Below are 136,190 nucleotides of genomic sequence, written 5' to 3' on the forward strand. Positions count from 1 at the left end.
ATTATTTCAGAATAATGGCCGTTTTTTTAGTCCGAGATAACGCCAATAAAGTAGAAGGTTCTCCAAAATGATTTTTCGTTTTGGCGCAGCGCAGAACCTTTTGAGGGTGGAGCTAATTTTTTGCGCCGAGAAAGTAAGGCCCGTTCATGCGCATGCCCAAGCATTTAGGTTTCCAGGGTAACGCGAGGAACAATGGGAGGGAAGGAGCTGTCTCTCTCCGGTTCCCGGGTGTGGGAGGAAGGAAATGTGGGCTGAGGACTGTTCTTATCTAATTGTGTAGAGGGAGCTTTACTCTGTAGCTAACTTGTGCTGTACCTGCCCTGGAAATGTTTTGATGCTGAAACGTGAACTCCCCGTCCTAGCCGCCGGACTCTGCCAATGGCTCCCAAATGGTCCGCCGCGGTCACCCCTATCCCTGGCCAAATGACCCGCCAAATGTTTTATCACAGTAAATATTAAATCCTAAAAATAAAATAACTTTCTTTTATAATGAAGTAATTCAAAGATAATACTGCATCACTACTTTCAAGAGGGACATAATAAATATAGATTAACACAACAAATCAATCCTAAGCCCATGTTAACGCCGATTTTGATCGGACTCCAACTCGGTACGGTAAGGTTTTAAAAAGTGGTTCTTAGCGCTGTCTTTAATTAATAAATAAATAAATAAATGTTTTGAGACCTTATTGGCAAAACTCTCAAAAATGGCGTTATGGGTGGGTTTGACCCCGAGTGACGTCAGAAAAACGGTACTTTTATTTAAAAAAACAGCCATTATCTGTTAAGGACAGTGTGAAACCATTGGCGAAACTTGCAAAATTAAGTTAGCTCCAAAAAAAACACTTAGCTCAAAACAAAATGGAGCTAAATGATGATGAATTTTGGTCCCATCTGGATGCAGTTTACTTAATTTACCCAAATTCAGCATATCCAATACAAGTGGGATATGCTTTTAATAACTAGTTGATTTGCCAGTCTTTGGACATATTACATGCTTTCTCCACTCCTCGTTCTCATTGTTAAGCTTCTTGAACTAGCTTTTTTTTTGTTCTGAACTTCAATTTCTCCTTTACTGCTCATTCTGTATCTTGTAAACCCACCTCTTCTGATTTGCTGTTTAAATTCTCCCCTTTTATTTAATTTTCCAGCCTGAGTAGAGCTGAGGGAGCAAGTGATTCAGAACTTTGGTGTTCGGTTCAGGAGGGGAGGAAAGGTTTAGCTTAGGCAGTGGCAAGAGGCCGAGAGACCTTGATGTGGAGTCGTATTGGTTGAGAGATTTGTATCGGGAAGAGCAGACAGGCTGGGCCGGTCAGGAGCTGGCCATGTGGAGGAAAGAACAGACAAGGGTACCAAAACAAATTAAAAAGTAGGAAAATAGGGTCAAACTAGTGAAGTATGTACAGAGTTACAAAAAAACTCCACTGTGTTCGTATTGACTGAAATGTGATTGGTCTGTGATAACGACATGATTTTATTGGAATAGATGAATAATGTCAGAGGCACACTAATCATACAATGATAATTTGATATGCAAACCTGGATAGATTAGGTGCAAGTGGTTCCATGGCTTGTTTATTTTTTTCAAATAACCACATTAGGTCACTGAATCTATGCAGCTTTGTTCATGGTACTGATGTTCCTTAATGTTCCAAGTAATTTGAGGTCCTACGGTATGCAAACTGACTACTGTAACTGAGATTTATTTTCCTGTTTTTTTTCAGGTGCCGACATGGATGTGTGCCTTACAAATTATGGACATTGTAATTATGTTTCAGGCAAACATGCCTGCATATTCTATGATGAGGTAAGGTTCATGAGTCTCAATTCTATCCTCTCCCTGATAGAAAAAATAGAAAAATAAATTTGTAATTGTACAGTCCTCTAGCTTGGATAAGATCGCAAATTATTTTGAAAGTTTTGTGTGATTGTTGTGCTTGCTGGGTTGGCAACAAGCTTTATATAGAAACATAGAAACTAGGTGCAGGAGCAGGCCATTCAGCCCTTCTAGCCTGCACCGCCATTCAATGAGTTCATGGCTGAACATGAAACTTCAGTACTCCCTTCCTGCTTTCTCGCCATAACCCTTGATCCCCCGAGTAGTAAGGACTTCATCTAACTCCCTTTTGAATATATTTAGTGAATTGGCCTCAACTACTTTCTGTGGTAAAGAATTCCACAGGTTCACCACTCTCTGGGTGAAGAAGTTTCTCCTCATCTCGGTCCTAAATGGCTTACCCCTTATCCTCAGACTGTGACCCCTGGTTCTGGACTTCCCCAACATTGGGAACATTCTTCCTGCATCCAACCTGTCTAAACCCGTCAGAATTTTAAACATTTCCATGAGGTCCCCTCTCATTCTTCTGAACTCCAGTGAATACAAGCCCAGTTGATCCAGTCTTTCTTGATAGGTCAGTCCCGCCATCCCAGGAATCAGTCTGGTGAATCTTCGCTGCACTCCCTCAATAGCAAGAATGTCCTTCCTCAAGTTAGGAGACCAAAACTGTACACAATACTCCAGGTGTGGCCTCACCAAGGCCCTGTACAACTGTAGTTACACCTCCCTGCCCCTGTATTCAAATCCCCTCGCTATGAAGGCCAACATGCCATTTGCTTTCTTAACCGCCTGCTGTACCTGCATGCTAACCTTCAATGACTGATGTACCATGACACCCAGGTCTCGTTGCACCTTCCCTTTTCCTAATCTGTCACCATTCAGATAATAGTCTGTCTCTGTTTTTACCACCAAAGTGGATAACCTCACATTTATCCACATTATACTTCATCTGCCATGCATTTGCCCACTCACCTAACCTATCCAAGTCACTCTGCAGCCTAATAGCATCCTCCTCGCAGCTCACACTGCCACCCAACTTAGTGTCATCCGCAAATTTGGAGATACTGCATTTAATCCCCTCGTCTAAATCATAATGTACAATGTAAACAGCTGGGGCCCCAGCACAGAACCTTGCGGCACCCCACTAGTCACTGCCTGCCATTCTGAAAAGTACCCGTTTACTCCTACTCTTTGCTTCCTGTCTGACAACCAGTTCTCAATCCACGTCAGCACACTACCCCCAATCCCATGTGCTTTAACTTTGCACATTAATCTCTTGTGTGGGACCTTGTCGAAAGCCTTCTGAAAGTCCAAATATACCACATCAACTGGTTCTCCTTTGTCCACTTTACTGGAAACATCCTCAAAGAATTCCAGAAGATTTGTCAAGCATGATTTCCCTTTCACAAATCCATGCTGACTTGGACCTATCATGTCACCATTTTCCAGATGCACTGCTATGACATCCTTAATAATTGATTCCATCATTTTACCCACTACTGAGGTCAGGCTGCCCGGTCTATAATTCCCTGTTTTCTCTCTCCCTCCTTTTTTAAAAAGTGGGATTACATTGGCTACCCTCCACACGTTAGGAACTGATTTAGAGTCAATGGAATGTTGGAAAATGACTGTCAATGCATCCGCTATTTCCAAGGCCACCTCCTTAAGTACTCTGGGATGCAGTCCATCAGGCCCTGGGGATTTATCGGCCTTCAATCCCATCAATTTCCCCAACACAATTTCCCGACTAATAAAGATTTCCCTCAGTTCCCCCTCCTTACTAGATCCTCTGACCCCTTTTATATCCGGAAGGTTGTTTGTATCCTCCTTAGTGAATACCAAACCAAAGTACTTGTTCAATTGGTCTGCCATTTCTTTGTTCCCCGTTATGACTTCCCCTGATTCTGACTGCAGGGGACCTACGTTTGTCTTTACTAACCTTTTTCTCTTTACATACCTATCGAAACTTTTGCAATCCGCCTTAACGTTCCCTGCAAGCTTCTTCTCGTACTCCATTTTCCCTGCCCTAATCAAACCCTTTGTCCTCCTCTGCTGAGTTCTAAATTTCTCCCAGTCCCCAGGTTCGCTGCTATTTCTGGCCAATTTGTATGCCACTTCCTTGGCTTTAATACTATCCCTGATTTTCCTTGATAGCCACGGTTGAGCCACCTTCCCTTTTTTATTTTTACGCCAGACAGGAATGTACAATTGTTGTAATTCATCCATGCGGTCTCTAAATGTCTGCCATTGCCCATCCACAGTCAACCCCCTAAGTGTCATTCGCCAATCTATCCTAGCCAATTCACGCCTCATACCTTCAAAGTTACCCTTCTTTAAGTTCTGGACCATGGTCTCTGAATTTACTGTTTCATTCTCCATCCTAATGCAGAATTCCACCATATTATGGTCGCTCTTCCCCAAGGGGCCTCGCACAATGAGATTGCTAATTAATCCTCTCTCATTACACAACATCCAGTCTAAGATGGCCTCCCCCCTAGTTGGTTCCTCAACATATTGGTCTAGAAAACCATCCCTTATGCACTCCAGGAAATCCTCCTCCACCGTATTGCTTCCAGTTTGGCTAGCCCAATCTATGTGCATATTAAAGTCACCCATTATAACTGCTACACCTTTATTGCATGCCCTCCCCAACATCCCTATTACTGTTTGGAGGTCTGTACACAACTCCTACTAACGTTTTTTGCCCTTTGGTGTTCTGCAGCTCTACCCATATAGATTCCACATCATCCAAGCTAATGTCTTTCCTAACTATTGCATTAATCTCCTCTTTAACCAGCAATGCTACCCCACCTCCTTTTCCTTTTATTCTATCCTTCCTGAATGTTGAATACCTCTGGATGTTGAGTTCCCAGCCCTGATCATCCTGGAGCCACGTCTCCGTAATCCCAATCACATCATATTTGTTAACATCTATTTGCACAATTAATTCATCCACCTTATTGCGGATACTCCTTGCATTAAGACACAAAGCCTTCAGGCTTGTTTTTTTAACACCCTTTGTCCTTTTAGAATTTTGCTGTACAGTGGCCTTTTTTGTTCTTTGCCTTGGGTTTCTCTGCCCTCCACTTTTCCTCATCTCCTTTCTGTCTTTTGCTTTTGCCACCTTTTTGTTTCCCTCTGTCTCCCTGCATTGGTTCCCATCCCCCTGCCATATTAGTTTAAATCCTCCCCAACAACACTAGCAAACACTCCCCCTAGGACATTGGTTCCGGTCCTGCCCAGGTGCAGACCGTCCGGTTTGTACTGGTCCCACCTCCCCCAGAACCGGTCCCAATGCCCCAGGAATTTGAATCCCTCCCTCAAGCCACGTATTCATCTGCGCTATCCTGCGATTCCTACTCTGACTATCACGTGGCACTGGTAGCAATCCCGAGATTACTACTTTTGAGGTCCTACTTTTTAATTTAGCTCCTAGCTCCTTAAATTCGTTTCGTAGGACCTCATCCCTTTTTTTTACCTATGTCGTTGGTACCAATGTGCACCACGACAACTGGCTGTTCTCCCTCCCATTTCAGAATGTACCCGCTCCGAGACATCCTTGACCCTTGCACCAGGGAGGCAACATACCATCCTGGAGTCTCGGTCGCGGCCGCAGAAACGCCTATCTATTCCCCTCATCATTGAATCCCCTATCACTATTGCTCTCCCACTCTTTTTCTTGCCCTCCTGTGCAGCAGAGCCAGCCACGGTGCCATGAACTTGGCTGCTGCTGCCCTCCCCTGATGAGTCATTCCCCTCAACAGTACTCAAAACGGTGTATCTGTTTTGCAGGGGGATGACCACAGGGGACCCCTGCACTACCTTCCTCGCACTATCTTCCTGCTGGTCTTCCAGCTATATGCTAGCTGATTGCATGCTAATGTTATTTGATATAATTGGGTTTCCATAGTTTAATTATAAGAAATAGGAGCCAGGGGTAGGCCACATGGCTCTTTGAGCCTGCTCCGCCACTCAGTAAGATCATCTGCTAATCTTCTGCCTCAACTGCACTCTCCTGCCCTATCCCCATATCCCTTCATTCCCTTGTATATACTTAACGGCTGTCTTACTGCTACAGTTCTTTATAGTATCGAGGAGAAATCAGAGGTTGTAGTTGTAAAATAAAAGAACTGTATTTCGAAGAACCTTTGGTCTTTCCATTTGGTTGCCTATTTCTTGCTTGGTGTGACAGGTTGTGCAATTTCATTCTATTGATGAGTCGCTATCACTAATATTTTCTTTGGCAGTATTTTACCACTGAGCACTCAGCCAATTTTTTTGGCCTGGTAGTACTTACATTTTGCTGCCACTTAATCCTGTTTTCCCCAAGACATCTATTGTCAATTATATCCGTCCGTTTTCAGCTGCCTTGCAACTGCAATTGCAAATCCTAATCAGTTAGGGTTTAGCAAATCAGTATCATATTTAAGTTAATTATGCTCTCCAAAGTTTTCCTGTAAGTGCATCTTTGAAACTGCATTTTCTACACTAAGTTTTAAAACCCGTTATGCTTCAAATATTATCCTGTTGCATCAAGGTGAATTGTTATTCTGTAGCAAATAGCTGGTTTAGATATAGATTGCTAAAACAACAGCACCTAGTGTACAGGATGATCAATTAGCTATACTTTCATGAGTATACAGCACCAGTCATCAGGATAACTGGAGAGCATTCATGGTACTGATGTTTCTTAATGTTCTAAGTAAAAAGGGAAGACAGTAATTATCCTTTAAGATACTAAAGTGTAACTGTTGTGGGAAGAATCATAGACACTTGGGAGTGCAGCATATTATTCTGTGTTGCGTATTTCACCGCACAGAAGAAAATAAAAGTAGACTGCAACCATGTCCATTTTATAGAATTACTTTTATTCTACACTCACCAGAATGGACTCTGTACAATTAATGGAAGAAGGAAGGAGATATTTTGACCTTAAAAAAAAAAAAATATATATACATATATAAACCATTGAGTATTTAGAGAGAGGAAGAACTTGTTTGCATCTTTGATTTTTGTAAATTGTTCTTGCTAAGAGATGATGTTTCTCTCTTAGTGATGTGTAGTTAACTCCACTGTGGTTTTTGCACTGTGCAGCAGGTCAGGTGGTAACTGATAACTCCTCAACTATACCTGTAATAAGACCACATCGTTAAGATGGATTTGAAAAAGTAGGGCTGCTGTCACTGGAGCAAAGAAAGGCCAGGAGTGATCAAATAGCAGGGGTGTTCAAAGTTTTGAGGGGATAAATGGTGAAAGATGATATGCACTATTCTTGAATTCGTAACAAGGAGCATAAAGTTAGGATTTCTTCTCGAATCATAAAGGGAGAAATTATAATTTTTTGGGCAAGGGGTTATTAGGATATGGAATCTATTTCACCCAAGTGGCTATTGCAGCCAAGTTAATTAAAATATTATAAATAGTTGAAGAAAAATATTAAAAGGTGCAGGGAAAGGGGAGGGAACTGAGATTAGAGTAGATTACTCCAATGGGGAGCTCACACTGGCACAGGTATGATGGACAAAATGACCTCCTATGCAGAAATGTTGATCATATCCTCGTATATAGAGGAGTGTCAGTCTTGGGGACACATGTTGGCCATTTCTCGGGTTGAACCAAGCTCAAGTTGTTTTCTGGGTTTTTTTGCCGGTGGGGGTGTGTCCGATGAAGACTGGTCATGATGCAAAAATGCAGTATTGGTGACACATTAAATCTTCAGTGCCTCTCCTGGTTATCATTTTGTTTGCGTAGAGATGGTCATTACGCTCAGTAAATGTACAATTTACAATGTTCCATCAAAGTTCAAGTGAGGTAAATATGAGCTGATGTAGTTCGCTACTGTAAATGCACAGCTTACAAGATCCCATTCCTGTAGTAGCTTGACTTTTTTTTCTTTTAAATAGACAAAAGACACAAGGTTAGTGGAATCCAGGGATTTGAGTGATGTTCTAAAATCACTATAGTTGCCCTGTGTCTGCCAGTGATCTTTGTCTTGAATTTCTTCAGAATATTTTCTGCTAAAACTACTTTAACTTGTTTCTTAGTGACCAGCTGTTTGCCTGGCTGTCTTGTGTGTGTAAGTGCAATGAGAGTACTTTTTTAAAAAAAAATAAAAGTAAGCGGCAGAACTGGAGAACAAATTTGAATTAAGCTTTTAGTGGGGGAAAAAATGTAAATATTTACCGTGTCAATGTTGATGAGTCTTTTTCCTGGTGTTGCACTTTAGCTGTTAAATGAAGTTGCAAATGAAAGAATAATAACAATCTAGACTGATGTCTGACTTGAAGTGTTATTCACATTGTGGCCAGCAATGTAAAATGACCAGTTTTGTTCGAGCAGAGGAAATTAAAGCTCGTAATATACTATTTATAGTGCACTACATCTGGAACCTAGATAAGTAAAGCAGCTCTTGTTTGCACAAGTTTACCTGCTATCTTTCCATTTGCTTTTCCTGAGCTGAGCCAAATAAACAGCTTATGCTTGCCTCTTTATGGATTTGTCAACATTAAACCTGAGACTTTGGATACGTAACTCCTGAACTGTGAAATGCTTCCTTTGCCAATAAACTGAGCCATGTAGTGTTAAAAGCCGTTGCTGCGCATGTTGTCAGTCTTAAATTTTTGGTCAATTATCTTCTCTTTGTTTTCAGAACACAAAACACTATGAATTGCTAAACTACAGTGAACATGGGACAACTGTTGACAACGTTCTCTATTCGTGTGACTTCTCTGAGAAAACTTCTCCCACTCCACCAAGCAGTATTGTTGCCAAAGTTCAAAGTGTAATAAGTAAGCACTTCTTTTTACGCTTTCTAAAGTTAATGTAAACTGAATGGATGAATAGTAATCATTACCACTTAGTACTGTAATAGCATACAAAGATACCATCCAGCCATTAATCCTCTAAGCAGTTTTGCAATATAATTAAGCATTTTAAACCGTGAAAACTATTAAGAAAAGCAAGTATACAGTACAATACAACTGTTGTGATCTGGGCAACAGAAGCTTAATTATATTGGTAAACAGCCTCACCATCAGAAGCAAGATTCTTGGAGTTCAAACTGTTCGGATGGAGAGTAGCCCATTCTTGTTTATTGGGAACCCATGTCGAAGGAAACAACAACAAAGGCACAGGAACCCTCCTAAAGAGTGATTGGCATCTACCACTGTGTTGTTTTTCCCCAGTAAACTTTAGCAGCAGAGCATAAACAATGGGATTGTTCACTATGAAAGTTGCCAACGTCCAATTGGAAACGTGCAAACATTTTCAGTGGACAATTCAAGCTCATAAAATGGAACCCACTTGGGCATCTTGTGGTGTAATTATTTTCTAATGAATTAAAGTTGATTTTAAGTGGGATTTTCTTGTAGATGGCTAAATATTCCAACACGGTTTGGAAACACTGGGCAACATTTCATTTTATTTACTGTAGGTTAAATATTTTGGATTTTTTTTGCAGAATATTGTAAGAGCAGAAAGGAAGAGGAGGAACAGGAAGAGACAGTCATGAGTTCCCAAGGCCAGGGACTGCATGGGAAAACCTGTAACTGCAAGGCCAGCAGCTCTAGTCTAATAGGTGGCAGTGGAGCCGGCTGGGAAGGGACAGCGTTGCTGCATCATGGGAGTTACATTAAGCTTGGTTGCCTGCAGTTTGTGTTCAGCATCACAGAGTTTGCAATGAAGCAGCCGAAGGAGGAGGAAACCCTAGTACACGATGCTGACTTAGAACAGAAGCATTTGATGAAACTTCATCAAGTGCCAGTGTTACGATCCAACTCTGTTCCATGAGGTTTCTGAAATGTACATAGGACTAAGCGGGGAGCCATGAACCGAAGAAGCTGTCTTTATATTGCATGGAATGAAGTATCTTCAGCATTTTTTCTTTCTTTTTTGCTCAGATTTTGTGGGCAGTTGCACATAGAATTTGTATAATGACTTCTCTTTTAAATATGTAACTTGTCATAGTTGTAAATGTTGACTGAATGAGAAAAAAGAAGCAAGGTCCTATTTGAAGGTCATGGTAAAGCCCTTTGCAGAATGAACTGGAAAAGCCTAGGATACATTCAGACTGCATCCCTAAACATGTACAAATAATCAAAGACTTGTTATATTTTGTGCCAGTGACAATAGTTTTTATAAATATGTGCAAAGTTTTCATAAAAGGATATGTTTATCTACTCTGATCATTGTTTTATTTAATGTATCTGGAATCCTATGACCCCAGATGTTTTCTGCTACTTTTGCACTACAAGTAGCTGCTGTGTACTGATTAAAGAGGAAAAAAAAAACCTTTCAAATATCAATGGTATTTTATTTGACTGAGAAAGGAGAAGTGTTAAAGTAGAGTCTGTGTTATTGCACCTTTAATGGTGTCAGTGGTTTTTAAATGTGTAACATGCTAAAAACTTGTGGTATGGCACCAGCTGCCGTTGTGTTGTATTGTAGCGTAAAAGTTTGTCGTAAGCTTGTTAAGGTCCTTTTTCACACAGTAGTTCAAATGTAAATAGTTAATGTATTGTTTCAGATTTTACAACAGACACTTTCATGTATTCTGTATATAAACAATTGACTCCAAGTTCCTGTCTCTGCCTGTCTATTATGACTGTAAATACATCAGATTTTTTAAAGAAAAACTTCTTGTTGCAGTTGACTATTTTAACACCGAGTGCGATCATCATTCTTCACCCATTCTCTTCCACATTGGTAGGTACTGATATAAAATGAGATGGACAATTTTCTTCAAGATTCCGATTGCTTTAAAACCACACATTATAAAGCGATCACATGATATGAAATGTGTAATTCCATATACCCACATCCTTGTACTGTCCACTGTTTTTCTTCCTGGTCACTTGTTACAGTTGGATTTCCCTTGTTTGTTCCACATTAACTTGAGTAATTTCAAACAGTTTTTTTTTTAATAAACAGGAAGGTTTTGTCATCTAATGTGTAATGGCTGCTGACCTGTCTGCCACTCCATTGTGATTGTGCATTGCAGTAAGTCTGTCAGCTTTCATGGCAGTCAAAAAAGCCGTTATAAGGTTGGATGAGATCCTAGAATCAGAGCCACAGTAGTGATGTCTGATGTGCTTTTGGCTATAAAGTACTCACTTTCCAGATGAGAATTTAGGTTGTGTTGGGCAAAATGGGCAAAAATATCCCAGAGTAAGGAGAAATGTGGAATAAAGCATTTTAATGGGAGTCCCATTCTCGATGCAGATTGACAAATACCACACCAGCCAATTGGACTGGTTATAAGCCTAGGATCACAGAAATTGTTGTCTACACAAAGTCCTGCCCTCATGTCATTAACTGGAGCCTGTTACTGGATTGTCGATAGGTAGCAACAGCGGGCTTGAAGCAATAAGCTATGGCTTACCAACAAACACAGCTGAAGAGCTCACTAGTTTGAAATAATAGAATTGATAATTGACTCAGTATCTCCCGATAATGTTGCTCAACATCAACTTGTTCCTCAGAAGCAATAGGATTAAGAACAGTTGGGGAAAGACGGCCAAAAGTGATGCTGACATACGTCAGGTTACAAGATAAGTAAATATTTAGGCTAATTTGACTGGCTAGCCTTCTCTTCACTAGCAGGATCAGCGAGTGACTTGTCCACTTTCAGCATGAACAGTAGAAAGGGCCCAATTTCTTCACATCTGCTTCATTACAGAAATACCCACCCAATCTGAAAGAAAAGTGTGATGGAGAGGAAGGTGGGGTCTTTCCCAGTTCTTCAGAAAGAATAAAGAATCCCATGTTATTTTCAACAGAATTGTATGAAAAGGAATGTACATTAAATGGGTTTAACATTGAGATCTCCATCTTTGAATATTTTGGGTGGTGGGGGGTTGGGAGAGAAATGTGATAATCCAAACTTTTGGAGACGATGTTTAGAGATGGAGTCCAAATTCTTACATTTAAGCTGTAGGTTGGAGCAGTTGTTTTGAAACTTTTTTGTGGAAGATCCCCGAAAACATCTGGCACCCTCTGTCATAAATTCCAATCAATAGCTAGTTGAAGGACAACCGTGCCATCTGGCAGAATAATGTATGTGTCAACAAATATGAATAATTATAGTATTTTTCATATTTTGTGCCATGCTTACAACAATAACTTGTATTTATATAGCGCCTTTAACTTAGTCCAAAGGTGCTTCACAGGAATATTATGAGAGAAAAAATGTTGCAACATCAAGCGACGTTAGGAGAAATTAGGGCAGGTGTCCAGCCTGGTTAAAGAGGTAGGTTTTATGCAGCATCTTCAAGAAGGAAAGAGAGGCGGAGAGGTTTAAGCGAGGAACTCCAGAGCTTGGGGCCGAGGCAATAGAAGGCACGGCCACCAATGGTTGAGCGATTATAATCAGGGATGCTCAAGAGGGCAGAATTAGAGGAACACTTGCATCTTTGGGGCGGGGGGCTGGAGGAGATTACACAGATAGGGAGGGGCGAGGCCATGGATGGATTTGAAAACAAGGATGAGAATGTTGAAATCGAGGCATTGCTTAACCAGGAGCCAGGGGTGATGGGTGAGCGGGACTTGGTGCAAGTTAGGACACAGGCAGCCGAGTTTTGGATCACCTGTAGTTTACGTAGGGCAGAATGTGGGAGGCCAGCCGGGAGTGCATTGGAATAGTCCGGTCTAGAGGTAACAAAGGCATGGATGAGGGCTTCAGCAGGGGATGAGCTGAGACAAGGGCGGAGACGGGAAATGTTACGGAGGTGGAAATAGGCGGTTTTAGTTATGCTGCGAATATGTGGTCAAAAGCGCGTTTCGCGGTCAAATATGACCCCAAGGTGGCGAACAGTCTGATTCAGCCTCAGACAGAAGTTGGGGAGAGAGATGGAGTCAGTGGCTAGAGAACGGTGTTTGTGGCGGACCGAAAACAATGGCTTCTGTCTTCCCAATATTCAATTGAAGAAAATTTCTGCTAATCCAGAACTGGCCCCAAATAAACCACAATCTTATGAACTTGCAGACCCCCTAGACTTTGAGACACCAGGCTTTGTTTAAAAAAAATGCTTATTGCCTCAGTTGTCTGAAACAAATTGAACTAAGGTAGAAGGAGGTACATCCAGTCCAGGAATGGTGTTGCTTTTATCTGTAACTGTTACCATTCTTAGTCTATGACTGAGCAGAATCCTGAAGAGTAAGAAAATTAAGCCACCACTTCACAAAGTAAAAAATGATGTCAATGTGATAATTTAGGCACTGAGGTGGAGATTACTGTATGGTATAAACCTCGTATGCACATCATTGTACTTAGCTACTTATGAAAGCCACAAATCCCTAAAGGTTTTGATTGATGGTTACTTGTAATAAGGATGATGTAATTAAGTCATTACCTACTTTTTTTTTTAAATGCTGCTCTCTGGTGGCGAACCTTGTTCAGTTCCATGGGCATTAGTCACCCCCCCCCCAAGTGGCTGTTATTCCTGTGTGAGATTAGATTTCATCTTGTACTTGCTTCCCCATCTGCTGCTCCAAATGGATCAGGGAATCTGTTGGTCAGAATGGGAATGCTAAATATTGCCTCCCTGATGAATTCAAAATTAACCATCAGATGAGCTTTGATGCTGGAGGTTAAAAAAGACCCTATAGCCTGTGCTTCACCCCACTCTGAACAATGGGTACAACAGTTTTGGAGTGTAACAATAATGTTTTGTTATTTTTTGTTATTTTCTTATTTGATGATTACAATCATTGTGTTTGACGGTCATAATAGTGTTGGAAAAAGGTAAATGATAACATCAGTAATTATTAGCCTGAGCAACATTTGATATACTTCTGCTTTGATGTCTTCAGTAGTTTAAATGTTTTTGTTGAACTGATAACATTTTGACATTGAAATGAGGGTCTGATCTTCTCTGTCAACCTAACCCTGCCACATTGTTCCCCGATTATCAAGATCCATGATGAGACCTTGGACACTGTGGACCACTTCCCATAGCTTGGGAGCCTACTATCAGCAAGGACATACATCGATGATGAAGTCCAACACCACCTTCAGTGTGCCAGTGCAGCCTTCGGTCACCTGAGGAAAAGAGTATTCAAAGACCAGGATCTCAAACCCAGCAACAAGCTCATGGTTCACAGAGCAATAATGATACCCACCCTCCTATATGCTTCAGAGACATGGACTATGTTCAGTAGGCACCTCAAAGCACTGGAGAAGTACCACCAACGCTGCCTCTGCAAAATCCTGCAAATTCATTTGCAGGGTAAGCGCATCAATGTTAGCGTTCTTGCTCAGGCCAACATTGAGGCATTGACCACGTTCGATCTGCTCTGATGGACGGGCCACATTGTCCACATGCCCGATACTGGATTCCCAAAACAAGCACTCTACGTCACGGCAGGCGAGTCCTAGGAGGGCAGAGAAAATGTTTCAAGCCTCCTTGAAAAAATGTAACATCTCCACCGACTCTTGGGAATCCCTGGCCTAAGACCACTCAAAGTGGGGGAGAAGCATCCGAGAAGGCGACAAACACTTCAAATCTCTTCGTCGGGAGCACGCGGAAGCCAAGCACAAACAGCAGAAGGAGCGTACGACATATCAAGCACCACATCTACTCGTTCCTCCAACCACCACCTGCCCCACCTGTGACAGAGTCTGTAGATCCCACATTGGTCTCATCAGTCGCCTTTGAACTACTCGTGTGGAAGCAAGTCATCCTCGACCCGGGGGACTGCCTAAGAAGAAAATTTGGCTCTTGGCATCGTGGGAATTTTACTTCTCTCCCCACCCCCGCCCCCCCAATCTCTGAAAATGTGAACTGTTTCCAACTGTACAGCTGTGAGGCGTGCATTGGAATTTCACAAATTAACAGCTAAAGTTTGTCATTAAAAGTACAATGTTTGCATGTTTTCTAGGCCTAAAAGCTTGGCATTCGCAGCAGCTATCCAGCGGTTGTGTTATTCAGAGCCACAAGGAGATGCACCTCAGACTATCAGCATCTTCCCTCTCGATGAAGTATTACTTCTACAGTTAACCCTATTCAGAAAGTTGTAATAAAATGTACAAGGTGATCACTGTTTCAGAAGTTATTAGCCAAGTAACCTGGATTTTACTGTAACCCTAACTCAGAGGCTGTCAGTCCTAGTTAATTTCCAAAATTATTGCCAAAGTGATAGTTGATTGTAGACAATCGCACTTTATCCAAGAGAATCTTGGCAATCATTTTGTTGCAATTCACATACTGTACTGCACATTATATTGGTCATTGAGCTGCTGATTCTGAGATTATGACCCCACAACCTCCCGAGATGTCTGCACTCCTCTAATTCTGCCCTCTTGAGCATTCCTGATTATAATCGCTCAACCATTGGTGGCCGTGCCTTCTGTTGCTTAGACCCCAAGCTCTGGAATTCCTTTCCTAAACCTCTCCACTTCTCTACCTTTCTTTCCTCCTTCAAGACTCTCCTTAAAACCGACCTCTTTGACCAAGCTTTTTGACATCTGCCCTAATTTCTCCTTATGTGGCTCAGTGTCAATTTAAAAAAAAATTGTCTCATAGTACTCCTGTGAAGCGCCTTAAAACGTTAAAGGCGCTATATAAAAACAAGTTGTTGTTGTTGATAATTACAGGGAGACAAGTGGTGGGGGCGGCATTCTGGACTGGGTAACTCAGAAGTACGGGTTTCCTGGACACCCTGTAGATATTAACTACAGGACATCTTTTAATTTGTTTCTGCAGGTTTCCCGCCCGACAGTCAGCCTGATTGACACACTGGCTGCCTGCCGGGCAGGAAAGCCTGTAACACAAGGCCGCAGGCAAGGAGAGCTCGTGGTGGGGGAAGATCGTGATCGGGGGGGGAGATTGTGGTCAGGGTGGGGAGAGAGATCGGGGTCGGATGGAGAGATCGTGGTCCGGGGGGGGGAAGAGATTGTGGTCGGGGTGGGGAGAGATCGTGGTCGGGGGGTGGTGGGGAGAGATCGTGGTCGGGGGGTGGTGGAGAGATTGTGGTCGGGGGAGGGGAGGTCGGGGGTGGGAGGGTGGAGAGATTGTGGTCAGGAGTGGGGGAGATCGTGATCGGGTGTGGGAGGGTGGAGAGATTGTGGTCAGGAGTGGGGGAGATCGTGATCGGGTGTGGGAGGGTGGAGAGATTGTGGTCAGGAGTGGGGGAGATCGTGATCGGGTGTGGGAGGGTGGAGAGATTGTGGTCGGGGTGGGAGAGATCGTGGTCGGGGTGGGGTGGAGAGATCGTGGTCAGGAGGGGTGGAGAGATCGGGGGGGGGGTAGAGATCATGGTCAGGGTAGGTGGAGAGCTCGCGGGGAGAGATCGGGGGGGGGTAGAGATCGTGGTCAGGGGGTGGGAGAGATCGTGGTCAGGAGGGGTGGAGAGATCAGGGGGGTAGAGATCGTGGTCAGGGCGGGTGGAGAGCTCGGGGGGGGGGGGGTAGAGATCGTGGTCAGGGCGGGTGGAGAGCTCGGGGGGGCAGAGATCGTGGTCGGGGGGGCGGAGAGATCGTGGTCGGGGGGCCGGAGAGATCGGGCGGGGGGGGCGGAGAGATCGTGGTCGGGGTGTGGGAGAGATCGGGCGGGGGGGGGCGGAGAGATCGTGGTCGGGGTGTGGGAGAGATCGTGGGCAGGAGGGGTGGAGAGATCGGGGGGGTGGAGAGATCGTGGTCGGGGTGTGGGAGAGATCGTGGTCAGGAGGGGCGGAGAGATCGTGGTCGGGGGGGGTGGAGAGATCGTGGTCGGGGTGTGGGAGAGATCGTGGTCAGGAGGGGTGGAGAGATCGGGCGGGGGGGCGGGAGAGATCGTGGTGGGAGGGGAGAGCGAAGAGGTGGGGGGAGTCTGCGATTGTGGAAGCAGGTATGCTTGTTGGACCGGGTAGAGGGAGGGAAACTCTCTTGCTCCTCATGGCTCACAACTAGTGCTGTCAATGCACTTACCTTATCAATCCAACCCTTCTCTCCTCCTTTACCTGCCGGGTTTCCCAAAATAAAGCTCAAGATGGGTTAAAAGCAGGCAGCCTCCTTAAAAGCTGTCAAATTTTTATCGCATAATACTCCTGTGAAGCGCCTTGGGATGTTTCACTATGTTAAAGACGCTATATAAATACAAGTTGTTGTTGTTACCGACTGGCCCGCCTCCTGAGAGCGGATTGATCATCCGCCTCTGTTAACTTAGAAACATGGAAACATAGAAAATAGGTGCAGGAGCAGGCCATTTGGCCCTTCAAGCCTGCGCCACCATTCGATAAGATCATGGCTGATCATTCCCTCAGTACCCCTTTCCTGCTTTCTCTCCATACCTCTTGGTCCCCTTAGCCGTAAGGGCCATATCTAACTCCCTCTTGAATATATCTAATGAACTGGCATCAACAACTCACTGCGGCAGGGAATTCCACAGGTTAACAACTCTCTGAGTGAAGAAGTTTCTTCTCATCTCAGTCCTAAATGGCCTACCCCTTATCCTAAGACTGTGTCCCCTGGTTCTGGACTTCCCCAACCTCAGGAACATTCCACCTGTCCCATCCTACCTGTAGTGGGGAAAATGCTTGAAACTATCATTAAGGAAGAAATAGCGGGACACCTAGATAGGAACAGTGCAATCAAGCAGACGCAACATGGATTCATGAAGGGGAAATCATGTTTAACTAATTTACTAGAATTCTTTGAGGATATAACGAGCATGGTGGATGAAGGTGTACCGATGGATGTGGTGTATTTAGATTTTCAAAAGGCATTCGATAAGGTGCCACACAAAAGGTTACTGCAGAAGATAAAGGTACGCGGAGTCAGAGGAAATATATTAGCATGGATAGAGAATTGGCTGGCTAACAGAAAGCAGAGAGTTGGGATAAATGGGTCCTTTTCGGGTTGGAAATCCACAGGGATCGGTGCTGGGACCACAACTGTTTACAATATACATAGATGACCTGGAAGAGGGGACAGAGTGTAGTGTAACAAAATTTGCAGATGACACAAAGATTAGTGGGAAAGCGGGTTGTGTAGAGGACACAGAGATGCTGCAAAGAGATTTAGATAGGTTAAGCGAATGGGCTAAGGTTTGGCAGATGGAATACAATGTTGGAAAATGTGAGGTCATCCACTTTGGAAAAAAAAACAATAAAAGGGAATATTATTTGAATGGGGAGAAATTACAACATGCTGCGGTGCAGAGGAACCTGGGGGTCCTTGTGCATGAATCCCAAAAAGTTAGTTTGCAGGTGCAGCAGGTAATCAGGAAGGCGAATGGAATGTTGGCCTTCATTGCGAGAGGGATAGAGTACAAAAGCAGGGAGGTCCTGCTGCAACTGTATAGGGTATTGGTGAGGCCGCACCTGGAGTACTGCGTGCAGTTTTGGTCACCTTATTTAAGGAAGGATATACTAGCCTTGGAGGGGGTACAGAGACGATTCACTAGGCTGATTCCGGAGATGAGGGGGCTACCTTATAATGATAGATTGAATAGACTGGGTCTTTACTTGTTGGAGTTCAGAAGGATGAGGGGTGATCTTATAGAAACATTTAAAATAATGAAAGGGATAGACAAGATGGAGGCAGAGAGGTTGTTTCCACTGGTCGGGGAGACTAGAACTAGGGGGCACAGCCTCAAAATACGGGGGAGCCAATTTAAAACCGAGTTGAGAAGGAATTTCTTCTCCCAGAGGGTTGTGAATCTGTGGAATTCTCTGCCCAAGGAAGCAGTTGAGACTAGCTCATTGAATGTATTCAAATCACAGATAGATAGATTTTTAACCAATAAGGGAATTAAGGGTTATGGGGAGCTGGCGGGTAAGTGGAGCTGAGTCCACGGCCAGATCAGCCATGATCTTATTGAATGGCGGAGCAGGCTCGAGGGGCTAGATGGCCTACTCCTGTTCCAAATTCTTATGTTCTTATGTCCCGTCAGAATCTTATATGTTTCTATGAGATCCCCTCTCATCCTTCTCAACTCCAATGTATAAAGGCCCAGTTGATCCAGTCTCTCCTCATATGTCAGTCCAGCCATCCCGGGAATCAGTCTGCTGAACCTTTGCTGCACTCCCTAATAGCAAGAACGTCCTTCCTCCGATTAGGAGACCAAAACTGAACACAATATTCCAGGTGAGGCCTCACCAAAGCCCTGTACAACTGCAGTAAGACCTCCCTGCTCCTATACTCAAATCCCCTAGCTATGAAGGCCACGGGGATTTATTGGCCTTCAATCCCATCAATTTCCCGAACGCAATTTCCCGCCTAATAAGGATATCCTTCAGTTTCTCCTTCTCACTAGACCCACTGTCCCCTCGTACTTCCGGAAGGTTATTTGTGAAGACAGAACCAAAGTATTTGTTTAATTGGTCTGCCATTTCTTTGTTCCCCATTATAAATTCACCTGAATCCAACTGCAAGGGACCTACGTTTGTCTTCACTAATCTTTTTCTCTTCACATATCTATAGAAGCTTTTGCAGTCAGTTTTTGTGTTCCCGGCAAGCTTCTTCTCGTACTCTATTTTCCCCCCTCTTAATTAAACCCTTTGTCCTCCTCTGCTGAATTATAAAATTCTCCCAGTCCTCAGGTTTGCTGCTTTTTCTGGCCAACTTATATGCCTCTTCCTTGGATTTAACACTATCCTTAATTTCCCTTGTTAGCCACGGTTGAGCCACCTTCCCCATTTTATTTTTACTCCAGCCAGGGATGTACAATTGTTGAAGTTCATCCATGTGATCTTTAAATGTTTGCCATTGCCTATCCACCGTCAACCCTTTAAGTATCATTTGCCAGTCTATTCTAACCAATTCACGCCTCAAACCATCAAAGTTACCTTTCCTTAAGTTCAGGACCCTAGTTTCTGAATTAACTGTGTCACTCTCCATCTTAATAAAGAATTCTACCATGTTAACACTGGAAATGAGTGGGTAATTTCCCACCTGACCCAAGCCCACCCATTCTTGGGGGTTACAATTAGCCCATGACCTGCCAATGCAATAAAGATAGCAAGGGGATAAATTAAAGCAAAGAGAATAGGAGGGAAAGAATCAAAAAAAAAATTTAAATCATCATCATCATAGGCAGTCCTTAGGTGGCTGAACAGTCCAATACGAGAGCCACAATACCTGTCACAGATGGGACAGATAGTCGTTGAGGGAAAGGGTGGGTGGGACTGTTTTGCCGCATGCACCTTCTGCTACCTGCGCTTGATTTCTGCACGCTCTCGCCGACGAGACTTGAGGTGCTCAGCGCCCTCCCGGATGTACTTCCTCCACTTAGGGCGGTCTTTGGCCAGGGACTCCCAGGTGTCAGTGGGGATGTTGCATTTTTTCAGGGAGGCTTTGAGGGTGTCCTTGAAACGGTTCCGCTGCCCACCTTTGGCTCGTTTGCCGTGAAGGAGTTCCGAGTAGAGCGCTTGCTTTGGGAGTCTCGTGTCTGGCATGCGAACAGTGTGCAGAATATGTACAGAATGAAGAGCAAAGGATAGCAGAAAGCTGAAATATGAGAAACAGACCGTAAGAGAAGCAAAATGAAAGAAATATTACCATGCATCATTTGTTCTGGTCCCCATGTATTTACACCAAATGTAATGTGCAAACATAAATTATGGAAACATAATTATTATAATTATTGTATTGACTACAAAATAAATGTCAAGGAAGTTCACAGTCTCAACCTACAGGGGTCAGCCATTCATTGTTGTTTCATTCATGCAACCAGAGTGATTTATCTGCTGGGTGTCGGGTTGCCGGAAGTTGTTAACGGGCCAGTGTTGGGGCATGTACTCCGCTGTGTGTGTGAGACGGGATTGCAGTTGTGTTCTGCAGCGAGCCGAGCCGAGCGGAGCTTTGAGAGGGGTGTGAGAAGTAACCCAGCGGCTGTAACCCAGTCCGTGTCATTGCAGCAGCCATGGTGGCCTGGTTAGCCGCTGGTGCGATCATGGTCGCCGTGTATGTGTTAATTTACTACAATTTCATAAAAGGGGTGCAGTGCAAGAGTGACACTTCGCTGAGAGGAAAGACGGTGATAGTCACAGGTACATCTCGTTGTGGCTCCGAGTGATACACAACCGCGAATAGTGCATGAATGGCTGGCTTCCCGCCTGGGGACTGCAAACCTGACACTTACAACAACTGAAACTTTAGTTGCTTAAATTTATTACAAATTCCAATGTAAATTCAGCAGCCACGCGACTGTCAATGGCTTACATTTCCCGAATGGGGAGCGTTGTTTGTTGACTTTCCCTTTATTTTGCAGTTTAACCCTTCCGATCCGGTTATAATGTTGCATTTAATCCACATTGCAATTACATTTTGTGTGTGTGTGTATGTGTTAGGTGCAAACACGGGGCTTGGGAAGGAGACGGCGCTGGACATGGCCCGCCGGGGAGCCCGGGTGATCCTGGCTTGTCGATGCAAGCAGCGCGCTGAATCGGCGGTCTTCGACATCAGGAAGGTGATCTCTGCCCGCAACACCCTTTAAAGCAAAAACCGTCTCTACAACCTTTACTCCTTCATATTGCAGCGGGGCTTTTGAATTGAGACAGGTTTCAGTGCATTTATTTTGTATATTTTAGTGGGGCTTTCAGTGCATTTATTTGGTATATTTTAGTGAGGTTTTTGAAGTGAGACCGCTTTCAGTGAATCTTTTTTAAGCTAAACTCTGGATTCTGCCTAGATTCAAGGGTAGTTTTTAATATTTTGCCTTCCGGTTCTACTAAGTAAAGAAATGCATTCATATCGTATCTTTCACAACCTCAGGATGTCCCAAAGCACTTTACAGCCAATGAAGTACTTTGGTGGTGTAATATAGGAAACACAGCAGTCAGTTTGCGCACAGCAAGATTCCACAGGCAGCAATGCGACTGTTTTTAGGTGATGGACGAGGGATAAATGTTGTCCAGGACACTGGAGAGAACTCCACTTTCCTTCAAAATGGGATCTTTTGCGTCCACCTTAGAAAGCAGACTGGGGCTCGGTTTAACGTCTCTGAAAGCCAGCACCTCCGACAGTGCAGCGCTCCCTCAGCACTGCACTGGAGTGTCAGCCGAGGTTTTGTATTCAAGTTCCGTTCCACAACCTTCTGATTCAGAGGTGAGAGAGAGTGCTACTAACTCAGCCCCCAGACTGCCTTTATCATCTGATGCCTCCCTCTGTTGGCTGCTGGTTTACTGTGTTTGAATTAAATCAAATTCTGTTGCTATAATATGGGATTCTAGGATTTTTACTGGTGTTTTGAGATGACATTCTGAAATTCTATCTTTTTTTCTTTAAAGTAGAAAATCTTGATGTAATATTTCCAGCAGTTTCATACATTAGCCATGATTTACATGTCTCTATTGGTGTCCAAACTGTTGTCTTTGTGGGGAGTTTAGTTGTGTAGCATGGAGCTGTGAGTGCCATGTATTACAATACAGAACCGTGACTGCCAAACTGAAAGTTAATTTTGTTTGAATTTAAATTAACATTAAAAACCTCACTCAAGCTAACTTGTGGATGGATTTAGAGTTCTTCACCAATCAGTCACAGTCCTGAGAACTGACCCTTCCAAACACTCGCCGTCCAAATTCAAAACGGTGATCCCGGCAGATTAAAGAAAAAAGGGAGGAAAGATGTAGGAATACAAGCCCAAATCAAAACTGTTTCACTTGGGTTTTGTGGGCTAGATGGAAAGGGCATGTGTAGTTGGCTCCAGGGCCATAGATTGGACACTCCCGTTTCACTAGGCTCTCAACATTAGGGATGGGCAATAAATGCTAACCTTGCCAGCGATGCCCACATCCCGTGAATTAATTTTTAAACAATGAGAATGTTTGATTTCCAGCAACAAAATCTGTCTTTAGGCCACCAGTAACACTCCGAGTGTGTTTTGTGACATCCAGGTGAGCTAGGTTGGAATTTCAGGATATGGATCTCTGGCTTAGAAAGAAAATACAAAATTTGCATTTAAATAGAAACACTTTCAAAGCACTTAATGTAATGAATTACGTAGCCTTAAAGTTCGAGACCATTCACATAGTTGCCGTTTGACTGGAGTGGAGATGACTAACAACTGAGTCAAGCTGACACTTATTGTAGCAGAGAGCGCCAAGCAACTTGTCCAAGGTAATATTTTAGCACCACGTCGAAAGGTCTGACGTGCCCCTTCCTCCAGGTTACCTTTGATTGATGGTTGCGGTTTAATGATCTACTCGGAAGGAAGAGCTTTTGAGAGAGGGCTTGATTTGTACCAATAGTGTGACCTGGGAGAAGAAAAGTAGCAACACATACTGACCAGACCACGCATACCAGCGTATGCAATTAGCTGGTCTCCAGTAGGGTACAGTACAATTGGCCTGATACCCGATGCTAGAGAGGGGAAAATCAGTCAGTGTTTCTGTGTCTGTTTGCTTCAAGTGCCTGCTGTTGGAAAAAGCACTTTGTACACTTCTAGTGAGAGCAGGATTGGACATGGCTCTGACGGCTCACATGGTTGAATAATCTGCTGATTCTCATTGTCCATGTCCCTAAGTGACGAATGGATAGTTGAATGAGGTATTAGAGAGTTGCCTCCGCCCTTCCTCCCCTCCACCCCCTCCTCCTCTTACTCCCCTCCTCCCCTCCTCCGTACCACCCCCTTCACCGGTATCCAAACAATGAGTTAGCAAGTTCAGCAGAGGTAGGGAAAGAACTGTGAATATACAAAAAGGACATTACCTTGAGTTAGCTGTGGTCTCAGCCCTGGGCTAGAGAGAAGAAAATCAGACAGTGTTTCAGCTTCATTAATCAGTGTAGTGTTTCGCTAACTGCAAAGGACAGGATATGATGTCTATTGGCTATGATGTCTTCTTCAGTCACATAGCCTGCTGACACTCATTAACTCCTCTTGCATGTGAAGAATGGCATCCTGGGCGAGACACGGGGTGGAGAATGCTGCTGCGCCCATGGAACAGTAATCCAATACAAGTCAACATGATCAGGAGAGAGGAGCATGAAAAGGCATCAAAAATGATGGAGGAGGGGCAAGTTAGATGGAGAATAAATTTTGCCTAAAAGTATTTGGCTTGCTTCCCAACCACGTTTTTTAAGCCCATATCAGGAATGTGAAACAGCACCTTCTAAACAGGTGGGACTGACCTATCAAGAAAGACTGGATCAACTGGGCTTGTATTCACTGGAGTTCAGAAGAGTGAGAGGGGACCTCATAGAAACGTTTAAAATTCTGACGGGTTTGGACAGGTTGGATGCAGGAAGAATGTTCCCAATGTTGGGGAAGTCCAGAACCAGGGGTCACAGTCTAAGGATAAGGGGTAAGCCATTTAGGACCGAGATAAGGAGAAACTTCTTCACCCAGAGAGTGGTGAACCTGTGGAATTCTCTACCACAGGAAGTAGTTGAGGCCAATTCACTAAATATATTCAAAAGGGAGTTAGATGAAGTCCTTACTACTCGGGGGATCAAGGGGTATGGCGTGAAAGCAGGAAGTGGGTACTGAAGTTTCATGTTCAGCCATGAACTCGTTGAATGGCGGTGCAGGCTAGAAGGGCTGAATGGCCTGCTCCTGCACCTATTTTCTATGTTTCTATGTTTCTAAATACAAAGTGTAGAATATTGAAAACTGCAAGTAATGTCCAGAGGTTTGAAGAAGACTATTTTTCAGTAAGTACTGTATACTAGTGATTTTCAGAATGCTTTAATGCAGACGTTTATTTGTCATCCACAGAAGAGCGGCAACAACAAAGTGATCTTTATGCAACTTGATCTTGCGAGTCTTAAATCAGTGAGGGCTTTTGCAGAGAATTTCCTGAAATCAGAGCCCCAACTGCATATACTCATCAATAATGCAGGCAAGAATTTAAACATTCTGTCACAACCAGTGTTTAGTCTTGAGGTCTACCCATATTGTTGAAAGAGTTGTTTGTAAGTTGATGTATTATTCTGTAATAGTGGTTTTATCACCATTCAGACTTCCTCCCAATACTTTTAACTCATTCTGGGTGTAAAAGAAAGCTTCTGATGGAACAAAACTTAATTTTATGTGTGAAGTGTTGGAGACAGCCTGCTGCAGAGTGAACGGTCTACCCTTGTACCACTGGGTTAGACACCAAAACTACAGTGGGGTGCCAGCATACATGCCTGGCACCTCCGAAAGATCAAAAGCACCACAAGACATTGCAGGAGATTTTCTGGCAACGATTAGATAGATAAGAATGGAACTAGGCGAGTGCAGTCCCACCCAGCTGGACGTTGGTGGAGAGGTGTTGGAGGATGGAGTGGTCAGCTGTGTCAAAGGCTGCAGACCTGTCCAGAAGGACGAGGAGGAATAGTTTACCTTTGTCACACACACAAAAGATGGTGGGACTGCACTCGCCTAATTCCATTATTATCTATCTAATCGTTGCCAGAAAATCTCCTGCAATGTCTTGTCTTCCCACTCCCACATTGTTACTTTGTGACTTTGATGAGAGCCGTTTTGGTACTATGGCAGGGGCGAAAACCAGATTGAAGGGATTCAAACATTGAATTCATGGAAACATAAGAACATAAGAAATAGGAGCAGGAGTAGGCCACCTGGCCCCTCGAGCCTGCTCCGCCATTTAATAAGATCATGGCTGATCCGATCATGGACTCAGCTCCACTTCCCTGCCCGCACCCCATAACCTTTTATTCTCTTATTGCTCAAAAATCTGTCTCTCTCCGCCTTAAATATATTCAATGACCCAGCCTCCACAGCTCTCTGGGGCAGAAAATTCCATAGATTTACAACCCCCTGAGAGAAGAAATTCCTCCTCATCTCAGTTTTAAATGGGCGACCCCTTATTCTGAGACTATATCCCCTAGTTTTAGTTTCTCCTATGAGTGGAAATATCCTCTCTGCATCTACCTTGTCGAGCCCCTTCATTATATGTTTCGATAAGATCACCTCTCATTCTTCTGAACTCCAATGAGTATAGGCCCAACCTACTCCACCTATCTTCATAAGTTAACCCCCTCAGCTCCGGAATCAACCTAATGAACCTTCTCTGAACAGCCTCCAATGCAAGTATGTCCTTCCTTAAATACGGAGACCAAACTGTACGCAGTATTCTAGGTGTGGCCTCACCAATACCCTGTACATTTGTAGCAGGACTTCTCTGCTTTTATACTCCATCCCCCTTGCAATAAAGATAGTCATGGATTTGGGAGGCGACAACATGTTCAAGTACTTTGGACAGGAAAGGGAGGTTGGAGATGCGGTGATAGCTAGCAAGCAAAGTGGGATCAAGGGTTGTTTTTTTTTTGAGGAGAGGGTTGATGACAGCAGATTTGAAGGAGAGGGGAACATTACCCAAGGAGAGAGAACAGTTAACAATGTTAATAATTCCATGAGATCTTTAGCATTCAGCGAAACCAACAGCTTAACGTCTCAGTTTAACGTCTCATCCAGCGGACGACACCTCCAGCATTGACGCTGAAGCTGGTTGAGAAATAATATGATTTCTTTGTTCTGCAGGTATTGGAGGAAGCAACAACAAGACGGCTGATGGATTCAACATGGTTTGGGGAGTAAACCACTTGGGCCACTTTCTCCTCACCCAACTTCTCTTGGATAGGCTGAAGCAGTGTGCCCCAAGCCGCATTGTTGTTCTCGCTTCGAAAGCTTACCGTATTGGCAAAATAGATTTCAATGACCTGGACCCTCCTCATAATGGCATAATCCAGGGGTTTCAGAACTACAGCTTCAGCAAACTGTGCAACATACTTTTTGCCAGAGAACTTGCCAATTGTCTGGAGGGAACTAACATTACCTGCTATTCAGTTCACCCAGGTGAGCAGAGAATTAATTCACAGATTTTACATACAACCCCTGTTTTCTTTGGTGTGAATCTAGAAATAAAAAAGAAAGGCTTACATTTATATAGCGCCTTTCACGACCACCGGATGTCTCAAAGCGCTTTACAGCCAATTAAGTACTCTTGGAATGTGGGAAGAGCGGCAGCCAATTTGTGCACAGCAAACTCCCAAAAACAGCAATGTGATAATGACCAGATAATCTGTTTTAGTTATGTTGATTGAGGGATAAATATTGGCCAGGGCACTGGGGATAACTCCTTTGCTCTTCTTTGAAATACAGGTGCAGCATCAAAAATCCTCCCCCAATCAACATCTGGAAATACCCAAACCTGGGCTTGGGTGTTTCCGGATTCATGATGTCAGAAAGACAATCGAAAGCCAGAACGGCCTCAGTTCCGAGGGTTTTGGATTTTGAAACTGCACATGTAGTGCCATGGGATCTTTTACGTCCACCTGAGAGAGCAGACGGGTTTAACATCTCATCCGAAAGACGGCACCTCCAACAGCATGGTACTCACTCAGCTTTTTAATGTGTACAAGTCCCTGGAGTGGGACTTGAACCCACAACCTTCTGACCCAGAGGCGAGTGTGCTAACCACTGAGCCACAGCTGACAACTGTAAGAGGGATATGGTTTTCATTGGGTAGGGGAGAAATGCTTTTTTTTCAGTTTAAACAATTTTAAAACATGCAAAAGAGCAGCATGTTGGTCAACTTCAAAAGGCCTATGTATCAATAAGTACAGGTGGCTACAGTTCTTTACCATATATGGATAATTTCTTATAGTTAAGATTAGGCATGGGGGAACAATCTCGATCACCTTGCCCCATTCATGGACCTCTCCTAACAGCAGGCTGCCGAGTGGTGGAGCAGCCATTCGCTCAGACAGAGATAGCGTGTGGCAGGTTAATGAAAACTGAAGAAAAAATAAATTACCGGGGGGGGGGGGGGGGGGGGGTTCCTTTTCTATCAGTGTGATTCTGTTTGCACAGACCTGTATCTCACCATTATGTCTTGGAACGTTCTTGTGGAGGTGGGAGACGTAAGTGTGAGAGTAAGACATGTGTAATTAGAATTTTATTTTGCCTACATTCCTGGTTAACACTTGTATGTTGATTCCTGATTTTCCCCCCCTGATTTCTCCTCCCTTGATGAGATGCACACAAGTACCAGACCTCGGAGGCCTCCATGCAAGTGGTCATTCTTCACATCGCCTCAACAGTGACATTGGGCCATTTTACCATATAGGCTAGCACAACTGAGCCCACTCCTGTTGTCCCTTGATACACATGCTCTTTCCAACAAGGGTCATTCAAAAGCTACTGTTCCCTTTCTCTAGCACAGGGTAGAATTATAGAATATTACAGCACAGAAGGAGGCAATTCGGCCCGTCGTGCCAGTGCTGGCTCTTTGAAAGAGCTGTCCAATTTAGTCCCACACCCTGCTTTCTCCTCATAATCCTGCAAATTCTTTCTCTTCAAAGACAAGTCCAATTGCCTTTTGAAAGTTCCGGTGGAATCTTATTCCACCACCTTTTCAGGTAATAAAATCCAGATCATAACAACAACAACAACTTGCCTTTGACGTAGCAAAGTGTCCTAAAGTGCTTAACAAGAGTGTTAGCACTAAAAATGTTGACATCAAGCACAGAAGGACATATCAGGACAGATGACCAACAGCTTGGTCAAAGAGGTGGGTTTTAAGGAGCATCTTAAAGGAGGAGAGAGAGATCGAGAGGAGGACAGGTTTAGGGAGGGAATTCCAGAGCTTGGGACCCAGACAGCTGAAAACACAACCGCCAATGGTGGAGCGATTAAAATCGAGGATGTGCAAGAGGCCAGAATTAGAGGAGTGCTGAAATCTCGAGGGTCGTAGGGCTGGATGAGGTGATCAGAAGGGACGAGGCCATGGGGGAGATTTGAAAGCAAGGATGAGGATTTTAAAATGTAAGCATTGTCAGACTGGGAGCCAGTGTAGGTCAGCAAACAAAAGTTGATGGGTGAACGGGACTTGCTGTGAGTTAGGATACAGGCAGTAGAGTTTTAGATGAGCACAAGTGGAAGATGGGAGGCCGACCAGGAGAGCATTGCAATAATCAATTCTAGAAGTAATAAAGGCTTGGATAAGGGTTTCAGCAACAGATGAGCTGAGACAGGGGCGGAGTCGGGTGATGTTACGGAGGTGGAAGTAGGGAGTCTTGGTGATGGAGTGGATATTTGGTCGGAAGCTCATCTTGGGGTCAAACACAACACCAAGGTTGCAAACAGTCTGGCTCAGCTTCAGACAGTAGCTCGGGAGAGGGATAGAAAGGGTGGTCAGGGAACAGAGTTTGTGGCGGGGACCAAAGTCAATGGCTTCAGTCTACCCCAATAACAGCTCTCAGACCAATTGTGTAGCACCCAAAATTCTGCTTTGTTTGTGATCAGCTAATTCAGCATTGGCTGCTGATCTAACATGGCTTTCTGGTGTGTATGGTTCACTGCTATAGCAGTGGTACATTAACCCACGGCCTCATCAGAGGAGCACTCTTTATTTTGTCATTCATTATTATTTTGATAAAGCCACATGATTGAATTTTTGCTTGAGGGTGTGAAGACGTGTAGCAGCAGGCTATGGGTATTTTCCATTTAATTCAGTTTTGAAAGCTGAATGCTGACATTGATAGAAATCACGAGGAAAAAAATGATGTGAAAAATGCAGGTAGAATAAAGAAAAAATGCAGTCGTTCCAAGAACTAGCACCCACATTGTCCGGTCAAAGGTGATTTGGAATAACCCATCTCAAATATGGGGAATCATATAAAAACCTCTTTCACCTTTTTTTTGATTTGAGCTTTTAATTTTCAAATTAACAATAATTTATGATGATAAACTGAAAAAAATAAGGCAGAGATTTTTGCTAGATAAACATTGTAAGTACTAATAACATTCCTGTAGATTTGCTCATGGTCAGTGGATGAATATCGGTTTATTGATGTACAAGCTGGTAATGAAGTCGGGAGATTTCAGAAACTTGCTCCATATAGCCACCTAGTGGCTAGAGCCCGCAACTACTCCCTGGCAGTTGATTTAGCAAGCTTGAATGGGAAATGTTGAATAGCAATGTCCAATGGTAAATAACAACAGAAAATTGTGACCAAGGGAAGTAAGATTTGTAGCCAGGAAGTGACTGTCCAACACAAGACTTTTAATAATATATAGATAGTATAATTGGGTGAAATTTAAAACTTGTAAACTGGTTAACAAATAAAATTCATCGATTGGCAAGTTGAATATTTTTATCATGAAATCTGTGTTCAAAAACTTTTTTTTTCTTTCCCTTTTACAGGTTGTGTGAACACTGAAGTGTTTCGTGATTTGAAATTCTGGCAGAAAGTACTTTTTGTCCCTATCATTGCCCTTTTCTTTCAAACTCCAGCTGATGGAGCTCAGACATCCATCTACTGTGCCGTGCAAGAAGATATTGAGAAGTTCAGTGGCAGGTACTTTGCTGACTGCAAGGTGCAGGAGGTCCTGCCTCATGCTCGAGACGACGCAGTGGCCAGAAAACTCTGGGAAATCAGTGAAAGGATGGCTAACCTCGGCAGTCATTAACTGGTGAAGAAATTTGTTCGAAGAATGTCAGTTTATTTGTAAAGGTCTGTGAGCATTTTCACCAATTTCTGTGTGAAAATGTTTTGTCAATAATTACAGTAGATAAGTTTTTTTCACTTTTTACAGGGGCTTCCAAATTGCAATAACAGATGGCAACAGTTAAAGGGGAAAATAAATCTGAGAGGGTTGTATTTGTTCAAATTACTTGGAACATGATGTACTCTTCTGTTAGACGTCCCTTTTCCTTTTAAGGTTTAAAACTACAAACTCCATCAAAAGACATTCTGACAAACCAGATAGAAAAATAAATTTTAGATTAACTCTTTAATAAAGGCACTCCAAAAGACCCACAGAAATGAATCACACTCCTTTAACTCTTGATTCAGTACAGGAACATCGAGCTATTTCAGTTTCTATTCCACCTCTCTGGAGTTTGACAGATGGAGATTAATAAGACTATTGCAGCACTGATGCATAGATGAAATATATTTTCTGGATTCCTGTTCAAGGATCAGTGTACATTAAAAGTTGTCAGTTCTGACTTCTGAGAGATTACTCGATCTAGAAAATTTGTGGTTCTTTCTTGTGGCTACCTGAGTAGCAGATGCAGATAATTCTTTCCCTAACTATCTATTCTCCCTCTTCTGAAGATGTGATTCAACAGGAAACGGTTACAGCCGGTAGCTTATGCCTCCAGGAGTCTGTCCCAGGCAGAAAGGGGCTACGGGATGGTAGAAAAGGAGGCGCCCGCATGTGTATATGCGGTAAAGAAAATGTACCAGTACCTGTTTGGAAGGAAATTTGAGCTGGAGACAGATCACAAACCCCTAACGTCCCTTTTGGCCGACAACAAGGCCATAAATGCAAACGCATCGGCCCGCATACAGAGGTGGGCACTCACGTTAGCTGCCTATGACTACTCAATTCGGCACAGACCGGGCACCGAAAACTGCGCCGATGCACTCAGCAGGCTCCCACTAGCCACCACTGAGGGGGCTACCGAGCTGAGATGGTCATGGCTGTTGAAGCTTTCAGAAGCGAAGGCTCACCCGTGACAGCCCGTCAGATTAAAGTCTGGACAAATAGAGACCCGCTATTGTCTCTAGTCAAGAAATGTGTCCTGAATGGGGACTGAGCAGCCACGTACAGGGCATGCCCTGAGAAATTTAAACCATTTCACAGGCGCAAGAATGAACTCTTGATTCAGGCCGATTACCTACTGTGGGGAAACCGCGTAGTCATGCCCCAGATGGGCAGAGAGGTGTTCATCAGAGAACTCCACAATGGGCACCCGAGCATTGTCACGATGAAGGCAATTGCCAGGTCACACGTTTTGGTGGCCAGGGATAGACGCAGATCTGGAACTTTGTGTTCGCAGGTGCAACACGTGTGCCCAGCTGGGCCATGCGCCCAGGGAAGCCCCCCTTAGCCCCTGGCCATGGCCCGCCAAGCCTTGGTCACGCATCCACGTGGACTACGCAGGTCCTTTCATGGAGAAAATGTTTTTGGTTGTAGTATACGCCTACTTCAAATGGATCGAGTGTGACATTTTAAATTCAAGCACATCCTTTGCCACGGTAGAAAGTCTACGGGCAATGTTCGCCGCCCACGGTCTACCGGACATCTTGGTCAGCGACAATGGCCCGTGCTTCACAAGCACTGAATTCCAGGACCTCATGGCAGGCAATGGAATTAACCATGTTAGAACGGCACCGTTCAAGCCGGTCTCAAACGACCAGACAGAACGAGCAGTGCAGATAATCAAACAGGGGATGCTCAGATTCCAAGGGGGTTCCCTACAAACCCGCTTATCACGCCTCCTGTTGGCCTATAGATCCCGACCACACTCGCTCACAGGGGTTCCACCCGCAGAGCTACTAATGAAAAGGACGCTCAAAACCCGATTATCCCTTATACACCCCACCATGAAAGAAATTGTCGAGAGCAGGCGCCAGTCACAATATCACTACCATGACAGGAATGCGAGGGCGCGATGTATTGATGTAAATGATCCTGTTTTTGTCCTCAACTACGCTGCAGGGCCCAAATGGCTCGCAGGCACTGTGGTTGCCAAAGAGGGAAATAGGATTCTGGTAGTTAAACTTACCAATGGACAAATCTGCCGCAAACATGTGGATCAAACAAAAAGGAGGTTCAGCAACCCCATAGAAGAAGCAAAGGAAAAACACGATATAGAGTTCACTCCACCACAGGTGACCGAACACCGGAACCAAAGGGAGGAGAGCCCAGTCACTGTGGGCAGTCCGGACAGGCCTGAGGCACTGCAAACAGCAGACACTCAGGCCAGCGCCCAACAACCAGAGCCCCAACTCAGGCGCTCTACAAGGGAGCGTAAACCACCAGAGAGACTTAACCTGTGATCCCAATAAGACTTTGGGGGGGGAGGTGATGTCATGTATTCAACCAGCATTGTAACCCATGTATAAACTGACCTAAGTTGTACACCGTGAGATCACTGACCACTAGGTGGGAGACACTCCTAACCTGGACCTTCAGGTATAAAAGGGGAAGCTCCACCCACCTTCATCACTTGAGTGCTAAGGAATAAAGGACAGGTCACAGACTGACCTCTCAAGCATGGGCCTCGTGTGCATTTATACTGTGTAGTAAGGACGTATCAAGACTTTGGGGGGGGAGGTGATGTCATGTATTCAACCAGCATTGTAACCCATGTATAAACTGACCCTTGGCATTGACATGCTGCAACACACACCCGACACCATAGGACGACGCATCGCACGTTAACACAAGTTTCTTACATGGGTCATATAGCGTTAACAGATTGTTGGAACATAACAAATTGCGTGCTCTATTAAAAGCCCTTTCCTGGCTGTCCCCCCAGACCCATTCGCGACCTTTGCGTAGGAGCACGTGTAGCGGCTCTAGCAGCGTGCTCAATTTGGGAAGAAAGTTACCAAAATAGTTCAGGCGCCCCAGGAGCTGTCGAGGAAATTTTAGCTTAAATTAACTCAGCGGAGACTTTCAGAGCCGTGCTTCGAGAGAAAGTTTATTTCTAACGAGATATCTCGGAGAGCCCGCCTAGTCCATACTAAGGCAGAACTCTGACTTTTACAGGAAAACCCGCGCTATATTTATACAGTAAAAAGGAGTTTTATCTTCAAATTCCACACATTAACATTAATCATATTACTCCGAGAATACGAAGGTCATCCCGGAAGGCACATATTATCTGTTCTTGCATAGTTTCTCCCTGTCTGTGTCAATAATCAGTTTTAGGAGACTCATGCAGGGAACAGATAATCAGTTTTTGTTTTCTTAAGACAAAGAAGTTTGGGTGTTTTCTCTAGCTCCATTATTTCTACAATATCAGCAAGAGTGATTTTAACCCTTCCCTTTACCATACTACAGAAATCGTTTTCTTCCACAACTCCCTCCTTGTTGATCTTTACAACCAATCAACACAGTTTCTTTTTCTTTATTGAAAAGGGGGTAGAATCGCATCTTGAGGCATTCTTCTTCGTCATATTCATCTAATTTTTCTTCTATGCGGCTTAACCTTCCTTTCACAAACATACTTTTCCCTTCTACTTGGGATACTAGGCCCATTACCTGGTTAATTAGCCTTTTTACTTTTATCCACATCCCACACATGATTATTAGTAATATAAGCATAACCACACCTACAATTACTATGGGGTGTATAGCAAGCTTCAGTACTGCTGAAGCTTTGGGGGACCATCCGAAACACACATCCCACCAGTGGTGTACTGTCAGGGAGGTGACTGCATTCGCGATTCTTACTAGTTGTCCCTTCTTGTAACTCATTTCTATTTTGAACTGGTGGATGTCTCGGCCCCTTTTGGACAGAGCCTCCTCTATTTGTTTGTCATTTTTTATCAAATTGTGCAATCGGGTCAAATTAATTACAGGGGATAAAGGATCAATTTTGTGCACAGACAGATATTTTACTACATTCTGCCACTGCCCAAAAGTATAAGTTCTTCTTTCTTCTGGATCATACAGGGTGTAGACTTCTCTCACACATGTATTAATGGGGGGTTTATACAGAATTCCGTCCAGGTAGACAGGTCTATTTCCCGTCAGGCAGACCTCATTCTGTCCTACTTCAGAAATATCGGTGTCATTGGTTGGTTTTAGTTCCCATCTACATATTCCAGTGGGGTGCTGTAGAGAGCATGGTTCGTGTATGGCAGTCTGATAGGGACACACCATTCCGAACGGCCACCGAGCACATCCCCTGTCGTGATGTGTTCGATTCTTTTCATCAACCCAGTCTCCTTTAAATTCTGGGTACCAGAAGTTTCGTCCGAACAACTGGGGTATTACTTGGAACTGACACCATATTTCTCCTTTTGTCTTATTTACTATTTCCATAGTGATGTTACATCCTTTTAAATCGCAACCAGTATATTTTTCTTGAGGTTTAATGGTTAAATTTAGAAGTTTATCTTTCTGATTGATTTCCAGTAATCTCTCCCATGTGTTAGCATGGAAGGATAGTACTTTCCTTTCTAGCTCGGCTCTCAGTAACTGTCTGATCATCTCCCTGAACATGCAATGGGTGTACTTATTTACTTCCTTTTGTTCCTTCATTAGGTTTTCTATTTCCTTCTCTATCTTTTCATTCTGCCCCCAGGTCATTTCGTCTGTGATATAACCTGATACCTGCAATTGCTGTAATCCTTCATCTCAGGCATTTCTTATTTTTATGCCTTTCCCCACTAGTCTTCCGACGACCTGGATTTTGTTTTGTAGGGTCTCGATATCCATGGAGTTCAATGCTCCCATCCCAGTTCCTACTCCACCTAACAAAGTCCCCAACACATCCCGTCTCCTTCTCCGGGGCCTTTTCAGAGAGACTTCAACACTTATTATATTGCAGCCATCCTCTTTCTTCGGGGGATATTTAATTTGTATTGTTAAATTAACTACCTCCGGGGACCTTACCACTGGGATACAGGTGGTCAATATTCGTTTCAAATGTCCCGGATCTCGGGGGGAATGTTTAATTTTATTATGGGTCCATTGTTTAATATAAGTTACTCCATTTAGTATTTTCATGAGGTTCATACATTTTACCCATTCTCTGTTTCCTATTTCAAAGTAGCAATCTTCTTCTGGTCCACAGAATGTGCCATTGGTTTCTTGGTCCTCACCTTGGTCTTTGCTTGTTAGGCAGGTCATATGTACCTTCCAGTTTAGGGTTATGTTGAATCCCTCCTCACTGTTTATTTTCACTTCTCCTGTTCGTGGATCTATCCCCACTCCACAAGCTTTGCACATTACTGTGAAGTTCCCTATTTTACAATTTTTTCCTTCTGGGCACACAAAGTTATCTTGCCGTTCTGACCTATCACTTCTTTCCCACTCCATATCTCCCTTCCATTCTTTTCCTTCTTCCTGTCTGACTCTTCCTACTGCTAAAATGATCAGAATGCCCAATGTCCGCTTACAGCTTTTCCAAGAGTCCCGCCTCATCTTCCCTTTTTTCTCTGTTTCTATAACACTCCTGTATTAATTTGTTAAAATAACAGCACGCAAGCACGAGGGTAACAGTGATCTAAATAATAAAGCCCCAAATTGGCATACAAGCAAGTTCTGACATTCGGCCTGAACTCTGGGTGTCTTATTTTAGGTTCAATGTACCCTTGCGAAGGGTCACAAAAGAAAGGTCAGTACAGTTCTTTGGTGAGAAGATGGCCGTCTTCTCGGGTAGGGAACCGTAGTACGTCCTAGTTCTATGTCTCTTCTTTTGGCTGTGATTCGTTGGGGAAGTAATATTTACAACGGGTTGCATGCACCCAGTTTGGATGCTTTTCCAATTTCAATGCGGTTCTCGTCGTGAGAATTATCTGATACGGTCCTTTCCACCTAGGAAAAAAAGATTCTTTGTTTAATGTTTTCACTAACACTTGGTCTCCTGGCTTGAATGGGTGCATATTTCCTTCCGACAGGGGCACCTGTGTCTGCTTTATCTGGTCATGCAGACTTCTTGCTATTTCACACATGGCCTGAGCATACTTTAGTGATTTTTCATCATTCCAAATTAATGCTACCTTTTCCGCTACCAGTGGTGGTTTTACTCCGGCAGGCATTGGCCTTCCCAATAAGGCTTCATGCGGTGTCAAACCAGTGTTTCGGTTTTTCTGGTTTCTTAATGTATATAGTACCAACAGTAGGGCGTCTGGCCATTTTAATCCTGTCTCCTTACATACCTTGGTAAGGGTAGATTTTATTATCCCATTTACTCTCTCTACTATTCCTGAAGACTGAGGTTGATATGGTATATGTAACTTCCACTGGAAACCTAAAGCTTCTGCAAGATTTTGCACTATTTTTCCGGTGAAGTGTGTTCCCCTGTCACTGTTGATTCCCATAGGTATCCCATATCTTGGTACTATTTCTTTAAATAGAATCTTTACTACTGTTCGGGCATCGTCTCTCCTAGTGGCGTATGCTTCTACCCACCTTGTGAACATGTCTACTATGACTAATAGGTACTTAAAACCTGATACTGGAGGCATGTGGACAAAATCAATTTGCAAATTTTCAAAGGGCATACTTGGCTGGGGTAGATGATCATATTCAGCAGGTGTTTTACCTCTGTTATTTTGTTGACAAATTTGGCATGTTCTAGCAACTTTTTCAATTACCACTGTTATTCCTGGTGCATACCACTGTGCATTAATAGCATGCATCATCCCTCCTTTGCCCATGTGAGCCTGACCGTGTGCTAGGCGAGACAGGGGCAAGAATAGAGATCTAGGGCAAACAGTTCGCCCATCAGGGTGATACCAAATGTAATTTTTTAGAAAGCAACCCTGGTTTTCCCAAGTCCTTCTTTCTTGCATAGTAACTTGTTGTTGAGCTGTTTTAAGTAGTTGGACGTCAAGTGTCTGTGGAAGGGTGACTGAGACTGCTTGAAGGCAGTCTGTCTGTGCCGAAGCGGCCTGTTTGGCTGCTTCATCAGCCCTCCTATTTCCCACTGACACTTCATCCTCACCGATTGTGTGTGCTGCACATTTGATAACGGCTACCTTATTTGGCAACTGAATGGCGTCTAATAGATTAAGCACCAATTGAGAGTGCTTAATATGCTTTCCACCAGAGGTGATAAAGCCTCTGTTTTTCCATAGTTGTCCAAAATCATGGACCACACCGAATGCATATCTAGAATCAGTATAGATATTGGTAGTTTGATCTTTTGCTATTATACAAGCTCTGGTGAGGGCAAATAATTCAGCAGCCTGAGCCGAGGTTCCGGGAGGCAGGGCAAATGCTTCAACAGTTTCATGGGGGCTTACAATTGCATAGCCTGACAAAAGCAAATTATCTGATGGTCTGTACGATGACCCATCCGTATAGAGAATGAGATCAGGATTGTCCATGGGCTCTGTGAGCAAATCTGGTCTCGGCAAGGTGGCTAATTCCACTGTTAACAGACAGTCGTGCTGGTCTGGATCCTCTATTTCTCTGGTGGGAACAAAAGTGGCGGGGTTTGCTATCGGCGCGCGTTGAAAGGTGTAGTTAGAGTGTGATAGCAGCAGTACTTCATAACCTGTTCTTCTAGATGCTGTGAAATGCTGGGTGGCGGCGGAGTTCAATAGTAATAGCACTGCATGAGCTGTAACGACAGTACACGGATAGTCCAAAACAATAGGTACTGACTTCTCCACCATGACCGCAGTAGCGGCTACAGCGCGTAGACATGCTGGCATTCCCCTCACTACTGGAGGAAGTAAAACCAAATAATAGGCCACTGGTCTATTTCCCCCACCATGTTCTTGGGTTAATACTGCCGTTGCAAATCCTTCTTTCTCATTCACATACATCTGAAAGGGTTTAGAATAGTTCGGAAGTCCCAATGCCGGAGCGTTAGTGATAGCTTTCTTTAACTGCTCAAACGCCTCCTCCCTCTCTGGGGTCCCACTCTACCTTGGGTGGGCATCATTTAGGGCAGCTGATCTTAGGACCGCATCCCATTCTCGATAATCAGGGATCCACTGTCTGCAGTACCCCACCATCCCCAAAAAAGACAAAATATCCTTTTTTGTCTTTGGTATGGGGATACTCTGAATACTTTCGGGTCCTAGCTGCCTCTGCCCTTGAGATATGTGGAAACCCAGGTACTGGACTTGAGTCTGGCAAAATTGTAGCTTTTGTAATGATACTCTGTGCCCTCTTTCACATAGGTGTTGTAATAATTTCAGGGAATCTTGCATGCATCTGTATCCGTGGCTGGAAGCCACAAGCAAATCATCCGCATATTGTAACAGTACAGACTGGTCTGATAATAAACAGTCTTCTAGGTCTCTTTTTACTGCTGCCGCATATACTGCGGGGCTTTCGGTGTACCCTTGGGGCAACCGGGTCCATGTGTACTGCTGTTTCTTGTAGGTGAAAGCAAACAGATACTGACTCTCTTGATTTACTGGGATGGAGAAAAAGGCTGAGCACAAATCTATCACAGTAAAGACAGTTGTTGTTGGTGGGATGGCAGATAGCACAATGTTGGTGTCCGGTACCACAGGGGTGATAGGGACTACTATCTTATTAATAGCTCTTAGATCTTGCACAAATCTCCACTCATTCGGCCTATTAACCTTTGGTATGGGCAGTATCGGAGTGTTACACGGGCTCTGTGTCTTTTCTAGAACTCCTTGTTCCAACAATGCAGAAATGACTGGCTCTATCCCATCTTCTGTCTCTGGAGGCAGTCTGTACTGCTTAATGCTTGGTAACATGGCGTTCTTTATCAGTCGTACCCGGTGGGGTGCTGCAGAATGTACCTTCCCAACATGATTCTTATGTTTTGCCCAAAGTTCAGAAGACACTTGATTGAATGCCATTGGCAGCTTAGGGCTCGGTTGTCCAGGGGGTTGCTGTTTTTTAAAGGTGGAGGCATAACTTTTACCTTTCCACTGGAGAATTCTCCTGGAACGGGTGATAAATTCTATCTGGACATTCTGTAATTCTATTACTGCCCAAGGTCTATAGCCTTGATGCTGCTTCTCCTTTTCTATTTCTACAATCATCGGACCCATATCTTTGGGTTTCGCCGGTGGTTTTACAGCCAATGTCAGATGGGGTGTCGAGTTCTCTTCTTTAAACCGCTTCTGCTGTAAGGGTGTCAAATCCATGGCTACCCCTAATCCTTCTGGTCCGAAATAAATGCGGGGTGTAGCTTCTATTATCTCTTCTTTATCTAGAAAGGGCTGTATTAAGCACTGGTAAGTTTCAGCTTTTTGTCGAGTGTACCAGGCTGTGCAGTGAAGCTGAACTGCCTCAAAGCTTGTTAAGATGATATACATCAGTTCGTCCGCATTAGAGTCAAATTTAGCTTTTAAGTTTTTTACAATATCCTGTATCGGGGGGAATAGAAGTTGCCACTCAATTGCCAACAATAGAGGGCAGCCTTTTCTTTGTTATCTTCCCCCTCCTCCCTTTTAATCCCATCAAAGAACTGATGGATTTTATTTTGAGGGAGCTCCATGAACATCCCTTCCTTTGTGCAATATATTGTGGCTCCTAGTTTGCACAAAGTCTGTCTTCCTAATAAAGGGAGAGGGGCTGTTTGAGAGACTATCAAAGTCTCATTATCTACTTGTTGTCCTTCAATTGTCAATTTAGTAGGTTCGGACAAAAATTCTTTCAGGGGGATACCGGCCACCCCCATACTCAAGACGGTAGTGTTGCTTACAGGTAATCCCACAGAGGGTGGTACAGAAGACATAGTAGCACCGGTATCCACCAGAAACTTTACATAAGTGTTTCCCACTTTTATTACTGCCAAAGGATTCTCTTCTATGTCTGTAGATAAGCGAAGGGTTGCCGCCTGTACCACTACACCTCCGGGGCATCCCTATGCTGATTGGTGCGGGTTGGGGTTAGAAAAGGAAAATTGAGGGGCCAGTGGAGGTGTAGGTTCGGGGAAATTCCCCTGTAACCCTCCAAACTGTTTAGGTGGGCACCTACAATCTCGAGCCCAGTGCCCCTTCCTTCCGCAATTTCTACACTCATCTTGCGAGCGATCTCGCTGGGACCACTGTCCTCTTCCTCCTCCCCTCCTTCCCCCAAACCCTCCTCTATTCTGTGCTTGTCCTCTTCCTTTCTGCTGATAGTATTGTCCTGCTGTTTTGGCTTTGTTATCTTTGTAGGTAAATAGTCCCTCCGTGTCCATGTTTGCCAGTACTGTAATTGTTTCCTTCCAGTTTTTTCCTTGCCAGTCCAAGACCTTGATCTTGTACGTTCTGGCATGCTGTGGTAACGTACAATTCAACAAGGTCTGCACTGCTAAAAGTTCGTTTTGATCCAAGGGTATTCCTGCATGCTCGTCCCAGCTATTTTTCCACCTGCCTGCGAAATCTATCATTGATTCTTCCGCTTTCTGCAGACAGCGGGTGACTTCCCCAATGTCCCCATGTTTTTTAGCTCCCTGCAGAATTGCATTTTTTCCCCTATGTTGCAGCCAGTGAGTTAATGACTCATTGCCGTTGTCCAGTAAGGTATCATCAACTCTCCAATCCCCCCTTTCTCCTGGCGGGATAGAGAACATATCTTTTACTCCCTGCCAGGAGGATCTGTAGGCTGCTTGTAATAATAATTTAATATCCCCCAGTAGCGGATTGTAAATCGTACATGTCTGCTCAAGCCAGTTGTGAAATATCTCTGGCCTCTCCCGGGGACCAGGGTTTTAAAACCGCTGTGGTTCCTATCATTACCCTGGGATTTTGGAGGAGGAGGGTAGAGTCGGCTTCTGCCTGGGCTGGGGTTGTTTGCGACCTTAGTCGAGAACTCATCCCAGATCTCTGATTGACTTCCCCTCCCTCTGCTGCTTCAGCCCCTGCTCCTAATACCTCCGGATTTCCTCCATCGGCTCCTCCGTTAGGTGGTGGAGCCGGGAGAACAGCTAGTTCTCTCTGGGCTTGATCTCTATGGGCAATAACCATTTCTATAATTTCCTGCCAGCTATTTCGCTTTGAGGGTTCTATACGAGGATAAAGTCCCACGGTGGGTGCTGAGGGGATAGGGAGGTTTGGAGGGCTATAAGAGGGAGGTTTTTCATTTTCTCCCTTTTCTTTTCCTCCTGATTTATTCTCCGAATTTTTATTTTTCGGAGGCTGATGTCTCTTAGCAACCTCAATCCATTTATTAAAACAATTTTCCATGTAATCCTTGTCCCAAGTAGGGTCTCCCCCTCCTTCCTTGGTTGTTTTTCTCCATTCCTCAATTAAAGATAGTTTAAAACTTCCTCCATATGGCCAATCCCCATCAGACCAACCGTACAAATCGCTACTAAACGTTACCGCATATCGGTCATCTCCTGTTTCTTTAATTACAGTGTCCGCCGGCGAGCCGGGCGGCACAATTGGATCTCCTACCTTCTCTCGTTGCTTTACTACCTTACGGATTCTCTTTTCGGTTTTAGAATGTAATTTCATTCCTTTGGTCAAGGGCTCGTCTTTCTTTCCTTTTCTAGGAGCTGGGCGCGAGCGCCCTGCTCGACTAGAGCTGTTTCCCATTCTTCCGGGTGCGACGTCTCGCGATTTTTCTGAAATGAGAATTAAGGACACTCCTACAAAATATACAGTAATATTTTACAAAGCGCTCACCGGTGTTCTCTTTTCTGCTCAGCTCGGGGTCTCCTTATTGCTTTCTTGTTATTTTAGCTTCTTTGTGGTAGCTACCTTAAATGCCTCACCCTTCAAGGGATCTTGCTGGCTCGTCCCCCTTTTAGCTAGGACGGCCTTGGTACCTTCCCCCTTTCAGCTAGGAAGGTCCTTAAAATTCCTCTTTTCTCTTTTCAAAGTTAAATTTGGTTCTTTTGGATCTCGTTTTTAGAGATCCTGCCTGACTACGCCAGAATCTGTCGAAGAAATTTTAGCTTAAATTAACTCAGCGGAGACTTTCAGAGCCGTGCTTCAAGAGAAAGTTTATTTCTAACGAGATATCTCGGAGAGCCCGCCTAGTCCATACTAAGGCAGAACTCTGACTTTTACAGGAAAACCCGCGCTATATTTATACAGTAAAAAGGAGTTTTATCTTCAAATTCCACACATTAACATTAATCATATTACTCCGAGAATACGAAGGTCATCCCGGAAGGCACACATTATCTGTTCTTGCATAGTTTCTCCCTGTCTGTGTCAATAATCAGTTTCTCCCTGTCTGTGTCAATAATCAGTTTTAGGAGACTCATGCAGGGAACAGATAATCAGTTTTTGTTTTCTTAAGACAAAGAAGTTTGGGTGTTTTCTCTAGCTCCATTATTTCTACAATATCAGCAAGAAGTGATTTTAACCCTTCCCTTTACCATACTACAGAGATCGTTTTCTTCCACAAGCTCATTTGACACATGTCCCTTTTGTCCTTCTAATATTACATGGGTCAGGTTCGCATAACACTTTCATGCATGCAGACATATTTATTTGAATTATGCAAGACTGATTCTTGCTGAACTTGAGGATCTTCCCCTGACACCGTGTTTTTAAAAAAAATTAAAAGCTGTAAACTAGCATTAGCATTTGCTTGACTGTTGACCTGTCCCCTCATTTCTGCTGAATTGACATCAAGTCAAAGTGCTGAAACACTTCGCATTGTACAAAACGTGCAATTCAAATTAATGTGGGAACTTTGGGATCCTAACTGGGATTTGTTTTGCCCTCAACAGTCTGGGGGATACAGAGGACAGTTTTAGTGCACTTCCAGCTGCCCTAGCTGAGATCACAGTAGTAAAGGGGCAATGTGAGCAAAATAGTATGAGTAAAAATTGGAAGTGCACGCACTAACATTTGAGCTTCAAGAAAATACCATTGCAAAACTTTGCTTTCAGGCTCTTTTGTATATTACAGATAAGGAAATGTTAAACTTCTGGTGATGCTTTTAAATAATTTTTCATATCCTGCATTAAACTTGAGCACAGGATTTTTAAGTATTTGCTCAGTTTGTCTTTTATTTTGAATACCTTATTCCTCTTGCTAGTAATAAAGTGCTTTGCACTATTCATTTTCTATTTGAGTTGTTACCTTGAGAATGTAATATTCCTGAGATTTCAATCTGACTCCTGAAGTAGCTTCATTTGTGTATTTTAAATAGTGCAGGAAGCAATTTTTGTCAGAATCAGTATGCTTTTTAGTTCTTTTTCTGTATTCAGAAAACAGAGGTGGCTTTGCCAGTTTCACACACGTCATCCTCTCAAAGCTTTATTAAATTTGTACAGTTTTTAAAAATTCTCTTTTGGCTCTTCCCAGTGAATTGGCCATCTCATTTCCCCCCCCCCCCCCTGAATTTAACCACTAGAAAGTGCTTATGATGATACTTGTAAGGTGTTTTGTTTCCTACTTTTTCATTTGGCCCAGCATCTCATCCTCAGGAGAGAATGGCTTGCTAACCCAGGTCTCTAGATACATTGGGCTCAATTTTCCCCAAAACATTTTCTTGGCGTACTTGAAGAGTTACGCCCGATTTTTTGGGGGGCCCAAGTACGGCAAAAAAAAAAGTGATGTAAGTTTCCCCGTTGGATCTCTTCATTTTGGCATGGCCTAACCCAAGGGGAGGGTGGAGCCTTGATCTGTGCCAAAAAGATTGGGCTGCCATGGTAACCAAGGTCACGAGCTGAGGCTGCAAAGTGAAGCATACAGCCACCTCGCAACACATTTTACCTCCAACCCCGTCCGAAGGCTGTCCGATCCAGTCCCATTCTCGGCCGCCGGTTCGGCTCTGTCTCTCTCTCCCTCTCTCTCTCTCTCTCTCTTCCCTCTCCCCTCTCCCTCTCCTCTATTGTGTTATGCAATAAACTAATGCTCCATTTTCATTGAAGTTTTGTTCATTTAACAAATGTCAATGCTCTCTCAGTAAATGCGTTAAATTGCTGAGATAGAAAGCTCTGAAATTAAATAAATCAAGTTTGTGCTTCGACGCCTCACAAGTATCATTTCCCCATTTTTCCTTTCAATGGTAGCCACATGGGATGAGTAAGCTTAGCTGAGTTGGTGGCACTCTTGCTTCTGGATCAGAAGGTTGTAGGTTTGAGCCTCTGCTCTAGGACGTGGACACAATCTAGGTTTATACTTCAATACAGTACTTAGAGTAGTACTGTATGTCAAATAGTATCTCTCTGGCTTCTGTTCGCTTGAATATTTAGTTCCTTTTTTCTTATCTGGGCATCTCTTCCCAAAAAAAAATGAAAAACATTTAGTGGAGATCCTATCTGCCTGTTTAATTGGCTCAGATGGATGTTCAAGTTCTCATAGAATTATTTGATAAAGAATGCGGAGTTCTCATGCTGCCCTGGACAACATTCCTCCCTTAACCAGCACTACCCAAAAGCTGATTAATTTGTCATTCACCGTATTTCTGTTTGTGGGATCTTGTGTGCAAAATAGTTGTCATATTTGCCTACATGACAGTATTTCAAAGTCTTCCCTCTCAGGTGGACATAAAAGATCCCACGGCACTATGTTCTGGCTAATATTTATCACTGCCATCATCACTAAAACAGATTATTTGGTGATATCACATTGCTATTGGCCGCCACGTTTCCTTCATTACAACAGTGACTACACTTCAAAAGTACTTGATTGGCTGTACAGCTCTATAGGACATCCTAAGATCATGAAAGGCATTGTGGCTTTGGACAACGAGCAAAATCTGTTGATGCTGTTTTGATCGAGATAACAATCGTTCAATATCTCAAATAATCAAGATTCTGATAGTAACTGAAGTGCAAGAAACACAAATGGGACCACAAATCTTTCTACTTCGATTTTCCATCGCACAACTGAAAACATGCAGAAGTTCGCCAAAAATTGAAACGATTTATCTTTTAGATTTGAAGTATCTCTGCCGACTGGATCAGATAAATGCACAAGCAGTCAGCATCTTGAAGAATTGTGTCCAGTTCATCTAACGTGGTGTTTAGAATGAGGCTTAATGAGAAATGTGTGTTTTTTGGCACTGCAGCTTCACTGATCCATTTTCCTGATGCTGCAGCTCTGACTGTTCTGCTGACTGCTGTTTGATGTAATTATCAAGCATTGTCTTGAACAAGATCCTAACCCGCCTCAGAAGTATTTCCTTTGAACCAAACCTTTATGCTGTTCCCCCATTGAAGTGAGATGACCTGCACTGCTCTTAATTCAGCATTTGTTTAAAAGACCAAATTGTGGCTTGCTCACCAGTGGTTTTGGAGGAATTGATCTTGGGTGCTCAACCCTTGCCTGTTGGAACACTAGTAATGGCAGGACCACCATCTTCAAATCTCTAAACTTGGAGAAGGGAAAAAGGTAAGCATTGGCTTTTAAAGGGAACTCCCTTGGCTCAGCATCTGGTCCAGTCTGCTGAGAAATTTGAATTCATCACCATAAACACTACCTCAATTTTTATTTGGTTACTGTGGTCAACCTGTACCAGCATAGAAGGGACTTCCCATAATACAGAACCTTGAAAAGCTAAATGGTGTTTGCAGGAGTTATGTGGCATATACAATTTGGACTGCTTGATGTTTATTAAGCAGCAGCAAGTGCCTTGACGAGACAGATTAGTAGATACCCAAGATCAGTGGGATTCAATTATACAGATGTAGAAGCCTTGTGTAGGAACTGGAGTTCTGCATCCAAGGCTGCTCGACCTCAACAATAGACATCACCGGGTACCTCTAAGGTATACAAGATACATATAGTACAGACAAAGTAAACCCAGAATAGGTGCATCAAAGTAGCAGGCCAAGAGGGACAACTTCAGGGTTATGAAGGGTAAGTTTAGGACAGAGGGACAGGAAATATTTTTTCCACAGAGAAGCATGATCAACAGCTGAAATCTGATACTTGGGAAGGACGTTTGAGACTCGGGACAGTTCACGAAACAGCTGGCTACTATAACCAGAAAACAGAATCGATATCCTGGAAAAATGAAATCAAATGCACCAAAGAGTCGCCTTCATCCAAACCTACCTTGTGATCTATACTGTATCTAAAAGTGCTGCTATCAAATTTCAGAGGCATTTTGTCATCAGCTTTATGGGGCTTTCTCCATGTATCTAAATAATGCATGGAGGGATAAAACGGAAGTGCTCTTTGGGAAGTTTCCCCAGAGATCAGATACCGGAGCAGAAGAGTTGAATACTGTTAATTATTCAGTACTTGACAAGTACCGAGAATTTGGTGATGTGTATCTGAACATCCTCTGAGTAAACTTCGAAGAGGATCTGTATTGGAAAGTGGGATATATTCAGATCTACCTTTTAAATGTTCTATACCAAAACTCAACAAGTGCTGCACCACTTACTGCATAGAGAATTCCCTTTATCCATTTGCTTCTGGATAAAGTTTTGGTCATGACTGGACAGCAATCTACGATCTTTGTATTAATCAGTCTATCCGTGGTATCTAGATGATTGCTTCATTTTAATTGAGTACCATATGGACATGTGGAGGCAGATGTTCCCCCTAAAGAAAATCGGGCAGCAAAGATCTTATGCCACTAACAGAACCTGCTTGATTTTCTGCCCATTTAAATGAATGGGCAAAAAATTGAGCAGGTTGTGTTATGAGTACGCTGTCCTCTCCGTCCAATTTTGCTCTGAGTGCTGTGCCCAGGCGACCCTCTGTGCCTCACTGCAAGTGGAGGAAAATCTGCCCCAAGCATTTTCATTTTCTCCTAACTACTTTTTGTCTTCCACACATTCTTTCTCTGTAAATCAAACTGTAAGTTATCAACTAAATGTAAAGGACTGGCATTGGTGAGTAAAATCTAGATCTGTGTCTGCTGCCTGTTACTTGTTTCTGCTTGCAACTGATGACTATAGCAATGTGATATTTACTTTCTAGGAGTTGTAGAGTGGCGCCCCTTGTCCAGTGTGATTACTGCCCACTGGTTACAGGAAAACCCGCGCTATATTTATACAGTAAAAAGGAGTTTTATCTTCAAATTCCACACATTAACATTAATCATATTACTCCGAGAATACAAAGGTCATCCCGGAAGGCACATATTATCTGTTCTTGCATAGTTTCTCCCTGTCTGTGTCAATAATCAGTTTCTCCCTGTCTGTGTCAATAATCAGTTTTAGGAGACTCATGCAGGGAACAGATAATCAGTTTTTGTTTTCTTAAGACAAAGAAGTTTGTGTGTTTTCTCTAGCTCCATTATTTCTACAATATCAGCAAGAGTGATTTTAACCCTTCCCTTTACCATACTACATAGATCGTTTTCTTGTAGCGGCTCTAGCAGCGTGCTCAATTTGGGAAGAAAGTTACCAAAATAGTTCAGGCGCCCCAGGAACGAACGCAGCTCCGTCGTGTTACGGGGTCTGGGTGCTCTCTGGATCGCTTCCGTCTTGGATGCAGTAGGGCTGATCCTGTCTGCTGCTACCCTCATCCCCAGGAATTCTACCTCTGGAGCTAGGAAGACGCACTTCGCCTTTTTCAGTCGCAGACCTACCCAGTCCAGTCTGCATAGCACCTCCTCCAGGTCGTGGAGGTGTTCTTCAGTACCGTAACCCATAATGAGGATGTCGTCCTGAAAAACCACCGTCCCTGGAATCGACTTGAGGAGGCTTTCCATATTTCGTTGGAAGATCGCGGCGGCCGAGCGAATCCCAAACGGACATCTGTTGTACTCAAACAACCCCTTGTATGTCGTGATGGTGGTCAGCTTCTTCGACTCACTCGCCAGCTCCTGGGTCATGTAAGCTGAGGTCAGGTCCAATTTTGAAAAAATTTTGCCACCGGATAGCGTCGCAAAGAGGTCTTCCGCTCTCGGTAGCGGGTACTGGTCTTGGAGTGACACCCGATTGATGGTGGCCTTGTAATCGCCACATATCCTGACCGACCCATCCGCCTTGAGCACCGGCACAATCGGGCTCGCCCAGTCACTGAATTCGACTGGCGAGATGATGCCTTCCCTCAACAGGCGGTCCAATTCGCCTTCTATCTTTTCCCGCATCACGTACGGCCCAATTCGCCTTCTATCTTTTCCCGCATCACGTACGGCACCGCTCTGGCCTTGTGGTGTACTGGTCTGGCGTCTGGGTTTATGTGAATCACTACCTTGGCCCCCATGAAAGTGCCAATGCGGGTTGAAATAATGAGTCAAATTTGTCCAGGATCTGTGAGCATGATACTCGCTCCACAGAGGAAATTGCATTGACATCGCCCCATTTCCAGTTCATGACAGCAAGCCAACTCCTCCCCAGTAGTGCGGGACCGGCCCCTGGGACAATCCAGAGTGGCAACCTGTTCTCCGAATCTTTGTGGGTCACGACTACCGTGGCGCTGCCGAGCACCGGAATGATCTGCTTTGTGTAAGTCCGTAGCTGTGCGTCAATCGGCGATAATTTTGGCCTCCTGGCCTTGGATGCCCACAACTTTTCAAACTGTTTGATACCCATCAGAGACTGGCTGGCACCCGTGTCTAACTCCATTGATACTGGGATGCCATTGAGGAGCACTTTCATCATTATCAGTGGCGTCCTGGTGTATGAACTGTATACATGCTCCACATGAACTCGCTGAACTTCAGCTTCCAGCGATTTCCCCCAGTGTCCATTTCTGCAGGTATTTTGCTCATCTCTGCAAACTCCGGCTGAATGTATGCCTCCACGCCTCCAGCATGAGTTGCGGTTTGAAACAAAAGGTCCCTTGCCAGTCGATCGTCCCTGACTGCCCCTGTTATTGTCCTTGAGTGCACCATTAACAGGTGTTGATGGCCCCATTACTGGCCTCATTGTCCCTTGCAATGACGTGAATCGCTGTTCAGCTTGCCATTGTTTCTGTCGAACTCCCCCTCTGGATTCGACTACATGTTGGGGCATGCCTGACTGCCCTTGTCTGCCTGGAGAACTGTGTGCTGCTTTAACAATGTTGAATCTCTGTCCCAACCATTCCTTAACACAGTACCTCTCGTCTGTTCTGCTAGTGGCCATGCTCGCGTGATTTAAATTCCAGTTTCTTGTCGCCATTGATACGTCCTTACTACACAGTATAAATGCACACGAGGCCCATGCTTGAGAGAAGGTCAGTCTGTGACCTGTCCTTTATTCCTTAGCACTCAAGTGATGAAGGTGGGTGGAGCTTCCCCTTTTATACCTGAAGGTCCAGGTTAGGAGTGTCTCCCACCTAGTGGTCAGTGTTCTCACGGTGTACAACTTAGGTTAGTTTATACATGGGTTACAATACTGGTTGAATACATGACACTTCAGTACTTTGTCAGAGTGGCCATGCATTTCTTGTAAGGATATGAGTCAGAGCTAGCAGACTATTGAGTCCAATTCAGTCCTCACTCCATAACCCCACCTTCTTCTTTTCAGCAAGGTCACTACATAGCGACAACAGATGAAAATCCTGTTTTTTTGTTTAATCCCCCCTTGCCTCTCCAGCCCAGGGAGATTGATTTGATAGTCAAATATAATGCTCCACTAGCACTTTGGCTATAATCAGCTAGTTCAGCAAAGAACCATGATGAAGCCACATGTATATGTGTGTACATCACTTTTAAAATCTCCAATTGACATATTTTCATCTTTCGTGGTCTCTCCTTCAATCTCTATTTCTTTTCCACTTTTCTTCACTTTTTAAATCTCAGTTCTGTGTTTTATTTTTGAAATTCATTTTCGTTTAAGTTTATTTCTTTAATTTTGGTTGCTTTGTGTTTGCACAGTGTTACAACGTGGCTGGAATCTGATGCTTCTGCTCGGATTGCTGTGTAATTCAGGGTTGAAGTTTGTTACAGCACCATGAATGGTCAATCTCCAGTACTGCAGCCATAGAAGAGAATTATCTTGGATGCTTGTTTTCTGACAACTTTCTACTGGCCCAGACCATAAAAAGCAAAGTAAAGGTTGATAGACAAAAACAAAAGCAAATAGGAGTTTTATCTGATACTTCGGTACATTGAGAGTAATTTATTAGCATGGGTTGAGGATTGGTTCATAGATAGAAAGCAGAGAGTCATTTTCGGGTTGGCAGGCTATAACTAGCGGGGTACCGCAAGGATCAGTGCTGGGGCCTGTGGAAATGTATTTGCATCTAAGCTGATACCATACGGTATTTGTGTGCCCCTTGCAATATATTACAAGAGGGAGCCCTGGTCCTTCCAGAACTTTCTGCATAAAATCAGTCAGCTTGCGTAAACAGCTAAACCTGGTTGGAGATGGCTGATGGCCAGCAGACAGCTAGGAGACAAGTCATGCTGAGACAAGCCCCCCCCCCGCCCCCACATGATGCTCTTCTATTGTCTATACGACAAGAGTTCCATGTCACCCCACCCTTTTCTATGTACTCAAACCACCAGCCACTATCTCTTGTAGAGACCTCATCCTTTTGATGTAAACGATAAACTGACCAGGAAATTGAACAATCCTGATGCAATGCAAGACAGGTGATAGCCCATTACCTCATTCTCATGGAGTAATGGCCGGCTGGCCAACTGATAACCCTGACAAAAGGAAATATCTGTAAACCATGTCAAGACAAGGATGTAGTAATTAACTCTTTATCTGTATTCACTGACTGTGAGACAGAGCAATAGACAGGGAGAGGCCATAACTTGGGTTTTACTGTATAAATATCTTGTGAAACTGTACCATTTCGGAGGTGTTCACTTAGCCCTTGACTGAGTGTGACCTGCCCCTTGCTAGCAAGTAAATTAAAGAAACTTCTGCCGGAGCTGTAAGTGTCGGAGTCATTCTTTTCGGAGGTCGAGATTTCGACAGGCCTCAGCTATTTACAATTTATATTAATGACTTCGGTGAAGGGACTGAGTGTAATGTATCCAAGTTTGCTGATGATACAAAGTTAGGTGGGAAAGTAAGTTGTGAGGAGGACACAAAGAGGTTGAAAAGAGATAAAGACAGGATGACTGAGTGGGCAAGAACATGGCAAATGGAATACAATGTGGGGAAGTGTGAAGTTATCCACTTTGGTAGAGAAAACAAAAAAGAATATTTTTTGAATGATGCGAGACTGATGGGAAATGTTTGCATTCAGAGGGTCCTGGGGGTCCTTGTACATGAATCACAGAAAGTTAACATGCAGATACAGCAAGCAATTAGGAAAGCAAACTATAAAGAAGTCTTACTACAATTATACAGGGCACTGGTGAGGCCACACCTGGAGTACTGTGTACAGTTCTGGTCTCCTTACCTAAGGAAAGACATACTTGCCTTAGAGGGAGTGCTTCTATCTTTTCCCGCATCACGTATGGCCCAATTCGCCTTCTATCTTTTCCCGCATCACGTACGGCACCGCTCTGGCCTTGTGGTGTACTGGTCTGGCGTCTGGGTTTATGTGAATCACTACCTTGGCCCCCATGAAAGTGCCAATGCGGGTTGAAATAATGAGTCAAATTTGTCCAGGACCTGTGAGCATGATACTCGCTCCACAGAGGAAATTACATTGACATCGCCCCATTTCCAGTTCATGACAGCAAGCCAACTCCTCCCCAGTAGTGCGGGACCGTCCCCTGGGACAATCCAGAGTGGCAACCTGTTCTCCGAATCTTTGTGGGTCACGACTACCGTGGCGCTGCCGAGCACCGGAATGATCTGCTTTGTGTAAGTCCGTAGCTGTGCGTCAATCGGCGATAATTTTGGCCTCCTGGCCTTGGATGCCCACAACTTTTCAAACTGTTTGATACCCATCAGAGACTGGCTGGCACCCGTGTCTAACTCCATTGATACTGGGATGCCATTGAGGAGCACTTTCATCATTATCAGTGGCGTCCTGGTGTATGAACTGTATACATGCTCCACATGAACTCGCTGAACTTCAGCTTCCAGCGATTTCTCCCAGTGTCCATTTCTGCAGGTATTTTGCTCATCTCTGCAAACTCCGGCTGAATGTATGCCTCCACGCCTCCAGCATGAGTTGCGGTTTGAAACAAAAGGTCCCTTGCCAGTCGATCGTCCCTGACTGCCCCTGTTATTGTCCTTGAGTGCACCATTAACAGGTGTTGATGGCCCCATTACTGGCCTCATTGTCCCTTGCAATGACGTGAATCGCTGTTCAGCTTGCCATTGTTTCTGTCGAACTCCCCCTCTGGATTCGACTACATGTTGGGGCATGCCTGACTGCCCTTGTCTGCCTGGAGAACTGTGTGCTGCTTTAACAATGTTGAATCTCTGTCCCAACCATTCCTTAACACAGTACCTCTCGTCTGTTCTGCTAGTGGCCATGCTCGCGTGATTTAAATTCCAGTTTCTTGTCGCCATTGATACGTCCTTACTACACAGTATAAATGCACACGAGGCCCATGCTTGAGAGAAGGTCAGTCTGTGACCTGTCCTTTATTCCTTAGCACTCAAGTGATGAAGGTGGGTGGAGCTTCCCCTTTTATACCTGAAGGTCCAGGTTAGGAGTGTCTCCCACCTAGTGGTCAGTGTTCTCACGGTGTACAACTTAGGTTAGTTTATACATGGGTTACAATGCTGGTTGAATACATGACACTTCAATGGCAGACATTTAGAGACCGCATGGATGAACTACAACAATTGTACATTCCTGTCTGGCATAAAAATAAAAAAGGGAAGGTGGCTCAACCGTGGCTATCAAGGGAAATCAGGGATAGTATTAAAGCCAAGGAAGTGGCATACAAATTGGCCAGAAATAGCAGTGAACCTGGGGACTGGGAGAAATTTAGAACTCAGCAGAGGAGGACAAAGGGTTTGATTAGGGCAGGGAAAATGGAGTATGAGAAGAAGCTTGCAGGGAACATTAAGACGGATTGCAAAAGTTTCTATAGATATGTAAAGAGAAAAAGGTTAGTAAAGACAAACGTAGGTCCTCTGCAGTCAGAATCAGGGGAAGTCATAACGGGGAACAAAGAAATGGCGGACCAATTGAACAAGTACTTTGGTTCGGTATTCACGAAGGAGGACACGAACAACCTTCCGGTTATAAAAGGGGTCGGGGGGTCTAGTAAGGAGGAGGAACTGAGGGAAATCCTTATTAGTCGGGAAATTGTGTTGGGGAAATTGATGGGATTGAAGGCCGATAAATCCCCAGGGCCTGATGGACTGCATCCCAGAGTACTTAAGGAGGTGGCCTTGGAAATAGTGGATGCGTTGACAGTCATTTTCCAACATTCCATTGACTCTGGATCAGTTCCTATGGAGTGGAGGGTAGCCAATGTAACCCCACTTTTTAAAAAAGGAGGGAGAGAGAAAACAAGGAATTATAGACCGGTCAGCCTGACATCGGTAGTGGGTAAAATGATGGAATCAATTATTAAGGATGTCATAGCAGTGCATTTGGAAAGAGGTGACATGATAGGTCCAAGTCAGCATGGATTTGTGAAAGGGAAATCATGCTTGACAAATCTTCTGGAATTTTTTGAGGATGTTTCCAGTAGAGTGGATAAGGGAGAACCAGTTGATGTGGTATATTTGGACTTTCAGAAGGCTTTCGACAAGGTCCCACACAAGAGATTGATGTGCAAAGTTAGAGCACATGGGATTGGGGGTAGTGTACTGACATGGATTGAGAACTGGTTGTCAGACAGGAAGCAAAGAGTAGGAGTAAATGGGTACTTTTCAGAATGGCAGGCAGTGACTAGTGGGGTACCGCAAGGTTCTGTGCTGGGGCCCCAGCTGTTTACACTGTACATTAATGATTTAGATGAGGGGATTAAATGTAGTATCTCCAAATTTGCGGATGACACTAAATTGGGTGGCAGTGTGAGCTGCGAGGAGGATGCTGTGAGGCTGCAGAGCGACTTGGATAGGTTAGGTGAGTGGGCAAATGCATGGCAGATGAAGTATAATGTGGATAAATGTGAGGTTATCCACTTTGGTGGTAAAAACAGAGAGACAGACTATTATCTGAATGGTGACAGATTAGGAAAAGGGGAGGTGCAAAGAGACCTGGGTGTCATGGTACATCAGTCATTGAAGGTTGGCATGCAGGTGCAGCAGGCGGTTAAGAAAGCAAATGGCATGTTGGCCTTCATAGCAAGGGGATTTGAGTACAGGGGCAGGGAGGTGTTGCTACAGTTGTACAGGGCATTGGTGAGGCCACACCTGGAGTATTGTGTACAGTTTTGGTCTCCTAACCTGAGGAAGGACATTCTTGCTATTGAGGGAGTGCAGCGAAGGTTCACCAGACTGATTCCCGGAATGGCGGGACTGTCCTATCAAGAAAGACTGGATCAACTGGGCTTGTATTCACTGGAGTTCAGAAGAATGAGAGGGGACCTCATAGAAACATTTAAAATTCTGACGGGGTTAGACAGGTTAGATGCAGGAAGAATGTTCCCAATGTTGGGGAAGTCCAGAACCAGAGGTCACAGTCTAAGGATAAGGAGTAAGCCATTTAGGACCGAGATGTGGAGGAACTTCTTCACCCAGAGAGTGGTGAACCTGTGGAATTCTCTACCACAGAAAGTTGTTGAGGCCAATTCACTAAATATATTCAAAAAGGAGTTAGATGAGGTCCTTACTACTAGGGGGATCAAGGGGTATGGCGAGAAAGCAGGAATGGGGTACTGAAGTTGAATGTTCAGCCATGAACTCATTGAATGGCGGTGCAGGCTAGAAGGGCCGAATGGCCTACTCCTGCACCTATTTTCTATGTTTCTATGTTTCAGTACTTTGTCAGAGTGGCCATGCATTTCTTGTAAGGATATGAGTCAGAGCTAGCAGACTATTGAGTCCAATTCAGTCCTCACTCCATAACCCCACCTTCTTCTTTTCAGCAAGGTCACTACATAGCGACAACAGATGAAAATCCTGTTTTTTTGTTTAATCCCCCCTTGCCTCTCCAGCCCAGGGAGATTGATTTGGTAGTCAAATATAATGCTCCACTAGCACTTTGGCTATAATCAGCTAGTTCAGCAAAGAACCATGATGAAGCCACATGTATATGTGTGTACATCACTTTTAAAATCTCCAATTGACATATTTTCATCTTTCGTGGTCTCTCCTTCAATCTCTATTTCTTTTCCACTTTTCTTCACTTTTTAAATCTCAGTTCTGTGTTTTATTTTTGAAATTCATTTTCGTTTAAGTTTATTTCTTTAATTTTGGTTGCTTTGTGTTTGCACAGTGTTACAACGTGGCTGGAATCTGATGCTTCAGCTCGGATTGCTGTGTAATTCAGGGTTGAAGTTTGTTACAGCACCATGAATGGTCAATCTCCAGTACTGCAGCCATAGAAGAGAATTATCTTGGATGCTTGTTTTCTGACAACTTTCTACTGGCCCAGACCATAAAAAGCAAAGTAAAGGTTGATAGACAAAAACAAAAGCAAATAGGAGTTTTATCTGATACTTCGGTACATTGAGAGTAATTTATTAGCATGGGTTGAGGATTGGTTCATAGATAGAAAGCAGAGAGTCATTTTCGGGTTGGCAGGCTATAACTAGCGGGGTACCGCAAGGATCAGTGCTGGGGCCTGTGGAAATGTATTTGCATCTAAGCTGATACCATACGGTATTTGTGTGCCCCTTGCAATATATTACAAGAGGGAGCCCTGGTCCTTCCAGAACTTTCTGCATAAAATCAGTCAGCTTGCGTAAACAGCTAAACCTGGTTGGAGATGGCTGATGGCCAGCAGACAGCTAGGAGACAAGTCATGCTGAGACAAGCCCCCCCCCCGCCCCCACATGATGCTCTTCTATTGTCTATATGACAAGAGTTCCATGTCACCCCACCCTTTTCTATGTACTCAAACCACCAGCCACTATCTCTTGATGACAAGAGTTCCATGTCACCCCACCCTTTTCTATGTACTCAAACCACCAGCCACTATCTCTTGTAGAGACCTCATCCTTTTGATGTAAACGATAAACTGACCAGGAAATTGAACAATCCTGATGCAATGCAAGACAGGTGATAGCCCATTACCTCATTCTCATGGAGTAATGGCCGGCTGGCCAACTGATAACCCTGACAAAAGGAAATATCTGTAAACCATGTCAAGACAAGGATGTAGTAATTAACTCTTTATCTGTATTCACTGACTGTGAGACAGAGCAATAGACAGGGAGAGGCCATAACTTGGGTTTTACTGTATAAATATCTTGTGAAACTGTACCATTTCGGAGGTGTTCACTTAGCCCTTGACTGAGTGTGACCTGCCCCTTGCTAGCAAGTAAATTAAAGAAACTTCTGCCGGAGCTGTAAGTGTCGGAGTCATTCTTTTCGGAGGTCGAGATTTCGACAGGCCTCAGCTATTTACAATTTATATTAATGACTTCGGTGAAGGGACTGAGTGTAATGTATCCAAGTTTGCTGATGATACAAAGTTAGGTGGGAAAGTAAGTTGTGAGGAGGACACAAAGAGGTTGAAAAGAGATAAAGACAGGATGACTGAGTGGGCAAGAACATGGCAAATGGAATACAATGTGGGGAAATGTGAAGTTATCCACTTTGGTAGAGAAAACAAAAAAGAATATTTTTTGAATGATGCGAGACTGATGGGAAATGTTTGCATTCAGAGGGTCCTGGGGGTCCTTGTACATGAATCACAGAAAGTTAACATGCAGATACAGCAAGCAATTAGGAAAGCAAACTATAAAGAAGTCTTACTACAATTATACAGGGCACTGGTGAGGCCACACCTGGAGTACTGTGTACAATTCTGGTCTCCTTACCTAAGGAAAGACATACTTGCCTTAGAGGGAGTGCAACAAAGGTTCACTAGACTGGTTCCTGGGTTTAGGGGATTGCCCCATGATGAGAGATTGAGTAAGTCAGGGATAATGCTGAGAAAATGTTTCCCCTGGCTGGGGAATCTAGAACACAGGGTCACAGTCTCAGAATAAGGGGTCGGCCATTTAGGACTGAGATGAGGAATTTCTTCACTTAGAGGGTGGTGAATCTTTGGAATTCTCTACTGCAGAGGGCTGTGGATGCTCAGTCGTTGAGTATATTCAACACATAGATTGATAAATTTTTGGGAACTAAGAGAATTAAGGGATATGGGGATAGTGTAGGAACGTGGAGGTGAGGTAGATCAGCCATGATCTTATTGAATGGCGGAGCAGGCTTGAATGCCAAATGGCCTATTCCTGCTCCTATTTCTTATGTCCTTATGTGGTATATGTCAATTTTTACACAAGTTTTCAAATTTGAGTTTTAGTGCTTCAATAAAAACATGCTTCCTCTCCTGGTTGTTTCAGAGTAACTGGTTGATAATTTGTAAATCATGTCTTATGGTTAATCTAAATACTTAGCACAGTAACTGTTGCTATGTTGATAAAAATGGTTGAAGTTGTGATGTCTATTAATCTAAATAGTTCATATCTTTCTTATCTGTAGGTACATCTTTATCTGTGTTAAGTGTTAAGTTGTTATGTCTTCAAGTACACTGGACTCTTAAAAAATGTTGCTTTGTAAAATAAATGTCTCGTTTCTCTTTAATCTATCCTGTGATCTCTAGTTCAAAGCTTGTGAGACAGTCTTGCTGTGATTTTCAGCTTAACTTGGAATTCATTTTATGGGGTTAAATTCTGAATTGAGTTGAATTTAATTCTAAAATTAGATGGTTAATATTGTAACTTTAGTGAAAAATGTGAAATTTTAAAGCTATGGAAGCAAGTCCATTTACTAAGCACGGTGAGGGAGAAAAAAGACTTGCATTAATGTAGCGCCTTTCATAACCACCGGATGCCCCAATGCGCTTTAGAGCCAATGAAGTACTTTTGGAGTGCCAGCACTGTTGTAATGTGGGAAACGCGGCAGCCAATTTGCGCACAGCAAGCTCCCACAAAAAGCAATGTGATAATGACCAGATAAACTGTTTTAGTTGCTATTTGAGGGATAAATACCGTCCCATCTTCTGTCGTCAAATTGACCAGGATTCTGGGGATAACTCTCCTTCGAAATAGTGCCATGGGAATTTTTACTTCCACTTGAGAGACCAGACGGTTTAACGTCTCATTCGAAAGACGGCACCTCCGACAGTGCAGCACTCCCTCAGCACTGCACTAGAGTGTCAGCCTAGATTGTTGTGCTCAAGTCTCTGGAGTGGGACTTGAACCCACAAAACTCATTTGAGGAGGTGGCACTGCACGAAAAGTCAAATCACTGTTTAGTTCCCGAAACATGAGGGCAGTTGGTAACTGCTGATCATAGCGCAGGCGCAGAGAGATCTGGCAGGGAGGGTGGGGTCAAGGGTGTCACAGTCAAGGGGGGGGGGCAGAACCTTTTGTGTGGAACCCCGATCTCGGGGTTACGTTGTTGCTCGGGGCAACGGCCGCAGCCGCGCAGGCGCAGGAGAAGCAGCCATACGCGCCGACCACAGCAAGCGGGCGATCCGCAAGGTGGCGGTGGGATGCTGCGGGGTGACCACTACTCGCGGGACATCACCGGCTCCAATGTCAGCAGCGGCTACTGGTGGAGAGGGCAATACTGGGGGGGGAATACAGGAGAGAGGGCAATACAGGGGGGCTGGAGGAGAGAGGGCAATACAGGGAGGCTGGGGGAGAGAGGGGGCAATACAGGGAGGCTGGGGGACAGAGGAGTCAATACAGGGAGGCTGGGGGACAGAGGGGTCAATACAGGGAGGCTGGGGGGGAGAGGGCAATACAGGGAGGCTGGGGGACAGAGGGGTCAATACAGGAGGCTGGGGGAGAGAGGGCAATACAGGGAGGCTGGGGGTCAGAGGGGTCAATACAGGGAGGCTGGGGGAGAGAGGGCAATACAGGGAGGCTGGGGGACAGAGGGGTCAATACAGGGAGGCTGGGGGACAGAGGGGTCAATGCAGGGAGGCTGGGGGACAGAGGGGTCAATACAGAAGGCTGGGGGAGGGAGGGCAATACAGGGAGGCTGGGGGAGGGAGGGCAATACAGGGAGGCTGGGGGACAGAGGGGTCAATACAGGGAGGCTGGGGGACAGAGGGGTCAATACAGGGAGGCTGGGGGACAGAGGGGTCAATACAGGGAGGCTGGGGGACAGAGGGGTCAATACAGGGAGGCTGGGGGAGAGAGGGCAATACAGGGAGGCTGGGGGACAGAGGGGTCAATACAGGAGGCTGGGGGAGAGAGGGGTCAATACAGGGAGGCTGGGGGACAGAGGGGTCAATACAGGGAGGCTGGGGGAGAGAGGGGGCAATACAGGGGGCTGGGGGAGAGAGGGGTCAATACAGGGAGGCTGGGGGAGAGAGGGCAATACAGGGGGGCTGGGGGAGAGAGGGCAATACAGGGAGGCTGGGGGACAGAGGGGTCAATACAGGGAGGCTGGGGGAGAGAGGGGGCAATACAGGGGGCTGGGGGAGAGAGGGCAATATGGGAGGCTGGGGGACAGAGGGGGCAATACAGGAGGCTGGGGGAGAGAGGGCAATATGGGAGGCTGGGGGACAGAGGGGGCAATACAGGGAGGCTGGGGGACAGAGGGGTCAATACAGGGAGGCTGGGGGACAGAGGGGTCAATACAGGGAGGCTGGGGGAGAGAGGGGCAATACAGGGGGGCTGGGGGAGAGAGGGCAATACAGGGAGGCTGGGGGAGAGAGGGCAATACAGGGAGGCTGGGGGAGAGAGGGCAATACAGGAGGCTGGGGAGAGACGCCAATCTTCAGTCATCAGAGGGTACAATAAAACAATAATATGTCTATGAGTTGGAAGCGGGTGGGATTTATGGCCAAACAGTGCATTTTATAGCAAACAGCTTAGCAAACAAATTTACAAAGTCTGTTTGTTGCAGTTGTAGAGACTCTTTTTAAACAGAACCCAGTCACTTTCAGCAGTGTAGTCTCCAGGCGTGATTCACAGACTCCAGGGCCAATCTGCCAGTCTCTCCTGTACAGCATGATACTGAGAGTCAGAATCATTAGCACTGTTGCTATTCTGCTGATTTTGTCACGGAGCAGCATAAGAAGCCTCTCTCCACAGCACGAATCCCACATTGGTGGCCTAGGGATTGAAGCACTTTGGTGGTGCAATCAAGGATTTGTTCATCTGGCCTTAGCTGTAAATAATCACATCCGAACTCAATAGTTGAATTTTTGCTTTGACAGGTGTAATATATGTGGTAAAGAATTCCTTGAGCGTGTTTTATGGATGCAGCCTGTAAGGAGAGGCAAGCATGGGAAAAGGGGGCGATCTTCATTCAACACAGAAAATGTCTGTGAGCAGTGTGGAAAGAAATTCAGGGACCGAAGAGATTTGAACAGACCTATGATCAAACATACAGGTCATGGAATCTCACCAAGTTGTTCTCTTGCTCTCAGCACCTGCTTGTAAGTACACTGCATTTTGTTTGGTTTGAAATCAGAAGTTGAAAATTCCTCGGCTGTATTAATATATTGATTCCAAGGACAATTTGGGGAGGAGAATGGGAGGTCAGAGGGAACAAGAAGTACTAATAAGTACTAATATGTTTGATTATTTTACATGAGGAGAAATACCTTTTACTTGAGTGTTGTGGAGTCAAGATAGCTGACTCAACACACCCATCACATGAGTAGGAATGCTTTACTGATACTCACCAGCTCCGGAAACACATGATGAGAAGCCACAGAGCAGCACCAAAAATAAGAACATAAATAGGAGCAGGAGTAGGCCATTCGGCCCATCAAACCTGCTCCGCCATTCAATAAGATCATGGCTGATCTGATCATGCCAGGTGACTGGAATCCCAGAACCTCTTATTACAGGATCAGATTGTAGAGCCTTACAGAGAAGGGAATAGCACAGTTCTACTGATACAACCTCTGGCATTCAACAGTTCAGATAGTTGAAGGCCTGTCTAATAAGATGGAGTTCATGAATGAGATGCATGTACCTGTAGTACAGCAGGGTTCTGAGGACTTGAGGGAAATTAGCTCTTCTGTCCCACAAACAAAGAACATTCAAAATGGAATAGAAGGCACAACAGAAGATTTTGAAGGACTAACCATTGTACTACACGCTGGCAATGGTGATGTTCAGATACTTTCTGCAGGGCTTGACCGATAACTTAAACACTCTTGGAATAGCTTAAATATGGCTTGACTACATATGGTAGATGTTCATATACCTGAGCAAGCTTTAGGTCACCTGCACTAATTTCTACTTGTGCGGTTCGCTATCCATTTTTTAAATCTCATAATACTCCTGTCAAGTGCCTTGGGACGTTTCACTATGTTAAAGGCGCTGCATAAATGCAAGTTGTTGTTGAGCAGCACGTGGAGTTTACATTGGAAGAAGGGATGCCACATGTTCAGTCTCGGGGTCTTTGATTAGATCTTTGATTATTCAGAGCTTGGCTGTGGAACAGTAATAGAAATTTACGCAATTACTGAAGATGGACAGTCGTTCACAGATCCAACAGCTAGCACCAGTAGATTATGTCCTTTCTTCAGCAGGTATGGAAATTCATCAATGTAATGGTATTCCAGTGCCTGAAGTAGGACCAGAAGAGCAAGCTTTAGTTAATGAGAGTCACAATGTGTTTTAAGAAGAACCTCCATCATCTGAAAAACTGGCAATGAGTATGATGGTGATCAAAGAAGTTAACACTGATGGGCATGTTGCAACAGTCACCACAGAACTCTCCGATTCAAGGGTTATTGAACAAATTTTAGTTAGGGAAGATAGCCCATAGCAGTCCACTGAGCAGGAAAAACTAAGCCCAGTCTGGAACCGATTCCATGAAATTCTGAAATGTTTTGTGCGTAACAATGATGAGAAGAATTCTCTGTTTAAAAACACAAGTTGCTGGAAGGGTTTGAAACATGCCGTGTTATTGAATTGAAAGTTAGATGCTAACTTTGAAAAGAGGAAAAAAGAAAGTTGTGACTGGCATGTTACTGGTAAAAGATAGTCTCTGCCAAAGGGCAGACAGTAAATGAATGCAGTCATAGAGCTAAGACTGCATAGTGTATTGATGCTGCAGCTCGTTAACACTCTACAATGTCACTGAGTGAGTTTCCAACATTAACCATGGTGTAACGAGTAATGTCTAGCTCTTTCCCATTGGGAAGAGAAGGAGAAAAGCAGGCATGTGTAACCCCCACCTCCAACAGTCTGAAAAACTTTATACTAAGTTTAAAAACACCAACACTGCCATTCTGAATATACTAATTTCTGAAGTTCAGTTGAGGCAACAAATGTCACTATTAGAAAATTGAGACTGAAGCTCAAATAAATGTGATCCTTCTCTGTTTTCTTACTTTTTCTTTGCATTGAATTGAAGCATAGAATTCTAATGTGCCTAACAATTGTCCCTTTATTATTGTGTAGAATTCCTAATCCGGCACAAAGTATTTGAAATAACTGGTTTTTGTACCCAATAAAAAAAAATTGAATTGCTGACAGATTTTAAATGCTACCACACCTCTTAGAACCGAATACAGTACCTATTGTGGAAATGCCTTTAAGTGAGATCCATTTGATTTTGTTTAAATTGAATTTGGGGATGAAGGATGAAATGTTCTGGGATATGGCTTTGCAAACTGGTTATCTGTAATTTATAGAATCTGACACCTTTCTTGATGATCCAGGTATGTCTGTTGAGATATAAGCATGCTGGCTCCTTGCACATTCAACTGAGTCTCTGCTAGAATGTTGTGACAAATTCATATTGCCTATTATATGCTCAAATGTATCTGCCTTTTCGCTTCCTCCCCCTAGCCCACCAGGCCAAACTTCCTCTAAGGAAACACCCTGCCCAAGTCCTGACCTCGCATCTTTGTCCAGTTTCTCTCCGATCTCTCCTCATGACGTTTCCGAGCTCATCCTATGCATGAGACCTACTTCCTGCTCCCTTGACCCTATTCCCACCAAACTGTTGACCATCCAGCTAGCTCCTATGTTAGCTGACATTGTTAACGGTTCTCTCCTCAGGTACTGACCCCTCTCTCTCAAATCTGCCGTCATCACCCCACTCCTCAAAAAACCAACCCTCGACCCCTCCATCCTTGCAAACTACAGCTCCATCTCCAACCTCCCTTTCCTCTCCAAAGGCCTGGAATGTGTTGTCGCCTCCCAAATCCGTGCCCATCTTTCCCGCAATTCAATGTTTGAATCCCTCCCCACCCGGTTTCCGCGCCTGCCACAATACCAAAACAGCTCTCGTCAAAGTCACAAATGACATCCTTTGTGACTGTGACAAAGGCAAACTATCCCTCCTTGTCCTTCTTGACTTGTCTGTAGCCTTTGACACAGTTGACCACTCTATTGTTCTCCAACGTCTATCCACTGTCGTCCAGCTGGCTGGGACTGCACTCACCTATTTCCAGTCTTATCTATCTAAATCATAGCCAGAGAATCACCTGAAATGGCCTTTCTTCCCATCCCCGCTTTGTTACCTCTGGTGTCCCCCAAGGATCTATCCTTGGCCCCCTCCTATTTCTCATCTGCATGCTGCCTCTTGGCGACATCATCCGAAAACACAGTGTTAGTTTCCACATGTATGCTGACGACACTCAGCTCTATCTCACCACCATTTCTCTCGACCCCTCCATGGTCTCTAAAATGTCAGACTGCTTGTACAACATCCAGTACTGGATGAGCAGTAATTTTCTCCAATTAAATATTGGGAAGACCGAATCCATTGTTTTCGGTCCCCGCCACAATCTCTGTTCCCTCGCCACCGACTCCATCCCATTCCCCAACTTCTGTCTGAGGCTGAACCAGACTCCTGGCTGGCCTCCCACATTCTAATCTATGTAAACTAGAGGTGATCCAAAACTCGGCTGCCCGTGTCCTAATTCGCACAAAGTCCCGCTCGCCCATTACCCCTGTGCTCGCTGACCTACATTGGCTTCTGGTTAAGTAATGCCTCGATTTCAAAATTCTCATCCTTATTTACAAATCCCTGCGTGACCTCACCCCACCCTATCTCTGTAATCTCCTCCAGCCCCGAGATGTTTGCACTCCTCTAATTCTGCCCTCTTGAGCATCCCTGATTATAACCTGATTATAATTGTACAGCTGGTGCAGGAGGGCGACGGCAGTAAAGAGGGCGACTGGATTGGCCGACACCTTTAAACCAGGTCGGTGATTGGAGCGTGGGAAGGTGGTGAAGGAGCAGCAAAAGATTGCAGAGCGACATGTTTGGGGCCCAGAAGAGGCGTGGCCAGCCCACACTGCGATATGTGTGCGCACTAGGCCTATGCAGCAGAGCACGTCTCCAGTCGTCTTGGTTAATCTTTGCCACTGGACCAAGACCTAGCTCTATCAAGTCCATGTGGTAGCTGGTGTGCAACGGTCACCACACGTTTTATATAAAAAAAAAAAAATCCATGCACAGGCATCTTCCACCCTTCAGCATGTAGTTCGGGACCTGGAATATTAGGTCCTTCATTGAAACATCTGTGAACTCATCCCTTTTTGGCGTGGAAGCAAGTCATCCCCGATATGAGGGACTGCCTAAGAGAGAAGATAATCATTCAACCATTGGTGACCGTGCCTTCTGTTGCCTCGGCCCCAAGCTCTGGAACTCCCTGCCTAAACCTCTCCGCCTCTCTACCTTTCTTTCCTCCTTCAATACGCTCCTTAAAACATCCGCACTAATTTCTACTTGTGCGGCTCGGTGTCAAATTTTTTATCTCATAATACTCCTGTGAAGTGCCTTGGGATGTTTTACTATTTTAAAGGCGCTATATAAATACAAGTTGTTGTTTAAACTATGGAAATGCAAATTAAGTTTTTCTATACCTTCCATTTTAGATAAAATCAGAATTATTCCCAGTAGTCATGACATCATCTAGGTTGTTGGTCTTGCTTTGTAACTCATTTTGCTATTTGTAAAGTAGCCAGCAGACAAAAAAGGGATATGAAAGCGAGAAAAATAACATTTTTGAGACTTGAATGTGATTAAACTGTACAGCCATTACATTTGGGCTTCACCACTGTGCATGTGTACTGCTCAAAGTTGCCAAGAGACCCAGGAGGACTGAGGATATGACAATTAAAGCTTTGGTTTTCAAAATTGCCCTTACTTTCACTATACATTTTTGAAAATTAAATGTCTTAAAAGCTAAAAAGCTGTATTAAGCTTTTATAAGGTTTACATCTTGCTGAAACTACAGTGTCAGAACAAAGCAGATCTGCCAAATAGGAAATTTAACCAAGAGCTTTGCATAATGTAGCAAATGTACAACATGTCAATTATATGTAAATATTTTGGGTCTCGTATATTTTCCTTGTGATCCCTCTGTATATGGACAATACACTTGCAAAGGCGCTATGACACTCATAAGTCTTTATTTTTATTATATTGTACAGTTTTGCAGTACTGAGCATTTTTATATGATATTAAATAAATGGCAAATTTTCATTAATAACCAGTTTGATAGATGGCTGCCTGTTTGTACGTTGCTTTATAACTATACAGTATTACAACAACTGTGGTCAGTATTTGTAAATAAAATTTGTGATTTTTTTTTCTTAAAAGTGTTTGTGTTTTTAGTGGTAAAATGTGAATGTAGTTACGCTGAATATTTGCTTATTTGTGTTTTACTCCCCTTGATATCCATGCCTAATATGGAAATTGCATAGTAAACATAGAAACATAGAAAATAGGTGCAGGAGCAGGCCATTCAGCCCTTTGAGTCTGCACCACCATTCAACATGATCATGGTTGATCATGCAACTTTAGTACCCCATTCCTGCTTTCTTTCCATACCCCTTGATCCCTTTAGCCGTAAGGATCATATCTAACTCCCTTTTTGAATATATCTAACGAACTGGTCTCAACAACTTTCTGTGGTAGAGAATTCCACAGGTTCACAATTCTCTGAGTGAAGAAGTTTCTCCTCATCTCGGTCCTAAATGACTTACCCCTTGTCCTTAGACTGTGACCCCTGGTTCTGGACTTCCCCAACATCGGGAGCATTCTTTCTGCATCTAACTTGTCCAGTCCCGTCAGAATTTTATATGTTTCTATGAGATCATCTCTCATTCATCTAAATTCCATGAATATAAGCCTAGTTGTTCCAGTCTCTCTTCATATGTCAGTCCTGCCATCCCGGGAATCAGTCTGGTGAACCTTCGCTGCACTCTCTCAATAGCAAGAATGTCCTTCCTTAGATTAGTAGACCAAAACTGTATACAATATTCAAGATGTGGCCTCACCAAGGCCCTGTACAACTGCAGTAAGACCTCCCTGCTCCTATACTCAAATCCTCTCACTATGAAAGCCAACTTACCATTTGCCGCCTTCACCGCTGGCTGAACCTGCATGCCAACTTTCAATGACTGATGTACTGTGACACCCAGGTCTCGTTGCACCTCCCCTTTTCTTAATCTGTCACCATTCAGATAATATACTTCCTCCCTGTTTTTGCCCCCAAAGTGGATAACCTCACATTTATCTACATTATACTGCATCTGCCATGCATTTGCCCACTCACCTAACCTGTCCAAGTCACCCTGCAGCCTCTTAGCATCCTCCTTACAGCTCACACTGCCACCCAGCTTAGTGTCATCTGCAAACTTGGAGATATTACATTCAATTCCGTCTCCAAATCATTAATGTATATTGTAAATAGCTGGGGTCCCAGCACTGAACCTTGCGGTACTCCACTAGTCACTGCCTGCCATTCTGAAAAGGACCCGTTTATTCCTACTCTTTGTTTCCTGTCTGCCAACCAGTTCTCTATCCACGTCAATACATTACCCCCAATACCATGTGCTTTAATTTTGCACACTAATCTCTTGTGTGGGACCTTGTCAAAAGCCTTTTGAAAGTCCAAATACACCACATCCACTGGTTCTCCCTTGTCCACTCTACTAGTTTCATCCTCTCAAAATTCTAGAAGATTTGTCGAGCATGATTTCCCTTTCATAAATCCATGCTGACTTGGACTGATCCTGTCGCTGCTTTCCAAATGCGCTGCTATTTCATCTTTAATAATTGATTCCAACATTTTCCCCACTACTGATGTCAGGCTAACCAGTCTATAAATCCCTGTTTTCTTTCTTCCTCCTTTTTTAAAAAGTGGTGTTACATTAGCTACCCTCCAATCCAGAGGAACTGATCCAGTCTATAGAATGTTGGACAATGACCACCAATGCATCCACTATTTCTAGGGCCACTTCATTAAGTACTCTGGGATGCAGACTATCAGGCCCTGGGGATTTATCGGCCTTCAATCCCATCAATTTCCCTAACACAATTTCCTGACTAATAAGGATTTCCTTCAGGTCCTCCTTCTCTCTAGACCCTCGGTCCCCTAGTATTTCCGGAAGATTATTTGTGTCTTCCTTCGTGAAGACAGAACCAAAGTATTTGTTCAACTGGTCTGCCATTTCTTTGTTCCCCATTATAAATTCACCTGATTCTGACTCTAAGAGACCTACATTTCTCTTCACTAATCTTTTGCTCTTCACATATCTATAGAAGCTTTTGCAGTCAATTTTTATGTTTCCTGCAAGCTTCCTCTCATACTCTATTTTTCCCCTCCTAATTAAACCCTCTTTTTCCTCCTCTGCTGAATTCTAAATTTATCCCAGTCCTCAGGGTTATTAGTAGGTTTATCAGGGTAAACACTAACTGATATCATAACCTCAATTCATGAGTGGTATATTGACAGTCTTCTACAAACTACTAGGTTTCTTTTATAAAAATGTTCTGTTTTAAGCAGTTCACTGAAAACATTTTGCCAAGTATATCTAGTAAGGTGAAATTCTGACTTGGATTATTTTCTGAAAAATCACTTGTCTCACAGTATGTACGATTAAATCTGTTTATCCAGGCAGATTGTGGGACAGAGGAGACAAGAAGACTTGGTGCTTGAAGTCTTATCACTCTGATCTAGATTTGATTTTAAATCCTGAGACGAGCAAATTTTCTGGAGTAGATTTTAAAAATAATGATACTGCTGATGTCTGCTTGTATGGTTTTATCCTGTAACTTATTGTTCTGTTCCAGAGGGGTAATGGTATTAGAAGTCAGTAAGCAACTTTTCCTTGGTGAGCTAAAAATCCAATATGGAATTCAGGAGAGACTTCTTTACTCCTAGCGTGGTGAGAATGTGGAACTCACTACCACATGGAGTAGTTGAGATGAGTAGCGTAGATGCATTTAAGGGGAAGCTAGAGGAGTACACGAGGGAGAAAGGAATAGAAAAATGTTGATGGGGTTAGATGAAGTAAGATGGGAGGAGGTTTGGGTGGAGCATAAACACCAGCATAGACCTGTTGGGCCGAATGGCTTGTTTCTGTGCTGTAAAATTATATGTAATTGAATATAAATCGCAGCCATCTTGACAAGCTCGAGCAATTTGACAACCATGTTCTATTGACCAGATTTCCACTACTCCCCCTGATAAGAGTACAGATGGAGTCGGCGCTTATAGGTCTGGGATCCTTTCCACTGTAAATTATTTGAGGTTACTGCTACTGGTTGTAATTCTAGTGCCTCTGATGTCTTTGCAAACTATAGGTTTATATCATAATATTCTTCTTAGGGGGTCCCTCGATTTGAGGATGACTTGCTTCCACACCAAAAAAGGATGAGTTCCCAGTTGCTTCAATGAAGGACCTGACATTTTAGGTCCTGAACTACATATTGAAGGGTGGAAGATGCCTATGCGTGGATTTTTTTTAACGTGTGGTGGCCGTTGCACACCAGCCACCACATGGGCTTGACAGAGCTAGGTCTTGGTCCAGTGGCAAGGCTTAACCAAGACGACTGGAGACCAGCTCTGCTGCACGGACCTAGTGCACACAAATAATAGTTTATAAGATGGTGATAACCGAGAGGTCATCACTATCAGAAAAGATTGAATAGGCCGGGGCTCTTTTCTCTAGGTTAATATAATGGGATTGCAACTCTTCAGGTACAGTTGATACAGAATTGTAGAAATTACAGCACAGAAGGGGGCTGTTTGACCCATAGTTTCTGTTTTGGTGTTGGCTTTTGAACTGGGGCTTTCTACTTTTAGTTCAATTTTCCTGCCCTTTTATCATATCCTTTTTATATATTTTTTCAAATACTTACCCAATTCCGTTTTAAATGATCAAGTTACTGCCTCAATAGCTACTTGTAAACTATTCCATGTTCTAAGAACTCTGAGATGGAAATTTTTCTAATTTTTCCCTTCATTCCTTTTGCGATAATCTGGAGTTTATGCCCCCTTGTTACCGATTCACTATGTAGCTACATTCCCTTTCTAAATGTTCACTGTTTTCATACATATTATGGGCTTTATAAGTTTATCCACAACCAAGGTAGGACTAATGGATCTATAATTTCCTGCATTATCCCTCCTCCTTCATTCGGTGGGGTATAACATTTAGAAAATTCAGGTTAATGCCAACTTTATCTCTTCCTCAATCTCCTCTTCTAGGGTGCATACTATCTGAGATCCAGACCTTTTTTTAATTTTCAGTCCCATAAACTGAGGGACGCTGCACAGTCGGAGGTGCTGTCATTCAGATGAGATATTAAACCGAGGCCCTGTCTGCTCTCTCGGGTGCATGTAAACGATCCTATGGCACTAATTGAAGAAGAGTAGGAGAGTTATCCCTGGTGTCCAGGCCAATATTTGCCCCTCAATCACCATAACTGAAATAGATTATCTGGTCATTATCATATTGCTATTTGTGGGAATTTGCTGTGTGCAAATTGGCCGTCGTGTTTCCTACATTACAACGGTGACCACAGTTCAGAAGTATTTCATTGGCTGTGATGCGCTTTGGAGGGTGTTGTGGTTGTGAACGGCGCTATATAAATGCAAGTCAACCATGGCTAACAAGGGAAATTAAGGATAGTGTTAAATCCAAGGAAGAGCCATATAAATTGGCCAGAAAAAGCAGCAAACCTGAGGACTGGGAAAAATTTAGAATTCAGCAGAGGAAAAAGTGTTTAATTAGGAGGGAAAAAATAGAGTATGAGAGGAAGCTTGCTGGAAACATAAAAACTGACTGCAAAAGCTTCTATAGATATGTGAAGAGAAAAAGATTAGTGAAGACAAACGTAGGTCCCTTGCAGTCAGATTCAGGTGAATTTATAATGGGGAACAAAGAAATAGTAGACCAGTTGAATAAATACTTTGGTTCTGTCTTCACGAAGGTAGACACAAATAACCTTCCGGAAATACTAGGGGACCGAGGGTCTACTGAGAAGGAAGAACTGAAGGAAATCCTTATTAGGCGGGAAATTGTGATTGGGAAATTGATGGGATTGAAGGCCAATAAATCCCCGGGGCCTGATAGTCTGCATCCCAGAGTACTTAAGGAAGTGGCACTAGAAATAGTGGATGCATTGGTGATCATTTTCCAATAGTCTATCGACTCTGGATCAGTTCCTATGGACTGGAGGGTAGCTAATGTAACGCCCCTTTTTTAAAAAGGAGGGAGAGAGAAAGCGGATAATTATAGTCTGACAACAGTAGTGGGGAAAATGTTGGAATCAATTATTAAAGATGAAATAGCAGCGCATTTGGAAAACAGTGACAGGATCGGTCCAAGTCAGCATTGATTTATGAAAGGGAAATCATGCTTGACAAATCTTCTAGAATTTTTCGAGGATGTAACTAGTAGAGTGGACAAGGGAGAACCAGTGGATGTGATGTATTTAGACTTTCAAAAGGCTTTTGACAAGGTCCCACACAAGAGATTAGTGTGCAAAATGGGGGTACTGTACTGACGTGGATAGAGAACTGGTTGGCAGACAGGAAACGGAGTTGGGATTAACGGGTCCTTTTCAGAATGGCAGGCAGTGACTAGTGGAGTGCCACAGGGCTCAGTGATGGGACCCCAGCTATTTACAATATACATTAATGATTTAGATGAAGGAATTGAGTTTGATATCTCCCAGTTTGCAGATGACACTAAGCTGGGTGGCGGTGTGAGCTGTGAGGAGGACGCTAAGAGGCTGCATGGTGACTTGGACAGGTTAGGGGAGTGGGCAAATGCATGGCAGATGCAGTATACTGTGGATAAATGTGAGGTTATCCACTTTGGTGGCAAAAACAGGGAGGAAGAATATTATCTGAATGGTGGCAGATTAGGAAAACGGGAGGTGCAACGAGACCTGGGTGTCATGGTACATCAGTCATTGAAAGTTGGCATGCAAGTACAGCAGGCGGTGAAGAAGGCAAATGGTATGTTTGCCTTCATAGCTAGGGGATTTGAGTATAGGAGCAGGGAGGTTGTACAGGGCCTCACCTAGAATATTGTGTTCAGTTTTGGTCTCCTAATCTGAGGAATGACATTCTTGCTATTGAGGGAGTGCAGCGAAGGTCCACCAGACTGATTCCTGGGATAGCAGGACTGACATATGAGAGACTGAATCGACTGGGCCTGTATTCACTGGAGCTTGGAAGGATGAGAGATGATCTCATAGAAACATATAAAATTCTGACGGGACTGGACAGGTTAGATGCAGGAAGAATGTTCCCGATGTTGGGGAAGTCCAGAACCAGGGGACACATTCTTAGGATAAAGGGTGAGCCATTTAGGACTGAGATGAGGAGAAGCTTCTTCACTCAGAGTTGTTAACCTGTGGAATTCTCTACTGCAGAGAGTTGTTGAAGTCAGTTCATTCGATATATTCAAGAGGGAGTTAGATATGGCCCTCACGGCTAAAGGGATCAAGAGGTATGGAGAGAAAGCAGGAAAGGGGTACTGAGGTGAATGATCAGCCATGATCATATTGAATGGTGGTGCAGGCTCAAAGGGCTGAATGGCCTACTCCTGCACCTATTTTCTGTAAGTCTTTCTATTTGGTGCAAGACAGTTTTGCAGCCTACTGAGTAGTGTTTGATTGAACTGAAATTGTGTTGGGGCAGGTCTGTCTCCCTCTAAATCCCTTTAAGTTGACTATTTAGGGTGAGACAGCAGCTGTGATGAGTGCGTCAGGAGCAGCGTCGGAGGTGCGTGGAGAGGCCTATAAAAGGCACAGCAGGGAGTCGGGGTCCAGCGTCGAGGAGGTGCGTGGAGAGGCCACCTTGTGCAGCTACAGGGAGAAGGCAAAAAAGAAGTAGAAAGAAACAGAAAGGTGACGTCACAGCCAAGGGGGTAAATGATTGGCTGGATTGGTGAGTAGTTTTTCTTTTTTCTCTTCTATCACAGTGAGTAAACTTTAACATTGTTGTTGCCAATTTAAGTGTATCTAAGGGTTAAGTCATGGCAGGAGAGCTCGGTCACGTGATATGCTCCTGTACCATGTGGGAACTCAGGGACACTTCCGGTGTCCCTGACGACTACGTGTGCGGGAAGTGTGTCCGCCTCCAGCTCCTGACGGTCCGCGTTGCTGAATTGGAGCTGAGGGTGGATTCACTCTGGAGCATCTACGATGCTGAGAATGACGTGAGTAGCACATGTAGCGAGCTGGTCTTACCACAGGTGAAGGGTCCACAGCCAGCTAGGGAATGGAAGACCAGCAGGAAGAGCAGTGCAAGGAAGGTAGTGCAGGGGTCCCCTGCGGTCATCCCCCTGCAAAACAGATTCACCGTTTTGAGTACTGTTGAGGGGGATGACTCATCAGGGGAGGGCAGCAGCAGCCAAGTTCATGGCACCGTAGCTGGCTCTGCTGCACAGGAGGGCAGGAAAAAGAGTGGGAGTGGGAGAGCGATAGTGATAGGGGATTCAATGGTAAGGGGAATAGATAGGCCGCAACCGAGACTCCAGGATGGTATGTTGCCTCCCTAGTGCAAGGGTCAAGGATGTCTCGGAGCAAGTGTAGGACATTCTGAAAAGGGTGAACAGCCAGTTGTAGTGGTGCACATTGGTACCAATGATATAGGTAAAAAAAGGGATGAGGTCCGACAAGACGAATTTAAGGAGCTAGGAGCTAAATTAAATCGTAGGACCTCAAAAGTAGTAATCTCAGGATTGCTACCAGTGCCACGTGCTAGTCAGAGTAGGAATCGCAGGATAGCTCAGATGAATACGTGGCTTGAGCAGTGGTGCAGCAGGGAGGGATTCAAATTCCTGGGGCATTGGAACCGGTTCTGGGGGAGGTGGGTGTAAGGAGTTTTCACAGGGTTGTTGTTGTGCCTTGGGTGTCTCTCTCTGGGCTTCTGCCCTCACAGCTTATGCCTGGCCTGTGAGGTACCCTGAGTGCTGCAAGAGCACCCCTGGAGAGACTGTGTCCACAGCTTATGAAGGGGGTTTTGAGACTCGTGCGTCCCCACAGCTTATGCCTAGCCTGTGAGGCACCTGTGAGTGTCAAACACTCCTAACCCCTTCTTCCCTAGCCTGTGACACACAGTTGAGCGTTTTCGAGGCGCTCCTAGCTTCCCTTACACGGTTCTGACATAAGACTCACGATCAGGAGATGTAATACAATAGAACTGAGACAAGGTGATTCCAAGAGGAACTTTAGGCTTCCAATTTATTTGACAAGGTGTAACTCAACAAACAGCAATACACCAACAAAACAATCCCCCTAAATCCCACTAAAACGGACCCAACGAAAATCTTTACACCAGTTTAGCAGTACAATGCCCAACCTCCCACCTTTCCTGGCCTAACTGAGTTGGGAGTTCTGGGGACCAGAGGTTATACTCACTACTGTGCCTTCCGCAGTCTGGTGGTTTGTTTCTTCTATCTTTGGTGTCTTCGGACACTGGTTTTCCTTCAGTGTTGAGAGGCTTGTGGTTGTGGTTGTTGAATCACGAAGGCAGGGAAAATCATCACTTCTTTTTTCATCCAGTCCGCCTCTCCTGCTGAAGTCGATTCTTCTCATTGGTGGACTTTTTGATTTTGAAAAATGCAGCAGTTTTAGATTTTTAGTTTTTTTTTCCCACTGATCTTAACCTACTCAAGGTTTGAGTGAGTGTTGATTGCATTGGCCTCCTGTAGCCATTGTGCTAGTCTGGCCTGAGCCAGATATTTCTATGCCTGATGAAAAAGGTGTTGGAATATGTATGTGGCATTGTTTAAATGCTAATGTTTTCAAGGGGCAAGTTTCAAGGGTATACAGTTCCCAGACAATTTGATTAGTTCCAATGTCCAAACTGGCCCTTTTGATATTGACTCCACCCCTTTTCTTGCAGACTCAACATACATCTTTTAAAAAATCCCAAATTCGATTAAAGTTCGTAGTTTCTTCCATGTGCACTTTAGGATTTCAAACTTTCTGGTAGATAGTTCCAAATTAAATTCCCTTTCCTATGAGTCCAAACACTGGGTGGGGGGGGGGTCTCCATGAATGCACCCCCTTTTTATCCCCTGCAGGCCTTGTCTGCTCTTTTAAAATTAATTTGTGTCCCAAAGTTTTCCTTCCATCGGTTTCAATTCACAGCCCAGACTGATCCCACAGCTCTTTTCCTTCTGGGTAAAATGAGGGGGTTTTCGTCCTCCCCTACATGGGACCAGTACAAACCGGATGGTCTGCACCTGGGACCTGGGCAGGACCGGAACCAATGTCCTAGGGGGAGTGTTTGCTAGTGCTGTTGGGGAGGAGTTAAACTAATATGGCAGGGGGATGGGAACCAATGCAGGGAGACAGGGAAACAAAAAGGAGACAAAAGCAAAATACAGAAAGGAGATGAGTAAAAGTGGAGGGCAGAGAAACCCAAGGCAAAAAACAAAAAGGGCCACTGAATGAATATAAATGGGCTGCAGGAGGGGTCAAAACTAAAAATCATGGTTTAAAAACTAGTATTAAAACACTCTACCTAAATGCACGCAGCATTCGAAATAAAGTAAATGAGTTGACGGCACAAATCATTACAAATGGGTATGATTTGGTGGCCATTACAGAAACGTGGTTGCAGGGTGGCCAAGACTGGGAATTAAACATACAGGGCTATCTGACGATTCGGAAAGATAGACAAGAAGGGAAAGGAGGTGGGGTAGCTCTGTTAATAAAGGATGATATCAGGGCAGTTGTGAGAGACGATATTGGCTCGAATGAACAAAATGTTGAATCATTGTGGGTCGAGATTAGAGATAGTAAGGGGAAAAAGTCACTGGTGTGTGTAATTTATAGGCCCCCAAATCATAACTTCACGGTGGGGAGGGCAATAATCAAGGGAATAATGGAGGCATGTGAAAAAGGAACGGCAGTAATCATGGGGATTTTAACCTACATATCGATTGGTCAAATCAAATTGCACGGGGTAGCCTGGAGGAGGAGTTCATAGAATGCATACGAGATTGTTTCTTAGAACAGTATGTTACAGAACCTACAAGGGAACAAGCTATCTTAGATCTGGTCCTGTGTAATGAGGCAGGAATAATAAACGATCTCCTCGTAAAAGATCCTCTCGGAATGAGTGATCACAGTATGGTTGAATTTGTAATACAGATTGAGGATGAGGAAGTAGTGTCTCAAACGAGTGTACTATGCTTAAACAAAGGGGACTACAGTGGGATGAGGGCAGAATTGGCTAAAGTAGACTGGAAACACAGACTAAACGGTGGCACAATTGAGGAATAGTGGAGGACTTTTAAGGAGCTCTTTCATAGTGCTCAACAAAAATATATTCCAGTGAAAAAGAAGGGCAGTAAGAGAAGGGATAACCAGCCGTGGATAACCAAGGAAATAAAGGAGAGTATCAAATTAAAAACCAATGCGTATAAGGTGGCCAAGGTTAGTGGGAAAATAGAAGATTGGGAAAATTTTAAACGACAGCAAAGAATGACTAAGAAAGCAATAAAGAAAGGAAAGATAGATTACGAAGGTAAACTTGCGCAAAACATAAAAACGGATAGTAAAAGCTTTTACAGATATATAAAACGGAAAAGAGTGACTAAAGTAAATGTTGGTCCCTTAGAAGATAAGAAGGGGGATTTAATAATGGGAAATGTGGAAATGGCTGAGACCTTAAACAATTATTTTGCTTCGGTCTTCACAGTGGAAGACATAAAAACCATGCCAAAAATTGCTGGTAACAGGAATGGGGGAAGGGAGGACCTTGAGAAAATCACTATCGCTAGGCGGGTGGTGCTGGACAGGCTAATGGGACTCAAGGTAGACAAGTCCCCTGGTCCTGATGAAATACATCCCAGGGTATTAAAAGAGATGGCGGAAGTTATCGCAGATGCATTCGTTATAATCTACCAAAAGTCTCTGGACTCTGGGGAGGTACCAGCGGATTGGAAAACAGCTAATGTAACGCCTCTGTTTAAAAAAGGGGGCAGACAAAAGGCAGGTAACTATAGGCTGGTTAGTTTAACATCTGTAGTGGGGAAAATGCTTGAAGCTATCATTGACGAAGAAATAGCGGGACATCTAGATAGGAATAGTGCAATCAAGCAGACGCAGCATGGATTCATGAAGGGGAAATCATGTTTAACTAATTTACTGGAATTCTTTGAGGATATAACGAGCATGGTGGATAGAGGTGTACCGATGGATGTGGTGTATTTAGATTTTCAAAAGGCATTCGATAAGGTGCCACACAAAAGGTTACTGCAGAAGATAAGGGTACGCGGAGTCAGTGGAAATGTATTAGCATGGATAGAGAATTGGCTGGCGGATAGAGAATTGGCTGGCGAACAGAAAGCAGAGAGTCTGGATAAATGGGTCCTTTTCGGGTTGGAAATCGGTGGTTAGTGGTGTGCCACAGGGATCGGTGCTGGGACCACAACTGTTTACAATATACATAGATGAATGGAAGAGGGGACAGAGTGTAGTGTAACAAAATTTGCAGATGACACAAAGATTAGTGGGAAAGCGGGTTGTGTGGAGGACACAGAAAGGCTGCAAAGAGATTTAGATAGGTTAAGCGAATGGGCTAAGGTTTGGCAGATGGAATACAATGTCGGAAAGTGTGAGGTCATCCAACTTGGGGAAAAAAAACATTAAAAGGGAATATTATTTGAATGGGGAGAAATTACAACATGCTGCGGTGCAGAGGAACCTGGGAGTCCTTGTGCATGAATCCCAAAAAGTTAGTTTGCAGGTACAGTAGGTAATCAGGAAGGCGAATGGAATGTTGGCCTTTATTGCGAGAGGGATGGAGTGCAAAAGCAGGGAGGTCCTTCTGCAACTGTATAGGGTATTGGTGAGGTCGCACCTGGAGTACTGCGTGCAGTTTTGGTCACCTTACTTAAGGAAGGATATACTAGCTTTGGAGGGGGTACCGAGACGATTCACGAGGCTGATTCCGGAGATGAGGGGGTTACCTTATGATGATAGATTGAGTAGACTGGGTCTTTACTCGTTGGAGTTCAGAAGGATGAGTGGGGATCTTATAGAAACATTTAAAATAATGAAAGGGATAGACAAGATGGAGGCAGAGAGGTTGTTTCCACTGGTCGGGGAGACTAGAACTCGGGGCACAACCTCAAAATACGGGGGAGCCAATTTAAAACCGAGTTGAGAAGTAATTTATTCTCCCAGAGGGTTGTGAATCTGTGGAATTCTCTGCCCAAGGAAGCAGTTGAGGCTAGCTCATTGAATGTATTCAAGTCACAGATAGATAGATTTTTGACCAATAAGGGAATTAAGGGTTACGGGGAGCGGGCAGGTAAGTGGAGCTGAGTCCACGGCCAGATCAGCCATGATCTTGTTGAATGGTGGAGCAGGCTCGAGGGGCTAGATGGCCTATTACTGTTCCTAATTCTTATGTTCTTATGCCATTGCTTGGTGGTCAGGAGAGGGGAAGGGGAAGCAGGATTAAAGCAACTTGGGAGTGACTGTAACAGGAGGAAGGAGGAGGCACCTTGGAAAAGATGCCTAGTTTTTCCTTTCACCCCCAATTCCTTACCCCAACAACATCAATGCAAACCCTTCTGTGACTGACCCTAATCAATGCAGATTTGCTGCTGCTGCAAGGGAGTAGATGCAAGTTCACTGATCCGGGTGCCGGCTTGACCCCGGAACGGAAAGCGGCGCGGGCGGGCGGACGGACCGACGCCGAGCTCCGGCCTCTCTTTCCCTGTCACCGGGCAACATGACGAGCGCCGAGAACTACCGGGCCATCGTGCGCTACCTGACGCACAAAAAGCAGCCGTACGCGCCGGGCACGGCCGAGCACACCAAGCGGGCCATCCGCAAGGCGGCGGCGTGCTACGTGCTGCGGGGCGGGCTGCTCTTCTACCAGCGGCGGCGGCGGGACAGCGGGCGGCTGGACGAGCTGGAGGTGGTGGTGGACGAGCGGCGGCGCGGCGACATCTTCCGGCGCTGCCACATCAGCCGCAGCGGCCGTCACTACTCGCGGGATATCACCGGCTCCAATGTCAGCAGCGGCTACTGGTGGAGAGGTGACTGGGAGAGGGGATAATACAGGGGGGCTGGGGGAGAGAAGGAGCAGTACAGGGGGGCTGGGGGAGAGAGGGATAATACAGGGGGGCTGGGGGAGAGAAGGAGCAGTACAGGGGGGCTGGGGGAGAGAGGGATAATACAGGGGGGCTGAGGGGAGAGAGGGAGCAGTACAGGGGGGTTGGGGGAATACAGGGGGCTGGGGGAGAGAAGGAGCAGTGCAGGGGGGGTTGGGGGAATACAGGGGGCTGGGGGAGAGAGGGATAATACAGGGGGCTGGGGGAGAGAAGGAGCAGTGCAGGGGGGCTGGGGGAGAGAGGGATAATGCAGGGGAGCTGGGGGGAGAGAGGGAGCAGTACAGGGGGGTTGGGGGAATGCTGGGGGAGAGAGGGAGCAGTACAGGGGGGGTTGGGGGAATACAGGGGGCTGGGGGAGAGAAGGAGCAGTACAGGGGGGCTGGGGAGAGCGGGGGCAATACAGGGGGGGCTGGGGGGGGAGAGGGATAATACAGGGGGCCCTGGGGGAGAGAGGGGGCAATACAGGGGGCCCTCGGAGAGAGGGAGCAGTACAGGGGGGCTGAGGGGAGAGGAGGGGGTAACAGGGGGGCTGGGGGGAGAGAGGGAGCAGTTCAGGGGGGCTGGGGGAGAGCGGGGGCAATACAGGGGGCCCTGGGGGAGAGAGGGTAATACAGGGGGCCCTGGGGGAGAGAGGGATAATACAGGGGGCCCTGGGGGAGAGAGGGATAATACAGGGGGGCTGGGGGGAGAGAGGGAGCAGTACAGGGGGGCTGGGGGGATAGAGGGTTATACAGGGGGCACTGTGGGAGAGAGGGATAATACAGGGGGGCTGGGGGGAGAGAGGGAGCAGTACAGGGGGGCTGGGGGAGAGCGGGGGCAATACAGGGGGCCCTGGGGGAGAGAGGGAGCAGTACAGGGGGGCTGGGGGCGGGAGGGTGGGCAATACAGGGGGGCTGGGGGAGAGAGAGTGGGAATACAGGTGGGGCTGGGGGGAGGAGGGAGAGGGGCAATACAGGGGGGCTGGGGGGGAGAGAGGGGGCTGGGAGAGAGAGAGGGTCAATACAGGACGGCTGGGAGAGAGGGGGCAATACAGGGGGACTGGGGGGGGGGACAGGGGGCAATATAGGGAGGGCTGGGGGAGAGAAAGGGACAATACAGGGGTGCTGGGAGAGAGGGGGCAATACAGGGGGGCTGGGGGCGAGAGGGCAATACAGGGGGCTGGGGAATACAGGGGGCCTTGGGGGAGGGGAGTCAATAGAAGAGAGAGAGCGGATAGAATTGTTTTATTGGTGTTTGGTGGGTTTTCCAGAGACGTTTGGCACCTGTGAGCTGACAGTTGGTTAATTAGATATTGTATCATTTTATTGTAATATTAAGGTACTGAATGTTCTGAGTGTACTAATATTTGATCCATCTGGTACAACCCACTTGGAGTACGAAGAAAGGTTCTGTGTTTATGACCAGGACAGTTAGTAAGTCTAAAAGAGGGAATAGAGCTTTGTTAGATCATGAATGGGCAGCTGAGACCAGTTGCTTGCAATTCCTGCGCATGTGGGAACTTCAGGATGCTTCTTGTGCCTTGACGTGTAGAAAGTGTCTTATAGAAACATAGAAATTAGGTGCAGGAGTAGGCCATTCGGCTCTTCGAGCCTGCACCACCATTCAATAAGATCATGGCTGATCATTCAACCTCAGTACCCCTCTCCATACCCCTTGATCCCTTTGGCCGTAAGGGTCATATCTAACACCCTTTTGAATATATCTGACAAACTGGCCTCAACAACTTTCTGCGGTAGAGAATTCCACAGGTTAACCACTCTCTGAGTGAAGAAGTTTCTCCTCCTCTCAGTCCTAAATGGCTTACCCCTTATCCTTTGACTGTGACCCCTGGTTCTGGACTTCCCCAGCAACGGGAACATTTTTCCTGCCTCTAACCTGTCCAATCCCATCAGAATTTTATATGTTTCTATGAGATCCCCTCTCATTCTTCTAAACTCCAGTGAATACAGGCCCAGTTGATCCAGTCACTCCTCTTATGTCAGTCCTGCCATCCCGGGAATAGGTCTGGTGAACCTTCGCTGCACTCCCTCAACAGCAAGAATGTCCTTCCTCAGATTAGGAGACCAAAACTGAACACAATATTCTAGGTGTGGCCTCACCAAGGCTTTGTACAACTGCAGTAAGACCTCCCTGCTCCTGTACTCAAATCTTCTTGCTATGAAGGCCAACATGCCATTTGCCTTCTTCAACCTCTGCTGTACCTGCATGCCAACCTGCGTGCCCACCTCCAGCTACTTGAGCTCGAGATCAGGGTTTCTGAGCTTGAGGGGCAGCTGGAGTAACTGCGGGGCATCAGGGAGGCTGAGAGCTTCCTGGATCATACTTTCCAGGAGGTGGCCACCCATAGGCAGAGAGAGTTCAGGATAGTAAATGAGTGGCCATCTGGAAGAGGCAGGAAGTGCAGGAGTCTGTGCCGCTCAACATTCGAGACTGCTGGGAGTGACGACACTTTGAAGGCATGCAGCCCAGACCATGGCACCAATGGGCAAGGTACTGCACAGCGGGGGAACAGCAAAGTCTAAAAATGCAGTCATTATCGGCGATTCCATAGTTTTGGTGACAGACGGGCGTTTCTGTAACCGTCACTGTGAGCCCCGCATGTTGTGTTGCCTCCCTGGTGCCAGGGTAAAGGGACATCACAGAGAGGGTGCAGAATATTCTGCAGGGGGAAGGGAGTGAGCCAGAAGTTGTGGTGCACTCCTGTACTAACGACATAGAGGGCAAGTACGGAGGTCCTACAGTCAGACTTTCAGGAGCTAGGGTGGAAGTTTAAAAAGTAGGACCTCGAAGGCAGTAATCTCTGGATTACTCCCAGTGCCACGCGCCAGCAAGAGTAGAAATACGAAGATAGGATCAATGCATCACTAGAGACATGGTGCAGGAGGGAGGGCTTCAGATTCTTGGGACATTGGGACCAGTTCTGGGGCAGGAGGCACCTATTCAAACGGGACGTGTTACACCTCCACAGGACTGGGACCAATGATCTCACAGGAAAGTTCACTTGTGGTTGGGGAGGGTTTAAACTAAATTGGCAGGGGAGGTGGGCATCAGCATATAGAAGTAGAAAAGAGGATTAGGGTGCATAAAGGAGTGAGTGTTGGATAGTACTAGAGAAGAAGTAGTAGCATATTAGATAGGAGCACACTAAGGAGGACTACGAAGAATACAAAGACAGGGTTAGAGTGCATGTATGTAAGTGCATAAAGTGTGGTGAATAAGGTTGGTGAACTACAAGCACAATTAGCTGTGTGGTAATATGAGGTAGTGGCAATACCGCAAATGTGGCGTGAGGACTGGGTGCTTAATATTCACGGATACAAAGTGTTCAGAAAAGATAGGGAAGGAAAACCGGGAGGTGGGGTAGCAGTACAGATTAGAGAAGACACTGTAGTGTTGGAAAGAAGAGATGTCCTTGAGGGGGGCAAGGACAGTTGGTTGAGAAGCAAAAAGAGCATGATCACGCTATTGAGGGTATTCTATAGGTCTTCAAATAGTGAGAGAGAGATAGAGGAGCAAATCTGCAGGGAAAAGAAAGACTTGGATTTATATAGCACCATTTACGACCGCTGGACATCTCAAAGCACTTTACAGCCAATGAAATACTTCTGAAGTGTAGTCACTGTTGTGATGCAGGAAACATGGCAGCCAATTTGCGTACAGCAAGCTCCCACAAACAGCAATGTGGAAGTGACCAGATAACCTGTTTTTTTGTTAACGTTGATTGAGGGATAAATATTGGCCAGGGCACTGGGGGTACCTTCCCTGCTCTTCTTCGAAATAGTGCCTTGGGATCTTTTACATCCACCTGAGCGAGCAGACGGGGCCTCGGTTTAACGTCTCATCCGAAAGACAGCACTTCCGACAGTGCAGCGCTCCCTCACCACTGCACTGGAATGCCAGCCTAGATTTGTTTGTGCTGAAGTCCCTGGAGTGGGACTTGAACCTACAACCTTCTGACTCAAGCGATTGTGCTACCCACTGAGCCACAGCTGACACTGTGGAAATCACAGAGACGTGCAAGAACTATCGAGTGGTGATATTGGGGGATTTTAATTACCTAAATATCGATTCGTATAATGTTAGACTAAAGGGAAAGGAGGGGGAGGAATTTCTGAAATGTGTTCAGGAGAGTTTCCTTGATCAGTATGTTCTCAGCCCAATTAGGAAGGAGGCATTTCTGGTTCTGGTGCTGGTGAATGAGATGGGCCATTTGGACCAAGTGTCTGTGGGAGAACACTTAGGTAAGAGACATCATCGTATCATACGGTTTAGATTAGTAATGGAGAAAAGCAAGGAACAATCTAAAGTGGAACTTCTAAATTGGAAGAGGGAAAACTTCAGTGGGATGAGAGGGGATCTAGCCAGGGTGAAATGACAGGATAATACAGGTTGATAGACAGGATAATGCAGGTAGAGGAGAGAGATAAATGCAGGAGACTGAAGGAATAAATATTGACATACCGGGGAGTGATAATACAGGTAGGCAGGGGAGTGATACAGGTAGATGGAGTAATAAATACAGGTGTGCAGGTGCAAGGGGGAAGAGAGTATAATAAGTATAGACATACTGAAGCGGGGAGAAGAGAGTAATAATTGAGCTATAGAGGAGTGTAACAAGTGTACATGTACACGACTTGAGGGGATGGAGTGTAATAAAAAACATGGATGCACAGGAGCTGGTGGGACTGTACTGACAATAGATATACAGGATCTGCGGGAGAGAGTTCTGATGAAGGGCATACACTCAAAACCTTGTGATCTGTCTTTTTGCAGATGCTGACAGACCTGTATGTTTCCAGCATTTACAGTTTTAACTTGTTATTTTACAGAAAGGCATTATGTTTCCAAAATATGTGATCTGGTAGCCGTGATGTATAGCTGCCCACAGACAGTAGAACAATTTGTTTCCAAACCCTGTTATTTGATTAATACTGTCCAAACAGCTCCATCCACTACTAAGCTAATTTTGAATTGCAATCTTCGCTGACGTATTGAGGAATAATTGGTTGATCTTATTGAAATAGCATTTTACAACAAAAAAACCTTTGTTTGTGATATGATACTGTGTTCAAACACCTCATCTGCTAAATCATTTTGGAATCCCTCAACACAGTATTAATTAAGTTGTGGTTATTTAAAACATTTTGGCAGAAAAAATATTAATTTTTAATTAAGATTTTACTTAAACGTGGCCCCCAAAACGTACGCTTGCTTGAAACCCCAGAAAAGGTATATGCTTAAAATGTAGCATCTAATTAGCTGCAGGTATTACACTTTGTAGACATACAAACCATTCATACTACATTAGTATAAAACTGTTTGGTCTTTGCACTAATGTTAAAGTTGTGGAGTGTAATTGGGATGTGAAATCCCGAACTAACTTCAAAGCGAAATGAGACCTCCCTCCTCAATTCTCTTCTTTCCAATTTCCGGGCTGGCTTGAACGCCAGATTCAGACTCCAGTTACACAGCAGTGCAACAACACACCAAGCCACAGTTACAGAGTGATAATACAGATATATTTATATGGCTGAAGTTTCTATCGTGTCAGCTGTGGCTCAGTTGGTAGCACACTCGTCTCTGAATCAGAAGGTTGTGGGTTCAAGTCCCACTCCAGGGACTTGAGCACATAAATCTAGGCTGACACTCCAGTGCAGTGCTGAGGGAGCGCTGCGCTGTCGGAGGTGCTGTCTTTCAGATGAGACGTTAAACCAAAGCCCTGTCTGCTCTCAGTGGACGTAAAAGATCCCATGGCACTATTTTAAAGAAGAGCCGAGGAGTTATCCCTGATGTCCTGGCCAATATTTATCCCTCAATCAGCATCACTAAAAACAGATTGTCTGGTCATTATCACATTGCTGTTTGTGCACAAAGTGGCTGCTGCATTTCCCACATTACAACAGTGACTACATTCCAAAAAGTACTTCATTGGTTGTAAAGTGCATTCAGACGTCCGGTGGCCGTGAAAGGCGCTATATAAATGCAAGTCTTTCTTTCTATAGCTTCTGAATTGTTGGTGTTTTACGAAACCATTTAATTTGCTACCTCTCCCTAGTCCCACTGGTATCTAATCTGTATTCTAGAACAGGTTGGGTCAGTGGCCTGGTTGTTAATTGGACAGCTAATCATTTGGGGTAAATTTTTCTTTTTGCTTAATTTGTCAATGTTCTTGGGGCTGAATTGTTTTTTTTTAATGTTTTTATTTAAATAGGAATTTTGAGCCAAATCACAGAGTTTGTCAAACAGTGCGAAGTGTGCAGGTCGGGTGCTGACAAAATCCGCTCTCTGCCAGAAGACCTGCCCCCAGAGCCAGAAATAAGCCAAGGGACCATCAAAATGAAAAATGCTTCAGCCGCAGGTCCTAACCAGAATAACCTGGAAACCAGTGTGGGAGCACAACCCATTCAGAGAGATAAACACTTTACAGGTCAACCCTGTAACCAGGTGAGTATAAAATAACACCTAGTCGAACTTCAAAATGTGGGGTGGGGACGCTTTAAATGTCTTTCTGGAGACAGCTTGCTATCGGTTCCCAGACAGATCCCAATCATAGAAATTTACAGCACGGCAGGAGGCCATTTCGGCCCATCGTGTCCGCGCCGGCCAAAACTGGAGCATTTCGCAATAGTGGGATATTCCAGTTCAAATGAAGAAGTCACTAAGGTTCTCTGTCTCTTCTGCCACTTAGACTAGCAATACATACCTTTTTAGGAATACACGTCAGTGATTTTAACAGCTCTGTACAACTGGCCGAACAAAACTCTTAAAAACAACTGTAAAGGGACCAATGGGAAATAGCACAGTAAATATGCATCTAAAGCAATGGTTTAAAAAAAAATACAACTCAAAGGCCTCCAAGGTTACTAAGTATTTCAAGACCATTTCTTGCCTGATTTGGTTAGTATTTAGAAACATAGAAAATAGGTGCAGGAGCAGGCCATTCAGCCCTTCTAGCCTGCACCGCCATTCAATGAGTTCATGGCTGAACATGAAACTTCAGTACCCCATTCCTGCTTTCTCGCCATACCCCTTGATCCCCCGAGTAGTAAGGACTTCATCTAACTCCCTTTTGAATATATTTAGTGAATTGGCCTCAACTACTTCCTGTGGTAGAGAATTCCACAGGTTCACCACTCTCTGGGTGAAGAAGTTTCTCCTTATCTCGGTCCTAAATGGCTTACCCCTTATCCTTAGACTGTGACCCCTGGTTCTGGACTTCCCCAACATTGTGAACATTCTTCCTGCATCCAACCTGTCCAAACCCGTCAGAATTTTAAACGTTTCTATGAGGTCCCCTCTCACTCTTCTGGACTCCAGTGAATATAAGCCCAGTTGATCCAGTCTTTCTTGATAGATCAGTCCCACCATCCCGGGAATCAGTCTGGTGAATCTTCGCTGCACTCCCTCAATAGCAAGAATGTCCTTCCTCAAGTTAGGAGACCAAAACTGTACACAATACTCCAGGTGTGGCCTCACCAAGGCCCTGTACAACTGTAGCAACACCTCCCTGCCCCTGTACTCAAATCCCCTCGCTATGAAGGCCAACATGCCATTTGCTTTCTTAACCGCCTGCTGTACCTGCATGCCAACCTTCAATGACTGATGTACCATGACACCCAGGTCTCGTTGCACCTTCCCTTTTCCTAATCTGTCACCATTCAGATAATAGTCTGTCTCTCTGTTTTTACCACCAAAGTGGATAACCTCACATTTATCCACATTATACTTCATCTGCCACGCATTTGCCCACTCACCTAACCTATCCAAGTCACTCTGTAGCCTCATAGCATCCTCCTCGCAGCTCACACTGCCACCCAACTTAGTGTCATCCGCAAATTTGGAGATACTACATTTAATCCCCTCGTCTAAATCATTAATGTACAATGTAAACAGCTGGGGCCCCAGCACAGAACCCTGCGGTACCCCACTAGTCACTGGCTGCCATTCCGAAAAGTACCCATTTACTCCTACTCTTTGCTTCCTGTCTGACAACCAGTTCTCAATCCACGTCAGCACACTACCCCCAATCCCATGTGCTTTAACTTTGCACATTAATCTCCTGTGTGGGACCTTGTCGAAAGCCTTCTGAAAGTCCAAATATACCACATCAACTGGTACTCCTTTGTCCACTTTATTGGAAACATCCTCAAAAAATTCCAGAAGATTTGTCAAGCATGATCTCCCTTTCACAAATCCATGCTGACTTGGACCTATCATGCCACCATTTTCCAAATGCGCTGCTATGACATCCTTAATAATTGATTCCATCATTTTACCCACTACTGAGGTCAGGCTGACTGGTCTATAATTCCCTGCTTTCTCTCTCCCTCCTTTTTTAAAAAGTGGGGTTACATTGGCTACCCTCCACTCGATAGAAACTGATCCAGAGTCAATGGAATGTTGGAAAATGACTGTCAATGCATCCGCTATTTCCAAGGCCACCTCCTTAAGCACTCTGGGATGCAGTCCATCAGGCCCTGGGGATTTATCGGCCTTCAATCCCATCAATTTCCCCAACACAATTTCCCGACTAATAAAGATTTCCCTCAGTTCCTCCTCCTTAATAGACCCTCTGACCACTTTTATATCCGGAAGGTTGTTTGTGTCCTCCTTAGTGAATACTGAACCAAAGTACTTGTTCAATTGGTCTGCCATTTCTTTGTTCCCCGTTATGACTTCCCCTGATTCTGACTGCAGGGGACCTACGTTTGTCTTTACTAACCTTTTTTTCTTTACATACCTATAGAAACTTTTGCAATCCGCCTTAATGTTCCCTGCAAGCTTCTTCTCGTACTCCATTTTCCCTGCCCTAATCAAACCCTTTGTCCTCCTCTGCTGAGTTCTAAATTTCTCCCAGTCCCCAGGTTCGCTGCTATTTCTGGCCAATTTGTATGCCATTTCCTTGGCTTTAATACTATCCCTGATTTCCCTAGATAGCCACGGTTGAGCCACCTTCCCTTTTTTATTTTTACGCCAGACAGGAATGTACAATTGTTGTAATTCATCTCTGAATTAACTGTTTCATTCTCCATCCTAATGCAGAATTCCACCATATTATGGTCACTCTTCCCCAAGGGGCCTCGCACAATGAGATTGCTAATTAATCCTCTCTCATTACACAACACCCAGTCTAAGATGGCCTCCCCCCTAGTTGGTTCCTCGACATATTGGTCTAGAAAACCATCCCTTATGCATTCCAGGAAATCCTCCTCCACCGTATTGCTTCCAGTTTGGCTAGCCCAATCTATGTGCATATTAAAGTCACCTTGTAAATAAACTGCTCAAGCTTATTTCACATCAGTTTACAATGGGGTTAGAGAGAGCACTTCATTTAGTTCAAAATCCGAATGTATGTTTGCAAAATCATAGGCTGAGCTTCAGAGGATTGTAAAGCAGACCTCCACAGGACACAGCTGCGTCGTGCTAGACAAGCTGAACGAGCAGCGAATTGCAAATAAGTTTTGTGACATTGCCCTGCTTATTGAGGGAGAGGAGTACCGGGCACACAAGTCTGTGCTGGCTGCCAACAGCAAGTACTTTCAGGACCTCTTCACCGAGAAAGGAGCCACCTCCAGTCAGGAAGCAGTAGTAGAGTTGGCAGGTATGGAAAATGTCTGTTTTTGTCTTAAGTTGAGAGAGTTTTTCCCTTTGTGATTGCTTAAAAATATACACTTGCTTCACTTCTGCGCAGCAACAACTCCTGGTAAGATGCAACTTGACGCACCATTTAAAAAAAAAATAGGAGCAGGAGCAGGCCATACGGCCCCTCGGACTCAATAAGGTCATGGCTGATCTTCAACCTCAACTCCACTTACCCGGCCAATTCTCATATCCCTTGATTCCCCAAGAGTCCAAAATTATATCTATCTCCGCCTTGAATATACTCAACGATTCAGCATCCATAGCCATTTGTGGTAGAGAATTCCAAAGATTCACAACCCTCTTGAATGAAGAAATTCCTCCTCATCTAGGTTTGAAATGGCCGACCGCTTATCCTGAGACTATGCCCCCCAGCTCTAGACTCTCCAGCCAGGGGAAACACCTCTGAGCATCTACCCTGTCAATCCTGCCTCAGAATCTTAATATGTTTCAATAAGATCACCTCTCCTTCTTCAGTACTCCATTTGTGCTGCGTTTGAAGCTGTTTGATGAAGCAGTTGATGAGCTATCCAGGCTTGTCATTTTGCAGCATATGCTGGAACGGAGAGGGCATTGTTGTGTGGGTATATTTCAAATGGTGTATAAAGACTTGATTCCTTGCAACCGAGGACTGGGTTCTGAGCAAAAACTGGAGAAACTTGGACTCTTTAGCCTTGAAAGGATGTCACTGAGAGGAGACCTCTGAGAGTTACACAGCATGGTAAATGGTATAGAACAGATACATCCAGAACACTACTTCAAATTAAACTATTGGCTCTAGGACATAAGAAGGCACAAGTTCAAACTAGCAAAAGGACTGGTATCAGTAAGTTCTACTTCAGACGAAAAGTGATCGACATGGGGAATGGATTGTCTGGAAAGATAATTGAGGTAAAAAGTTTGGAATCATTTATGAAACAGCTGGATACTGTGATAGAGCGTAGGGTCTTTCCAATAGATGAGCTGAAAGGTCTTCCCCATTTCAATCTATTTTGTGAAAACACTAGAATATGTATTGACCTGCTTGCTTTAGTAGTGTAAAGAGGAAGGAAATTACTTGTTGGCTACCTAGTTTATTAGCCAGATTAAGCCGCTGGTTGTTACATAACCCAGTTGTATACGTAGACTGCAATGAACTCCTGAAATATGTGCATATTAAGGGAAGGAGGTTACTCACACCAGTGAAAAGAGAAAGAACTTGCATTTATATAGCATCTTTCACAACCTCAGGACATCCCAAAGTGCTTTACAGCCAATGAAGTACTTTTGAAATGTCAGTCACTATTGTAATAAAAACAGAAAATGCTAGAAATCTCAGCGTGTAAGGCAGCATCTGTGGAGCGAGAAACAGAGTTAACGTTTCAGGTCGATGACCCTTCGTCAGAACTGGCGAATATTCGAAATGAACAGATTCTTAACGAGCACTGAAAGGGGGAGAGGAGGAAAGAACAAAAGGGAAGGTCTGTGATAGGGTGGAAGTCAGGAGAGATTTGAGAGACAAAATGGATGATGGGCTGACTTGAGATGGTAATGGCAGAAATGAGAAAAAGATGGGTCTAGATAGGGTGTAAATGGCAGAATAATTACCAGCTGCCATGGGAATCAGAAAAATACATAAGATTGGGGGTGGGGCTTAAAAAAAAAAAGGGAATGGGAGCAAAATATGGGCAGGGGTTATGGTCTGAAATTGTTGAACTCGATGTTGAGTCCAGAAGTTGTAAAGTTGTAAATAGTGACTTTATTTATTTTGTAGAATGTGAAGCTGAGTGCCGAAATAGTTGCTGGTATGGTTGAAAGGCCCAATTCTTGTTGCAGTTTCCATTCTTTGTTTAGTCTTGTGATAGTAGGATCAACACTTGGATTTGCGATAATGGCTTCAGCTCCAATGAGTTAGAGAGGGAAAATAAATCATGGTTTCTTTATGCAGGTCTGGCTTGAATAACATTGGATTTGTTCGTGATGCTCGCCAGAACACAATAATCTGAGACTTGGGGCGGCAACAGTTTAGATTTAATTGAATGTTCTGAATGGAAAAAGCAGGAGGTTTACTGTAAGGCGAGTCAGTCACAATTTTGCTAATAATTCATGTGTGAAATAATAGAATTTAATTATTTTCCGCCCATTGACGTGTGTTTTCTGTTGAATTTATGTTGCAGGCTTTACAAAACCCAGTTTTTTACCTTTGTTGGACTTCTGTTACACATCCTGCTTGACAATTCAAATGCTTCACCTGGATAACGTCGTCAGTGTTGCTGAGCATCTCAAGATGGAGGAAGTGATCAGCCTGTGTAAACAGATTCAGCTGGAAATGGAGGTTAAGAAAGAAAGCTGTGATGACCAGTCAAGTAAATCAGCCAGCAAAGCCCATGCTTGTACTTCAAAGCAAATAAACTTGTCGACCAGCAAAGCTGCAAATAAAAAGGCCTTTGGGAAAGAATCTGCTCTAATCTCTCAACTCTTTGAACCTCCTATCAAAGCAGGTGATAAGAGCAGTGTACCTGGGGGCAATCAATCACACAGTGTTGATGAAAGAGGAAGCGTCGCCAACAATGACCAGGAAAGATTTAGCTGGCAAGGTTCAGAGAACAGAGATGATTTGCAAGCATTTGACGGTGAAGCCTATTGTGGAGCGATGAGTGATGATGAAAATGTGAAGACTAATGTGGAGAACCAGTATGAACACAGCGCTTCAAATCCAGAAGTAGAAGTAACACTAGGAATGGACTGCATCTCAGCAAACGACTACAACTGCATCCCTGGCATCCTGAAAGGATCGGGAGTGACCAGACCTGCAAAGCAAAAGGTGAGTGATGCTAACTCTTTGATTAAACCAGTGGTGGATGTTGGGTCATTTAAAACACACAGATTCCAGGGCCAAGCCATAGTGAGTGTTAATATTAAAAGTGGTCACTGCCTGTTTTTATGAAGAATTGGAGTCCTTGAAAAGTATAACTTTGCTTTCAAGAATATTTATCGACAATAAATATTCTTCAGGAACTGCTATTTACCTGTTTCTTTTTTGTTAGGCTTATCAAAAGCGGCTGAAGCGATGGAAACATTTGGCCAGCAAGTCACTCACCGAGATAAAGGATGAAAACGTTGACAGTTTTACCTGTAGCGAGTGCGGTGAATCATTCCAGTCAGCGTGGAGCCTACAGAAGCACGCAGAAATGCACAGGAAAACAAAAGGATTTACGTGTGCAGTAAGTCCACACTGAGGATTCTTGCTTTACCCCCTGTAATTTACCAAAATTCCCAGATTCTGGGGAGGTCCCAGCAGATTGGAAAACTGCAAATGTAATGCCCCTATTAAAAAAAAAAGGAGGCAGACAAAAATTAGGAAACTAGACCAGTTAGCCTAACATCTGTGGTTGGGAAAATGTTGGGGTCCATTATTAAAGAAGCAGTCGCAGGACATTTAGAAAAGCATAATTCAGTCAGGCAGAGTCAGCATGGATATATGAAGGGGAAGTCATGTTTGACAAATTTGCTGAAATTCTTTGAGGAAGTAACGAACAGGGTGGATAAAGGGGAACCAGTGGATGTGGTGCATTTGGACTTCCAGAAGGCATTCGATAAGGTGCCACATAAAAGGTTCCTGCACAAGATGAAAGTTCACGGGGTTGGGACTAATAAATTAGCATGGATAGAGCTTTGGCTAACTAACAAAAAACAGAGTCGGGATAAATGGTTCATTGTCTGGTTGGCAACCAGTAACTAGTGGGGTACCGCAGGGATCAGTGCTGGGACCCCAACTATTTACAATCTATAATAATGACTTGGAAGAAGGGACCGAGTGTAGCGTAGCCAAGTTTGCTGATGATGCAAAGATGGGAGGAAAAGCAATGTGTGAGGAGGGCACAAAAAAACCTGATTAAGTGAGTGGGCAAAAATTTGGCAGATGGAGTATAATGTTGGAAAGTGTGATGTTATGAACTTTGGCAGAAAAAAATCGAAGAGCAAGTTATTATTTAAATGGAGAAAGATTGCAAAGTGCTGCAGTACAGCGGGACCTGGGGGTCCTGGTGCATGAAACACAATAGGTTAGTATGCAGGTACAGCAAGTGATCAGGAAGGCCAATGGAATCTTGGCCTTTATTGCAAAGGAGATGGAGTATAAAAGCAGGGGAGTCTTGCTACAGCTATATAAGGTATTGGTGAGGCCACACCTGGAACACTGCCTGCAGTTTTGGTTTCCATATTTAAGAAAGGATATACTTGCTTTGGAGGCAGTTCAGAGAAGGTTCACTAGGTTGATTCCGGAGATGAGGGGGTTGACTTATGAAGAAAGGTTGAGTAGGTTGGGCCTCTACTCATTGGAATTCAGAAGAATGAGAGGTGATTTTATCGAAACGTATAAGATTATGAGGAGGCTTGACAAGGTGGATGCAGAGAGGATGTTTCCACTGATGGGGGAGACTAGAACTAGGGGGCATAATCTCATAATAAGGGACCGCCCATTTAAAACTGAGATGAGGAGGAATTTCTTCTCTGAGGGTTGTAAATCTGTGGAATAGACAGAATAGACAGTTTCTTAACCGATAAGGGGTTATGGGGAGCGGGCAGGAAAGTGGACCTGAGTCCATGATCGGGTCAGCCATGATCGTATTAAATGGCGGAGCAGGCTCAAGAACCATATGGCCTACTCCTGCTCCTATGTCTTATGTTCTTGGTAGCAGTACATTGTGCACAGTTATATATCACCAATCACTAGGGCCAGTGATCTGGCTCAGCCCGACATCCTGCGAACTTCATGTGCAGGAGTTTGCTGCCTGGGAACTGCAATTTTGTATTAACAAAAAGGCACAGAAGCAGCAGCAGTGTCAGTATGGAAACACAAACAATGACTTGCCCCACAGCTCGACCTACTGTGTTAGATTCCTCCTTTCTCTTTGCAGTTGCATACAGTTTTGACACTTGGTATAGCTATTTCAGTGGCTACAGGCTGGCTACTAAATTGCAGACATTTGAAGCCTGCAGAATTATCTATATTTTTTATTAAGTAACAATATCTGCCAGGGTAATGAACATAAGAACATAAGAAATAGGAGCAGGAGTAGGCCATTCGGCCCCTCGAGCCCACTCCACCATTCAATCAGATCATGCCTGATCATCGACCTCAACTGCACTTTCCTACCCGATCGCCATATCACTTGATTCCCCTAATACAAAAAATACAAAAATCTTACCTATCAGCCTTGAATATATTCAGAGACTCAGCATCCACAGCCCTCTGGGGCAGAGAATTCCAAAGATTCACAATCCTCTGAGTGAAGAAATTCCTCCTCATCTCTGTCATAAATGGCCAACCCTTTATCCTGAGATTATGCCCCCTAATTGCCCCCCAGGGGAAACAACCTCTCAGCATATATACCCTGTCAATCTTCACCGATAAGGGAATAAGGGGTTATGGGGAGCAGGCAGGGAAGTGGACCCGAGTCCATGATCGGATCAGCCATGATCGTATTAAATGGCGGAGCAGGCTCGAGGGCCATATAGCCTACTCCTGCTCCTATTTCTTATGTAATCCCCTTCAGAATCTTCTATGTTTCAATGAGATCACCTCTCATTCTTCTAAACTCCAGAGAGTATCGGCCCATTCTACACAATCTCATCATAGGACAGCTCTCTCATCCCAGGAATGGCTGTTCTTGGAAATGATAACTTTTGCGGGGAAGTTAGGCAGTGACTGGAAGCGTGGAGTCAATGAATTACTGCTAGGCAACTCATTGGCCACATCTTTTGTATCAGTAGGCCAGGGTTTGCAGCTGCATGTTCCCAGCCCCAGACTGCTGCAACTCCCTGACTAAGGTCTGTCTTTGGTATGGCAATGACCCCGGGACTGGTTGATATCTCCAGGGTGGGCAGGAATCCCAACCTGCCTCAATTCCACTGACGCAGCTGCCAAGTCGAAAGCCTTGGTCTTTGTGTGTTAATGTTGATTCTTAAAATGTTCTACCCTATTGTACTGTGAGCAATACCCTTTTGAGGTCACCTTTGATAAGTCTACCTCCCATATATCAGTGTTCTTAGAATTTTGCATTTGCTCTTAATGTGACCTAAAGATCGAGTGTGGATTGTTCCTGAGTGCTTCTTTGCCAAACTGATGATTTAATCTTTGAATGTACATTTGCAAGGCTCCTCCCCATCCTACCTGACGTAACATATCACTCACTTAATGTTATCCCCTGGCTGGCACTGCCGTGCATGGGAGTCAAATGTTTTGTCAAATTGATGAAAAATTGTTCTCTCTAAATTGCTAGCAAATGTCAGGATCATGGATTGACAAAAGAATTTTCTGTACGCAGTCAGCTTAAGCATTTGATTTAAACTGGTTGTAAAGAAACTTTCACAAGGTAGGGTTGTGCATGTTGAGATGGCTGCTTCTGTTGAGAAGGGTTTTAGCAGATATTTTATCTCCTCTCCCATTCCTCTTCCTGTGAGAAGCATCTAATTTTCATTTGCCCTTCCTGGCGGCGCAGTCGAGATCAGAAATGTGTCGGGTCTCACTGTGTCACTGATAATGTAAACAATGAATACATTAACTGCTGTCGTTAAAAAATCTTAATGATGCACTTTCACTCCGTTCTGTTTTCAGATCTGCAGTAAGGAGTTTTCTTATACCTCTTCATTGAAGACTCATTTGAAGAGACATGTCCCTGACAGACGCCGGTCCAGCTCTAATTCTGTGAAGCAGAAGCTTATCTGTACCACATGTGGGAAACAAAGCCGCAGCCTCTATGAGCTTGAGATGCATGAGCTGAAGCATGCTGGGGACAGACCACACAAATGCATGGTATAGTTGTATCTTTCTCAAATTACCTTTTGGATAAATTTATGTCATGGCTAGTGAAGCTAACTCCATAACTAACAGCTAGACCATTAGCTACCTCACCTGTGAAGATATTATACACACCGATCTTAAAGGTCTTGCTCATGGTTGCTCAGGTAGTTGGCTCCAGAGTTTGCTTTGCTGTGGTTCTGGGATCCAATTGTTCACTGCCAAACATATGATGGAGGATACCATGTGGTTGTTTTGATCCAATCAAAGTCAGATGGAACATCCAGTTGGATGCAAAGGGGTTTGTTAATGTGATTCGACCAGATGCAGTGATTTGTTATATTTGCAACAGTCGGGCAGAGAACAAATATAGGGAATATTTTGTGATTCCTGTCACAGTTGAAATTGTTTTGTGACAACCTTTTGTAATTTTGATGTTGGATCATTGGAAGCATGATTTTTATTTCTTCACATAAGTGACCTTATCAATTGTTGATATACAGGGTAACGATGTTAAATGAGACTCATTGTGACGTGGTATACTTTCTATTTGAGAGAATAAAATGGAAAGTTTGAGTACCAAGACTGATCTGTAAGAATTGTAGTTCATCCCATCCATCATTTGTGGCAGCATCACACTGTATGATGGGCTCAAAGTTACCCATTTATATGCTATATACTTGACTGATTTTCATTATTTTAAATATATATTTATTCAAAAAAATAAACCCCATTATGACATTTCTTGAAGTGACCACCACTGGTCCTGTATACGCTCATACATGAATTATGCATTTGCAATCAATTATTCAACATGTAAAGGATTATAGGTGTAAACATGTGACGGGGCAACTTGGAAAGTCCCAACACACTGCCATTTCACTGCCTCATTCCATTTTAAAATATGCCACGGCTGAACCAGTTTACAATGATTCTGCTCCCTGAAATTGCACTAATTATTAAGAGATACATTTTAAGCTTACTGTTGCATTGTAATGATTTACTTAAAATGCAGATTCCCAACCAGTTCATGTCATCCTATCCTTGCATCTTCTTTCAGATTATAATACATTTCCTCTTGTTGCCTTCAGTCTCTGAATTGTTAACACTTGTTTCTTGTGTTTCATCTTCAGCACTGAGTTACATTACAAATAAACCAGTCTATCCACTACATACTGCTGTTGTGAAGTTATTTACTACACATAGGATAGCCCACAGTTTGGAGCATGCTACCATGTAATAATAGATCAGACAAATGTGTGCACCATGAAAGTAAAGCAGAATCATACAGCACAGAAGGAGGCCATTCGATCCATCGTGCCTATGCCGGCTCTTTTAAAGCGCTATCCAATTAGTCCCACTCCCCTGCTCTTTCCCCCATAGCCCTGCAGATTTTCCTTCTTCAAATATATATCCAATTCCCTTTTTGAAAGTTACTATTGAATCTGCTTCCACCACCCTTTCAGGCCGTGCATTCCAAATCATAACCATTCTTCTCATTTCCAGAAGTTGGCTTTTCAACCTCACCTAAACCCCAGTGTAGGTTACACCTTTTGCAGCACAATCCAGTCTATGTAATTCTTCATAACTTAGATAGTTAAAAGTTTGTGAGTCATTTTATTCTGGTGCCCTTTGTAGCAAACGGCAACAGATTACAGGCTCTCGCCATTGAGCTACGAGTTAAGCTATATAATATTGGATTGTTAGCGCGAATGTACCCTCCAAGAATCACTCGTCATTCAGGGTCGGTCCATACATCAAAACAGTTTATTACGCCGGCGGGGAGATGAAGCCACTGGTGGGTCCGGGTACCTTTCTCCGCCGAACAAAGGGCTTCATGGATTTTTATATGTTTTACAACAGTTTACTACAGTTACATCTGCCCATTTCGGCCGGACACTATCCAATCATATTGATTATAGATTACATATAGATTCAAATAGACCAATGGAAGTGGTCTCTAAACATTAGGTGACTGCGTGATTGCCTCATGTGTTGCTAAGGGTTATTCATGGTCTTGTGACATGGTCCGGGCCCCCCCTTATCTTACTGTCCTTGGGTGCTGTCTTTGGGCAGTCTCCTTATCTTAGTACAATACGACTCTGTAACAGGACTAACATGAACCAGGACATCTTGTCTGAGGCCTGAAAGCCTGTTGATTAGGGACATCTGCAGAGCTCATGTGTATTGCCGTGTGAGAAACAGCAGTTATCAGTAACTAGGAATGCAGTCTCTTTCTGCTGGCTGAAATCCCTTGGGGCTTTGCTGAACCACGAGCAGCCACCTTCATACATTTTACACACACATTTAATACTATAGTTACATATTTAGTTCTAACATTATGCTACAGGTGCCGTTGCTCATGGGGAAAATCTTTCTCTATAACAGGATGTTGTTTTGCTAAATATTCACAGGGAGCAGTATACCCTATGGTATCTTTTATCTTCTCATCCAGGTGAGGAATGACAATGGTGGGCAATGGAACGTTTAGCCATTTTGCGCATGCATTATTAGCATTAAACACTACTAGATCACGTATAACACAGCCAGATACACAGTACAGTTCCACCGTTTGTCCTTTAACAATATACTTTAACTTTAACCTCAAAACACTTCTGCAGCAGGATGACATTTTTTACTTCCACACCAGCCATCCTTCTACTAGATTAGGGGTATGTTCTGCTTGGGCGCTTGGTGAAGGAACCCTTGATTCACCAGTTTAATTTCACGGAGGCCCCTATAGCCAGCAGACAGAGAGGAAACTTTCATCTCATTATTTTTGGGCTGAATTCAAAATCGTACATGGGAGGTGAACAGACAGTGGTTTTTACCCACTGCACCATGCGGTCCCCAGCACACCCTTCACATATTGTAACCCCTTCCATGGTGTATAGTTGCTGAATTGATCCACCTTGGCACATAGAAACATAGAAAATAGGGGCAGGAGTAGGCTATTCGGCCCTTCGAGCCTGCACCACCATGGCTGATCATTCACCTCAGTACCCCTTTCCTGCTTTCTCTCCATACCCCTTGAACCCTTTAGCCGTACAGGCCATATCTAACTCCCTCTTGAATATATCCAATGAACTGGCATCAACAACACTCTGCGGTAGGGAATTCCACAGGTTAACAACTCTCTGAGCGAAGAAGTTTCTCCTCATCTCAGTCCTAAATGGCTTACCTCTTATCAAGGGGTATGGCGAGAAAGCAGGAATGGGGTACTGAAGTTGAATGTTCAGCCATGAACTCATTGAATGGCGGTGCAGGCTAGAAGGGCCGAATGGCCTACTCCTGCACCTATTTTCTATGTTTCTAATCTTAGACTATGTCCCCTGGTTCTGGACTTCCCCAACATCGGGAACATTCTTCCTGCATCTAACCTGTCCAGTCCCGTCAGAATTTTATACGTTTCTATGAGATCCCCTCTCATCCTTCTAAACTCCAGTGAATACAGGCCCAGTCGATCCAGTCTCTCCTCCTATGTCAGTGAATCAGTCAGGTGAACCTTCGCTGCACTCCCTCAATAGCAAGAACGTCCTTCCTCAGATTAGGAGACCAAAACTGAACACAATATTCCAGGTGAGGCCTCACTAAGACCCTATACAACTGCAGTAAGACCTCCCTGCTCCTATACTCAAATCCCCTAGCTATGAAGGCCAACGTGCCATTTGCCTTCTTCACCGCCTGCTGTACCTGCATGCCAACTTTCAATGATTGTACCATGACACCCAGGTCTCGTTGCACCTTCCCTTTTCCTAATCTGCCGCCATTCAGATAATAATCTGCCTTCGTGTTTTTGTCACCAAAGTGGATAACCTCACATTTATCCACATTATACTGCTTCTGCCATGCGTTTGTCCACTCACCGAACCTGTCCAAGTCATCCTGCAGCCTCTTAGCATCCTCCTCACAGCTCACACAGCCACCCAGCTTAGTGTCATCTACAAACTTGGAGATATCACACCCAATTCCTTCATCTAAATCATTAATGTATATTGTAAATAGCTGGGGTCCCAGCACTGAGCCCTGCAGCACCCCACTAGTCACTGCCTGCCATTCTGAAAAGGACCCGTTTATCCCGACTCTGCTTCCTGTCTGCCAACCAGTTCTCTATCCACGTCAGTACATTACCCCAATACCATGTGCTTTAATTTTGCACACCAATCTCTTGTGTGGGACCTTGTCAAAAGCCTTTTGAAAGTCTAAATACACCACATCCACAGGTTCTCCCTTGTCCACTCTACGAGTTATGTTAGCGTTAGTGTTTTCTCTGAAGAATCACTCAACACTCAGAGTCGGTTCCAACGCCTGGCGGCATTTAATAACGCTCAGCGGGGAGGAAAAACTCAGGACCGTATCCAGGTTTCTCTCCACAGAACAAAGGATTACATGCACCTTTATATGTTTCACAACAGTTACAAAACAGTTTACTACAGCTACACAGCCCATCACGGCTGGACACAAGCCAATCACAACGATTATAGATTACATATAGGTTCTTTTAACCCAATAGAATTCCCCTAGTATCCAGGGAACCATATATTCGGTTATTGTCAGCTTGGGCTGATCGATGACTTTATAGGTTCTCTCCCTAGTTCTTTCATCTGGGAGAAATAATTGGTTTATAACCTTGTTTACAGGAGATGGTTTCCCTCTTATCTTTCTTCTTGGGGAATTAATTGGTTTATGACCTTGTTCACAGGAGATGGTTTCCTTCTTATCTCTGTCTTCCCGCATCCCAGGCATTCCTACAGTGGGCCTCACAGGGTTATTGCTTGGTCATTGAACGTTCAACAGTTCACAGCTTGACTACCTGATTTCCCATCATGCCTGGGCAGCCATTTTATGTGTGTGTCCATTTTAAGCTTATGTGAGTTTTGATATATCTAGCAGGTGCCTAATGCCTAGTATTCTGGTATAATCTAAAGGTGCCTACCTCCTACAACAAGTTACATCCTCAAAAAATTCCAGAAGATTTGTCAAGCATGATTTCCCTTTCATAAATCCATGCTGACTTGGACCGATCCTGTCACGGCTTTCCAAATGCGCTGCTATTTCATCTTTAATAATTGATTCCAACATTTTCCCCACTACTGATGTCAGGCTAACTGGTCTATAATTACGTGTTTTCTCTCTCCTTTCTTAAAAAGTGGTGTTACATTAGCTACCCTCCAGTCCATAGGAACTGATCCAGAGTCGATAGACTGTTGGAAATGACCACTAATGCATCCACTATTTCTCGGGCCACTTCCTTAAGTACTCTGGGATGCAGATTATCAGGCCTCGGGGATTTATCGGCCTTCAATCCCATCAATTTCCCTATCACAATTTCCCGCCTAATAAGGATTTCCTTCAGTTCCTCCTTCTAGACCCTCGGTCCCCTAGTATTTCCGGGAGATTATTTGTGTCTTCCTTCGTGAAGACAGAACCAAAGTATTTGTTTAACTGGTCCGCCATTTCTTTGTTCCCCATTATAAATTCACCTGAATCAGACTGCAAGGGACCTACATTTGTCTTCACTAATCTTTTTTTCTTCACATATCGATAGAAACGTTTGCAGTCAGTTTTTATGTTCCCAGCAAGCTTCCTCTCATACTCTATTTTCCCAATCCTAATTAAACCCTTTGTCCTCCTCTGTTGAATTATAAAATTCTCCCAGTCCTCCGGTTTGCTGCTTTTTCTGGCCAATTTATGTGCCTCTTCCATGGATTTAACACTATCCTTAATTTCCCTTGTTAGTCACGGTTGAGCCACCTTCCCCGTTTTATTTTTTTACTCCAGACAGGGATGTACAATTGTTGAAGTTCATCCATGTGATCTTTAAATGTTTGCCATTGCCTATCCACCATCAACCCTTTAAGTATCACTCACCAGTCTATTCTAGCCAATTCTCGTCTCATACCATCGAAGTTACCTTTCCTTAAGTTCAGGACCCTAGTTTCCGAATTAACTGTGTCACTCTCCATCTTAATAAAGAATTCTACCATATTATGGCCACTCTTCCCCAAGGGGCCTGGCACAACAAGATTGCTAATTAGTCCCTTCTCATTACACATCACCCAGTCTAGATTGGCCAGCTCTCTAGTTGGTTCCTCGACATATTGGTCGAGGAAACCATCCCTAATACACTCCAGGAAATCCTCCTCCACCACATTTCTACCAGTTTGGTTAGCCCAATCAATAGTAGATTAAAGTCGCCCATGATAACTGCTGTACCTTTATTGCACGCATCCCTAATTTCTTGTTTGATGCTGTCCCCAACCTCACTACTACTGTTTGGTGGTCTGTACACAACTCCCACTAGCGTTTTCTGCCCTTTGGTATTCCATAGCTCCACCCATACCGATTCCACATCATCCAAGCTAATGTCCTTCCTGACTATTGCGTTAATTTCCTCTTTAACCAGCAACGCCATCCCACCTCCTTTTCCTTTCTGTCTGTCCTTCCTGAATGTTGAATACCCCTGGATTTTGAGTTCCCAGCCCTGGAGCCATGTCTCCGTGATGCCAATTACATCATATCCGTTAACAGCTATCTGCACAGTTAATTCGTCCACTTTATTACGAATACTCCTCGCATTGAGGCACAGAGCCTTCAGGCTTGTCTTTTTAACACACTTTGCCCCTTTAGAATTTTGCTGTAATGTGGCCATTTTTGCTTTTTGCCTTGGGTTCGTTTCTCTGTCCTCCACTTTTACATTTCTTCTTTCTATCTTCTGCTTCTGCCCCCCCTTCTATTTCCCTTTGTCTCTCTGCTTAGGTTGCCATCCCTCTGCCATATTAGTTTAACCCCTCCCCAACAGCACTAGCAAACACTCCCCCTAGGACATTGGTTCCAATCCTGCCCAGGTGCAGACCATCCGGTTTGTACTGTTCCCATCTCCCCCAGAACAGGTTCCAATGTCCCAGGAATTTGAATCCCTCTCTCCTGCACCACTCCTCAAGCCACGTATTCATCTGAGCTATCCTGCGATTCCTACTCTGACTAGCACGTGGCACTGGTAGCAATCCTGAGATTACTACTTTTGAGGTCCGACTTTTTAATTTAGCTCCTAGCTCCCTAAATTCGTCTCGTAGGACCTCATCCTGTTTTTTACCTATATCGTTGGTACCTATATGCACCACGACAACTGGCTGGCACTGAGGTGGCAGTGGGAGCAATGCCACATGCCATCTTCACTAATGAATAAATTAATGAAATTCAATTGAATTTCAGGACAGAAAATTGTAGGTTGACTGGGATATGAAATTCGCTTTCATTTTTCCAATTTACTTATTAATTTATTCATCCACGGGATGTGGGCATTGCCGGCAAGGCCAGCATTTATTGCCAATCCCTAATTGTCCTCAAGAAGGTGGTGGTGAGCTCCATTTCGGAGGACAGATAATAGTCAACCACATTAGTATGGGTCTGGAGTCACGTATAGGCCAGACCGGGTAAGGATGGCAGATTTCCTTCCCGAAAGGACATCAGTGAACCAGATGTTTTTTTTTAAAGACAATCCATTAGTTTCATGGTCATCATTTGCTGATGCTAGCTTTTTATTCCCGATTTGTTCATTAACTGAATTAAAATTCCCCAGCTGCCGTGTTGAACTCGTGTCTCCGGATCATTTGTTCAGGCCTCTGGATTACTGGTCCAGTGATATATCCGCTATGCTCCCATACCCATTATTGTATTCATCCGAATATTGCAAGTTAACTTAAAAGATTAGAGAGCATAGAATATGTGAGAGAGGTTTTCTTCAATAGTAATTGGCTCATGACGGTGATAATCTCATTATAAATCTCAGAACCTTCCTGGCTGCTTCAACTGCAGATCAAGAAGGTGTATTTTATTTCAGAGGTGTTATAATATATCTGCAATATGATGAGAGAGGTTTTATTAATCTACAAAAATGAATCCAGACAATGTGAGACTACCTTCTAAATGTATTATGATTAGGCCAAGCGATTTTGTTGCAATGTGATGTCCTGTGAATTTCTACACCTGCTGTGTGTTGTGCTGTGCAGTTTGTTGCACAAGTACTAGTTTTGCATAGAATAATCCTGGAGACACATTTATGAGTGAAACGGAGTGATAACAAATGGTCCTAAGTTTGGGCTTTACCTCTTTGGAAAAACAGTTTGAGCATTTGTACTTTGAGCCCATCATACAGTGTGATGCTGCCACAAATGATGGATGGGAAGAACTGCAATTCTTACAGATTAGTCTTGGTACTCAAACTTTCCATTTTATTCTGAAACAAAATTAATTGAGTTAGATATTTTAGCAAAGATTAACTGAAGACTGCGGGTGGTGTAGAATTGTGGCACAGGATGATCAGATGCAGGCTCTAGTCCTTCTGTACAGGGAAAGGAGGCCGAGTGAAGGTTAGGCATTGTCAGCAAGGAAATAGAGGATAACAGAAGACAAGTCAGCCCTGCCCTGTTCTTGTGCACTCTTCTAGCAACCGACTCAAAGAGCACAGTTGACGTTGGCAAAGTGGTCATTTGCTTGCCTGCCAACCAGAGTTGCTGACTGCAAGTGGCTCAGTTCTGGATAAATGCCAGTTTTGATGAACTTATCCATTTGTCGTTGTCATTTCTGAAGGGATGTAGTTCAGGATAAAACCTTCAATAGTTGAATCCAAAAGTATTCATGCAAAAAAAACCCCACTGGTGTATGTGTCTAAAAATGTGACCTTCCAGTAATGGCCTTCCCCTGTGCTACCATTTCTAATGTTGGGGCTCCCACAGCTGAGTCGAGCCCAGATTGCTAAAGGTCACTCTGAACTTTAGTTTAAAAGAAATAACATCATTAACTGTTGGTCACCTCATCGAGATCCTGTAACACCAGAGCTGAAGGATCAACATGTGATCTTCTGACGTCCCATGACTGCCATCTTGCTGCAGGTCAGCATATCCGCTAATCGTACAGCAATTCACTGACCAATTGATGTAAATGTCTTAAAATAGTCACTCACGTCATTTTCCAAGTATCATTTTCAGTTTAATGGCCATTTGGGTTCTGTTGGCTGATAGAAGTAATATCCCACTAATATTTGTATGAAACACACTTACTGGCATATCCTAGAAATGATTCTGATGTTGGATTGATGGTACACTGATTGGTGAGTGATGGGTGACGATCATTATCTTCGCAAAATGGTCAGCCCTTGACTTTACTGTAGAGTTGCTACAAAGTGCATCAAACGTCCTCTCGCACATAGAACTGATGCCGATGTTTTGAATCAATACAATCTGTCGCAGTTGATTAGGTTTCCAAGTATACTCCCAGTGATACCAGTCACAACAACAGCTTGTATTTATATAGCGCCTTTAACGTTGTAAACGTCCCAAGGCAGTTCACAGGAGTGTTATAAGACGAAACAAATACATTTGACACTGAGCCACTTAAGAAGAAATTGCGGCAGATGACCAAAATGTAACCCCCAATTTAACATTTTTCATTAGTGTTGAAATACTTTCTTTGTGATTTCTATTTCTTACATCACAAGTATAATTTTGAAACACCCCAGTCAGATGATCATTTGTGATCCTTTTATAAATGTCATAATTGCAGAGCAATCTCCCTCATGGCCACAAGTTCCAGTGAGTGTCCTGTTTTATTGTGATTTTATAAAGCTGACCAAGCCTTTGGTTTGTGTTGTATCCTTTCGGACATGTGTCGTGCCTCGCCAGCTTCTGACTTCGGCAGCAATTCTGTTGACTAAAGCAACGAGCCTGAAGCTCTTTCTTCCTCTTGTGAGCCGTTGACAAAGGGATGAACATTCTTAATTACTTTGGCAGATCTGCGACAAGTCTTTTGCCTACGTCCACATCTTGAAGCTTCACATGAAATATCACCAAGGTGTAAAGGACTACAGTTGTGAATTGTGTGGAAAAGGATATTTCAATGCCAGTTCATTGTGGTACCACAAACTCACTCACTCAGGTATGTTGTCTAGACTGCGCATTCCCTTTTTGTGGAGTGGGCTCCCAGTTCAGAGATGTTCTTGAACCATATTAACATAGTGCATTAGATAAGTGGTAACTGCTATGGTCAAACTGGTAATTACATCTGGTCTGTATGTAAGCTCTAGTCTAAACTTTCTTTTATAATCAAGTGATGATTATTTTATAAAGAATAAACTTGTATTTATGTAGTGCCTTTCACGACCTCAGGATGTCCCAAAGCATGTCACAGCCACTGCATTGCTTTTGAAGAGCAGTGACAGTTGTTTTGCAAGCAAATGCTGCAGTCACTTTAACGTCTCATCGGAAAGATGGCAGTGTGCTGCACCCCATGAATTAGGAGCAGGAGTAGGCCATTTGGCTGCTCGAGCCTGCTCCGCCATTTAATAAGATCATGGCAGATCTTCTGCCTCAAGTCCACTTGCCCGCACTATCCCCATATCCCTTGATTCCCTTAATATGATGCTTAAGGGGTTGACTGTGGATGGGCAATGGCAGACATTTAGAGACCGCATGGATGAATTACAACAATTGTACATTCCTGTCTGGCGTAAAAATAAAAAAGGGAAGGTGGCTCAACCGTGGCTATCAAGGGAAATCAGGGATAGTATTAAAGCCAAGGAAGTGGCATACAAATTGGCCAGAAATAGCAGCGAACCCGGGGACTGGGAGAAATTTAGAACTCAGCAGAGGAGGACAAAGGGTTTGATTAGGGCAGGGAAAATGGAGTACGAGAAGAAGCTTGCAGGGAACATTAAGGCGGATTGCAAAAGTTTCTATAGGTATGTAAAGAGAAAAAGGTTAGTAAAGACAAACGTAGGTCCCCTGCAGTCAGAATCGGGGGAAGTCATAACGGGGAACAAAAAATGGCAGACCAATTGAACAAGTACTTTGGTTCGGTATTCACTAAGGAGGACACAAACAACCTTCCAGATATAAAAGGGGTCAGAGGGTCTAGTAAGGAGGAGGAACTGAGGGAAATCTTTATTAGTCGGGAAATTGTGTTGGGGAAATTGATGGGATTGAAGGCCGATAAATCCCCAGGGCCTGATGGACTGCATCCCAGAGTACTTAAGGAGGTGGCCTTGGAAATAGTGGATGCATTGACAGTCATTTTCCAACATTCCATTGACTCTGGATCAGTTCCTATCGTGTGGAGGGTAGCCAATGTAACCTCACTTTTTAAAAAAGGAGGGAGAGAGAAAACAGGGAATTATAGACCGGTCAGCCTGACCTCAGTAGTGGGTAAAATGATGGAATCAGTTATTAAGGATTGTCATAGCAGCGCATTTGGAAAATGGTGACATGATAGGTCCAAGTCAGCATGGATTTGTGAAAGGGAAATCATGCTTGACAAATCTTCTGGAATTTTTTGAGGATGTTTCCAGTAAAGTGGACAAAGGAGAACCAGTTGATGTGGTATATTTGGACTTTCAGTAGGCTTTCGACAAGGTCCCACACAAGAGATTAATGTGCAAAGTTAAAGCACATGGGATTGGGGGTAGTGTGCTGACGTGGATTGAGAACTGGTTGTCAGGCAGGAAGCAAAGAATAGGAGTAAATGGGTACTTTTCAGAATGGCAGGCAGTGACTAGTGGGGTACCGCAAGGTTCTGTGCTGGGGCCCCAGCTGTTTACATTGTACATTAATGATTTAGATGAGGGGATTAAATGTAGTATCTCCAAATTTGCGGATGACACTAAGTTGGGTGGCAGTGTGAGCTGCGAGGAAGATGCTATGAGGCTGCAGAGTGACTTGGATAGGTTAGATGAGTGGGCAAATGAATGGCAGATGAAGTATAATGTGGATAAATGTGAGGTTATCCACTTTGGTGGTAAAAACAGAGAGACAGACTATTATCTGAATGGTGACAGATTAGGAAAAGGGAAGGTGCAACGAGACCTGGGTGTCATGGTACATCAGTCATTGAAGGTTGGCATGCAGGTACAGCAGGCGGTTAAGAAAGCAAATGGCATGTTGGCCTTCATAGCGAGGGGATTTGAGTACAGGGGCAGGGAGGTGTTGCTACAGTTGTACAGGGCCTTGGTGAGGCCACACCTGGAGTATTGTGTACAGTTTTGGTCTCCTAACTTGAGGAAGGACATTCTTGCTATTGAGGGAGTGCAGCAAAGAATCACCAGACTGATTCCCGGGATGGTGGGACTGACCTATCAAGAAAGACTGGATCAACTGGGCTTGTATTCACTGGAGTTCCGAAGAATGAGAGGGGACCTCATGGAAACGTTTAAAATTCTGACGGGTTTAGACAGATTAGATGCAGGAAGAATGTTCCCAATGTTGGGGAAGTCCAGAACCAGGGGTCACAGTCTAAGCATAAGGGGTAAGCCATTTAGGACCGAGATGAGGAGAGACTTCTTCACCCAGAGAGTGGTGAACCTGTGGAATTCCCTGCCACAGAAAGTGGTTGGGGCCAATTCACTAAATATATTCAAAAGGGAGTTAGATGAAGTCCTTACTACTCGGGGGATCAAGGGTTATGGCGAGAAAGCAGGAAGGGGGTACTGAAGTTTTATGTTCAGCCATGAACTCATTGAATGGCGGTGCAGGCTAGAAGGGCTGAATGTTTCTATGTTTCTATATTCAAAAATCTATCGATCTCTGTCTTGAATATACTCAGCGATTTAGCCTCCACAGCCCTTTGGGGTAGAGAATTCCAAAGATTTACCACGCTCTGAGTAAAGAAATTTCTCCTCATCTCAGTCCTAAATGGCCTATCCCTTATTCTGAGACAGTAACCCCTGGTTCTAGACTCCCCAGCCAAGGGAAACATCCTCCCTGCATCTATCATGTCAAGCCCTGTAAGAATTTTATATGTTTCAATGAGATCACCTCTCATTCTTTTAAACTAATATAGGCCTAGTCTACTCAATCTCTCCTCATAGGACAATCCCCACCCCATCTCAGCAATCAGTCGGGTGAACCTTAGTTGCACTTCCCTGATGATCAGTCTAAAATATGTGCTTGAGTCCAGGAGTGGGACTTGAACCCACAACCTTCTGACTCGGAGGCAAAAATGCTACCAATTGAGTAAGCTGATACTGGCTTTTCAGTCTATTGTTTAAATTCATATCTCATGTTAAAGTGTATATTTACAGTTTTGTCTGTTCTCTTTTTGGATAGATGAACTGCAGTATTGCTGTATTCTCTGTGGAAAGAGATTTAAAACGCCTTCAGGTTATAATCGTCATAAGAAAAAACATCACTTTTCACAAGAGAAGTTCTCCTATAATCAGTTGAGTATTGTTTTCAATACTGTAGGACTGTATATCCTTAAAGCGCGCATGTCCTTAAAACCTGTTTTGTTTTCTGTTCTTTTTTAAGCCATTTAGGAAAAAGACAGTGGGATTGCTGTTAATTTCTTGTCTAGCAGCCAGCCAGTGTTCACTTCTCAAGTCTTTTGCCTAATTTTGTATTGGCAAGGATGAAAGTGTTTTGTAATTAGTAAGAGTATGTTTCTGGCATCGTATGCTAACTGCGAATTCACTGAATGAAAGCCTTTCCAGTTAATGCCGGTGTCGGCCCCCTTGGCAGCCGATCAGAGGAATATGTCAATGCAATCATCTGAACGCTAGACATTGAGGAATTGCCAGAGTGCAAATATTGACTAGCTCCCAGCTGCTGCCGTTGAGGTGTTGGCTAGTTGAGTTGAGTTGTGCCGAACCCAGCAGGAGCAGCGTCCGGGCCCAGCGGGGGGGCTGAGATCCGGGCCCAGCCGGTGGAGGGGTGGCGGCATTCGAGCCCAGCGGGGGAGGGGCGGCGTTCGAGCCCAGCGAGGGGTGGGGGGGGGGGGGCGGTGAAGCATTTAACAGCGGCATGGCCGTGGCCCAGGAGCAGCGCAGCATTTAACAGCAGCGGGGTCAGGAGGCCCAGGTGAAGCGCAACAGAGCTTGGTCTCCAGTTGTCTTGGTCAATCCTCGCCACTGGACCAAGACCTAGCTCTGTGAAGCCCGTGTGGTGGCTGGTGTGCAACAGTCACCACATGTTTAAAAAAATCCACGCACAAGCATCTTCCACCCTTTAAGATGTAACTCATTGTAACACCTGTGAGCCCATCATTTTTTGATGTGAAGAGCATCATCCTCGTCATGAGGGACTGCCTAGTATGTGGCTCGTGAGCATGCCGAGGTGTTTCCATGAGAAAAGCAGCGGTGACTTCAGATGCAACATACTCAACGGGGGGAAAAAAAGGTGCAATTTTGAGTCCAGTGCTGGGAAATGGAATACTTCCCACTCGTGGCAATTATTGGCAGCAAGAAGAACTCCCAGGTTGGGTTTGGACCAGATACAGAGCAACCCTCCCTGTCCTACCTAACAACCCCTATTGCACTGATGTGAGTTTTGCATTTCTGAGCCAGCCTCCTTTCAAGATCACAGTGAGATATTGGTAATTAAACCAAGCGACGAGCAGGCTTTTTTTGGCTGGGGCTGAGAAGTGGATTGTGACAGTTTAAATGAACTTCATTTCGGACCATTCAAGCTGGCAGAAAGGGGAGACTTTTAGTCTGGGCTGGGTTGGATCCAAGTACTTGAGGTGAAATGGGAATGCATTAACCTAGTCCTCCTTGAGTCACTAATTTATTTACAGCTCTATTAGAAGATAATACTTGCATTCATCCTCACTCACAGCAAATTTCTTATTTAAACTTCTTTTTGAAAGATGAAACATAGAACTTATACATTTGCTTATTAAATAGATCATTCTGCTCACAGTGTAGAATGTATTTATATAGCGCCTTTAAAGTAATAAAACGTCCCGAGGTGCTTCGCAGGTATATTATGTGATAAAACAATTTGGAACTGAGCCGCATAAATAGAAATCAGGGCAGGTGACCAAAAGCTTGGTCAAAAAGGTAGGTTTTGAGGAATGTCTTGAAGGAGGAAAGTGAGGTAGAGAGGCAGAGAGGTTTAGGTATGGAGTTCCAGGGCCTGGGTAACAGAAGGCACGGCCACCAATGGTTGAGCGATTATAATCAGGGATGCTAAGGAGCGCAGACATCTCGGCGGGGGGATTGTGGGGCTGGAGGAGATTACAGAGATAGGGAGGGACGGAGGCCATGGAGGGATTTGAAAATAAGGATGAGAATTTTGAAATCAAGGCGTTGCTTAACTGGGAGCCAATGTTGGTGGGTGAGTGGGACTTGGTGCGAGTTAGGACACGGGCCGGCGAGTTTTGGATCACCTCTAGTTTATGTAGGGTAGAATGTGGGAGGCCAGCCAGGAGTACGTTGGAATAGTCAAGTCGAGAGGTAACAAAGGCATGAATGAGGGGGTCTTCTGTTATCTGTATTGCCAACTGTGATTGGTTATTTTGTAATCAATAATATTGCAGATCCATCTTATTCTCTCATTACTTAGTCCATTGGCTCCACTGTTCCTGCACACTGTAGCAGGATGTGATTTGTGCCTGTGATTGCTCTCACTGAGCAACACTGATCTAATGACGGTCGCTTCCTGCTGACTCTGTTACATACGTCAATTGAACACCTCCTTTCTTGGCTTTGTGACTCGATATGGTAAAGCTCACTCGGGAGAAAAACAGATGTTCCAACAGGTAGGAGAAGTCGACATGCTCCTTTCTCCCCTCACTTCTCCCATTGTTGGTGTTTCCCAGCCTACAATCTGTTTGGGAGTAGGCGGCTGCTAATTCGGTCAACCCGCACAGCCCAACCAAGACCCTCTCCCCGAATGCCCCTCTCACTTTCTCTGCTGCCTGCTCCCCGAAGGAGTTGGCCGACCGCCACTTGGCACCTTGCTGCAGTTGAGATGGGAGACGACACGGAGTGGAGTTAACCCTCAGCTCCATAATAGAGCACATTAGTGCAGTCCCACTCCACCCCCTGTCAAGACAAGCTTAACAGATCACACGTCATGCAGACTGGAAACTCCTAGGTTTGATTCCCAGCCTGTGCTGATTTAGCTGGGGCAGTAGTTGGAGCACTACATAGACAATATCAATAATGTATAAATTCATGTAAGAACATAAGAAATAGGAATAGGCCATCTAGCCCCTCGAGCCTGCTCCGCCATTCAACAAGATCATGGCTGATCTGGCCGTGGACTCAGCTCCACTTACCCGTCCGCTCCCCGTAACCCTTAATTCCCTTATTGGTTAAAAATCTATCTATCTGTGATTTGAATACATTAAATGAGCTAGCCTCAACTGCTTCCTTGGGCAGAGAATTCCACAGATTCACAACCATCTGAGAGAAGAAATTCCTTCTCAACTCGGCTTTAAGTTGGCTCCCCGTATTTTGAGGCTGTGCCCCCTAGTTCTAGTCTCCCCGACCAGTGGAAACAACCTCTCTGCCTCCATCTTGTCTATCCCTTTCATTATTTTAAATGTTTCTATAAGATCACCGCTCATCCTTCTGAACTCCAACGAGTAAAGACCCAGTCTACTCAATCTATCATCATAAGGTAACCCTCTCATCTCCGGAATCAGCCTAGTGAATCGTCTCTGTAAGGTGCAGACCAAAACTGCACGCAGTACTCCAGGTGCGGCCTCACCAATACCCTATACAGTTGCAGCAGGACCTCCCTGCTTTTGTACTCCATCCCTCTCGCAATGAAGGCCAACATTCCATTCGCCTTCCTGATTACCTGCTGCACCTGCAAACTAACTTTTTGGGATTCATGCACAAGGACCCCCAGGTCCCTCTGCACCGCAGCATGTTGTAATTTCTCCCCATTCAAATAATATTCCCTTTTACTGTTTTTTTTTCCAAGGTGGGTGACCTCACATTTTTCGACATTGTATTCCATCTGCCAAACCTTAGCCCATTCGCTTAACCTATCTAAATCTCTTTACAGCCTTTCTGTCCTCTACACAACCCGCTTTCCCATTAATCTTTGTGTCATCTGCAAATTTTGTTACACTACACTCTGTCCCCTCTTCCAGGTCATCTATGTATATTGTAAACAGTTGTGGTCCCAGCACCGATCCCTGTGGCACACCACTAACCATTGATTTCCAACCCGAAAAGGACCCATTTATCCCGACTCTCTGCTTTCTGTTAGCCAGCCAATTCTCTATCCATGCTAATACATTTCCTCTGACTCCGCGTACCTTTATCTTCTGCAGTAACCTTTTGTGTGGCACCTTATCGAATGCCTTTTGGAAATCTAAATACACCACATCCATCAGTACACCTCTGTCCACCATGCTCGTTATATCCTCAAAGAATTCCAGTAAATTAGTTAAACATGATTTCCCCATCATGAATCCATGTTGCGTCTGCTTGATTGCACTATTCCTATCTAGATGTCCCGCTATTTCTTCCTTAATGATAGCTTCAAGCATTTTACCCACTACAGATGTTAAACTGTAAGGATAAGATAGATAAGCACATAAGAGAGAAAGGAATAGAAGGATATGCTGATAGGGTTAGATGAAGAGGGGTGGGTGGAGGCTCGTGTGGCGTATAAACACCGGCACGGCCCGGTTGGGCCGAATGGTCTGTTTCTATGCTGTACGTTCTATGTAACTACTATAAGCTAGGGGGGGGGGGGGGGGGGAGAAATCAATCAGAATTTTTGCTCCTGATCACCATCCAGTGTCTTCTTCTGGAAAGTGTACATTTATAGACATTGGGTGAAGCTCCAGGCAGTTGAATAGCCCCTCGGCATATATGAATAATGGCCTCTTGGGTGCCTGGTACAAGACTCGAGGGAGAGACAGTGCCTTCTGATTGGGAAAAGAAACTTGGGACTAGACTTTCCACTTCACATCGCCCATCTATGGCCCAAAACTGACCTCTATCGCCCATTTTGAGCAGAAAGTGGAAACTAGGCGCAAAACATCGCCGGAAAAACAGGTGCCTAAGTTTCCACTTTGATCGCCAAGATGATCACCCAAATAATTGCCCACACAAGGCCCATCCCAAGTTTCGGCACCTAGCATGCACTTTGCTGGGCTGATGCAAGGTCCAAAAGAGTGCTGAGAAATAGCTGCTTTTAAGAGAAGGAAATGGGTACTACGGACGCCATTTTGAAGATCGGAGGAAGGGTGGAGGCTTAGTTGTGAGTTATTTAGAGAGTTCATTTAAAGATAATTGTACTCAGAATATTGGAACAGGGAATATAAAGAGGTATTTTTGGTAAATAAGTTTTATATATTGAAATTATTTTGTAAATAGCTTTTACAAAGTTAAATTATTTACTGATATTGTTGGGGCCTATCAAACTGACTGTTATACAATGTAGAGACTGCAGAGTACAGTGATTAGAGAGTATAGAGTAGAGAGATTATCAAAATTAGTGAAAGTAATTATTGATAGTGATATGGGGCCTATGCTTTCCCTGCCTTTAATTGCAACTGCTCACACACTGATTACTGAAAAGATCAATTGAAGAGGTGGCACAGAATTGCGTAGACATAGACGAAGACAGGGGAGGAGATCGTATAACCAACGAAGGTACTTGGAAAAGCAATCTTACCTGAACTTGTCTGAAAATGCACTGTCCGTTGAGGTGAAGGTTACTGCAGCCCTAGCCTTCTACGCATCAGGATCTTTTCAGGCTTCAGCTGGTGACATCTGCCATATCTCTCAGCACGCCACACACTGCTGCATTCGACAGGTGACTGAAGCCCTTTACGCTCGCAGGATGGACTTCATAAGCTTCCCAATGACCAGGGAGGCATAGACCGAGAGGGCTTTGGGTTTCTCGAGAATAGCAGACTTCCCCAAGGTGCAGGGAGCAATAGACTGCACGCACATTGCCCTGAAAGCACCCTTAAAGAACGCGGAGGTGTCTTGTAACAGAAAGGGGTTCCACTCCCTAAATGTGCAGCTTGTTGTCGACCACAATCTTAACAGTGAATGCTACATTTCCTGGCAGGATCCATGATGCGCACATCTTGCGTGAAAGTGCTATCCCTGACCTGTTTGTCAATCAGCCAGAAGGTCACAGTTGGATGCTGGGGGAATAAAGGATATGGCCTTGCCAGTTGGCTGATGACCCCTGTGCGTAATCCTGTCACTGAAGCACAGAAACGGTATAATGAAAGTCACATAGCGACTCGCAACATCGTTGAAAAGACAATTGAAGTCCTAAAGCAGCGCTTCAGGTGCCTGGATCATTCTGGAGGCAGCCTACCGTACCACCTTGACCAGGTCGCAGAGTTTATTGTGGTGTGTTGCATGCTGCATAACCTAGCTTTCAGAAGAGGACAAGTAATGCTAGATTGGACTGCAGAACCACCTCCAGAAGGAGGGGAGACAAGAACCAGTCGGCGAGGAGGAAGAGGACGCAGGTGAGGACATAGGGGAGCGCAATCAGCCTGGCGATCTAGCACCGGGAACACCACTCCTCCCCTCCCAAAGACCAGTAGCCAGGGGCAGTTACACAGCTGCTAAGCTTTTGGTCAGCAGCTAATTAATGAACGCTTTGCATGAACTATCATTGTGGATTTTCAAATGTTCATTTACAGTTATGGTTAATCAAAAATTTCATTTGCGTGGGGTTCTCATTGTTGTCTTGCCTGTACTGGCCTATCATCAGCAATAATGGTTACTTTAAGTAAAGTTTAAGGAAAGCACTGCTATATTAAGAGAATAAACAAATAAGGATGAACAACTGTAAATTTGTTAACTAATGTAACTAAGATAGAAGTCACCAAAAAATTTGTTGAATTCAAAAAGGTTTTTATTAACAAAATATGAAACTAATTTTAATAAACTAACACCCTCCCTCCACCTACCACCCACCCCCCAACCCACCCTTCCCTTCAAATCCCAACTAATTAAACACAACGATAACAATAACAATTAACATCAAGACAACTATAACGATAACAATTTACAATAACTATTCAAAAAATTAAACAAGTAAACATTGGTAAACAAACCCCCCCACCCTACCTGCAGCCACGTTTCCCTCCAGGTCCTTTCCCGCCCAGTGTTTTTACCCCACCCGCCCGTTTTGGTCTACGCTAACCGACACCAAGACATTGTGCAGTGTGGGACGGCAAGACTTCCTGCCATGGTGGAGGTGAAGGAGAGGAAGTTAAAGCCTGAGGCTTGACTTCAGAGTCCGGAGGAACGGTGTGCTCGGGGTCTCGCGAGCTGACACGACACCTTGGGGTGCAGCGCCGTGTGCAGCCAGCAGCGCATGCCGAAGGACATTGGTTGCGGCAGTCTGCTCACGAACTGTGCTGTCTGTGACTGCGCGGAAGACCAGTTGGAGAAGTTCGTGCTGGACTCGCTCCAGGTTGCGGAGAACTGGTTCCAGTTTGTGGAGAAACCCGCGAAACCCTGGATAAGGTCGCGACCGATTGCGACCGTCTCGCTGCACAGGGATAGCAAGCTCTCCGTTTTGCCCTCCATGGTAAGCCCTCCGTGGGATCGGCGTTGGCAAAATTTGACGCCTTGGCGTCACCACCTGTACACCGCTTGGTCCCGGTGCCTCTTCCATCTCAATTGAGATGGCCGCAGGTTGCTCCCCCCCCCCCCCCCCCCCACAAAAACAAGGTCATCCTCCTCCAACGCCTCCTCCTCCAAAGCCTCCTTCACCTCCTGCTCTTCCTCCACAGTTCGCGTCCTGTCCCTCCTGCACACTCGTCGATGTCTCTCGTTCAGATTCCACCAACACTTGCCCTTAAAGATACAAATGACATTTCTAAACATTTATAAAACATTTAAATACAACTTAATAGGAAATTAATGGTGCTCATTATTATTAAACATACATATCAATACATAACACTTTTTCAGTAACCCAATACATATGACTAATTTTCAATACCCCATATGCACAATGGTTCAACAGGGCTGACATGACCTCATTCGTGAATCATGAATACCACAAAAATCATAAAGCATTATCATTGAAGAACATTACAAGAGTATGTAAGATATTTTAAAGATGTATTTGATAATGTTTGATACATTGCACAGTTCCCATTACTCACGAGACTCAAGGGTGGGTTCAGCCACACCACTGGTTGTGACCGAACGGCTGTCAGGCCCCACTAGGGCCACCGCAAGCTCCTCATATTCACTCAGAGTTTGAAGCTGAGCTGAGCCACCGCCTGACCTCCTTTGCTCGGCCCTATTTAGTGACATCTTCTTCTGTAAATGATAACATTGCATGGCTTAAGCTAATTGACTTGGTAATAAACATTTCAGATTGAATGTTCGATTAGAACCTTGCATTGATTGTGAAAAATATGAACAATATTGCACAATATAAACTTCAACTTAGTCTTATGATGCATAAATTAATTCATAATTTAATTAATACTATAACGAAATGACATTGAATATTGCAATTTAAATTTCCAAAATCAGTTAAATATAAAATATGTATAATTTTAAATATAAAATGCAACTTACTCTGGGAGCGTGCAGCAAGCTGTTCCATCTTTTGCGGCACTGATCCGGAATCCGCACTTCGTTGGACGTTGATGTTGTCGGCAATCTCTGCCCATATGCGATGGTATGCACGGGGTGGAGGTTTCCCCTGCCCACCCCGTGTTAAGTCCGCTCACCAGCCAGAGCCTCGTTCGCCTCCTCGCTGAAGGGCTTAGCCCTTTTACGGTCCAATTCGGCCTCCATAATGTTACTTAGTAAAATTATTATTTTACACAGTATTTATATTTTTATATTAAAGGGTTACGATAATTTGATGTGGTAAGTAATAATTTGCAAACAGATATTATTTCAAAAATTAAATAAAATAGGATCATCTACACAGACACAAGCTTAACAGATATTCGCAAGACTTTTCCTCTATCTCTCTCTTCTCTGAGCCTCCCTCTGCTTCTGAGCATGTGTGATGACCCCTGACCTCTCTCAACACGGCAAAAAAAAAAGCACACGCGCACACTACCGTTGCTAGGAAAGCTTTTTTTTCACTTCAGTTTTAGATGCGATCGCCCAAAAATCACATCGCCCATTTGACATTGCCGGGGTAAGGTCAAGTGGAAAATCGCCCAAAAAAAAATTGGCGCTGTACCGGCGATCAGCAAGGCCGAGACGTCCCACATCGCTGGAACATCACCCATTTTTTGGGGCGATGGCCCCCTAGTGGAAAGTCTAGCCCTAAATCTCCCATGGCATTGCAGGAGGGGAGTCGAGACCTAGTGTCAGGTGAACTGGCGTTAGAGGTCAAGGATAATTGGATCAGATGTAACTCAGTCCACATTTTAAAATCATACAGTCTGCCTTCATTTTTAAATAATACGTTGATTTTATATTATTGTATAGTTAAATAGCAAAACTTTCAGCATTTTGGGAAGTAGAGTTGGAACATTGCTGTTTCTCTGCAGTACTGGCTGGGGACCCGGAAGACATTAAACCAAGACACTGCAGTATCTTCACTGATGAGAGGATGTAAATACAACCTGACAAGTTTACGTGGCAGTTTCTATTAGAACTACGGACATAGGAATTTATGATGGAAAAGATTTACAAAAATGTGACAACAGGAAATACATGCAGATGTAAGAATCTTTAATGTATTAACAATATATCATTAAACTGGGCACAAAGTGCATTTAAAACATATTGTTGAAGAGTGTTATTAATTGACACTGTGCTCAAATTAAGTGCATTATTTGAAACTGGTAGCATTGTGGCACTGTAATTTAGTGCGCTATTGAACTGTGATGAGGCTGTAAATAGGAGATGGATACATGCCACAAATTGCTGATTTTTGGTTGTGCTTCTGATGAAGGGAGTCAGACTCTCTCTCACTGTAGGAGGGAATGAGAGGTCACGTCACCCAGGCTGGCATTATGGGTAGACACGGAAAGGTCCAGGGAGGAGATCTCAAGAGTGGAGAGAAAGCTTAAGATTCGTGATCTTGTGCAGTGGCAGGTAGCATTGACCATTACAACAACAACTTGCCTGTTTTGCTTAGGTGCGATACATGTGGCAAGGTGTTTTGTGACTGCAAACAGACAGGAAGAGCACATTGCGAAGACAGGCTGCGAATCAGTCGAGCTGTAGAGCACACGTGTGAGCATTGTGACCAGATATTCCACCAGATCGACGATTATCGGAAACACATGACTCAACACACAGGTACCATTGGAGTCTAAGACGAAGTAACATTTCCATCACTACAAAAGCAAAATACTGCAGATCCTGGAATCTGAAATTAAAGCAGAAAATGCTGGAAATCTCAGCGGGTCAGGCAGCATCTGCGGAGAGAGAAACAGAGTTAATATTTCGGGTCTGTGACCTTTCTTCAGAACTGCAGTTCTGACGAACGGTCATCAACCTGAAACGTTAACTCTGTTTCTCTCCACAGATGCTGCCTGACCCGCTGAGATTTCCAGCATTTTCTGTTTTTATAACATTTCCATCTCTTGGTGTTCACTTGTGTTATCAACCAAAATGAAATGTAGTTTGTGCATAGATTTAAAAAAAAATCTCTCACCTTCTGAGCTGTAAAGTGATGTTATGCTAACCTGTGCTGATTTTGCAAAATAAGAATTTGTAACATTCTGATCTGTAAGCTGTCTTGACTTGTCAAAGTCAGGTCCTCTGCTGGGAGTCTGACTTTGACGTAGCCCTACTGTGCTGCTCTCTCAAATTTGCTGTCAGATACACTGGTTTGTACTTAAATCTCATTCTTGATAGTTGACCCTTTGACAGAGTGTGTTGTCTTTTCTGTGCTCATTTTGACACAGGCCTCAAACCGTTCCAGTGCTTGACCTGTGGCTTGTCCTGGGCCGACCCGCGCTCGCTGCGGCATCACATTCGTGAGCACACCGGGGAAAAGCCGTACATCTGTTCCGTCTGTCTGGACCCTCACATCGACGCACGGAGCTTGCGGCTGCACATGAAAAAGTTCCACGGAAACGCCGTTCCAAAGCGTATTGCACTTAAAAAGGAGCCACTGCCACTACACAAATACTCAACACACCTGACCCATGACATGTTTGCGTCGCCAGGAACAGATCAGAAGTAGGAAGGCCGACGATCTCCATAAACGAGATGAAGCAATAGGGTGATACTGTGAGACAATGCAAAGCAGTTTCCAGCCAGAGCTATTTATAATGAGCACTGTAGAAATCTTCCCATCCTGGCTAATCGAATTTTCCAAATTTGTTGAATCGGCCAAGTGCTGCCTGTTTCAGGCAGTGAAATATCTGCAGGATCGCTTGGAAAGCAAGTGTGGATGTGTCTCGCATAAAGTTTCAACAGTTTTTTAAAGCCTTGTGGGGGGAGAAAGAACTTTTTCTATGAAACAAAGTTTTTGACATATATGTCTTAATAAAATGATACTTTGTAAAAAAAAAAAAATCAACTTTTGAGTATTATAAAACTGAGAACTTGTACAGACATGGTAAATATAGTTAGAAACTTCAGAGGGGGTCACTACTCCACTCCACCCCTAACCATACACAATACAAATCCAAGATTTATTAATTGAAAAAGTACTGAGAGGGAACAAGGTACAGTTGTTACAATTTTTGAAGTAATATACATGAAAGGGAAACTGCTGTCATTTTATATTTTTGATTTTGTTGCCCTGGAAACATTCATTGTTTTTAACCTGCCACTTTATAGATCGGATGTGATTTATTCTATTAGGAAATTATGTTCCACACATGGTTACCTTTTAAGGATTCTTACATTTTGTTTCATAATTGTGATTGGCCCTCGAGCATTGCTTTACTGCCGTATACAGCCTGTTAGTACAGTTGAGTTAAGAAACAAACAAAGTTCTGACTTTCCATTGAGATGGACACCGCTTGGTAGGTGATTTATAACTGCAGGTTTTGAGCTCTGCCATGAGCAGTTGGAGCCAGTTTTGATTTGGCTGTTTTTATGTATTCTTTGAAATGGATGCTGCAAAGCCCAGTGAAACTTGTCCTGATTCAAACAGAAATCGTGTCTGGGCAATGTCAGCGTTTGGGCTGATGGCCAGAGTTAGAAAGGAATGCTGTTCTGGTACACTGCCAGGGACTACTGCAGGCACTCGAAGGGAACTATATTCCTCAGCAGTTTGAGAGAGGTTAAAGTATTTCTTTTCAGATGCTAAGCAGGATTTATTTTTTAATTAGGAATTTTTTGACTCGTCCCCCTGGATGTACCATGTACGGACTTCCTCACCTGTCAAACTTTGTGCATCTCAATTTTAAGGGTTGCTTCAACAAGATTGAACATCGTTAGATCTTGTACTTCAACCCGTGAAAATGGCAGAATGAAGGTGCTGCTAAAAAGATAAAGTATACTATATTTAAAATTATTTTCCAGGAACTTTGACATTTTAATCTTAATTTTGAAAGTATTTGCAAACTCTGGAATTTAGATTTACGGTATGAATTGCTACTGAGTTACATTGGCAGGTCTTCCAAAAACAGAAGTCAAAAAGCTTGGTCGGCCCTGATCAGTCTCGCTAAAATTCACTTCTGGAATCTAGCACTGTGTCCCAGTGATGGTAGAACTGCTCATGTGATGAGCATATTGTGTTTCTGTTTGCTGCTGGGTGGAAACTGTACTACAGTATAGTCCGTCTGAAAACAGTGCATATCTGTGAAATCTGTTGTTAAATGAGACGATTATAGATTGTGTACATCTCACACTAAAAATATGTACAGGAATGCAGTAGGTACTGAAACAAGTGCTGTTGACATCAAGCTGTGTTAAAATTGTGGCCAATGTGACCAAGTAAAACACTGTCCCTTTATTTTAGCGTTACCTCTCTATTCCCTCCTCCACCTGTCGCGCTCTCCCCTCATCCCCATTGACCACACAGGCCATTAAACATGTTCTTGTACATAGCCATATTCAGTAGTGTTACTGTTTTTAGTCTGTGTGTGATTTTGTAAAATTTTTTCTACAGTTATTAAAAGATAAAAGCATACTTTCTATACATTTATTAGCACTGGAATATAAACTGAGTGTTAGCTCAAGTGACTTATTTACACAAGCTTTTCTCCAGTCCTGACCCATATTTATCCCTCAACATAACAAAAATACAGATTATCTGGTCATCACGTTGCTGTTTGTGGGAGCTTGCTTGTGCGCAAATTGGCTGCCACCTTTCCTAAATTACAACAGTGACTACTCCAAAATTACTTCATTGGCTGTAAAGTGCTTTGAGACACCCGGTGGTCATGAAGGCACTATAGAAATCCAAGTCTTTCAGTCCTCTGCAATATTTGCATGGTGACTTCAAGGTAAATGATCACCGTTTGTTTATCCTGATGTAACTCAATGCATTTAGATCATTTTTGTCACTGCAGTTTCAGTGCTCAGAATATGTGTCTGTCTGTTGTTCAATTCTATTCCTCTAGAAATGAATCCCAGTGGCATTTTTTAAGACTTTGTTAACTTGCGTTACTACTTTTAATGATTTGTGAATTTATATCCCTAGACCTCTTTGCTTCTCTACCTCATTTAGACTCCTCTTTGTAAGGAATATATGACCTCCTTATTCCTCCGACTAAAACGCACCACCTCACCTTTGCCTATATTGAAATTCATTTGCCATTTACTCGCCCATTCTGCAAGTTTATTAATGCCTTGTACTTTGCCGCAGCCTCCCTCCAGTATTAACAAAAAAAAACCTTTTGGTGGCATCTGCAGATTTTGAAATTGTGCTTCCAATTCCCAAGCCCAAATCATTTATGTAAATGGTGAACAGTAGCGGGTCCAGCATCGATCCTTGTGGAACATCACTTCCCACCTTCCGCAATCTGAGCAGCTACCTTTAACCCCAACTCTCTCTCCTGTTTCTGTAGCCAGCTTGCTATCCATTCTGCTGCTTCTCCCCTGACTCCGCATGTTTTGACGTTAGTCATGAGATTACCTTATCAAATAACTGATGGACACATGTGTAGCTTTGAAATGGAGTCATCTTTCAACTGAGCCAAAAACAAAGTAATCTTGATGGGCTATAAGTAAACATAATAAAGATTTCAAGTGAGACTGTTTTTAATTAGTGTAAGGCGGGAGAGTGTTAATCACAAAGTGTACTGGAGAGTTTACAAATAATGTGTATTTTGAACTTTTTTTCCCTACCTAGAGATTATGACAAAAGGGAAAATCCTTTATATTTCAAAATAAAAGTGTGACACTGCAATACGATGTTAATTGTATCAGTGTGATCTGTTTGCACAGATTTATCAAAGGCACTACTTGCTCCTGTAAGCAGACCCCACTTCTCGTACAATTAGCCCATACTGCCTAATATCCATTTATATAATAGCGTAACCTGGGGGAGGAGGCTGGTACAATGAGATCCCCTTGTTTAACGAACTGAATATTGTGATCTTCAAAAGAGTCATCTCCAATCTGCAATTGGAGTACTTCTCCAACCTTCCAGAAGGTGGCGCTGATAAGTGCTCTGAGGAGATGAAGTCAGTGTAAAACAAAAAAATGGTTTACATTGCAGAATACACGAGTAAACAAATTTTTAACTTTCTACTATAAAACTCTTCCTCTAACTTACAAAGCAGGCTATGCTATATTGAATAGTAATTGAACTAAGATCGGGCCAGGGAGAATCGCTTGTGTGAATTATTAATTTGAATGAAATGCAGCTCGAGCTTCGGCTCAAGTTCTATTAGTATTATTGATTTAAAACTAATGCCTGACTGTAAAATACTCCTGGACCTTCCAGACATGGCCAGTTAGCTGTCTCTCTGTTTCTTTCCCTCCCACATTTTCATTTTTAACTTCCTTTGCATCACACATGATTCCCAGGTAGAGTCTTATTTTTAAAGAAGTTATAAGGTAGAATTCCTTCACAATTGCAGCCCAATATCAATCCTGCTATATGAAAAAAAGGGCTTTCCCTCTTTGTGCTTGGTCTCTTTAACCTCCATTTTACACCACCTCCTGACAGTTGAGCTGCGATCCAGAACTCAACAGGATGGCAAATCAAGGGCGTGAATCCACTGCACCACAGGGAAGTATGCTGATAATTCAACACCAGCCTTCCTATCCATGAATAGTGGGGGAAAGACTTGGATTTATATAGCACATTTCTCGACCACTGGACATCCCAAAGCGCTTTACAGCCAATGAAGTACTTTTGGAGTGTATTCATTGTTGTAATGTGGGAAACGCCGTAGCCAACTTGTGCACAGTATGCTCCCACAAACAGCAATTTGATAATGACCAGATAATCTGTTTTTGTTATGTTGATTGAGGGATAAATATTGGTCAGGACACCGGGGATAACTCCCCTGCTCTTCTTCGAAATAGTGCCATGGGATCTTTTACATCCACCTGAGTGCGCAGACGAGACCTCGTTTTAACATCTCATCCGAAAGACGGCACCTCAGATAGTGCAGGATTCCCTCAGCTCTGCATTGGGGTGTCAGACTAGATTTATATGCTCAAGTCTCTGGAGTGGGATTTGAACCCACAACCTTCTGACTCAGGCGAGTGTGCTACCCTCTGAGCCACAGCTGACACACTCTTAGTCCCCATTGCTCCCAATTATTGCGAACTGTATTACATGGAACCGTGTTAGAAATCAAATTATTACTTAGTTGAAAGAATGACACAACTTTAATAATAAACTGCGTTTGTTCTTTCCTAAAATCTCAACTTTAAAATCCATCCAGCTCCTCCCAGTTAATCTCTGATCTTCCTTACTTTAAATAGACCAGACACAACTTTTCTGTACTTGCTTGCAAAAATAAATGGAAAATTAGGGGAGAACAAAGCTTTTATGCAAACATCCACATTTTCTTGATTCTTAGATGGGGAGAGATTAAGAATCATAGAAAGCTGCAAGACTGTTGAAACTAAAATTAGGCTTTGTAGGATCAATTATGACCAGTGGATATTGTATGTACAATGCAAGCACAAAAGGCAGTACACACAATGTGTACTTCGTTAGGAATCTTTGCCACAGTTTGCTAATGGGCCCGAATCTTTGTGTGAGGAGCTCATGGACTTCTTTGTCTCCAAGATTGAGACCATCCATTCAGCCACCTTTGCATCTTCCCTTCCTTCCCCTAGCCCCACAGGCCAAACTTCCTCTAAGGTTCTCCCCTGCCCTAGCCCTGACCTTACATCTTTCTCCAGTTTCTCTCCGAGATCCTGTCCATGAGACACACTTCCTACTCCCTTGACCCTATTCCCACCAAACTGCTGACCAGCCAACTTCCTTTTCTGGTTCCCATGTTAGCTGATAATGCTAATGGTTCTCTCTCCTTGGGTACGGTGCCCCTCTCCCTCAAATCTGCCGTCATCACCCCTCTCAAACCAACCCTCAACCCCTCCATTCTTGCAAACTACCGCCCCATCTCCAACTTCCCTTTTTGCTCCTAAGTCCTTAAAAGTGTTGTCGCCTCCCAAATCCATATCTATCTTTCCCACAACTCCTATGTTTGAATCCCTCCAATCCGGTTTACACACATGCCCGTATCCTAACTTGCACCAAGTCCCGCTCGCCCATCACCCCTGTGCTCACTGACCTACATTGGCTCCTGGTTAAACAACGACTTGATTTCAAAATGTTCATCCTTGTTTTCAAATTCCTCCATGGCCTTGCCCCTCCCTATCTCCTTCCGCCCCACTATCCCCCCCCCCCCCCCCCCACCGAGATGTCTGCGCTCCTCTAATTCTAGCCTCTTAAGCATCCCTGATTATAATCGCTTAACCGTGCCTTCTGTTGCCTGCACCTGAAGCTCTGGAATTCCATACCTAAACCTCTCCGCCTCGCTACCTCTCATTCCTCCTACAAAACACTCCTTTAAAACCTATCTCTTTGACCAAGCTTTTGGTCACCTTGCCCAATTTCTCCTTCTCCTGGCTCGGTGTCAAATTTTATGTCTCATAATACTCCTGTGAAGCGCCTTGGGACATTTCACTACGTTGTTGTGTCCTAACTAAAGACAAATGTAGATAGAAAAGAAAGTTGCAGATCTTGAGCACATCTTTGCAGTAAGTTTGGAAGCGATATTAAAATACTGCCACCAGGGGGCATCTTGTTCCAGATTCACGAGCCTTTTGAGAATACAACAAAGTATCAGTGCAAGGGATATCTTGCACCACTAGTTTTCAAACTTTTTCATGAGACCCGTCTTATATTCCAAAAGACAGTGTCAGCTCCCCAAAGATAAAACAGTGCAAATATATTGGTATACAGCAACCGAAATAATGTCAACATAGAATAAAAGAAAGACTTGCATTTATATAGTGATCACTAGACACCCCAAAGCTCTATACAGCCAACGAAGTACTTTTGGAGTGTAGTCACTGTTGTAATGTAGGAAACGTGGCAGCCAATTTGCGCACAGCAAGCTCCCACAAACAGTAATGTGATAATGACCAGATAATCTGTTTTAGTGATGCTGATTGAGGGATAACTATTGGCCAGGACACCGGGGATAACTTCCCTGCTCTTCTTCGAAATGGTGCCATGGGATTCTTTGCGTCCGACTAGGAGAGCAGGCTCATCCGAAAGGCGGCACTTCAGACAGCGCAGCACTCCCTCAGCATTGCACTGGAGTGTCGGCCTTGATTTTTGTGCTCAAGTCTCTCTCGTGGGGCTTGAGCCTTCAAACTCCTGACTCAGAGGTGACTGTGCTACCCACTGGGCCACTGCAGAATATAGAATTATTAAGGCACTGTAGTATACCTGACCTCAGAGGACCAGAAAGCTGATGAGCTCATGTACCTCCCTGGAATTCCCTGATGGAAGCACAATTAAGGTTGCCAACCCACCAGGATTGGCCCGGTGTCTCCAGGAATTAAAGATTAATCTTATGGATACTGCTGCGAGCAATCTGGGAGAAAAATCCCAGGAGTATTAAAAATGAATTGTGTGCTTTTTTTCATTTTATTTTCAGTTCAGTGGTTAGTTATTAAAATATTGGAGATGGCCAAAAAGGCTGTTGGGGCAATGGGAGGCGGGCGGTCATGTGATGAAACTTCCAGGAATACGTCCAACCTGAGTTGGCAACACTGACCTGCACAACTGACTAATTAGGTTAAAATTTAAAACAAAACCAGTTGACTAGGTAGTTAGTATACAGCAAAGTTCCCTCAACGACTGTCTGTCCCACCAATGGCAGGGACTGTGGTTCTCGTATTGGACTGTTCAGCCACCTAAGGACTCATTTTAAGAGTGGAAGCAAGTCTTCCTCGATTCCAAGGGACTGCCTATGATGATGATGATACAGCAAAGTTGTATGAAAGACTACATGTACATTCTAACAAGCTATTACCACTGATTTTAGTGAAAAGGTGTACTTTGTGCATTTGTAATTAAATAAAAATCTCTTCATTTCAAGGTGTGTTTTTTATAGAATCATAGAAATTTACGGCACAGGAGGCCATTTGGCCAATGATCCCACACTCCAGCCCTTGGGCCGTAACCCTGTAAGCCTCAGAAAGCAGATCAACTATTTGTGCCGCTTGAAGATAAAGCATAGTTGTCGTTAATAGATAAGGACGAACCCTATTCACAGTGATCATCAGTACAGGATATTGGTGTACAGTACCACAGTGGGGGAACACAGATTGACTGAGTTCCTGTTCATAGGGCACTGACATGTTTGGGTGCAAGGCCAATGTCCTTAAGAAAGGAAATAATTCAGGAAGAGTCAATCCCTGAGCACTGACATATATCCAAACAGTGAGCCTTAGAAAGGGTTACCCACCTGCTGCTGACAGGTTTAAAAAAATATATTTGTTCTTGAGATTTTGGTGATGCTGGTAAGGTCACATTCATTACCCACTCATTGTTTTACTGAAATGTTGCTGGTAGTGGTGAGTGGCTTTCATGACTCACTTCAGTACTTTTCTTTACCATATGATTGAGACCAAAATGTGGGGACTGATTATCTGCCAATTTGGATAAATAGTTGAGGCAGAGAAAGATACAGGGAGAGACCGAGGCAATGGGATTAGTTTAGGATTGCTCTCGCAAAGAGCTGCCTCAGACAAAATGGTTTGAATGCCCTCCTTCTGTGCTGTAAACTTCCATGGTTCTATCCACTGGTGTCTCCTCATAATGGATAATGCAATTCACTATATTTTAACCGACGATGCCACCGAGCTTCCGGAAACAGTCAGGCAAGACGAGAACCTGTTTCAACACAGTGTTATCAACACTGCCTGCATCACGGATGGCTGAAAAGTAGAATTGTTATCTGAAATCAATAAAATTAGAAGAATGTTTTTGAGTTTCTGATAACTTTACAGAGCTTTTGATGGTCATTAATCATCGAGGGTGATGCTAATTTAAATGTAAGGAGCCATTATCCATAACACTTTAATATAACACCTTGTTGTGTTGAAACTGCTTAAAGCACTTCCCACAATGAATGACACTGAAGTGCAGTCAGTGTTGTAATTATAAAGAAACATGGCAGCCATTTTCTGCACAGATCCCACAGGTAGCAACATTACGACTATCAAAATAATTGAGGGGGAAGATAGGTTATGAAAGTAAACTAGCACGTAATATAAAAACAAGAGTTTCTGCAAGTACATAAAAAGGAAAAGAGTGGCTACAGTAAATGTTGCTCCCCTGGAGGAATTAATAATGGAGAACAGGAAAATGGCAGAGACATTGAACAAATATTTTGTATCAGTCTTCACGGTAGAAGACACTAAAAACATACCAATAGTGGATAATCAAAGGGCTATAGGGAGGGAGGAACTTAACACAATCACTATCACTAATGAAGTAGTACTAGGTAAAATAATGAGACTAAAGGCAGACAAGTCCCCTGGACCTGATGGTTTACATCTTAGGGTCTTAAGAGAAGTGGCTGCAGAGATAGTGGATGCATTGGTTGTAATCTACCAAAATTCCCTGGATTCTGGGGTGGTCCCAGCGGATTGTAAAACTGCAAATGTAACGCCCCTATTTTAAAAAGGAGGCAGACAAAAAGCAGGAAGCTATAAGCCAGTTAGCCTAACATCTGTCGGGAAAATGCTGGAGTCTATTATTAAAGAAGCAGTAGAGGGACATATGGAAAAGCAGGATTCAATCAAGCAGAGTCAGCATGGTTTTATGAAAGGGAAATCATATTTGACAAATTTGCTGGAGTTCTTTGAGGATATAACGAGCAGGGTGGATAAGGGGGAACCAGTGGATGTGGTGTATTTGGATTTCCAGAAGGCATTCGATAAGGTGCCACATAAGAGGTTACTGCACAAGATAAAAGCTCACGGGATTGGGGGTAATATATTAGCGTGGATAGAGGATTGGCTAACTAACAGAAAACAGAGAGTAGGGATAAATGGGTCATTTTCCGATTGGCAAACAGTGACTAGTGGGGTGCCGCAGGGATCGGTGCTGGGTCCTCAACTATTTACAATCTATATTAATGACTTAGATGAAGGGACCGAGTGTAATGTAGCCAAGTTTGCTGATGATACAAAGATGGGTGGGAAAGCAAATTGTGAGGAAGACACAAAGAATCTGTAAAGGGATATAGACAGGCTAAGTGAGTGGGCAAAAATATGGCAGATGGAATATAATGTGGGAAAATGTGAGGTTATCCACTTTGGCAGAAATAATACAAAAGCAAATTATAATTTAAATGGAGAAAAATTGCAAAGTACTACAGTACAGAGACACCTGGGGTCCTTGTGCATGAAGCACAAATAGCAGGTACTGCACGTAATCAGGAAGGCAAATGGAATGTTGACCTTTATTACAAGGGGGATGGAGTATAAAAGCAGAGAAGTCCTGCTACAACTGTACAGGGTATTGGTGAGGCCACACCTGGAGTATTGCGTACAGTTTTGGTCTCCGTATTTAAGGAAGGATATACTTGCATTGGACACTGTTCAGAGAAGGTTCACTAGGTTGATTCCGGAGATGAGGGGGTTGACTTATGAGGATACGTTGAGAAGGTTGGGTCTGTACACATTGGAATTCAGAAGAATGAGAGATGATCTTATTGAAACTTATAAGATAATGAGGGGGCTCGACAAGGTTGATGCAGAGAGGATATTTCCACTCATAGGGGAAACTAAAACTAGGGGACATGGTCTTAGAATAAGGGGCCATCCATTTAAAACTGATGAGAAATTTCTTCTTTCAGAGTGTTGTAAGTCTATGGAATTCTCTGCCCCAGAGAGCTGTGGAGGCTGGGTCATTGAATATATTTAAGGCGGAGATAGACAGATTTTTGAGTGATAAGGGAGTAAAAGGTTATGGGGAGCGGGCTGGGAAGTGGAGCTGAGTCCATGATCAGATCAGCCATGATCTTATTGAATGACGGAGCAGGCTAGAGGAGTCAAATGGCCTACTCCTACTCCTATTTCTTATGTTCTTATATTGCTGCTTGTGGGAGCTTTCTGCGTGCAAATTGGCTGCCATGTTTCCTGTATTACAACCGTGATTACACTTTAAAAAATACTTCATTGGCTGTAAAGCGCTTTGGGACATCCGGTGGTCGTAAAAGGTGCTATATAAATGCAAGTCTTTCTATTTTTTTAAATAGAGGCAGACCCTGCACCATTGTAGGATAGCTGCCATTTCAAAATACGAGTGGAATTCTGTAACACAAAGGGTTAGTCCCCGAGTGTTGCAAAACTGGAACACAGACAAAATATCTATACACCCTGCGTACACCAAAAGTCAGCAGTGAAATGGGCCTCTAAAGGTTACAGAATAGTGGACTGAGTAATATGCTATGGGTCTCACAGCAAAAAGACTAGCGAGAAAGAAAGAGACCTGCAACAATTGGGGTCACGGCTTCAGCGTCCTAATAGCAAATGGCATAGTCGCTGAGATGTGCTGTCACTCAACAGAAAAACTAACCAATAGGAAGAGCCTTAGATGCAATTGAGGTCTCAACCTCATTGTCCTGGTCATGAACTAGTACCAGCAGAAAGCAATACACCACCAGCCCTTCATCAAAGGGATCAACATCTGGCAATCATAGTTTCTGACACATGCCTGTCTATGTGAATGACAACTTGGGAAAGATCCAAGGTTCGGTGTTCATTCTCACGATTTGACTGCTAAAAGTTTTTGTTTGTGAGTGCGATTATTTTGGAAGAATTTCAGGTGTATTAAGCCATGTTTTTGACCACCTTTAAGTTAGAGAGGGTTGCCAAGTGCCACATTTTAGGAAGCTTTTTAGAAGTGACAAAGTTAAAAGGAAGTGTATATAAATGGAGTTTAATTGCTATCAATAAGCAAGAACCCAGCTCGGGCTGAAATATTGTCATACATAGAATAACCATGTACTTATTCTAACTCATAATGTTTAATATTGTGCTGGTATTAGTTGTGTTCTGCTAGATGTTGCTTAACTAAAGGTTACTATTACTACAACACAAAGATAAATAAATAGCATTATAATATTAGCAGACTTCAGGACAGGATTGCTTTCCCACATTGCAACAGTGACTACACTCCAAAAGTACTTCATTGACTGTAAAGTGCTTTGAGATGTCTGGTGGTCGTGAAAGGCGCTATATAAATGCAAGTCTTTTTTCTTTCTTTCCGTACAAAGGGATGTGCCAGAGTATTAAAATGTTATTAGAATCTCACATACAATGTGATAATTCATCATGTGATCTATGTTTGGGGAAAGCGATTAGAACTGATATTCAGGATGACACAGGTATAGCCAATGCAAGGTTGACTCTCAGCAAGAAAAGCTGGTTAACATTGGATAGAGAGAGACAGAGCATCATGAAGAGGACAAGGGATGAATTGTTCCGACTTGTGACCTACACCTGGAGGACCAAAATCAGAAAACAAACAATAAGATACACTGTGAGGTTCAGTGTAAAGGGAATTGTTTGTGCTTCTTTAATACTCATTTTCTATCATCCATAATGAATCATTTGATTAATATTCTTACATAGTTCCTAATTTACCATTTGTTAATCTTACACCTTAATGCTAAATGAAAAAGGGCAAGGCAGCGTGAAAAAAATCAGCAATCCATCATGTGCACAAAGTAGGATTTGTACATGTTCACAGGAACCCATTCTCAAATGATGAACTCCAATAGTGTGGCTACCATATTTAATTCCTGGGCTCTGCTGATTCCATTATTGCCTCTATTCAATCCCCGCTAGTGTCCTGGCCAATATTTCTCCCTCAATCAACACAACAAAAACAGATTATCTGGTCATTATCTCATTGCTGTTTGTGAGAGTTGCTGTGCACAAATTGTCTACCGCATTTTCCACATTACAACAGTGACTACACTCCAAAAGTACTTCATTGGCTGCAAAGCGTTTCAGACATCTGATGGTCGTGAAAGACGCTATATAAATACAAATCTTTCTTTCTACGCGTACTCCCATCCCCATTCATTTCCTGCTTGCTCCCATTTGGCCAACACCTCCCAATAATGTTTTATTCCCTTCCACCCCATTTATTCCCTTTGGCCACCCTCATTTGTTCTCTTCCCCCTCTACAGTCCCTGCTTCCCAACTTCCTGCCCCATTCATTCTGTCTCCTCCCATTCGCTTCTCGCATTCATTTTTGCTCCCCCAGTCATCTTGCAACCCCTTCATTCCCCAATCTGTAGACACTCTTTCCATCCATTTCCCACTACTCTAATAGTGCCCTGTTAGTGGCGGCCTTGGCCAGCAGGCTAAGCGGTCCCCAGCCTGCGAGCACCATCGGAGCAGGCCGGGGAGCGGAAGGAGCAGCGTGACAGCATACCACTCCAGGGAGCAGCACGTGCTAGAGTAGGATAGCAACGGCAGTGAAAAGGGACATCACCAAAATCCAGGTCGGTGATTGGAGCGTGGGCAGATACAGCAGGAGGTCAGGGCGAAGGAGCGGCAAGAGATTGTAGAAGGACGTGATCGGGGCCCAGGAGAGGCATGAGGTTGGGGCCCAGAAGAGGCGAGGGCCCATGGGCAGCACGGGCCAGCCCACACTGCGATATGTGTGCGCACTAGGTCCGTGCAGCAGAGCTGGTCTCCAGTCATCTTGGTTAATCCTTGCCACTGGACCAAAACCTAGCTCTGTCAAGCCCGTGCAACGGCCACCACACATTAAAAAATCCACACACAGGCATCTTCCACCCTCAAGATTTAGTTCAGGACCTGGAATTTTAGGTCCTTCCTTGAAACACCTGTGAACTTTTTGACGCGGAAGCAAATCATCCTCGATTCGGACTGCCTATGATGAATAGTGCCCTGCTCACCCATTCATTCCTGCTCCCCCTTCATGCTTGTTTTACCCATTCATGTTGCACTTTCCTGTTCGTCCTCTCTCATTTAATCCCTGCTCCTTTTTCATTCCAAGCTTTCCCCTTGAATATTCCATTCTTCCCTTTTTCATTCATTTCTCACTTCTCCCCAATCATTCATCCCTGCTTTTCTGCCATTCATTTCCCACTTCATCTTTCTCGTGACAAGCCCTCCCATTCACGCCCCACAGCTTGATTCACATCTACCTCCCATTCACGACCCGACTCTGCTTTGAACCAACATCGTTTCATTGTTGATTTCTTCTCTACTCATTTCCCAATTCACCTCTTTAATTCCCCATACTCCAGCTCGTTCATTCCCCATTTAGTCACTGCTTCCACCCCCACTTTGCCCCCATGCTCTCCCTATTCATTATCCGTTCACTCCCTTTCCTCTTCCCCGTTCGTTGGCTGCTCCCTCCTCATTCCATGCTCTCCAGCCCATTCACTCCTCACTCACCCCCATTTATTACCCCTCATTCACCCCTTCCCTTCCATTCACCTTCCTCCCTTATTCTTTCCTCGTTGTTACTCCTATTCAATACCCTCTCTCCAATTCAGTAATTTTTCCCATTCATTACCCACTCCCCTACTCATTTTCCTCTCTCCCTCATTCATTCCTGTTCACCATTCCTTCCCCACTCTGCTTCCCATTCCTTCCCAACTCCGCTTCCTATTCCTTCCCCACCTTGCTTCCCATTCCTTCCCAGATTCCTGCCTCTCCCCTCCTCCTCACAAGTCGCCTTTGTATTTCTCATTTTCTCTCCCATTCTTCATTCCTTCCCCGCTCCCCCTCCCATTATTTCTCTGCTCTTCACATTTCTATCCCCCTCCCCTCCCCCGCGTTTACAACAGTGACTACTCTTCAAAAAGTACATAATTGGGTGTAAAGCGCTTTGGGGCGTCCAGTGGTCGTGAAAGGCGCTATATTATAGAAAGTCTTTCTTTTCTTCATTCCTTCTCTTTCCTTCCCCCTCCACATTCAGTCTCTGCACTCCTCCTCTCCCATCCCCCTTTCCTCCTTTCAATCCCTCTCCTCTACCAATACCGCTCCTCTCCCATTCCCTCCTTCCTACTCTCCCATTCCCAAACTCTCTCCTGCTCTCCCATTTGATCTCTCTCCTCTCCCACTCCCTCTCCCCTATCATTCCTTTCCCCTCCTCTCCCATTCCCTCTCTCCTCCTCTCCCACTCCCTCTCCTCCTTTCCCATTCCCGCTCTCACTCCCCTTCCCTCCTCTCATTCCCACTCTCTCTCCCCTTCCCCCATTCCCCCTCTCTCCCTCCCCCCATTCCCCTCTCCCTCGGCCCCATCCCTCCCTCTTTTCACCCCTCTCTCTCTGCCCATTCCCTCCCCCTCCCTCTCCCTCTCCCCATTAACTCTCCCTATACCCTCTCTCTCTCCCTCCCTCCCTCTCTCTCCCCATTCCCTCCCACCCTCTCTCCCCATTCCCTCTCGCTCTCCCCATTCCCTCTCTCTCCCTCACTCCCCATTCCCTCCCTCTCTCTCTCTCTCTCTCTCTCCCCCATTCCCACCCTCTCTCTCTCCCCCATTCCCACCCTCTCTCTCTCCCCCATTCCCACACCCTCTCTCTCCCCCATTCCCATTCTCTCTACCCCCATTCCCCCCCTCCTTCTCTCTCGTTTCCCATTCCTCTCCCTCGCTCTCCATTCCCTCTCTCCTCCCATTCCCTCTCTCTCTCCTCCCCATTCCCATTCCCTCCCTCTCTCCCACCATTCCCTCTCTCCCCCATTCCCTCCCTCTCTCTCCCCCCATTCCTTCCCTCCCTCCCCATTCCTCCCCTCCTCCCATTCCTCCCCTCATTCTCTCCCCATTCCCTCTCTCTCCTCTTTCCCCATTCTCTCCCTCTCTCTCTCCCGCCATTCCCTCTCTCTCTCCCTCCCCCTCTCTCTCTCTCTCTCCCCATTCACATTCCCTCCCCCATTCCCTCCCTCCCATTCCTCCCCTCTCTCTTCTCCCTCTCTCCCCATTCCCTCCCCTCTCTCTCACCCGCCATTCCCTCTCTCTCCCCATTCTCCCTCTCCCCATTCCCTCCCTCCCCGCCCTCTCTCCCCATTCCCACCCTTTCTCTCCCCATTCCCTCTTGCCATTCCCTCTCTCTCTCTCCCCCCATTCTATCTCTCCCTCTCCCCATTCCCTCTCCCTCCCTCCCGCCATTCCCTCACTCTCCCTCTCTCCCCATTCTCTCTCACTCCCTCTCTCCCCATTCTCTCTCTCCCTCTCCCTCCCTCTCTCCCCAATTCCCTCCCTTCCTTCTCTCTCCCAATTCCCACCCCATCTCTCTCTCTCCCCATTCCCTCTCTCTCTCTCTCTCTCTCTCCCCATTCCCTCTCTCCCTCTCTCTCTCCCCCCCATTCCCTCCCTCTCCCTCTCCCTATTCCCTCTCTCTCTCCCCATTCCCTCCCTCTCCCCATTCCCTCCCTCTCCTCCCCCTCTCTCTCTCCACATTCCCTCTCTCTCCCCATTCCCTCTCTCTCTCTCTCCCCATTCCCATTCGCTCTCTCCCCATTCCCATTGCCTCTCTCCCCCATTCCCTCTCTCTCTCCCCATTCTCTCTGTCCCCATTCTCTCACACTCCCCCATTCCCTCCCTCTTTCTCTCCCGATTTCCTCTTCCTCTCCCCATTCCCTCCCTCCCCCTCTGTCCCAATTCCCTCCATTTCTCCCCCATTCCCTCCTTCCCTCTCCACCATTCCCTCTTACTCTCTCCCAATTCCCTCCCTCTCCCCCATTCCCTCACTCGCTCTCCATTCCCTTCCTCCCTTTCCCTCTCCCCATTCCCTCTCTCTCTCTCCCCCATTCCCTCCCTCTCTCCCCCCATTCCCTCCCAACGTTTCTCCCCCGATTCCCTCCCTCCCCCCATTCCCTCCCTCTCTCCCATCATTCCCATTCTCTCTCTCTCTCTCTCTCCCATTCCCCCCCCTCCCTCTCTCTCTCTCCCATTCCCTCCCCCGGTCCTATTCACTCCCTCTCCCATTCCCTCTCCCTCTCTCCCCATTGCCTCTCCCTTTCTCCCCATTCCCTCTCCCTCTCTCCTCATTCCCTCCCCTCTCTCCCCATTCCCTCTCTCCCCATTCCTTCTCTCTCCCCATTCCTTCTCTCTCCCCCATTCCCTCCCACTCCCCATTCCTTCCCTCTCTCTCCCCATTCCCTCAAACCCTCTCCGCCCTCCTCTCCCCATTCCCCCCTCTCTCTCCCCATTTGCCCCTCTCTCCCTCTCCCCATTCCCTCTTCCTCATTCCCTCTTGCCATTCCCTCTCTCCTCATTCCCTCCCCCTCTCTCCCATTCCTTCTCTCTCCCCATTCCTTCTCTCTCCCCATTCCTTCTCTCTCCCCCATTCCCTCCCACTCCCCATTCCTTCCCTCTCTCTCCCCATTCCCTCAAACCCTCTCCGCCCTCTCTCCCCATTCCCCCCCTCTCTCTCCCCATTGCCCCTCTCTCCCTCTCCCCATTCCCTCTTCCTCATTCCCTCTTGCCATTCCCTCTCTCTCCCCATTCCCTCTCTCTCCCCCATTCTATCTCTCCCTCCATCCATTCCCTCTCCCTCCCTCCCGCCATTCCCTCACTCTCCCTCTCTCCACATTCTCTCTCTCCCTCTCCCTCCCTCTCTCCCCATTCCCTCCCTCCTTCTCTCTCCCAATTCCCAGCCCCTCTCTCTCTCCCCATTCCCTCTCTCTTTCTCCTTCCCCTCTCTCCCTCTCCCCATTCCCTCTCTCTCTCTCTCTCCCCATTCCCTCTCTCTCCCCATTCCCTCTCTCTCTCTCTCTCTCTCCCCATTCCCATTCGCTCTCTCCCCATTCCCATTTGCTCTCTCCCCATTCCCATTCCCTCTCTCCCCCCATCCCTCTCTTCCCATTCACTCCTCACTGTCCCCATTCTCTCACTCTCGCCTCGATTTCCTTTTCCTCTCTCCCCATTCCCTCCCTCTCCCCATTCCCTCCCTCTCTCCCCATTCCCTCCTTCCCTCTCCCCCCATTCCCTCCCTCTTTCTCTCCCCATTCCCTCCCTCTCTCCCCATTACCTCTTCCTCTCTCCCAATTCCCTCCCTCCCTCTCCCCCATTCCCTCTCCCTCCCTCTCTCCCCCATTCCCTCCCTCCCTCTCTCCCCCATTCCCTCCCTTTCCCCCCATTCCCTCCCTCTCTCCCCCATTTCCTCCCTTTCCCTCTCCCCCCATTCCCTCCCTCTCCCTCTCCCCCATTCCCTCCTCCCTCCCCCATTTCCTCCCTCCCTCTCTCCCCCATTTCCTCCCTCCCTCTCCCCATTCCCTCTTCCTCTCTCCCCATTCCTCTCCCTCTCTCCCCATTCCTCCCCCTCTCTCTCCCATTCCCCTCCCCCCTCTCTCTCCCCATTCCCTCCCCCTCTCTCTCCCCCATTCCCTCCCCTCCCTCCCTCC

The 136,190-nt window shown here is 44.5% G+C and overlaps 3 protein-coding genes and 1 long non-coding RNA gene across 9 annotated transcripts in view; all 4 read left to right on the forward strand.

The window, feature by feature from the left end:
- Nucleotides 1-10,289, forward strand: part of phf12b (PHD finger protein 12b) — a 94,222-nt gene extending 83,933 nt beyond the window's left edge. For both annotated transcript variants that reach the window (XM_070857135.1, XM_070857136.1), the window contains 3 exons: nt 1,725-1,807; nt 8,487-8,625; nt 9,297-10,289. In XM_070857135.1, coding sequence (XP_070713236.1) covers nt 1,725-1,807; nt 8,487-8,625; nt 9,297-9,625 — 551 coding nt within the window. In that variant the 3' untranslated portion in view covers nt 9,626-10,289. The remainder of the gene's footprint in view (nt 1-1,724; nt 1,808-8,486; nt 8,626-9,296) is intronic.
- Nucleotides 10,290-20,497: 10,208 nt separating this feature from the next.
- Nucleotides 20,498-30,726, forward strand: LOC139226394 (dehydrogenase/reductase SDR family member 13-like). The gene is made up of 5 exons (XM_070857137.1): nt 20,498-20,803; nt 21,104-21,222; nt 24,469-24,592; nt 26,239-26,553; nt 29,906-30,726. The coding sequence occupies exons 1-5, from the start codon at nt 20,677-20,679 to the stop codon at nt 30,169-30,171; spliced, it is 951 nt and encodes a 316-aa protein (XP_070713238.1). The 5' UTR covers nt 20,498-20,676; the 3' UTR covers nt 30,172-30,726.
- A 27,660-nt stretch (nt 30,727-58,386) lies between these two features.
- Nucleotides 58,387-65,384, forward strand: LOC139226994 (uncharacterized). Its single transcript, XR_011587349.1, has 3 exons — nt 58,387-58,487; nt 60,123-60,344; nt 64,021-65,384. It is a non-coding gene; the product is annotated as an uncharacterized lncRNA (long non-coding RNA).
- A 12,244-nt stretch (nt 65,385-77,628) lies between these two features.
- Nucleotides 77,629-120,489, forward strand: LOC139226395 (zinc finger and BTB domain-containing protein 11-like). 5 transcript variants are annotated; one of them, XM_070857139.1, is made up of 11 exons: nt 79,503-79,566; nt 82,429-82,514; nt 84,485-84,717; nt 87,643-87,874; nt 90,069-90,715; nt 90,939-91,115; nt 94,511-94,708; nt 104,485-104,629; nt 107,791-107,902; nt 117,532-117,695; nt 118,307-120,489. In XM_070857139.1, the coding sequence occupies exons 2-11, from the start codon at nt 82,475-82,477 to the stop codon at nt 118,585-118,587; spliced, it is 2,229 nt and encodes a 742-aa protein (XP_070713240.1). In that variant the 5' UTR covers nt 79,503-79,566; nt 82,429-82,474; the 3' UTR covers nt 118,588-120,489. The 5 variants fall into 5 exon arrangements, 4 of the variants coding, with proteins under 4 accessions (XP_070713239.1, XP_070713240.1, XP_070713241.1 ...); XR_011587252.1 differs by lacking the exons at nt 79,503-79,566; nt 82,429-82,514; nt 118,307-120,489 and adding exons at nt 77,629-78,198; nt 116,939-117,112 and having other exon boundaries at nt 117,532-117,696; XM_070857138.1 differs by lacking the exons at nt 79,503-79,566; nt 82,429-82,514 and adding an exon at nt 77,630-78,198.
- The last annotated feature ends 15,701 nt before the right edge of the window (nt 120,490-136,190 follow it).

Source organism: Pristiophorus japonicus, chromosome 16 (assembly GCF_044704955.1).
Source record: "Pristiophorus japonicus isolate sPriJap1 chromosome 16, sPriJap1.hap1, whole genome shotgun sequence".
Classification (NCBI taxonomy): domain Eukaryota; kingdom Metazoa; phylum Chordata; class Chondrichthyes; family Pristiophoridae; genus Pristiophorus; species Pristiophorus japonicus.

Bases quoted from the DNA above. Each gene is read 5' to 3' on its own strand.
- LOC139226395 (XM_070857138.1), top strand. From the start codon at position 77,889: ATGACGAGCGCCGAGAACTACCGGGCCATCGTGCGCTACCTGACGCAC. The intron at 84,718-87,642 runs GTGAGTATAAAA...GCAAAATCATAG, and splicing joins CAGGTCAACCCTGTAACCAG to GCTGAGCTTCAGAGGATTGT. The intron at 117,696-118,306 runs GTACCATTGGAG...ATTTTGACACAG, and splicing joins ACACATGACTCAACACACAG to GCCTCAAACCGTTCCAGTGC.
- LOC139226394 (XM_070857137.1), top strand. From the start codon at position 20,677: ATGGTGGCCTGGTTAGCCGCTGGTGCGATCATGGTCGCCGTGTATGTG. The intron at 21,223-24,468 runs GTGATCTCTGCC...TGTCATCCACAG, and splicing joins CGGTCTTCGACATCAGGAAG to AAGAGCGGCAACAACAAAGT. The intron at 26,554-29,905 runs GTGAGCAGAGAA...TCCCTTTTACAG, and splicing joins CTGCTATTCAGTTCACCCAG to GTTGTGTGAACACTGAAGTG.